The sequence below is a fragment of the Lutra lutra genome, chromosome 16 (assembly GCF_902655055.1).
Source record: "Lutra lutra chromosome 16, mLutLut1.2, whole genome shotgun sequence".
Lineage (NCBI taxonomy): Eukaryota > Metazoa > Chordata > Mammalia > Carnivora > Mustelidae > Lutra > Lutra lutra.
In genome coordinates, this window is record NC_062293.1 from 8,665,436 (window position 1) to 8,809,614 (window position 144,179).

General features: G+C 38.6%; 1 long non-coding RNA gene across 3 annotated transcripts; it reads left to right on the plus strand.

Annotated features, from left to right (window-relative positions):
* Positions 1-4,027: 4,027 nt before the first annotated feature.
* LOC125087865 (uncharacterized) lies at positions 4,028-112,849 on the plus strand. Of its 3 annotated transcripts, none has more exons than XR_007123528.1 (5): positions 4,028-4,180; positions 9,323-9,401; positions 10,882-10,956; positions 16,344-16,392; positions 112,696-112,849. It is a non-coding gene; the product is annotated as an uncharacterized LOC125087865 (long non-coding RNA). The 3 variants fall into 3 exon arrangements; XR_007123529.1 differs by lacking the exon at positions 112,696-112,849 and adding an exon at positions 27,128-28,021; XR_007123530.1 differs by lacking the exon at positions 112,696-112,849 and adding an exon at positions 27,156-28,021.
* The last annotated feature ends 31,330 nt before the right edge of the window (positions 112,850-144,179 follow it).

A 144,179-nucleotide genomic window follows, 5' to 3' on the forward strand; every position in this document is an offset into this window, starting at 1 on the left:
GTCAACAAAACCAAAAGACAGCTGACAGAATGGGAGAAGATACTCGCAAATGACATATCAGATAAAGGGGTAGTATCCAAAATCTATAAAGAACCTAGAAAACTCAACACCCAAAGAACAAATAATCCAATCAAGAAATGGGCAGAGGACCTGAATAGACATTTCTGCAAAGAAGACATCCAGATGGCCAACAGACACATGAAAAAGTGCTCCACATCACTCGGCATCAGGGAAATACAAATCAAAACCACAATGAGATACCACCTTCATACCAGCCAGAATGGTTAAAATTTACAAGTCAGGAAATAACAGATGTTGGTGACGATGCGGAGAGAGGGGAACCCTCCTACACTGTTGGTGGGAACGCAAGCTGGGGCAGCCACTCTGGAAAACAGCATGGAGGTTCCTCAAAAAGTTGAAAATAGAGCAACCCTATGACCCAGCAATTGTGCTACTGGGCATTTACCCTAAAGATAACAAATGTAGTGATCTGAAGGGGCATGTGCACCTGATGTTTATAGCAGCAATGTCCACAATAGCCAAACCATGGAAATAACGTAGATGTCCATCAACAGATGAATGGATAAAGAAGATATGATATATCTATCTATCTATCTATCTATATATATATATATATATATATATATATACAATGGAATATTATGCAGCCATCAAAAGAAATGAAATCTTGCCATTTGCAGTGATGTGGATGGAACTAGAGGGTATTATGCTGAGTAAAATAAGTCAATCAGAGAAAGACAATTATCATATGGTCTCCCTGATATGAGGAATTTGAGAGGCAGAGTAGGGGGTTTAGGGTAGGGGGTAGGGAAGGAAAAAATGAAACAAGATGGGATCAGGAGGGAGACAAACCGTAAGAGACTCTTAATCTTACAAAACAAACTGTGGATTGCTGGGGGGAGGGGAGTGTGGAGAGGGTGGTTGGGTTATGGACACTGGGGAGGGCATGGGAATGGTGAGTGCTGTGAAGTGTGTAAGCCTGATGATTCACAAACTTGTACCCCTGGGGCAAATAGTACATTATATGTTAATAAAAATAATTAATAAAAAATAAATAAATTAAATAAACTACTGAAAAAAAAAAGAATAGGGCTCACACACAAGTGTATACTGACAAAATGTTTGCATTTCAAGGACTTAAAAAGTTTCTCTACATATTCAAGCAGAAAACTTAGGTTATGTACAAAGGAACAAATGTAAGCCCTTCCTCCTTAGTATCACTTAACGTTAAGATATAATTTTGGGGGGCACCTGGGTGGCTCAGTGGGTTAAGCTTCGGCCTTAAGCTCAGGTCATGATCTCAGGGTCCTGGGCTCGAGCCCCGTATCTGGCCCTCTGCTCAGCGGGGAGCCTGCTTCCCCCTCTTTCTCTGCCTGCTGCTCTTCCTACTTGTGATCTCTCTCTCTGTCAAATAAATAAATTTTAAAAAATCTTTAAGATATAATTTTGGAATTCTACAGTTTAGAGCAGTAAAAAACAAGATTCAAAGATCCCAGAATATGCCACATTGTTATTCATGAGCAAAAGCAACAGAAAGACTTTCTCAGATGTGAAAATAAAGAGAATATGAACAATTTGTATATAGTTTTGATATAATCACTTAGATTTACTCTAGGGATACTGGAGGTAAATGAAATTGATGGAAAAAACACATAGTCTAAAGAAGAGAGTAGAAGCTCTGTGAATATGCATACACATTGCTTATGTCTGTATATGTGTGTAAATGGTACAAAAGCCAAATTCAATACTTTTAAAATGTATAGTAAGTAAATTTTGTTCACCAAAATCTGGTAAGTGTCACATGTGTATGTAGGTGATTGGGATCTATCCTAGCATGCCCAGGAAGCCCTGCCTCCTGTTCTGCATCCAACCAACGACTGAGCACAGCAGGGGGCTCGGACCTTTTCTGCCCAAAGGTCTTTGCTCTGATTCTCCATCAGCTTGGCTGGCTGAGATGTCTTAGATCTGCAGGGAAGCCTGACGCTAAGTTTCTAGGTGTCAGAGCCACATGACCATGCCCTTCCCTGCTTCATCTCTCCTTTGCCTTTCATTCAATAAACCTCCTGCTCTTCTCACAGCATCTTGGTGTCTGTGCAAGGCAGAAGGAGAGGGAGAGAGAGTGTCTCAAGCCGACTCCCTCCTGAGCATGGAGTCCAGTGCTGGAGGCTCAATGCCCTGACCCTGAGATCATGTCCTGAGCCGAAACCAAGAGTCAGACGCTTAATGGACTGAGCCACCCAGGTGCCCCGAAACAACATTATTTTCAGTTTGCTTCTTTTATAGCAGGGAGAAGATGGAAATCAAAAGATTCCTACATTCTATACTTAGAACTGTGTGTCTCTGGACTGTTTTGGTAAATTGTTCCACAAAGGCTTCAGAATTTGTTATTATACCTCACCTCTATGTTCAACCCCATTACATAGTTTCATTTTAGCTTAGAGAAGGAGGCCTAAAAAAAAAAAAAAAATCACTATCAGGCTCTGAATATCAGCTTCCAGGTTGGCCAACTTTTGGCTATAGAGCAACTAGAAAAAAATTTCTTTTTCAAATATTTTGTCAGGTTTCAGCAGGACAAACAGTAATATTCCTGATACTATTAAACAACCGCATAAACACAAGAGCCATCCCCAAAGAGGGTCCAGAAGATACAACCCTCCTACAGTCCAGAGCCACTCCCAAAAGTAACCAGAAGAAAGACAATTCTCCGGAGACCTAGCAACAGGATGGTATCTGTACCTGGAGTACAACCCGCATTTCTGTCTGACCACATTCTGGGGACTCCCCAACTTGACAGATGCCAATCCAAGTTCTCAGGACACAAAAGTGAGACAAACAGGAAGGCAAGAGCCACAACAGATGGGTTCCATAAAAGCAAATTCACAAGTCACATTCAAAGATCTAATTTCTACAGATTTTTTTTTTTTTTTTCCAGCCATTCTGAACTTGGAAGAGACAAGGCGAAATTTTACCTTCTCTAGACCAGGCACCACAGAGACCTGGGAGAGATGACTTTGGGAAGAATGTCACCCTCTGCCGACTTCAGCCAGTTTTCCCAGGATCCCGGGCTGCAGGCTCGGGACTCAGTGAATGTCCCAGCAGATGTCATCCAGGCCACCAGAAACTGCAGAGGCAGGAAAACAATTTCCCTCTCACCCTTTCTAGTTAGTGCCTGGCTGAGACTCTCTTTTCTCTAAGCACGTCATAAATGGATAAGCTTATATACGAGGTTCAGAGTTCTCCATGGTGGCCCCAGTAATTCAAGATTAACTTCGTTTAGGTTAACTTGGTTGTGCAGTCTGGAAACACAATTTTATTCACCTGAGGCTTCCCACTGGCTCCCGTCCAGCTTAAGCTGGACCCAGTCTGACCTGGATCCAGTCCATTTTTTATTTTTTTAAAGATTTTATTTATTTATTAGGCAGAGAGAGACGGGGAGAGAAGGAACACAAGCAGGGGGAGTGGGAGGGGGAGAAGCAGGCTTACCACCTAGCTGGGAGCCTGATGTGAGGCTGGATCCCAGGACCCTGGGGTCATGACCTGAGCCCAAGGCAGACGCTTCACCGGCTGAGCCACCCAGACGCCCTGGATCCAGTTCACCTTGAATCTAGTCCGCTTTCTATGTTGGACACGGTCTGAACCCGGTTCTAGTCCCGTTTCTACCACCCAGTGATGGCGGACCAATTGACGTGGGACCCAGTCGGAGACGGGAACCCATCTGAGGCGGGACCCAGTCTGACCGGAGACACAGTTTGCAGCGGGAACAGGTTTGAGGCGGGGGCGCAGTGTCGGGTAGGACCCCGTCTGACGTCCACTCAGTGCCCTGCGGGAACCTGTCCGATGTGGGAACCCGTTTGAAGTGGGATCCCGTGTGACGGAGGACCCAGTCTGACGTGGGACTCCGTCTGGCCTGGGAACCGGTTTGAGGTGGGACCCGGTTGACGTCGACGCAGTCCGCCGTAGGTTCCGGTCTGATGCAGTCCTTATGAGACTGGGCCCAGTCCGGTTCCAGCAGTTTCTAGACCCAGTCTGGACAGAGGGAGAGACGCGCTCAAGCGAAGCGTGAAAGCTCGTGAACGCAAGCACTGCGCCGCCGGGATCCTGAGAGGGACTCACCACCTCGAGAAGCGGCGACAGAGCCTCGGGGTCCACAGTTGGGCAGGTACTGAGTAGGCCTCGCTGTGCGGTCCCCGGGGTGTGTGTGTGTGTGGGGGGGGGGGGGGTGGAGGGTCTCTTTCAGCCCCTCTTCTGACCCCAGAACTGTTGACAGATAAACTGAGGCGTGTAAAAAAAAAAAAAAAAATCCCCAGTGTTGATTCGAGCGAGAATCGATCGGCATCGGGCAGCCTGCAGGCTGGTGCAGAAAGGCGCTGTGTGGAGGCGAAGAGATTTGGAGGCAGAAGGGAGAGGCAACAGGGCTGTGGGGCTCGGCGGAAGGCGGGTGGGTGGTTCCAGGGGTGCCTCGGGGGTGGCAGGGGCGCCTCGGCGGTTCCCGCCGGGCCGGTTCGCGAGTCCTGGTCTGGGCGAGCAAAACCAACTGCATTTGGGGCCTGTTGTCTCGTTTTTTAGCAGACCCGGGCTCTTAGTAGATAGGAAGGGCCGTGCAAAAGGCATGCATATTCATTGATCTTGGGCGCTTTGAAGAGTGGGGAGAGGACACGGAAGGAACGATTGCGGATTGCCGTATCGCTGGTGAGAAATGTGACGGTTGCGTTCTCTGCAGGTGATTTATGCTGCCCGTCGCCGGTAAATCAGGCTGGGGCCGTTGTGTGTCGGCCTCTTCACTTGTCTCCTTCTTCACCCTTTGCGAGGAGTGTATGTGATTTACGAAGATCCAGGAATTGTGTAACAGGTTGTTGGTAGATAAAATACTAACGCCAGCGAGGCTCTGAGGTAGGAACCCCTAGACAGTCCGGTGTCATTTACATCAATTCAGATGTCTGTTACTTTTCTCGAGACTGTTCCACACGGTCTCCCATTCTCTCTGCCATCTGTACAGCCAGAAGCACAAAGCTCCAAGATGCCGAGGCCATAGGACAGGAGGCATCCAGACCCATAAGCCGTTTTGGGGAGAGGTGCCCAGGGCTACCGACAGTGGACTTCGCATGTTTCACAGATAAATCTTCTCTGGGCTAAGCCACTACTATGCAGACGTTGAGGCTCCTGTTAACTATTCTAACACGGGTCTGAAAATGGGACCTTTTTGTTCATGCTAAAATAAAGAAATAGACATTTTAAACATTACTCATTTTCACAATTTGAATTTTACTCTTAGTGTAGGGAGTATAGGGATGAGATCCCATCCCCCCCACCCTCTTCTTAAGAGATGCTGTTTGGTTCTTCGGATGGATCAAATCTAATTTGATACCAGATTTGTTAGATACAGTTCTCCCTGCAGAATACCATCATAGCAGGAGAGGTTTGGGAATGGAAAAGTTAAAATTTGTTTTACAACAAAAAGTGAGCAGCGAAGATGAGCTAAAACTTCATGACTATGTACTCTTTTTCCCTGCTACATATTTTATGTGAGTGCATTTTAATCGGCAGTCTGAGACCACCCATCGCCAAATATCCAAAGAAAATAGAGAAATTCGCTTAGTGGCACAGTGAGGTTTTTCCATGTTGTTCAATTCTGTCTGAAGAAAACTATTTGGAACATTTACTGAATTTTTCAGTTTTCTGTCAAAATTTTGGAATAATAGAGACAGTGCTTTTCATTGGCTTCTCAGGTAAGGTCTGAAAGAAATATTAGGCCAAGGAAGTAATTTAGGATCTTTTCCCCCCAGTCTTTACCCAGGAAAAAACATCAGTGCATAAAACATACAAAGTCACCATTTGTTGTTGTTGTTGTTGTTTGCCAGAAATTATCATTCTTCTGTCTAGGAAAATTGTCCCAGAATTGGACCCCCAGAAAGTGGCTGATACAAGAATTGAAATGCTGGAGAATTAGGACACTGTGTCAGTAATGACATTCCAGCCTGTTCTTGTTGATGTGAACCTGTGGAGTTGAAGCCGGGCGTTCTGTGGAATCGCCTCTCACGTTACTGCTTCTGTAGGTTGTCTCTTTATCCTGTAGGTCTTACGTGGAAGTGCTCCCGGCTGCTACCTTCTGTTTCAGCCCTGCGCACAGAGCCGGATTTACACCTGCGTGTGTCATTAAAGATTTAGCACACTCACTCATCTCTACCTATTATTCCATACCAGACTGGGCCTCACAAGATGTTCGGGCAGGACTTGGGAGGGAATATGTATTCTTTTAACGAATTAAGGAATGAGTTACTACCTAACCATGTGTAGTCTTAATAAGTTCTGTTTAATTGTGAGGGCAGACGAAAGAACCGTAGAACACCCAGATTATTGGTGACCAGACGTGAGGTGCTGCCATGTGGAACATGCTGATTGCATAACAGCTACTGACTAAATGTAAAGGTCATCTCCCTTTTGCCATAACATTATGATCAAAAACACAAACCCATGCTTTTAAAAATAGCTCCTTTGGCACTGAGAGGGACAGAAAAAAAAAAGAATAAGAAAGTAGAGTCAAAGTTTCACTGCTCTTCCTGCCAATATATACAAACCCACATCCAAAACACATCTCATTTACATGCCTGTTTATTTTGTTTTCATGGCTGTCTGGAAACTGGGACCTTTCTTTTTCTATAAACTGAGACAAAGAGATATAAAGATAAACTCTGACCCTGTGTAGCTCCCCATAATGTCTTGGCCTTCCCATCTTCCTCTTCGTCACTAAGGGACATGGTGTATGTGTAGGTGTATCTTTTGCAATTTCGAAAGCATAGTGTGAATTCTTTTGTTTATAAATTTTGAATCGGTAGTTTTTGCTTTCAGTGTTAAAAATTCTTCTTGGTTTTAGAAGATTTGAGGTAGGTGGAAGGAACACAGAGACTAAATCATTTCATAGAAACAGAAACTTTTTAAATTTATAGAGATTTCAGAGTAGAGTAGTAATTATTGGTAGGTTTTTGTTATTACTGTTGCTGTTAAGAAGCACTTACTCTGAGTCAGGGATTGCTCTATGTACTTTATACACATTTCATCCTAATAATTCTCTGAGGTAGGTACTATTATTATCCCCATTTTACAGATGAAGAACCTGAGGCATAGAGAACTTAAGACACTTGTCCAAGGCCACACAGCATATAAGTGGGAGAGCTTGGTTTGAGTTTACTACTTACTCATTCCTCAGATTCCTTTCCTCATGAAACCCACTCTTTGTAAGCTGGTGCCATATCCTCCTTGGGTATATAATGTATGCTTGAACAAAATCATTCTTTACTCAGGTTTATTTTCCAATATTGAGCTACTGTCATCCCCACAGGCAACTATGCATTCCCTAGACCCTGCTGCACATTAGGCTAGGTCTTAGGAGTAGGGGATTTGGAGAAAGTGAATCCTCTCTAAAATCAGTTTCCTATTTGACAGCACAGACTTTTGTCCCTTAAGTTACTGGTTTCTCTCTCACATTCTGCTGATTTTAAAGGGGTGCATTCATTTCCCATCCCATTTCAAATCATGTCAGAGGCTAACTTCTCTGTTCTCAACTGCTCCCTTTCTCTCTTAAGTAGAAATGCTAGAGATTTGAGTAGAAGTTGAAAATGTCTTACGGAGAATAACAACAAGAGGCCCAGGACTGCCTCACTGAGTGAGAAAAATACTCTGGTGAAAGATTTTATATTTTTCAAGAAGAATAAGAAATCTCCACATAAATCTCTGCGAACTTAGCCTTGAACACAAAGTAGGAAAGAGCTTTGAAAATGGGCTTCAAACCGGGCAGAACCAACAACCTGTGCATGCAATGATTCATTCTGGAATTGTTCTGCTGAAATGTAAACTCAGCAGCAAAATGGATGCTGCATGCTTTGGGGTTCTTAGCCAGATCCCATTGGCCATCGGGAAGAAGGAGGCCACAAAGTGATACTACTTTCTTGTAAAATAAACAGTTCCCCAGGGGCTTCCAAATAAAACAGTCTCTCTATTTTCTGTGCCCACAACTCCCCACGTTCATGGCACATCCTCTCATTCAAGTAAACAGAATACTGTTCTTCCTTTTGTTGCTCTTAAAATAGTTAGGTCCAAACTGTCCGAACCCTTATGAGCTGATAACTACTGATCTATGTAGTGTGGTCCTTTGCAATTTTCTCCTTTGAACTACACGATCCTTCTGTATTTTCATTTTTCTCCAGTTCTACATAGATGCCTGTGCTTTTTTCTCTGCAGTCACTGTTCTGTCCTTCTGAAGTTGGTGGTGCATACTATGCTTCTTATTCTTTACACAGCTATGTTCCCTCATCACCCTAGATCCTACCTAACCCTGGGAAGCTTTTCCCTGGATCAGGTGTCCTTACGTTTTTCTTCTCAACAGGTTTATCCTACAACATATGGCCTTTGGTTTGTGAGTATTTAATTGATCAAGTCAGGACAGTCTTTAGAAAGAGGGAGCTATTAAGAAGTATGCTGAGACAACACACATTTATCAGGGCTGCCCAGGGCATTCTGGTCTGCCTTGTCAACTACTTTGGAATTTGGAATTTGATTATTCCCCTGCCCCCCCCACCACCCCGCTCCCTAATTACAACTTACAGAAAAAAGAAGAACCTCATTTGAATGTTTTCTGCCTATTTCCTAATTTGTACTATCTCATTGCTTAATGCATATTTGGAGGTCAAATATAATAACTGTTGTATGTAACAGCAAATACATATATAAGTATATAAAAGTATGTACATACAAAATAGAAAAATAATGTATTTCTTAACAAGTGTGTGATAGAATACAAAATGATGTGTCTGTGCCGACTGTCTGTCAGGCATTGAACTAGCTACCATAAACTGAAATGCTGACTTTTATAATTCTCATCTTATACTGAGACATAAAGAAGTCAAGTGAAGAGCTAAGATTCAGTTTCTAGTCAGATGCCAAACCATACATTTCAGCTGCGCTATTTCCAAGAGTCATGTTAACACATTCCCTTCGTTTTATCCTTTCAACTTTCCCCTGTGCCCAGTAGCCAATACTGGTCATTATTTATGTGACTTACAATTATTGCAAATGGCAAGAGGTGAGAACAAAACCAAAATAAAATACTTCTTTTTGGTAAGTTTAGGGGAGATGCTGGAAAAAAAAAGAAAAAAAAAAAAGACTAGTTATGTCTGAAAGGGTGTTTCTGGCCAGGAGTTGGTGATCAGAATCAAGCCATTTGAAATTCTTTTCATAGAGTTTGGACAAACACTCATGCATCATCTAACACTAACACCATCGATACGACTTTTATTTCTGTTTCCAGCTGAGAGAGTCATTACTGTGATCTGTGGGACATTCTATACATGAGCTGGTATTTCTCTTCCTTCTCCTCAGTCTCTAAGGTAAGAAAAGTTCACACAGAACTTTAAGAAATCTAAACAGCAGCGTTTATGTCAAATAATAACTTTTGCCTTTCGTAGCTTCTAACTCCAGGTGCTTTCAACATATAGGGGTTCTGTTCTGCTTTATCTTTCTAGTTTGTACAGAATGATGTTTGTGCTCTGTTCTTAAGACAAAATACATACCTGAGCCTGTCCTATTTCTTTATTACTGTAGAATTATATGTATTTCATGCATTAGAACTTTTTTTTTCCATTTTCAGCTTTGTTACATATATTATGACTTCCCATTATAGCATGTCATAACCTGATTGGTGGAGACTATGCTTATCTGGTGCCAAGAATAACCAAACATGGCTCAGAATATCAGTCTGGTATAGTCCCAGGGCAAGCTACATTGGAAACCGAATATACCAAAATCATAGCTCTATTAGACCCAGGCAAGAGGAGAGAGTTCTGGAGGGTGGTGGTGGACTGACTCCCCACAGGGTCTCTTAAGTAAGAATTTGCCAATAGCGGTAGTATTCAGGGGACAGTCTTGGTCACTCAACATTAGTGTTTCACAGCTTCTAAGCAACTTGCAAAGTGTGAATACTCATGTATTTCTGCTGAAGAACTGAATGGAGTAGAAAATATTAAGTAATTACCGAGTTGAGAAATTCCATGATATCCCCCAAGCATGGGAACATACTTTAGAGTTCAGATTACTTTCCAAGAATTCTATTATAAGTGTTATTGAGGTAATTTAATTATAATTGGAGACATTGCCATTTTGGGATAAAAGACTTGATTTTAAGTTACTGGAGGTTTGTGTACTATAGTTTTACCTACTTTCCAAAATACCAAGTTTTTATTTTGCTACAATTTAATCTCTTTTGATGTAAAAACTGGTGTATAGATCATCTTAAGTGGTTTTTACTTGTTTGTTTTGCCTTTTGTCAAAGGTAGAAAGTTCTGGACTTATTTTAAGATTAGCAAATTAAGCTACCTTAAAACAAAGTGGAAGCCCTTGGGTATTTTATTTGGTGCTCTGATTTTGTGAACCTTCTCTCAGTTTCTTTGTACTCAAGTCTCCAGGCAAAGTTTTCCAATTATTATTACCAATTTTAATACTTGTAGTTCCTAGAAATTCAAGATATCCACAGAAGTTTAGACATACTTAGATGTTGGTCAGAATAAAATAGTTATACTCTATGTAAGTGCATTATTGTTCACCTAAAGCAACTAACATGAAAATTGTCTGCAAACAAAACAAAATAAAAATGAAAACAAGCAAAAAGATAGCAGTTATTAAGGCTTATTATGTGTCAGAAACTCTTTGGAGAGCTGTGGATATGTGGATGAATAAAGTATAATTCCTAAGCTTCAGCAATTCACAAAGGTAACAAATCACAAAGCGGAGAGGCAAAGAAAAACAAAGAACTGTAATTCCTTGCAGTATCCTCTGTAAATGAGACATATGCAAAATTCTGTTGGCACACAGGTGGAGAAACGGATTTTTCTGAGGATGTTGGCAAGGGTTGCAGAAGAAAAGTTTAAGGATGAGTTGATTTCCCAGGTAGACCGATGAGGCAGGTCACTGCTGAGAGTGAGGGAGAAAAAAGCCCCCACATGTGGGAAAGAATGGGAAGTAGTCCGTGGACAATAAACTGAGCAGAGTGCAGGGAAAGTAGGAGATCTCAGCAGGAGCCTGTATACCAAAGGACTTACATAGGATGCAGAGGAGTTTAAACTTTGAGTGACCCTACCAGACGCCTGACCTGAGAACTAGGCCACCTGTGTGCCAGTCCTGATTCTGCCATTAGCAAGAAAGGTATCACTTGAAGCAAGTTCTTTACCTTTCTTCCTTCCAAAATGACGTGATTTCTGCAGCATTAAAATTCTAATTTATAGATTGAAGCTAATGTTTCATCCAGAGAGATAGTGAGTTAGAAAATGAGTTTTGTTTTCCTCCAAAACTAGAAATGTATTTAATTCCTGTTCTCATACTCATGCTTTAGCTTATAAGTAGAACTGAATTTATATGGTGTAATCAAGCAGGGACTTGACATATAGGCTGACAATCTACAAATACCCTGAGCAAAATATTATAAATGAAGGAGGGGAAATTGCAGCCTCCAAAATCGGTAAGAGTAGAAATAATGGCCTGAGACAAAGGATAGGACTATGTTTTTTAGACTAGACTTAAAAGTTTTTCTAATCTTTCAGAGCATCTGGGCTGTATTGCAGACTCCCTAGAGGGTGTGGGAAGGGCTTCCCTGAGACGCCCAAGGCCAGGCAGGCGAGCTATTGAAATGTGGAGGAGGAAGGAGGAGTTGGAGGAATAATCCGCAGGCCATGGCAATAATTTGCAAACTGAACTGGAGGAACAAGGGGCTTCGAGAAGTTCAGGCCTGGTGCTGCCTTACTGGTTTCCAGCTACCCACTGGCACTCAGCACGAGAGTGTCACTCCCAGGAGCACACGTCTCAGGGTTCCTCACTGCTTTTTAGGAAGTGTTCATTACTGAGCGTCCACTGTATCCTCACCGCCATTGTGTTCAGGACATGTTCAGGAAAGCTTTGAGAAAGAGGAAGGGACCTAATCCATGTTGATGCATATTGGACACTTAGTACTTTTTGAAGGCTGTGCCATGTAGGATGCATGCAGGATCTTTTTTTTTTTTTGAAGATTTTATTTATTTGACAGAGATCACAAGTAGGCAGAGAGGCAGGCAGAGAGAGAGAGAGAGGAGGAAGCAGGCTCCCTGCTGAGCAGAGAGCCCGATGCAGCGCTCGATCCCAGGACCCTGAGATCATAACCTGAGCTGAAGGCAGAGGCTTAACGCACTGAGCCACCCAGGCACCCAGCATGCAGGATCTTATTCACATCTTGGAGCAGCCCTCTCGCATAAGTGTTATGTGGTTATTGTAATCCCCTCTGTTTATGTAAAATGAGGAAACTGAAGCTCAAAAAGGATTAATAAAGCTGCCCAAAGGGGCAGTCAACCTTTGAACGTAGGACTCTTCACTCCAAAGGCCACTCCCTGCTGCAGCATCCTAGGATATTGTCCACCAGTTCCCTACCAAGTTGGTTTCTCACTGGGTCATTGCTTATAATCTGGCGGAAGATTTTCCTTAATAAAAATGCTCCATTTGAATCTGTTCCTGCAGGTGGTAGAGAGACAGCCTGTAGTGGCTGACACATGACCAGTAGAAGGCTGTCCATTATTCTTTCTTTCTTCAGTTAAGGCTTTGAATTGGATCCAGCTGTTCTTTGTTGCAAAGGCCAAAAGACCTCAATATCCTGCTCTTTGTTTTCCTGGAAGTTATTGGCTGTTGTTAGCCGTGAAGGCCAGGTTGGAACCCTTAAAGAACTGAGATGTTTGTGGGTAGGTACTAGGGAGCAGGGTCTCAGAATAGCAGAGATGATGGCGTTTCAAGATCAAGCCTCAGTTTCAGGTCTGGCTAAAGCCATGTGTTGACCCCTGTGGGGAATAGTCCGTAAATGGACCTGAACAAAAAAGCCAACTGGATTCTTCTCACCCTTTCCTTAGAATAAATGATAATGTAATAATTTTTAATACTTCTCATCACTTACCCAGTCATTATTACATGCTAAATACTATGCTAAAAGCTGTTTATAAGCACCCTCATCATCATTTTTAGGTGTAACATTTACTGAGCACTTACTAGGTACCAGGCTCTTGTACTAAGCATTTTAAGCTTTGCCTTCCTGTAAGGTAAACGCTGATATGTCCTTGTTTTTGAGGCATAGATATTGAGCCTTAGGTTCACTTCTCCAGTGTACCATAATTAGCTAATGATGAAAATAGGGACCTCTACAATAGGAATGTTTACTGAGATTCTCAAAGGGCTAGAAATTGGTTGCAATAAGACTAAAAGAAAGGGATAGGAAAAGAGCAGAATTATTGAGAGGACTGAAAAATATGCCAGCTTCCTATACCATGCCAACATTACCCCACTGCCTCTTGTATCAGCTGTTTGAGAGAACAGTTTCCATCTTCTTGGTTTGCAGCCAGAGGGGGCTGACCATTTGGATTGGCACAATCCTAAACATGTCTGGAAATGGAATTCCCAAATTTCCTACTAAATAGCAACTCCAGCGAGATGACCAAGCATAAGCTTGGTCAGGCAGTGCCTTCATGGATAGGTTTGGTCAGAATAAGAAACTCACTCACATCTGAACTTGGAACTCAAAAGGGATTTTCATCCTCCAAATGTCAGATGTGATAGAGGGCTGTTGGTGAGTCATTCCCTTTTTCAAGGAATAGAGGCATAATTCCCAGCGGAATAATGAGCTTCAGCCCACTGGCGCCCAAGGAGCTAACACAGTGGGCAGATGTCCGAACTCTACTGGCCATGTCCCAGATGCAAACAATAGAACACTGGCCAACTTTACTACTAAAGAGAGTATCTGAAGCCATGGTATTGCCTTGGCCCGCCAAAAATGCATTATAAGACCACGGTTACCCACAATAGTCTCACTTCATAAAGAAGGAAAGGATTGGGGAGGGGAGGTAACGTGAGCTTATATTTTCTGATGGAGTTTGAGGAAAACTACTCAGAAATTTTGCCTCTTTGCCCTTTTGGATGATGGATTGCTTCAGTTTTATGAAATGCTGGGGCTAAATCCCGTCAAGGTTGGGACTACATGAATATTAATTGGTCCCGAATAAGAAGAGTGAGGCCTTGCTCATTGCCAGTCTGGGGCAGTTATCATCAGTGGTCTTTTCCAGACTCTTTGTTTTAGAGGAGATCTTTTTAGTGGGGGAAACTCAGAGCGTTCCATTTGGGAAGGAGCTTTTTTTAAGCTTTCCATAGTTGTCAGTAATTCTGTTTGCTAAAAATTGCATCATGGGAAAGGACTATAATGACATTGGGTTGTCTAAGCAGATCCTATTTCATGTTCTCCAAAATGGATGCAGATTACAAAATTCAGGATAAGCACTTTTTTACAGTTCCCAGAATTTTGTCTGTTTGTGTTTATGTTATGTAGTACTTTCATATATATCATTTTCCCTAAAGGTAAATACACCAGATACTGTTTTTCCTCTTTTACAACTAAGATCAGCAATTAAATAACTTGCAAATGGCAGATCAGAATCATTGAGTGGCAGAACTGGACTTTAATCTGGGTCCCCTGATTCTAGGCCCTCTTGCTTTTTCTACACAGGCCTTGGCCAGTCCATAGGGGCCACTCCTTGCTTTCTACCACTCATTCATTCCATTAATATGCTCAGCCCCGGCTATGACATCTTCTCCATAAACGGGGAGAGTGGGGCCTAGACAAAATGATATTTGTATAATTCCCCTGGAGCCAAGGAACAACTTTGCTTTCTTGGATGTATTAACTTTGGGCACAAAGCATTTGTCCTGGGGGAGTGGTTTGCCTTTAACTTTGGCAGGGGGAAGGAATTATTTCCTACAGCATGTATAGAGATGAGTTTTCTTCAATGAATAGAATGCTGTCAATCACATTAAGACAATGAAAAATAGGACATGCAGATGCATTTGGCTGCGTTGGGTCAAAAACATAAAAAACATTAAAAATCACTAAGTCACTTACGGGAGGTTTTCTCAGAGCCACTGAATATCTAGACACAGTTCCCTTGGGACATAATTCTGAAAGCTAAGAAGACTTTTGCTAAATTAGAGGAAAATAAAACAACTCCCCCCCAACTTCCAGAAGATTCCAGCCAAGCCTGAGTTCTAAACCTCTTAGATTTGGATTTGGTCCTAAACTTGGCAAAGAAGCACTAGCCCATCCCTACTGGAAAGCTCTCAAGAGAGTCAGTTCCAGCTTTCCAAAAACTTGCAGCCCAAATATGTTTGGCTCCACATCTGAACCTTTGTAATATTTGACATCTATTAGAAATTACCAATTCAGCTTTAGAAACCTAAAATCAAGCTGAACTCCAAAGGCTATATGAAGTCAAACTGATAAGATTGCCATATAGCTTAAGCAAACATTGAACCTGATTTGAAAACCCATGTGAAGGCTCACTCACATTTTTGGCAAGGGCTCCAAGATCTTGGGAGATATTAATGAGGAGGAAGAGGAGGGAGATCTCATTTTTCTCTTCTAATCCATTGCTTCCACCTCTGTAGCTACTGTATTTCATGACCTCAGAGGACAGAACTCCCGAAACTAGCATAACAATGGCCCCTGTGAAATCAGAGTTACTTAAAAACAAGGTGATAATTTTTCCTAATCTGAATTAACCCAGTGGAGCTAGTAACAGAATAAGAAAATTACTACTTTGACTTCACCAAGAGATTGGCAGCCTTTAAGCCAAGGAAAACCGGGGTAAGTTTGCTCACAAAGACGGAAAAGCACTTACAGATCAGATAAGATATTAATCCAATTTGGAACTCTTGAGAGAATTGAGGGGAAGTGGCCAATTAGAAGAATTCTGATCTGATGTAAAGGCTGAGAAGACCCTCTAAGTAGCCAATAGACCCTTCGGTTTGTTTGGTTGGCTGCTTGTTTCTTTAGAGGATGCTATAATGTAGAAGAGGTTGTCTTTGTATTTTGTCTCTTGTAAGCTTCCAGAGGATTGGCAACCTTGCGATTTGTGTGTCAATGTCTAGGGCTCCTGAATGTGTTGTCTAAGAAGTAACATGTGCTATATCCATTTGAGGCCGCAGGAAGTAGCAGGAAAAGCTATGGGCCTGGCCCAAACGTTCTGTCACTTAAACAGCAGTGTGACCTTGAGATAAATCACTTACTCCTCTGAGCTTTGGTTTCTTCAGTAGTTAATAGTTATTATAATATCTTTTTCAGAGTGTTCTTGTGAAAACTGAATGAAGGGATGTATGTGCAATTACTTGGCATTGTACCTACCATAGAATATGTTCTAGAAGAGTTAGTTATTTAAATCTGCAAGGAAATGCAAAACCCAACCTTCCTTGTTCATCTCTTCCACTTCTCATATTATCTCTAGGATAAGAAAACCTGAGTTGCTCTCTGGAACATTATTTCATGCTATTATGGTAAGTTTTGGACTCCTAGTACACTGTTACCTTCCATCTCGAAATCAAAACAAAGGAGATAAGACAGAATGTATATTCATTATCATTCCTTCACTTTTTTTCTTCTAACCATTTCATTAGATATCCTGACTATTCTCCGTACGTTTATTGTGATTATTTTTTTCTTCATTTTAAGACAAAATGGCCAGTATATTTTGCCAGGTGAAATCCTTTTCGATAAGCTGATCCTCTAGTCATGAAAGACTTTCCCTCTCTCTCACTTTCCTTCCTACCGTGTCTACTTCCCTCCATCTTTTTCTTCCTTAATCCCATTCATTTATAGATTCAACACCCATGTTTGAGTGCTTATTATGCAGCAGTCATTCGTTGAGACTTTATATGTAAGAGCAGTAAAATCTGTGCCGTCTGTGCTCTCATAGAGCAGACATTCTAGGGGCATCGGGTAGGGGGAGGGGTGGGTAGGGGGAGGGACAAGAAATAATGACATACAGAACCAAATAAGCATGTTGTATATATATAGTGGCAATAAGAGTAATGATGAAATATGATACTGGAGATTAGAATAGAGGTTGATGGGGGTGGGGATCAGGCTCGGGAAGATGTTTCTGATGAAGGAACGTGGAACAGAGACCTGGAAGGGAGATGAGAGAGAGGCATGTGATCTTTTGGGGAAGAACATTCAGCAAAGGGTACAGCCAGCACAAAGGCATGCTGGGGACACAGTGAAGAAGCCAAGGACTTTGGGGTTTACTCTAAATCGGTTGTGGAGGGGGGGGGGGTTTGAGCAGATGAGGGACATGATACATTGTAATTTTTAGAATGCTCTTCCTGGAACCTATTTGGGAAATGGTAGTAAACTCTGAGTCAGAAAAGAGCAATCATGGGAAAGATTAGCACTCAGAAAATAAGGCATAGTCTCATAATAGAAACTTCTGCTTTTTTGTTGAATAATAATGTTTAGTTTAAAAAAAAAAGCAAGTGAGGTGCTGATATTTCTATATAAAGATTCAGCTTCTAGCTTTTCCCCCATTTTTTCTCTTTGCTTCCCTTCTCATTCTTTTGCTTGGAAAAGAAAGAACACCAATTTGAGAAGGGGATTAGTCTTCTCTTTCAGTAGAAGTAGGTAGAATCTAGAACAGTGTTACCTCTGATCAATTTATAGATTGTCATCCTAGTAATCAGTGCTAATATTTATTGAAGCCTCGTTATATGTTGCTAAGCATATTGTTAAGTGCACAGCAGGTGGTACATCAATTCCATAAGGTTCACTTACTGTTACTGACCATTTGGTAAATAATAAGACTGAGTTTTGAAGAGTTTGAGTAATTTTCTCAATTTCTCAGGGCAAGACCCCAGTGCATTTGACTCAAATTCTTTCTCTCCACAAACACACAATATTGCTTTCCAGCCAGTCAGTCACTCACTTACACAAATACTTATTAAATGGGAAATTATAAACTGTACCAAGTATTGCATTAGAGTAGGACATGGCATAGATTGTAGTTGTAGAAGTCAAATCTAATGTAAATGATATTCAGAATGTTGAGCTTAATTTTATCTCCACCAGAAATTTGAACGCATAAATGGAAACTTTACTTACAGTGGAAAATTTTGCCCCTTGTTGTAATCATTTGAGAGTTGGGAGTGCAACATTAAAAAGAGAGTTTGTCCTCCAGAAATATCTTAGGTCCCATTTTTCTTTGAATGGAGACAGCTCTACATTCAATTATTTTATGCTAGGCACCTGTGTTTTACTTGCTGTCAGAATATGTTTATAAATGCCCTTCCCATCTCTTCCATCATAGGGACTAGTTTTTAGAAGGAATAAGAAAGATTTCAATGGCTAAAGCTACAAACAGATATATATTCTTAATGATGGAGAGGTAAGTCTTCTGTTTTTCAGTCAGCTGAAAGATTGGTAGGTTCTGCTAGATGAAACCGTAAGAATGATTTTCTTAGTGATGGGTGTATGTACAGTGTATACTTCAGGATCTCCTTGCCACTTTTTTTTTTTCATCATTTCGTTAACATTGATAGTTGATAATTCTTCCCCTCATGAAACAGAAGGGGAAAGGAGCTTGAGAGAGTTCACTGAATCACCCATGATCCTGCAGTTACTTGACTAGAACCTGAGTGTACTAGTCAGGGTTCTCCAGAGGAACACGAACCGATATGTGTAAGTACTAGAATTGTTTGGAATTAGTTCATGAGATTATAGAGGCCCTTGAGTCCCAAGATCTGCCTCCAGTAAGCTGGAGGTTGGGGAGAGCCAATGGTGTTCTAGTCTGAATGAATGCTCACAGGCTAGAGATCTAAGATGAGTCAGAATTTTAGTTGAGTCTAAAGGCCAGAATGAGATGATATCTCAGCTCAACTAGTCAGGCAAAAGTTCCCCCTTACTCGTGGAAGGTCTAGCTTTGTTCTGTTCAGGCCCCTTCTCTGACTAGATGAGGCCCACCAATAGAATAATCTGTGTTACACAGTCTACCATTTTAAATGTTGATCTCATCCAAAAACAACTTCAGAGACACACCCAGAATAGGGAGTTGAGGGAAATTGGAAGGGGAGGTGAACCATGAGAGACTATGGACTCCACAAAACAATCTGAGGGTTTTGAAGGGGTGGGGAGTGGGAGGTTGGGGGAACCAGGTGGTGGGTATTAGAGAAGAGAGGGCACGGATTGCATGGAGCACTGGGTGCAGTGCAAAAACAATGAATACTGTTACGCTGAAAAGAAAAAAAAAAAAAAAAAAAAAAGAATGGGGTTTGACCAAACATCTGTGTTCGTATTGGACCTCTCAAGTTGACACATAAAATTGACCATCACACAAGTGTCTAGTTCCGTGCCTTATACCATATATATTTGACTATGCTTCCTTTTAACACACACACACACACACACACACACACACTATTCAGTATTACAGTAGAACAAAACAAAAACATAGAAGAGATAAACAGATATTATTCTGGAAGAATATTCTTCTAAACGAGAAATGAGCTTACAAGTAGGATTGACTCCAAACATATGATTTTATCAAAATTATTTGTCATAGGTTAACATTCACCCACATATCCTGTTCTCACTTAAGTTACAGACATAGGTATGTTAAGATTGGAAATGAAAATCACAACAGCGATTGCTCGTTCATTTTAATATGTCCCGAATGTGAATCAGTACCTTCACGAGTTCCTGATTCATTGCATACCATGAAGTGACCCAGGGGCCTTTCAGCACTCCCAGTGCCATCCAGCTTGCTTGCCTTGGCCTGGCTAAGAAAACCACAGCTCACTGCTTTGCTCAGCGCACTCAGCAAGAAGACTCACAGAGATGGGTGAGAGCAGCAGCACTGATTCCATTTAGAAAGCCTTGGGACAATGGATAATGTGTCTTGACTCCCAACACTGCTACTTTTTCTTCCATTTCTCACCTTCCTAAAGTAGGATGGAAATGAGGGGAAAAGGGAAGTTTGGCAGAAACTCCACTGTGGAGAAAGAAAAGCTTACTTGAGATCCTACATTGAAGAGCCCGCACTGCATTTACTTTGATAACTGGTCAACTCTTTATTAACTTGCTCACAAAAACTTGCAAATGTTGGGTGGGAGGAGGGATTAGGGAGACTGAAATGAAATAAATGTCAGTGTCTGCCTATGAAGAAGGGAGCCCCAGAGATCCAGTCCTCAGGACTGGGTGTTCAGTGATTATGAGCAGCATCTTAAACCAGCATACTGAGCCTAAGTCCAGCGAGACATCTGTACTGTTCTCTCCTAAGGTCTGTTCAGCCATAAAATGTTCTGGGTTTGTACTAGACTTGGGTAGCCTTTATCTTGCTTGATTCTCCTCCTGACTAAGAACATTGGACACAGAGATAACTTGAAGCTAGGTTGAAAATAAAAGACTCGCTTTCTGGTTGTAAGAAGAGACTTGTTTGTTTTAAATATTTTATTTATTTATTTATTTATTTAGAGTGTGTGTGTGTGTGTGTGTGTGTGTGTGTGTGCGCGCGCGCGCGCGTGTGTGTAGGACCAGAGAGAGAGAATCTTAAGTGGACCTGGAGCTGAGTGCGGAGCCTGACACCTGAGATCCTGAGACCCTGAGATCAGGACCTGAGCTGAGATCAAGTCAGACACTTAACCAGCTGAGCCACCCCAGCGCCCCTATTTGTTTTAAACAAGGATAACCTGGATTGACTGTAAGCAGGGGATGGGGTGGGGATGGCATTAGAGAGTGGGAGATAATTCTGATCTGGACTCCTGGGTTTTTTTTTTTTTTTTAAAGATTTTATTTATTTATCTGACAGATGGAGATCACAAGTAGGCAGAGAAGCAGGCAGAGAGAGAGGAGGAAGCAGGCTTCCTGCTGAGCAGAGAGCCCGATGCGGGCGGGGCTCGATCTATTGCAGGATCCTGGGATCACGACCCAGGCTGAAGGCAGAGGCTTTAACCCACTGAGCCACCCAGGAGCTCCTCTTTGTTTTAAACAAGGATAACCTGCATTGACTGTAAGCAGGGGATGGGGGGGGGGGTGGATGGCATTAGAGAGTGGGAGATAACTCTGCTCTGGATCCTGATTGGAAGGTGGATGTTGTCGCAGATAACTGCCTGGGGCTGGGAGCATGCCTATGTCAGTGAATATGCTGATAAGTACTGGCTGAGTCTGTATTGGTGCAGTAAGCCTGGGAAACCCATTATGAGATGGGCTGAGCATTTCTGGGGATCTTTCCGGGCAGTAGAAAAAAATCCCAAGAGCCATGAGTATCCATTTATAATGTTTTGTTCCATCCAGTTGCAAAACCCTCGCTTCTAATACTACTCCCCACAGCGATTTTTCTTAGGAAATTCGCTCTGTGGCACAAGATTTACTCATAAGACGTCGCCACAAAATAACTTTGCCCACAGAGAGACTCTCTCACTCTCTTCCATTTGGGGAAACTGAAGGTTTTGTGAATTCTAGGATGACACTTTCATAGAAAGCTCAATATACGGGTTCTCGATCCCCTGGAGGAGTAGCAGTTTACCAGAAGAAACTTAAAAAAAGCGTGTGTGTGTGTGTGTGTGTGTGTGCACGTGTGCGTGTGCGTGTGTTACATAGGAAGATCTACTTGGGATAAAAGTTACCGAGGAAGCACACAGAAGCAATTCTAGTTAGGGTTGGCAGGAGAAGAGAAGAACCAACTTTGTAGTGTGAGTTACTTAAAAAGAAGTCATTTCAGAAAACCATCTGTACACCGGGCGCCTGGGTGGTTCAGTCGGTGAAGCTTCTGCCTTCCGCTCAGGTCGTGATCTCAGGGCCCTGGAATCGAGCCCTGAGTTGGGCTCCCTGCTCACTGGGGAGTCTGCTTCTCCCTCTCGCTCCGTGAGTGCTCTCTCTTCCAAATAAATGAATAAAAATCTTAAAAAAAAAAAAAAGAAAAGAAAAGAAAACCATCTGTACAGACTTACTTGAACAATGGAAAGACAGGCAGCAAGCCCATGATATGTGTATGTGTGTGTGTTGGGGGCGTGGTTACTTTTATTCCGCATCCCAGGGAGGACGCCTGGGCCGTCTAACCATACCTGACGGGCATGTCTCTTGAGGGTGTTGAGAAAAGCAAGTCTGAAGCCACATTGAAAGAAAACTCACACTGCATCTTTCTAAGACATGAAGATCCTAGTTTTAGAATATCCGGGAGTAGACTAAAGCTGTGTGTCTTCCCCAGTTTTTAGCCCATGACATGTATGTGATTCATTCCCGTAACTGTTGCAAACTTGGAGTCTGGATGGCCATCTTTTTCCTGTGTATTGCTGGTGATGGCTGTATTTATCTCTACCCCTGCCAGCAGTATTATTTTAAATTTGTGCTTTGTCCCCTTCCGAAGAAGTTGCTTCTTCTAAGTGGCATGATGGTGATGAGGATGGTGATGACAACATCAGCCACTGACTGAGCATTAGTTAGGTGCCAGGAATAGCATGAGGGGATTTAGAATACGGTAGCACAGGGGTGTCTGAATGGCTCAGTCTCACTCTTGGTTTGCGCTGGGGTCGTGATCTCATGAGTCCCAGGATTGAGTCCAGAGCATTGTTAGGACTCTGCCCTCAGCAGGGAATTGGCTTGAAGATACTCTTCCTTTACCCTGCCCCCGTCTTGCGTGCACCCATAGGTGCATGTGCTCGTGTGCGCGCTCGCTCAAAATAAATGAATAAACCGTAAAAAACAAACGAACAAACAAAAAGAGTATGGTAACCAGCAACTCAGACTGTCTTCAGATTGCTGGATTCACATCCCAACTGCACGTTTTGCTACTTAGGGACCCATGGGCACTTTATCTAGATCTTAGTCTCTTCATCTGTAAAATGAGTTTAATGGTATGACTTCGCAGTCTTACGAAGATGGAATGAGTCAGTACAGGCAAACAACTTCACGTTGTGCCTGGCAGGTGAGTACTGTATACATGTTAGCTGCTGTTACCATTTTTCATTATTTTCACATCACCACTGAAGGACAGGTATTATACCAGTTTTACAAATTATGAAGCAGAGAACTAGAGGTGTTGAGTAATTTATCCAAGTTTATGCATCTTAATAAATAATGGAATTGGGATTTGAATTTGGATCTATTATTTTTTGCCACTAGGCTAGACTACCTATAGCCTGTTCTCCTGTGATCTGACTCTAGAAGGCAGCACTATGGCAAGAAGAATGTGATTTAATTACTTATACTAATTAGTTACTAAAAAGCCAAACGCTTTTTATAGATTATTTGTAATTTTTTCACAAAAGTTCTATGAGGTTGACTTTCTTATCCCATTTGGGACTACATGAAGAAACAGAACTCTGAATATTATAAAATATTCTATAAACTGTAGGTTCCTCAGGAATGTCTGTCAGGCTCACCCCAGGGTCTTTGCACTTTCTTCCTGCCTAGAATGTTTTCCATCCAGATACTCAAGTGCTTCATACTCTTAAGTTCCTTCAAATTAATGAGGTCCTGACTGTCCTATTTAAATTATGAACACCATCCTTACCCTTGACAGTTCTTAAACCCCTTTGTTGACTTATTATATTTTTTAAATCACTTAACCTGTAGCGATATTCTGTACAATATACTTACTTGTGTATGGAGGGCCTGTCTCTCTCCCTACTCGAAAGTGCCACAAACAAAGAAGTTTTGTCTTTTTTATTCAGTGCTGTAATCACATTTCATAGTGGCGGGCCAGATGAATAGAGGGCACATGAAGTCTATTTACTTAATGGATAAATGGATGTTACTTCACATTTTCCAGTAGCTGTATATTCTAGGACCTGCATTTTCACTTGCTGTACCAGCATTTTTCTACCACATGGCCTTTGGGATTTTAAATAATTTGCTATTGGAGTCTTTGTGCTGTCTACTTGTAATCATCCTCACAATGAATTTTTATTTTCCCTCACAGAAGGGTGTCATTGAGGGCAAGGGGTACACACATGATAAGCTAAGGGAATATTTGAAGCAGACCATAAAATACCTGTAATCCACAAAATCTGGGTGCCTCCTGTTCTGTTTCACACAGTGCCCCATGCAAATAAACACCAGTCCAAAACTGATGTTCACTGGAAAGACATTTTTGACTTTACTGATATCCATAAAAAATAGGTATATTTTTATTCCACTTACTGCACACACCAGGATTTTCTAAAATGTCCCACTCTTCACCTCACAGATACTCCCTGCCCACCAACCGAATTCCCTCTCACATTTCCAAAAGAAATCTCCCTAAAGCTCCTTTTTCCCCCTTCTCTGTCTTCCTGTGACCTTCCAGATGGAGTGTTCTTTTTTACAAGTGATTCTTTTCTCTTCTCACTATGAATTAAGCAACAGGTCTGGGTTCCTCTCAATGATCTCCTCATCCATTACCCTGATTCTCTACGCAAAGGCTCAAGACATCTGGGAGACCCAGAATTTGTAAAAGGGTTCAGAAGAGTAACAGTGATAGTTTTTTAAATTCACTTATTTTTTTTTCTTCTGTCATATACATGAAAGCCAATTAGGTTTTCCTGGGTACTTCGTCTCCTTTTATTTAGGAGAAGCCAGTATTTTGTTAGGTCTTACTGTGACTTGTGCTCACCAGCATGGTGATAACCCTGGTAATGACTGAAATGCTTTGTGGATGGACATACTCCCCCAAAAGACAGGAGGGCAGGCGGGAAGACGATTTGAAAGTAGGAAGATGGAGGGTATATTACATGTTTGTTTTATAACATTCTCCCATCCTAGAAAACTTAAAATGGTTTATGTGAGCTCAGACTAACCTAAACATTTTAACCTGTCAGTCATAGAATGTTTGTTGACCTAAGATGGACAGATAGTAAGATAATTATTAGGGGGGAAAGTTCTATTCCCATCTCTGTTATCTCGGCATTAATTTCAGGGTTTTGTTTTCCAACCTGGTTAAATAACACTGAGAAAATAAATGTGCTCTGATCATTTTGGTTCTGTAAAGGGCATGCATGTGTTTAATGCTCTTTAATTTATTTATTGCAGGGAATCCTGAATCCTTTTGCTTATCTCCTTAAATAACCTCTTTCCCTACCCTATCTCACTGTTTGGTTTTTATGTCTATGTTTTCTGTTTTGCGGTTCCCACTCTGAACTTGTCTTTGTGCAGTTACTGCTTTTTTGAATAAAAGGAGGGGGCAGTAGTTAGTAAGGAAAGTCAAAGGCACAACCTCTGAATATGTCTTGATTCCTGGGGTCTGGGATGGCCTGAAGTCCCTATCTTGTGAAGTTCCCTGATTATATGTGTTAGGCCAGGGGCACCATGTTGGTGTTCCTAGGGAAGATTACAGCAGCTGCTCCTCTGGTTTACCCAAAGGAGGAGCGTGGTGTGGGGGGCCTCCTGCGTCCTCTTCCTTGAAGTTTCCTCTCTCTGTCAGTCTTCTTCAATCTGATGTTTGGGACACTTGTATCCTTACCCTCTGAGACTGTAGGTTCTAAACTAGTGAGCTAAAAGAGAGTCATTTCAGGGAAGAAGGGAAAGGCACTTTGAGGGAGGGTGCTTGTGTGGAGGTGGTGTGACGCTCTGCCTTGTGTGGTTCTTAAGCTAAACCGTGACCAAAGCATCACAACCCCTCAGTGAAGGATAGTGACAAGCACCTGACTACAAAATAGAACCGGTGGGTCCTAATTCCAGATCTGCCTCCCTCTGACCTGTGATTTCAGATGAATCATGTTATCTTTCTGTACATTGATGTAATTAGACTACAGGAGCCAAATATTTGATTTATGACTCACCCCATGAGATGTGAATTTTAGACCTTTTTCCCTGTTGTACCACAGAAGGCATACTTCCCTGGGAGAATGGCGTACATGCAGGGGGGAGAAAGTTGAGTGTAATAATAGTTTCAGGTCTTAGTCTAGGTTCACTCTTACTGAAGTCATAAGAATGTGACCTAATGCAGTGCTGTCCTGTCTACAGCTCTCCAGGGATGACTTTAGCTGGGAAGTTCAGAGGACGAATCTGGACTTAGTCCTGATCCTTCACTATTAGACATGTGATGGAGAGCCAGCACATTAGTCTTTGTCTGCATCTGTTTTGTCAGCCATATATCTCATAAAAATGTTTTGGAGATTTAGTTAGTAGTGTAAAGAATTTACAACAGAGCCCGATTTATAATGGGCACACAGTATTATTTTCTCATTTCTGAATAAAGACTAACAAAAGGCCAAAATAAGGAGCAACCGAGGAATGGGGATACATTTTGATTCATTCAACGTATGATGAGTACTTCGGATGTTTCATATGACTTCTGTGTGCTGTCGAAGAGGCAGAAAAGAGTCCTGCATGGCTTCCAGCTTCAGGGCACCGTGCAGTATGGCAGAGATAATGCCCAGTGTGCCAGAGTGTAAGTGGTAAATGATTAGACACATCAGCCACAACACCCAGACTTAGCAGCAGTCAGAGGCACAATGCACAGGTAGGGCATTTTAAAGGTATTTAATGTCGGTGTTATCAGGAATTTTCTGTGGGGGTTGGGGAAAATAATGTAATGTAGCAACCTAGTATGAACTAAGATTCCACCATGAATGTACTTACAGTTATCCCTCTACAGCAGGGATTCTTAATTAAGAGTGCACACTTAGACAGCCTATTACAGTCTTGGAAAAACAATAGCAACAACAACACAGGCTTTGTTCTCAACCCTAAAGATTCGCATTCGTTGGGTCTTAGGGGTCAGGCCCAGACATCTACACTCTTGAACAAGCTCCGCTGGTAATTTTGTTTTCCCTGAGTGAAAATCAGTCTTTCAAGGGGAAAGCTTTCTGAAAGACGAGAACCTTTACTGGGCATGTGACTTATGTTTACTGTGACTATATATCCACATCTCCTTTGAAAAGAGACATGGCCAGACATGTTTTGTTATATTTTACCTTATATTCCTGGCAGAGCTAAATGATGCAGAGTTGAGAGCACCTGTGGCCAATATAATCGCAGTTTATAAATCTCCTAATACATGATATAATGGGTTTGTAATGTATCTGCTTGGTTGGGTTGAACTACATTTCCCAGAATTCCCTTTCTTTTAGGAAAACCGGATTAAGCAAATAAAAATTATAGGGCACTCAGTTACATTTGAATTTTGTATAAACAATGACTCTCTCTCTCTCTCTCTCTATCTATCTAATGGGAACATGTCCCATGCAATATTTGAGACATACAAAAAAAAATCTGTTTATCTGAATTTAATTTGGTGTCTGTATTCTGTATTTTATCTGGCAGCCCTGTGTTTTTGTATGATTCTGGTTAGGGTGGACCACAAGGGAGATTCTTGGAAGATTTGGAGGATGGAAAGGAAGAAGCAGCATTTTGTATTCATGTATGTTGTTGCTGACTTGCTGGCTTACCTTATTGGTGTGAAGCATCAGAAGGACCTGAACGTACTCGGCCTTTCCCTGGATCCTCTTTTAGCTTCTCCAACTTCTCAACCTGGATTATGTATTTAGCTTTGTAATGAAGGGCCCTGACTTTTACAGGATAACCTCAGCACCAAGGTCAGAGGTAGCAGAACTGACCTGGTTTGCAGTCTGTCCTCATGAGATCCCAGTTCATGCTAGTGGTTTCTCATCTGACCTCAGTCTTCCCCAGTTTACAGCCATTGTCCTGGCCCAATTACCCACTCAATTTTAAGCTCCAGCACCTGACCCAGAGGCAAAAATCTTACAGAAAAATGCTTAACCAGCTTTGACAATTGGGTGAAGGAAATCAACGATTCCTATCTGAATTTCAGAAAGAAGTCCTGGTCAAGGATTTTTGTTAAGTATTCTTGGCCATTGCCTATTTCTGTTTCACATAACCAGCTTCAATGTCCACAAATGATATTTTTCATTAGCAGTTAAACTAAATTGCAAGATGAAGACTGTTACCCTGAGGTATCATGTATCTCTCTGATGGTATGGCAACTTCTGTTAGGGAAAAGGGGACAACAGCGGCAGCCTGAACTTATCAGAGCTCTACCTCCTATTGTAGAGTCACATGCGTTTGCAAGTCAACCGTGTCAAGTCTGTCTTCTCTTATAATTTTCTTCAAATAGATGAGTATGTCGTTTTCTTATTTACCATGTTTATTACAAAGGAGCCATACAGATACAAAATAAGAAACTAGGAGACAAACACATAATCTTCCATACCTTGGTCTCTCATAGAAATTGATGTTTAGTCCTCAAGGTGATTTCTTTATTTAACACAGCAACAAGTGGGCCCTGTGTCATATCAGATCATCTCATCCATGTGGGGCACTGAATCCTGGGTGTTGTATATATAAGCCTTATGACATTTATATGTTTAGGCATAAAATATGTGAATGGTGTTGAGAGAAATGGATACTTTAACATTAGAGGCATTCAGCATATTAAAAGGAGACTCTGCTTTTAAGCATGTGTACTCTATGGCTATTTAGCTCTCTGCAGGATAGCCACTGAGATGCTGCTTCTGATGCACAGATCTCCAGTCCTTTCCTTTCCTTTGAAAGCAGTGGTATATGTTACCCATTAACCCTTCATTCTCCTCCCAGCTGCTGACTTTTATTTGCAATAGTCCTTTCACATCATATTTTAAGTGTCTCCTAATGTCTGGACCAAGTCCACACAATAACGCCAGAAAAAGAAAAGATACACAAAGAGAGGAACATGAAACCCATAAAGCTACCTGAAATTCCAGAGGAATCAGAAAGTACCCCTTTTCTGTGTGAAGAGCTACAAGCCTAGGGAACTTCAGTTACCCTACAGGTTTGTATGTCATTTGTCTCTCTTATTGAACCTTCTTTCTTAAAGAGAGATTTTTCTGTTGATGACGTGATTTATTCACCTAAAGTTTTTCCAGAAAAAAATACTTTCTTTTCAGGAATTAAGGAAAAACCTAGGTGATGCGACCAGAACATACTACTTTTTTTATTATTGTTTTTTTTGTTTTTCTCCCTCACATAATCAAGATGTGAGGGATCACATAATCACATAATCAACTTATGTTTAACTAGACTGAAATTGGGAAATCATGCAAGTCTTAGTGTGGGCAAAAGATGGAAAGAAAGACGACCCAAGAAGTGAATTTGCAGCTTTGTAGCTTTCCTTGTTCAGATATCTAGTTGCTAGTTTGGCCTCACTTAAGCATTCTTTTTGGTTCTGTTCCTCCAACCTCAGTCTTGGCTTTAGAGAGAATCTTTAAATTCTCAGAGTCAAGTCTCACAAATACTTCTTCTTGGCAAGACCAGGTCTCTCAGTCTTGATTACATCACCATTTACATGTTTTAATTAATAAAAGAATTAAAAAAAAACCAGCATGGGCAATTAAAAGCATTGTATTTTCTTTAATTTGTCATGCAAGGAGGAAATGTGTGAATCCTATTGTTTAATTAGAACGCTGTGCATCTCTTAGAGTTGCATTCACCCTCTGATTGGCAGTCAACAGAACAAAAGGAAGAAGCAAAAAAAAAAAAAAAAAAAAAAAATCACATCCTGAAACTGATAGCAATAAATTAGGAGTAAAGAAAATGTAATAAACTAGAAATCATTTTTGAAGTCTGACAACAGGATAATTACATGTTTCAGCTTTACCAGGGGTTAACATTCGTACATCTTTGTAGTTTCCTTTGACACTTAAGAGTATTTGTGGTCACAGCCTACATGCCTTAAGGAATTGAGAGAATAAAGGGTAGAAGAGGTCCTGATAAACCAGAACTTGATCTTAGTCTTTGTGGAAAAGAAGCAAAAGAAACCAGAATGGGAGTAAAGGTTGAGAGGGAACTGGGAGAAAGATCAGACTCCCTGTCAGCCTTCTACTTTGTGTCTGTTTCCTGCCAGCAGACAGTTGGAGGACATCCTTCACGACCCACAGGGATGCTTACCCTTTTTCTTCTTACTGGTATGAGTAACGCTGAATGTCTGTGAGGAGATGCCTGGTCCCTTCGCTGCCCAAATTGTTGAAAATTGTTACACTGTCTGCATGTTTAGTCTTGAATCTGGCTTGCTGTGTCTACATCACCAAAGTCAAGGTGCATCAACCCTGACCCCAGGGGGAGCTCTTTGGCCCCAAGAACTGATCCCACAAAGAGGGATGCGTGACATGATGCCAAATTGAGCTTCTTGGCCTCTTTCTTCCTGTGAAAATTGATTATGTGATTTCTCGTAGAAAGAATGTAATATATTCAAGGTTTGCACATATTACCACATTCAACATTCGTGTTTTTGTTTGTTGTTTTTTGGGTTTTTTTTTAGTAAATATGTCAACATAGTCCTAACCTATTGTTGTAAAAACGATAACTCACGCTTGCCATGTTTTCGTGGTTAAACAAAAGCTTTGGGGTTCTTAACAATAGTATTTACATGGCCTTTTGTCAAGGGTCTTAGGTATAGCAGAACTGCTTGCTAAACCACAGCCACTGTCCACCACAAGCTTTCTAATCTGTGGATGTGTGTGAAGGACACTAGTGACTGGAAAAGTACCATGTCACTGTTGGCCTTGCTCACTTCTGAATTCCAGCTTATGATACTCTGCTAAATTGGATTGCAGAATGTGATCTCTGGGCTGTCTTTGATCTTGCTAAGTTCAAACTTGAATCCCTTCAGTGCAGAAAATATTAGGGTGCAGAGAAGAGAACATAAGCTAAATGGGCCAGTCTCAAGTGGACAGTTGAGATGTTCAGGCAGCACTTCTACGTAATCTGTGCGAGAAGAAGAGGAGGGCCCTCAGAGAGAGAATTACAACAGTGACTAGGTAGCTAGATGTCCAGGCTCAATTAATTCCACAGAATCAAAGTCATAGCGGATTCTTTTCTCTGAGGGGGGAATAGAGAGAGAGTAAAATCTTGAGAGTATCATCTCTTGGAAGTCTATACAACATGGTTTCTCAGAGAGTTTGCTGGGTGTGACCTTTGACCAATTTTTTTTTGTCTACTTAGTCTCTGTGTGTGTGTGTGTATTCATATATGTATGAATATATATACATAGTCACCGTATACCACATGACTAGTCATAGGGTATTGAGAGCTTTATCACAAGAGACAAAACATGAAAGGTAAGAAACAAAAAGTGAAATAAAATTTCTTAAGTTTCTCATAAACTGTACTTTGTGTGTGTGTTTTTAATTAAAAAAAATTTATTTAAGTAATCTCTACACCCATTGTGGCTTGAACTCACAACCTCAAGATCAAGAGTTGCATGCTCCATCAACTGAGGCCCCAGGCAACTGAGGCAGCCAGCCAGGCTCCCCATCACAAGCTGTACTTTGATTCTGGAAAGTCTGTTTTAAATTTTCCCATTCTTTCTACCTCCTTAGCAAACACCGTGTATCTTTTAAGATTTTTCATGTTAGAATTCAGCTAAATTAAAATTTAGAATTTAGAATTAGAATTTAGCTAAATTAAAATTTAGCAGTTTTGCTCCCCAGGGAACATCTGAAGATGTCTGTGACATTTTTTTGGTTGTCACAACTGTGTGTTTGGGGGGTGGGAGAGGTTGCTGTTGGCATCTAGTGGGTTAAAGCCAGGAATGCTGCTCAACGTCTTACAATGCACAGGACAGTCTCCACGGTGAAGAGTTATTTGGCTCAAAATGTCAGTAGAACTGAAATTAAAACTCCTGATTTTTAGCTTGTTAAATAATCTCTCCACTGTATGTCCTCTTTGAACCAGTATCCCTTATACATCTCTGGATATTCTCTTTATTTGCAATTGCATATATTTGCTTGGGCATAATGTAAATAAATATATATGGATATGTAAATATACATGGATATGTAAATATATCTGTGTATATGTATGTATGTATATTTGACTTTGATTTATATAGGTCAGTGCTGGGAGATGGATTTATTTTTCTTTCCAGAAGGGTACACCAAATTTAAACTCGAGGAAAAGGGGAATAGGGACAAATCAGTTATTTCAAGAACAAACTTAAACATTAACTAGACAACGACAGCCTTCTTTCTCTAGTCAAATGACACATCTTCTCTAGACTGTCTTACAGAAATTATGAAGCCCTATTTTTGTTGTGTAGTTAGTACTCCGAAATACTCTGTCCACATATGTGAAAATCAACATTATTCATTCTCTGGCAGATTAAACTTACTATTTGTCCTGTCACCCTCACCCTCCAGTGAAAGGTTAACAGAGACAGACTTGCCCATAGCCATAAAATAAGTCCTGACAAGCCCGGATTTCCATTTCCACTTTCAAGAATTAAATCAGCTGTCCTATGAACTAGAAATATGCATGGAATCTCCAGTTTTAATTTGACATTTTTATTTGCCTAACTGCTTTTAATTTTAGTAAGCTTTATTTAAACAATTTATTCCTATGAGTAGTTATTTTATTGTTTTAAAAAAATGTGACTCATGCTTCTGATACAAATTCCAAACAAAAAGAGTAGTCAAAACAGACAAAAACCAATTTACTCAAATCCAGTATTAATGTTCACATATGCTCCTGACAATTCTCTCTACTGACACACATGGGTGGAAGGATAACAGAGAGATATAAAGAAAGCAGGAATCTTACTATGTAGAAGGCATCTTCATGAATTACCTTTAATTTTCCTTGAATTTAATGGAAAAACTGAAGTAAAGTGGAACGAATTTCCAGGCTACGGATAAATGTTTCATAAAGACCAGTGAGATGAGTTCTTAGAGCACTCCTCTATGGCAGAAGTTTTCAACCTTGACCACACACTGGGATCTGCTGAAAAGCTTTTAAAAATCTAAAGGACCCAAGAGCAATTAAATCAGAATCTCAAGGGATGGGATTCAAGTATTAGTGTTTCTTAAAGCTCTCCGGTAATTCTAGTGGGCACGCAAGATTGTGAATCATTGGTGTAAGAAAGATTAAGAAAAATGATGATGAAAATATTCCAGAGTTAAAATCTATATGCTTTTAGGGGAGGGACAGGGTGGCTGGGTTATGGACACTGGGGAGGCTGTGTGCTGTGGTGGGTGCTGTGAAATGTGTAACCCTGACGATTCATAGACCTGTACTCCTGGGGCAAATAATATTATATGTTAATAAAAAAATAAAATAAAATTTTTTAAATCAATTAAGTGCTATGTAATAGGAGATTAACATTCTTGTACTTTCTCCTACGGTTTTGCTGCCTCCCCATTTTTGTGGTCTATAGTATTTTTACTTTGTCAGGGTTTATAACATTTATCTTTTATGCTACCAAAATTCCCTCAGTGAGGGGAATAACCAGAGAGATGACCAGGATGGATAAGGATATTCCAGAACAAAAGAACAGGTCCCTAGGCATTAAAGAGTTTATGTGGGGAGACTGAGGTATGGCTATGGGTTGGCTCTATCTTTAAGGAGAAATCCTTGCTCAATTCTTTGTGGCTTCTTACTTTATTATTAATGAATTAATTATGTGTACTTTGGGAAATAGAAAGATTGATCGTCAACTACATCTTAGATATTTTTATGCAACAATTCTTTTTTAAGTGATCATTGCCCATGCTGTTTTTGGGGACAAGTTATTTTTAACTGTTTTTAGACCACAGGACCCTTAAACTCTCAGATGAGAGCTATAGGAGTTCTTACTGGAGGTGGACTGGGGAGTACCAATTCCCAGAGCCTTGAGCTGATTTTAAATGATTTACAGACTTCAGGGTAAGAATTCCTGTTTTAAACATTTAGTCTTGCCTGCTCTCTTTGCATATTGGCTAACTACATTGCACTAGGGTGAATGGGACCTTCCTGATGTAGGAATAGGTTTCTGACTGAGGGGAAAATGTAGGAATACATTACTACGTGTGCTATTTGAGAATGTACTCCCCTCCCCCTTTTCTTTTCTCTACTTTCTGCTGCCTTCTCCTGCTGCTCCTCCTCCTCTTCCTCTTTCTCCCCTCCTTCTCCTTCGTCGTCGTCATCGTGGATTGCTGCTAACTTGTTACAGAACATTAAAACATTCGCAGACATGTCCAGGTAGTTCAGACAATTAGGGCTGCAATAAGGTAAGTAAAAAGGTCTTTTCTAGAAATAGAGATGAGAATAAAATTTAGTATCCTAAGTAGTTAAGTCTAGAAAAGCAAAGATGGGTCACTGGAGGGAAGCCAGTTAGTGTAGTGAATTTTCAGAGCTCTGTAGGTCTTTCCTAGACATTAGGATTAATTCACTTATCTTGCTGAGTCACTCTTGACCCATCTGGGTCATGATGTGTACAGACTGGGGACACGGGTCTTTGGTGTGCATGTGCATCAGAATGCTAAAAAGTTTCCAGGATGACTAATGCTTCTATTTCTTTCTTCCATTACTGTCCATTACTCTCCATTACTGTTCCTTCCTCTCCCACTTTGAATTCACTGGGCAGGACTAGGGATTGGTGGATTTAGGCTCCAGGAAACTTCCAAACAATTGTCCTATCTTTCTTTGTCTTTTTTTTTTTTTTTAGAATTCTGCCATATCGATACTGCAATCTTCCAACTTTGAGGACTGTATCTTCCTTTGTAACTTCAGAGCAGGTCCATCTTGCTCTTAATTATAACCATTAAAATCATCCTTGGGCACCTGGGTGGTGCAGTCAGTTAGGCATCCAACTGTTGGTTTCAGCTCAGGTTATGATCTTGGGGTCCTGGGTTCGAGCCCCATGTTGGGCTCCATGTTGAGCATGGAGTTGGCTTCAGAGTCTCTCTCCATCTCTCTCTGCTTCCCTACTTGTGTGCACTCCCTCTTTCTCTAACATAAACACATCTTAAAAAAAAAATCCTTCTTGCCTTTATGGCATTCTGAGGTCACTCTTCCTTTATTTTCATAGGTCCAGTGATGGCTGTTTTTTTCTCTCCATGAGCCATCCTCAAGTGTGGCCATGTGAAAGGTCTCAGAATGTGAAAATCTCTCAGAACATGAGCTCCTTTCCATTCATATTTCCATGCTCTCTCTCATGCTGGACATTCTGTTTGTCCTCAGAGTAATTAAATCTCAGCAGCATAACACTACAGATCTCAGTGGAGTTTCTCATTCAGACAAATCCAGTGTGAATTAGCAGGGCCTCCATCTGGGGTCCAGGCTCCTTTAACTTGTGACATTGTCATCCTGCTGAATGCATGGCTTTGAAGGTCTAATAGTGGTAGAATAGGATGGAGGAGGCACAGTCACTTTTTCACTGACTTGTCCTGTAAGAGATGCACTTCATTTCTGCTTAGAGTCTATTGAATTGAGCTTATCACCTGGCCCTGGAAGGGCTGTGTGGTGGAAGCTGAGAGATGCATGGAACCCTGGGGGTATTCAGTGGGCACTCATTGTCCCTGCTGCGTCCAGTCCACTACCTAGTCTCCTGAGGTCTTCCCTGAATGTCTCCTTCCTTGTAGCTCCATGAACCTCCTTTATCATTTGGAATCATGAGGCCCATCATGTCATGAAAATTCTGACCCTCTTCAGAGTCCCTGAGAACTTTCTTCTTGAATTTCTCTGTTATTGCCTTACTAATCCCATATCCCATATCTATGGGAAGTTCTACTGCACACGCTTTCTTCCTGCTTTGTGGTTTGTCATGGGTAATGTCATAAAATCATGTTAATTCAGTACAAGGAAGATTAATTCTGTACAATTTCAGGTAAGTCATAAAGTGCTCATTATTCATCTCTAGTTGACAAGTTATTCTGTGATGATTCTTAAAAAAGATTTTACTTATCTAAGAGATAGCGGAAGATGGAGAGAAAGCACGAGTGGAGGGGAAGGAGCAGAGGGAGAGGGACAAGCAGACTTGGAGCTGAGCGCCAGAGCCTGACAGGGGGCTCAATCTCACAACCCCAAGTTCAGCACCTGAGCTGAAATCAAGAGTCAGATGCTTAACTGACTGAGCCAGCTAGGTGTCCCTATTCTGTGATGATTTAAACAATTTTCATATCTTTAAGTTGCTGTCTAATCCATAGCTCTTCAATTTCAGCATATGGATTAATACTCAGTGTTAACAAAAGGCAGAAGATCTGTGGCCAGTTTGATGGAATAGTCTTCAACTCCTCTATTCTCAGCATTTTCTGTATCTTTGTTCATCTTCTCTTACTTTGTCGCTATCTTAAAATAAATATTCTTCCTTTGCTAAAACACAGCCCTTCATTTTTTTCCCTTCATTTGTTTTGATCAAGTCTTTAGTAATCACATGGTGCCTTGTTTCATTCACATTCAGACTTACCATTATTTAAACTTTTTCTTTCCAAAGCCTTCTCTAGCTGTATACATGCTAAATGTTTTCTTAGTTCTGATTTTTTTTTCTAAACTTTTTACTACAATATCGCCTTAAGCTACTGTCCCATCTCTTACCTGTTTATTAGCATCAAACTGCATAATCGAGAAGTCTGTAGCTGGTACTTTTGCAAAATAGCTTTACCTCCAAGTGCTGATACTTCCCTTGTTAGAAATCTACAGATTTAGGTAGTTATGAATGGCCTGCTAATTACCAGGTCCAATGGTGTTTCATCATTCTTGGTATAATCCAATCTTCAGCAAAGTTTAATAGTTTTTTATTATAATTTTCTCTTTCTTTAGCTCTTGTCATACAATGTGTACATACATATCTCCTATTTTAGTGATGAATTCTACTTACAGATTTTTGGATGATTTAATTGTCTTGGTCCTTTCTCCTACTAAAACAATGCAAAATATTCTGAACTCTATTTCTTTCAGATAGAATGAAACTTTACAGAGTCATTATTCAAACAGGGCTACATTTCAAACTATAGCTCTTACAGAGGATAGTACATAAAGTATCCAGTGCTTCCCTGCCTGAAGCTCAATAGAAATTCCTGCCCTTTCTGGTTTTTATTTCTCTTAAATATGTGGTCTGTAGCTAATTCGTAACAGTGTGAGGAAATTCCCACCATTGCATCCTGGATCTTGTGACCTGTGACCCACAAGGGAAACTTTGGATCCATGATGTTTTGATGTATGAAAACCAAATCCAAATAAAATAAAACTGAAGTGAAGAGCTATTATTTGGAGGTTAGCCATCAGCTAATCTAACTGGTTATCAGCTCAGAATTGTTGGAGAGAGTTTTGTCATGGACCCAATGTCAAGTCTGTAGTGTTGAAAGGAAATAGAGAATTGGCTGTTTGCTGAAATGTGAAAACTAATCTATATAATCCAAGAACAAGTGGAAATGTTGGTTCTTTGTGATACTTGACAACTCCTAATAAGAATGGTTTGGCAATATTCATCTTCTTGAGGATTTTTATTTCTTTACAGGCATCTTATCTGAGGTTTTGGTTGCTATCGGCAGGATCTTTTGTGAAATTGCATTTTTCTTCATAGTTTAGAAATTTTATTGGAATTTATCCATCTGTGGATTTATTTCCATTAATATTATTCAAAACAGATTGAATCTGTTTAATCTCTATTTTAAGGTGTTTAGCTTTGTGTTCCAGAAAGCTTTCCGTAATTACGGATTTGGTTATTGCTTTTCTTTTCTTTTTTAAAACTTTATTTATTTATTTGACAGAGATCACAAGTAGGCAGAGAGGCAGGCAGAGTGAGAGGGAAGCAGGCTCCCCACTGAGCAGAGAGCCCGATGCGATGGATGCGGGGCTCAATCCCAGTACCATGAGACCATGACCTGAGCTGAAGGCAGAGGCTTACCCCACTGAGCTACCCAGGCACCCTGATTATTGCCTTTCTTTATAGTGTTGAAATTTTGCATTTTTTTCCACCCTTGAAAATAACTCTGATATTCTGTCACTATCATCTGTCTTCTCACCAGTTTTATTGTGGAAGAGCTTATCAAGTTTATTTTGAAGTTAGTGAAACTTTTTGCATGCCATTACTGCTTTGATAATCTACCATGAAGATTTTGCCATTGTAATTTTAATTGTCATGCAGTCCTTCCCTGTATCTCCTTTTGTGTTTGTTTTGTTTCAGCTTATTGCCTTTGTAGCTAACTATTTTTGTCTTTCTGTTTCATCCAATCTTTTGATACTAGCCAGTTTGCTACTTATGTATTTTAACCTTTGCTTGATACAAGACACTTCCTGGATGCAATGAAGGATTATCTTCTATTTTCTGAACTGTATTTTTTTCAGAAGTATATTCTTGTCCCAGGTTTTCATGAGTTTTTATTTTCTCTTATTCTAGAATTTCCCTAGCCTTAGGTCCCATTTGGTAGTTTTCTGTTTTATTCTTTCCTAACCTTAAATGGAGAGAATCCATTCCCATCTAGTGTTTGCAAACACATAAGGTGTGTGTAATGCTTTTGGTTCTGTTCCCTGATGATGAAGAGAAAACTCCCAGCCCAGGATCCATAAAATAAAATAGATTTTCTAATTTGAGAGCCACATGTTGGAATCATCAGAATTTGTGGTGGGTGGATGTTCTAGAGGTCATTAAATCCATTTCTTAGGTTCCTGGAACAGCTCTAACCCAAGTCCCCTATTTATATCTATGCATATCTCTCTAAAAACATGGACTGCAATGTGACTGGCTCTCTCCCAGGTGACTGTTCCATCTCCCAACTCCCAGCCCTTCCCAGGGCTTGGTTCTAGGTCTGTCCAGGGTCTGATGGAGATAAGGCCTATGGTTTATGGGGTAGTCCCTGTGGAACCTAATGTAGGGGGACTTATCCTCACCACCCTGGAGGTTGTCCAAGGCTCCAAGCTTCCCAGTCCACCTACCGCAGACCACCTGTGCCAATTTCCTGGTGGTTGAAGGGCCTCAGCAGCCTATAATGAAGCCTCGGCTTTTGCGTAGGGCGCTCCTGGGAAGGGCCCCAGTATCTTTAGGAATCCTGGGAGATTGATCCATAGGATTACAGGCCTCATTATCCCAGCCTAACCGAAGTCTGAACCAGGCCTTAGACTAATATCCAAATATAAAAATTTCATTAACACCAATAGAGCTTCTAGGACTTTAACAAATAATGACTTTTCATTCTCTACCACACTTACTTCAAAGCAAAACTACAGTGACCTATGAAAAGATAGTCTATGTTAGGAACTGGAACAGATAATTTTATATGTGTGTGTGTATGTTTTGCTTTTCCTGACTAAACATCCCTTAAAGTCCATTTAAATCACTATACTTGCCCATTTTTTAGAGGGAGAAAAGATTTAGGCTGGATTAGTAGCATAAAACTTGATTGTTTAAGATGTGAACTTCTTAAAGTTGTAGGAGGAGATTTTGATACTGGTGATACTGGTAATGATTGATAAAAAAAAAAACCCTTCTGAAGGCTAGTCAAACTGGGATTTACTGCTAAAACCAGATGTAGAGCACTAAGTGTCAACTTTTTTTAGGAGGAATTTGAGGAGTTAATCACATTCTTCGCATAAGTTGAGGGATGGCCTGCAGAGATCCGTCACTGCTACAGGAAAAATCAGTGCCTTGAAATCAGTAGTGAGGCACCTCATTAGCAGATGAGAGCAGCTCATCTGCAGCCCGTGAAATTGTTCTGATATGCTTGGGGATGTGCTTCTTGGGAAAAGGAGGGTGCCTCTCAGAATCCTTGTCAGGACTGGCAAGGTCTTTTAGCATTTTGTGGATGGCCTGCCGAGGAAAGTGGTCTTCAGTTCATTCTTCTTGACCACAAACAACTGGGGCTAGATGCTGAACGAACTAAGCCCTGAGTCAGTCTGGCTAGATAGTGGCTATAAATCTTCTCTTTTTGTTTTTAGAAGCCAGTCTCTTACTTTCTCTATTTGCCAGCCTTTGGTGCCTGTGATTTTCAGGGCAGCTCCCAGTGCCCTCTCATGTCCTGAATTGTTGTGATAAAGATAAGTGAAGAAAACATAATGGAGAGATAAAATAATGCACTTGGATATCAAGATACTTTTCATGCTCCTGGGTCTTTCAAAGTTCTAGGTAGTGAAGATCTCAAAAAATCTTATTAAAAAATGGCCCAAATACAAAACAAAACATCAAAAAAACCACACAAACAAACAAACATAACACAATAAAAACCAGAAACCAACTTTCCTGCCATTGTATCCCCTGGAAAACACTTTTTTTTAAAAAAAATTTTAAGTTTCAAGTTACTCCAGTTACTAGTTAAATATTTAGTTACTAGTTAAATATTTAACATGTTTTATTTGTGCTTTTTAAAATATTATCTTTAATAGACAACTGCACATATGTAAATATTTGTGTATGTAGAGATATACACTAACTGTACTCTAAATATTTCTCTTTCCTGTATCACCATTTTTAAGTTCAAGGCCTGAATATTGTTCTAATTACCACGCCCCCCCAACCCTTTCATTGTTATTCATATAAACAGGCCCAGCTATATAACAATCTAAAAGAATGTAGCAGATATTGTTGATTAAGTGCAATAAACATTTCCACTTCCCCCTTGTTGTGAACTGTTTAGGAAAGGGCATCTGATATAATTGTGGCCAATACGAAATGAAAGGAAGTGTGCTAAGGTGCTTGAAGGAAGGGTTTTATGGCCAATTAAGAGAAGACATTTAAAAAAAAAAAAGAGAGAGAAGACAAGGAAGAGAAGCCTCATCTTCCACTTTAGGTCACTGCTGTTTGTTTGTTATGGCTGTAATCTTAGCAGCCAAACTGTAACACTAAATACTACAAGCTGAGACCAAAGCCAGCATGCTGAAGATGGTAGGACAGCAAGATGGAAGGTGACTGGTCTTTGATGGCATCTTTGATTCACGGAATTGTTCAGTCCTGGATCTACCTTAGCTGAGGACTTCTTAACACATAAAATAATGAAGTTTATCAGCTTATTGTTTAACTAGTTTAATTTGATTTTTGTTTTATGGAATTTGAAATATTCTAACTGATTGGAAGAACAAAACTTAGCTGTTAACCAATATGTGTGTGTTTCCAGATAATAAAAGAAGAACTTATCGTTATTTTGTTCACAAAAAGTTGGTCATTTGGAAATTAAAATATGGACTTCTGTGTGATGGTCACAGTCTCTTCTCCCTAAATAGTTTATGTTACTGGTGGCACACGTGTTAAGAAAAGTAATGATGCTTTTTATGTACAATACAGCTGGGATTTTATAACCAATAGGAATCCAGGAACAAGACTAGAAAGAGAAGCAGCTCTTCTCCTTTCTAACACTCCTACAGAAAACTAAATTTCTCCTGCTGTCCAAGAAAAATAGGAAGCCCCAAGTTAAGCTTTCATGTCTATTTGCACGGTGCATATGGAAAAGTATTAGTATGTTTTGCTCTGTTTGATTTTGTGATCTTTGTAGCTATTTCTTCTTGGGAGTTTTGCAGAGTAATGATCTTGTGTTTTAAGACCAAGCATTATGTGAATGAATTTTTTGACATATTGTCACTTTGAGTTCACTGTGGTGGCTCACAAAGCTCCTAATGGAACTGAAGAATTTTTGTATCTATTTTCTACATTTGGAGTAGAAACAGTCAGTATCACTTGCCAGAGTTAATGGCCTGCTCTCCAGAGTTGTTCTGACATTCCAGCTTATCTGTAGGCCAAGAAAATGGTTGCTACTCAGTGATGCTCATCTGACTAAAAACTGAGAACGATTTTAGTATCTTAGAGAAGACCAAAACCCAGTTTGAATTTGCTTTCCATTGCTTTCAGGCTGCCCTTGAAATGTCCTCACACCTGTATACTTTACCTAGGAGGTCTAGGCAACCTTGAAAGGTAAAAGACATTAGTGAATGTGTGAATCATTAAATTATTTCTAAATTAAGTGTCACAAACTCCAGTGTCTTACCGTAGCCCTGTTCAAACAGCATTAATCAAGTTCTGTCATGGTAACCATGAAAGCCACCCTGTGAAATGCTGTCTTTCTGGTGATTACATGGAACTGGGGCTCAAGGAGAGGTGACTTTTACCAAGAGACACCAGACTCCAATAGACCCACACACAGAGAAACCATGACTTAAACTCTAATAATCATTAATCTGTGTCCCTTCTTTCTTTGTAGATTTTGGGCAAATGACTTTTTAGAGGGACAGCAGGGTCTGTGAACCATACTAATAACATGCAAATCAATGATACCAACAACCTCTTAAGGGAAATGATAACCACATGTGAATGTAATAATGACTAAGCATAACTCAGACCCTAGATAGAGTTATAATTATGGATATTTCCAGCCACTGTGCAACTACCACTGTCTTTCCAAAAGGTACAAAATGCTGAAAACATCCCAGTGTTATTAAAGACATGGACACATTAAACATACTAAGGTATAAATTACATTAGCTCTTTTACAGGCAGATTCCTTTCGCACATGCTCAGTTCATCCTATATGATATTTAAAGATTGTTAAGTTGTGTCACAATTTGTCTACCCTGGAAGATTGTGAGCATTTGTTGCAAGGACTGTCTTTTCTTCAACTCTATAGTATCAGAACTCATCAAGACATTAGGTGAATGGGTACAAACTTAAATTATGTGAGAGTTAATCAACGACGAGTTGTGTGTCATTGTAGGAATTGCAAATATTAGCTTGGAAAGAAATTTCTATTTTTCTTTAAGGCTATTTTGAGAGTTTTTGATAATTAAATTGCATTAAAGAAAGATTCTAGGACAGCTCTATACTAGCAATATAGAACGTCAGGAGGATGTGTAAATTATGTTATGTAAATGAGTTATTTCAGTTTTTATTTAACTCATACTCTTTGTTTTCTGGGTTGTTAAATGTCTTATGTATTGGTGCTTCTAATTTGTTTTCCTTTTAAAAAGATTTGCATGCTTCTAATGGAAAGGACCACATTAAATAACACTGAATACATAATTACTTAAAAAGAATTTTGACTATGATAATGCCATGTACGATGTGTATTTTCCAACACCATCAAGCTCATCTCTGATTCTCAGAGGATACTGACTGGGTGTCCTACAATTTAACTCACTTCTGCCACTACCTGGAATTAGCATCAGATCCCACAGGTAAGGGCTCAGTCCCATAAGACTGCCCCCACTTAATCACCAGTTTCAAGGTTAAGTTGTAGATAACCTGTGTTTCTGGTTAGAAGTTTCCCATAATCCCTTTCTTGTGTTTGATTAGTTTGCTAGAGTAGCTCACAACAGTTAGAGAAATATTTACCATTTTTTAATAAAGAATATTATGCATGGTACAGATGAACAGTCAGATGGAGAGGTACATTGGGTGGGGTCCAGCAGGGTCCTGAGTGCAGTAGTTTCTGTACCCACAGGACTGAAGTCCACCACCCTCTTAGCATGTGAATGTGTTCACTAACCCCAAAGCTCACAGCTTTGTCCTTTTTTTTTTTTTTTTTTAAGATTTATTTATCTTTTAGGGAGGGAGGGGAAGAGTGAGAGGGCAGAAGGACAGGAAGAAAGAAACCTCAGCAGACTTTGCTGAGCACAGAGCCTGGTGTTGGGCTCAGTCTCATAACCCTGATATCATGACCTGAGCTGAGATCAAGAGTCCAATGCTTAACTGACTGCCTGTGCCACCCAGACACTGTCTTTTTGGCTTTTATGGAGGCTTTGTTACATAGTCATAATTGATTAAATCATTGGCCATTGGTGATTGGTTCAACCTTTAGCCGTTCTCTCCTCCTGGAGGTCAATGTATGGGACTGAAAGTCCCAACCGTCTAATGATGTTTGGGTTCCGCCTCATCCTTAGGAGGTTCCCAAACAAGAATCACCTCATTACCATGAATTCAGGTGTGGTTGGAAGGGGCTTGTTAGAAATAACATAATACCTGCGTTGCTTTTAGGAGCTTTGAGCTGGAATTAAGGACAAATATCATATATGTATTTCTTATAAACCACAGTATCACAAAATGATAGTGATAAGAAATGAGAACTTTATTGCCTTGAAAGTGAATATCACCAGAGATGAGTGTGATTCAGTTTTTAGCTAAGCTTTTTCTACTTGAAGATTTTACGTTGAGCTGTGCCTCACTTTAAGAAAACTTCCTTTAAAATATGTATTTCTAAGAGACAATGGAGGTTGAAATCTTAAGTTACTATAGTAACTAACACTTGAAATGAGCTTTAGAAAAAGTCTTTCTGATCCATTTCTTCCTGTCAGCCTTCAGATAGCCATGTTACATAGATAGGATTGTGACATTCCCCCCAGACAAGCAGTAAATGTGAAGAGTAGAACTTAAACTTAGCGTTTTGACTAAATATGCAAATTGCAAAATATGTCCACTTTCCCCTCAGAAGTGGTTATGTTCCTTGCAAGAGCTATTTTTTTTTAAAGATTTGTTTGCTTATTTTAGAGAGAGAGCACGCATAAGCCAGAGGGATAGGGGGAGGGGGAGAGTCCCAAGCAGACCTCGTTCTAAGGGCGGACCCCCGTGAGGCTCAGTCCCCAGGTCCTGAGATTATAAGCCAAAACCAAGAGTCGGACACTCAACTGACGGCACAACCCAGGCATTCCAAGCTTTCTCTCTGTCTTTAAAAAGACAATTATGTTGTAGAGTTTCTTGAAATAACAAGATCTCTTAAATGACTTCTGAATGAGAGCTGATTTGCCATGCTTTCTGAGAAATGAGACTACTTCATTTAAAAAAAAAAAGTTGAATTACCTCTTAAAGAGTCCCAGATACCAAGAAAAAAGTATTTTGACCTTTTGCTCTGATTCCTGTCCGACGACCTATAAGAAACAATAGAATCTAACATATTTTAGAAGTCACTAATATTTAGTAAATTGTACCACTGAATTCATATCTACAAGTACCAAGAAATAGAAGAATAATTGTTGTTGTCCCTTGTCCTGTCATGGATTCATGGCTTCTTCAATGTAATAGTCATTATTAAAAAGGATTGTGAAGTAAATATCTATACTTCCATGTTTTCTGTTCATTTGGATATGTGCTCCACACTCACAAAAGTGTAAGTGGCTGGGCAGAGATGAATTACTATTCTTTAAATCCTGTTTCAGGTAAAAATATATTTTTTCATAAGGGCAGTTCAGTAGTGGGAAGATAACTTTGAATCAGGAGTCCCTGGAGCACACAGCATAGGTCCAGTTCTCATCTAGGTGTTAGGCAATGGGAGCGTGGTTGGTACTGAGCTGTTGTAGCTGGGGAATGCAAGAAATGTAATGTGAGGATTGAGAGGAGTAAGTTGATGAGATTACAAATTTTCCACCATGTTGGGATTACAGAGGTACATGTAGAGATATGCACATTGTAGCGAAATGCCTAGTGTTTAAAAGTGGCAGCTAGGGGTTGGCACATCTTGATTTGAATTTTGATTCCACAGTTTAGTTTGTTTGAATCCCAGCAAATTTCCTAAACTTCGCAGCCTTAGTTTACTGACTTGATAAATGGGGATAATAATAGTACCTAAGGAATAAATGAGATAATGCTCGTAAAATGGCACAGTAAATAATAGCTATTACTGTTACTATTGTTATTAATAATAGGCAGGTACTTGGGTTTCAGATATGACACATTACATTTCCTTAATAGGAGATCAGCATAGATACAGGAAGTAATTATCCCTCTTCTGTCATTTCTCCTACACTTTATACTTCCATTTCACTCTAAACAAGAAACCACTGTTCGCTCTTCTAGTTCAGTGTAATGTAATACTTATTAAGGATCCTGTGATAAGTAAGTTTTAGAGCAATCAGTAAAATTTTACCTGGTGGTGAAACTACAGCCTAGTTTCAGTGGACATCATTTGTCTAATAATCGACTTTCAAAACCATTTGTAACTTAAGCTTGAATTCTATCAGATGTTCTATGTAATGATATAATATTTTTTTCTTCAAAATTAGGTATGGCCCATGTACTTGGGACGTACCAGTTTCCCTCTGCCTTCCCTAATCACAACAAGCCTTGGGATATGAAATCATAGTATGATCAGGGTTGCCCAAATACTCTGAAATCTGTTATTCAGCATTTACCATGGGGGAAAAATGGGGCTATTGATTTTCAAAAAATGCAAACTCCTTTTCTCCAGCTAAGCAAAATGAAAAGGGGAGAGAACAATTTACTGGTTGAAGGAGAGAAGAGCAGAATGTGGCTCATGGAACTTAGGATATGGAGTATAAGAAATGCTGAAGTACAGGGGTGCCTGGGAGGTTCAGTGGGTTAAGCCTCTGCCTTTGGCTCAGGTCATGATCTCAGGGTCCTGGGATCGAGCCCCGCATCGGGCTCTCTGCTCAGCAGGGAGCCTGCTTCCTCCTCTCTCTCTGCCTACTTGTGATCCCTGTCTGTCAAATAAATAAATAAAATCCTAAAAAAAAAAAAAAAAGGCTGAAGTACAAAGATCGGTCTCGTTTTCAGACTTTGAGAGTTACACTTGGACGAAATTCTGCACAGATTGCCTTACAAGTCACATTTTGACTCAAAACGGGTTTTGTACTTGCTCCAAGTCCTTTTTCTTTTGCATTGCTTTTGGTGCATTTGCCTTATGTAACGGTCATGAATTTTAGGGGATTTTTGTCCATATTAATTCATCCTCAGTCTATCTTCAGCACAGCAGGCAGCCAGTCCTGTTAAAACATCAGTGATACTATGCACTGGTGTGCTTGCATGCTTTGAAGGCTCTCCATCTCCTTCACTGTAAAAGCCCAATGTCTGATAATATCTTTGTAGTCTGGTCTCTCCGCACCTTCTCACCCACTTTTCAGCTTGCTTCACTTGACTCCAGCTGCACTTTTCTCCACTGTTCCAGGAGTCCGCCGGGCACGCTCTTGGTGTTTACCTTAGCTCTTCCATCTTCTTGGAATCCTCTTATCCAAAATACTTGCTTTTGCTCATTTACACCTTTCTCTTCTCAGTGAGAAGTACTCTGAATACCCTGTATAAAAATAGCCTCTTCCCTTGACATTCCCCAATCCTGGTCTGCTTTATTACTTTTTTTTTAAAGATGTCACTTGTCACCATTGAGCATATTATATATTTTATGTTTATTTGTTCTGTCCCCTTCTGAAATATAAGTGCCAAGATGGCTGGGATTTTTATCTGTTTTATTCCCCACTGCATCTTTACCACCTAGAATACCTAATATTAGGCACTCAATAAATATTTGCAGATTTAATTGGTGAAATAATCACTTGCTCAGCCAAGAGTTTCAGGGAAATGTGTTTTTCTTCCGAATTGCCTATTGAACAAAGAGTGGAATATGGGAGTGATTCTTTAGGCTTGTGATGGATAGAAGTAGTTGTCTGTCCCAGTAGTTCATTGTTAATAGGTCAATATTTCTCTCCAATCTGAAATATTTTTATGTGAATGGTAGAGATTAAATGACCTTTCAACTTTGTGGCTGCTCATTGCTGCTGGGAAAGTAAATAAAATTCACTTCATGATTCTGCATTTCCTGTTAAGAGTTTATTTTTTTCTCTCCCTTGTTACCCTTTTATTTTGCACAGCAAGTTTATACTAATCACTCTTGGAATAAGTAGCTAGTTAGAGATGCTCTTAGAATGTATTGCAAATAGAATTCTTCTCCTTTTCTACCCTGAAGATTTACTTCTCTATTTTGAAGAGAGGGTCTGAAAGTTGAAGAGATCTCCAAGGAACCAGTTGGAAGGTGGACAAGAATAATACTCCCAAATCTCAGAACCCAGTCACTGTCAGGCCCACATTGGGAGGAGGGAGGATGGAAGGTATCATTCGAGGTACCTTGTCCACGGTTGGAAGATTGTCGGGAAGCTCCTGATGAATGAGATGCTAGACTTCATCTCCTGCATTTCATTCTCTGGCCATGCTGCAGAACCCAGCCACATCTGTGCTTGATGGGAAGCAGATGTTTAACTTTGCAGTGAGAAGGAGTTCAGAATCATGGAATTGAGGACCCAGACACCCTTTCTCTTTTGTTCCCTCTCAAAAAACAAATCAAGGAGGGAAAATTACGCCACGTAATGATCCTGCAAGAGGACTTAACTACAACAGGTTGAAACCAATCCCATGTTCTAAGGATTTGTGTAATTCAAAAAGAAAAAACAAAACAATATGCTTTAAAATGAAGCTCAGCCAATTGGATAGTTTTGAGCATTTTTTTTATATCAAGTTCTTTTACTGCTATTTCCATAATATTTCTTTGTCTCTGTCTCCTTATGTAGATTCTTGTTGTCACTCAGATTCCCTTTTCTGTGTTTTTGCTCTAGCTTTCTAACTTGCTTTCTCATCTTGTCTTCTCCATTACAAATCATCCTATGCTCTGCTGCTAAATTAATTCCTTAAATCTTAGGTCTGATCATGTTACTGTATTCCTCAAAAGCTTTCAGTGGTTCCCTGTTGTTTACTGGATAAAGTCCATATCTTTCATTCTTGAATTTATATCCTTTTGTCATTTAGACCCAAGCTGTATTAGTTTAGTCAATCTCTTGCTATATCCTTAATATTCCAGGTGAATATGAATATATTTCTGCCACTGTGAGTTTCTGTTTTTTATTTTATTTATTTATTTATTTATTTATTTATTTTTTGTTTGTAAATTCCCTCGGGTTTCTTTCCTGTCTGTTTTTCGTCATGATTATCACTCATATGATAGACCCTTTGTATTAGTTTGCTAGGACTGCAATAACAACATACCACGGACTGGATGGCTTAAACAACAGAAATTTATTTTCTCACTTCTGGAGGCTGGAAGATCTATATGCTATCAGATTTGGTTTCTGGTGAGACCTCTCTCCTTGGCTTGAAGATGGCTGCCTTCTCTCAGTATCCTCACATGGTCTGTTCTCTGTGCACCATTCATCCTGTTGGATTAGGACCCCACCCTAAAGGCATCATTTTAACTCATTTACCTCCTTAAAGATCTTAAATGTAAACATGGTTGTATTCTGAAGTACTGGGGTTTGAGACCAAAACATATGAATTTTGGGGGACAAATTCAAGCTGTAACAACCTTCCTAATACATTCATAAGCAAATCCTAACTGTAAAGAAAAAATGAAATTTCTTCCATCTCATGTCTCATCTTTTCTTTTAGCTATTAATACCTTTGTTCCCCTTTTTTTCATCTCATTAGTACATGTTGTTTCTTCCATTTAAATGCTTCCGTTTATAGGATTTTCTGTGTAACTTATTTTTTCAGTTTTTTCCAGTTTTATTGAAGTATGATTGACAAATAAAAATGTATATATTTAAGGTGTACTGTATGCTGTTTATAAATTTATAAATATATATTCTTAGAAATGATTACCATAATCCATCTAATTTGCATATCCATCATCTCACATGGTTACCTTTTCTGTGGGTGTGGTGGAAATTCTTGAGATCAGTACGTGACAAGAATGGACTAAGCTTGCTGATTTTCACCACAGATGAAACTGTTAGCACATGACTTTGTAGATGGCAAATTCAGTAAATACGATTATTATGAATATTTATTATGTTCACAAACATTTGTTGAACTCCCCACCCTGTTACTTTGGTACACCAATAAGTGCATCCATATCACCTTACAATCCAGTACATTCATAGAATGAATGAATGGCCCCTGCCTCCAAGGAATTTGTGATTCTTCAGGAAAGACTATATACAAGCATTAAGAGGTAATGACCTCTATCAAAGGAAGGCATTTAATCAAGAGAGAATGTGTGCTGGTGAGCCAGAGTAATTGCAAAATAGATTTTCCTTTCATGTTCTCATTCGTTGTTAGCTTACCAGTCAGGAAGGGATGAGGGTGGGCTTGTGTATTTGTCTCTTGTTGAATTTTGCTAAAATACATGTAAGAGTTGGGATTCACTGTTATCTGTGGTAAGCAAAATTTGATTACAGCAATCACTAACAACTCATTAAACCAAGGTAAGTATGCCACTGTTCATTTGAGAGGAATAATAGTAATAAACAAAGAGGGAAAACAAAAAGGAAGAGAGAGGAGAAGAGCAGAAGAAGAGGAGGAAGGAAAGAAGAGGAAGAAAAAAAGAACAGGAAAAATGGAAGCTGTCAGCTACCAAGTGCCAAATGTGTGGCAAGCATTTTATAAGGAATTTTCTAAATAATACCGTATTTTAACTTTTAGCGTAACATCACACGTGTTAAAGATTGTTTCCCATTTTACAGATGATGAAACTGAGATGCTCTAAGATAATAAAATCAGTTGCTTAAGTTTACACAAATAAGTAACTGAACTAGGATTAGAGCCTACAGTGCCCAAATACAGATTCCATCTTCTCTTCTCATACTGCCCACAAAATGAAATTTATTAGCAATCCCAGATTAAATAAGTGAAACTTCTTAAAACCTGAAATATGACAATGCGCACTGTGAATCTCCAGTAGGAAGTTACAGTAAATACTGCTTCCTGGAAATATTTGACTGCTAGTGTTTTGTCTCTAGGAACATATTTCAGGAATCCTGTTATTAGGAAATGCTATTCTTGGGCATCAATACTATTTTGGAATTAAAATGTATTATTTGTATCTGGTTTTTATGGTCTCCTTTCCTTTAAAACTGTTTGTGATGTGTAACTTGTCAAGTAACTTTAAATTTCTACATAAGGCTATGTATTTGGTGAAGTCTTTTTTATTTTTTTTTCCCCTTTGGAAAATTGCTGAGGTATCAAAACACCAGGTATTTCTTTTAAGCACCAAAATTCTTGGTGCTATGATTGGCCTAAAGATACCTAAGGTGCCAAAAAAAAAAAAAAAAAAAAAAAAAAAAAAATCTAAGGTGCATTGATCAGAATTTTTACAGAAATAAAGTTTAGTATAAGCTCTTACCCAAAAAGTATTCTTGTTTTATAGGCATTTTTTATCATATTTGTAAAATAGAGGACTTTTAATGGTCTTAACATCTAAAACAATATTAGAGAGTATATTCAGATTTTTCTAGATTTTATAGTTCAATCAAATCTAGCAAGTTATGGAATATCTGCTGTATACAGAACATTGTAAAGTCCAAGGGATATTAGAATAATATAGGATCACTGTTCCTGAATCTCACAGCCTGATAATGTGTATAGAATTTCCTGTAAGCGATATCAGAGGAGAGTAGGTTAAATATAACAAGAAAGACCTGGAAAGAACCTCTCATCTCCTTGGTAACTAATTCTTCAACAGCCTAACTCCCCCTGATGATAGAGGTAGTTTACCAAACTGCCTAGGAAAGCCAAGGGTGTGTTTCTTTACAAGAAAGTCTCAGAGGATAATAAAGTCTTGAACCAACATCTCCAAACGAATGAGATTTTCAAGGCATAGTAAGATTGGCGAAGGGAATGGGCTGCCATGGTACTGGTGTTTATATTGCATGGCAAATAGCTGTCTCAGTTCTACATGACTTAGAATCCTAAACTGTTAGGGGGAAAAAGACATTTTCAACATTCTTTTTCCAAATCCCACACATTAAAAAAAAAAAAAAAAAAAAGAAAGAAACAACAAAAAACCCCACAAATCCAAGACACATACACCCTGCTGGGAATCCATCCCCCATGTGTGGGCGCTGACTACTCTGTCTGGAATTTGCTTGTGTGTAGGAAGCATGAAGTATATTAGTTTTTGGAAATTTGATACCAGACATGGACAGGTAAGGAAACACCAGTCAAGTTAACTTTATAAAGAAGTTACTTTGTGAGTGTTTGGGAAAGCTAAGGGGATTTTTGAAAATGAATTTCAAGTATTTAAAATGAGAGTAAAGCTTGTCCTGTTTGATTTCTCTTATCTTCATGTCTCAAGAAACCCATAAGCATGTCTATAAATTTTAGAATGGAATAAGCACAGGATTCTAACATTCCCTGTGAATGTCAGAAAAGAAGAATTGTGTGGGGTGTGTGTGTGTGTGTGTGTGTGCACACGGGCACGTGTTTGTGTGTGTGTGTATGTTTGAACTTTATTGTTACAATAGCCCGTGTAGATCAGAATATCTGCATTCTAATTACAGATTTGCTGTGCACTTTTGGAGAAGTTACTGATACTACATGTACCTATATTTCTTTATTTGTAAAGTAGGAGCAAATACACCCATCCTGATCTGAGCTATAGAGAATAGGACACAGAAGTCCAAATGACAGGCACAGGCCAACACTACAGGAATTTATATATGAATTTTATGAACTAATTAAAAGTACATTCATGGACAAGAAGTGGAAAGAACCACAAGAAGGAAAACCATGAATATTTAGAGTGGTAATATTTGGATTATTTTTACTTCTCTTTAAAAACTTCATTATAGATTTTTATTCTGTTTGTGAGATTTAAATAATACTGGGGAATTCTACTTCCAGCAAGGCTGCATAGCTCCTGCCAGACCAATACTCTCATAGGTAAAAATAATGAATTCTGGAAAAATACAAAATGCAAATATATGAAGACACTAAAGAGTAAGCAAAGGCAGGCAGATAGTGAAAGGAAGTTGATTTTGGAAAGATGTTAACAACTTGGTGGAGTTTCCCATTGTTCAGAGCTTTTACCTGTGGGCAGGCCCCAATCTGTCTGCATTATGTGAAAGAGCTGAAACTCAGATACAAAATCTTTGTCATACTAGTTTGGAAAGCCAGAGAAGTCTTTGGTAATCGTAAGTATCTGGAAAGTAGGAGAGGAGAACCCCTTTAAAGGGGAAGTTTTAAATTCTCTGTTTAAATTCCTCCCAAATCTCTGGTTGACTCGAGCCGTAAATGCTCAGGGAAGGCCCCAAATAGCCTAAGGTTTAAAAAAAAAAAAAAAAAAAGTGTGTTTCAGAGTTCGAAGTTTGAATTCAGTGAAGTATTACCTGCTTTATTATTATTATTCTGTTGAGCGTTTGTTATATTCCATGCCCCATGCTGAGTCCTTGACTTACCCAATTATCCATTATTTAACCTGTTTTGGTACTGTTGGTCTGAGAATGCAGGTCAAACAAACAAACAAACAAAAACAGAACAATGAGAGACTATGGACTCTGAAAAACAATCTGAAGGGTTTGAAGAGGTGGGGGGGTGGGAGGTTGGGGGCACCAGGTGGTGGGTATTAGAGAGGGCATGGATTGCATGGAGCACTGGGTGTGGTACAAAAACAATGAATACTGTTATGCTGAAAATAAATAAGAAAAAAGATTAAAAAAACAAAACAAGACAAAACCCCCTGAGGCTTAGAAAATTTAGCTATCTTGCCCATGGTCCATAGTCAGGAGGAAGTTGATTCTTTTAAGTCTCACACTCTGAGGCAACAGCTTTGTTAGAACATAAACCAGAAACCTAAAGAGCAGGGATAGATAGTTCTCTTGCTTATAGGACTGTGCTTATAGACTGTGTCTGCAAAGGTGAGGAGGTAGTTGCTGGAGAGGGAATGATAAAGTATTGAATGGGTCTAGTTTCCAAAAATTTCCTCTTAGGCTTAGGCACAAATTTCTAATTGTCAGAGGCAGATTGTATCACTTCATCATTAGAGGCAAGAGTGAAAAAAATAGTCCTGAAAGAAAAAAATGTATGACTTTAAACAGTGTAAAGATAGACATTAAAATTACTGTTTTTCATTGGATGGGATTACATTAATAACAGTTACTTTTTGAGAATTTATTCTATGCCATAAACACTGGTAGGTGATATATGATGTATTTTACTTACTGTATCCTATGGGATATGCACTATTATCCTAGTTTACAAAAATAAAAAAACAGGCTTAATGAGTTAAATAGCATGCCCGGTATCATGGTTTGCAAATGGCAGAAGTGAATTAAAAATTGAGCCTGGCTGACTCCAGATCTTGATTTCTCAAACTCTACCAGCTCCAGAGAGCACTGGTGTCTAAATTTGAAGAAGGCAGAGAAGATGAAGGAGGAGGGAAGCTAGGGCACAGTGAAGAGACTGGTGACACTGGAGACAGACTTTCCTGTTTGATAATATTTACAAAGGCTGTATTGTGAGTGACATAGGTTCACACATGAAGGGCCCTGAAGAGAAAAAGGTGTAGAAAGACCTTAAAGTGGTATGATTAATGTCTGACTAGTGCGAGCTTTCTCCCAACTTCCACATTCAATCAATCATGAAGTACTTCCAATTCTTTCTTTTTGAGTTTCCCACGTATGTCTCTTCATATTCATTTCTGTTACTATAATCCAGGCTACCAGTATCACTTACTCTCCAATCCTTGCCCGTCTCCAGATTATTCTCTTCATTAGCAAAGGGTTCTCTTTCTAAAGCGGAAATCCAATCAGAATACTCTCTGCTTTAACATTTCAGGACTTCCCAAATTCCTCACGCTAAAGTCTGAACTTGTTTCCACAGTTTATTGAGTCAATTCATCTTTTAATGTTGGACTTTTATTCTAAATCTTTATTATAACAAACAAACCCTAGATGAATATTTCTATATATCTTTATATAAATCCCAAAGTATTGAATCACAGGGCCAAAAGTCACGCTCATTATTTGAGCCTGTCTTTGATCTTGAGGATTCAGTCATCATCCTGGATACTGGCCAGGCATCTTGGGCTGATCCATTATGGTCACAGTCATAGAGTTTTCATCCCAAGACACACATTATGACATACCAGTCAATAGGGATGAAATACGAAGGAGGCAAGAACAATAAATCATTAGTTAATGGTGTAGAGACCTATTCATTCTTATCTCTGCTATTATATTGAAATGGGAAAGATATGGAGAAGGAAGTAGCAAACACAATGAAGGTTTACCAACCATGCTTTGCCCTCAAGGAAGGCATCTAGGGAGATCTCAAGGAACACTGTGAGGAAAGTATTTTGTAGTAGAGGGGGCAGTGGAAGCTAAGAGGAGCTATGGAATGTGGAAGTTGAGTGGGGTGCAGAAGAAAGAAGGGGCTCGTCAAATGCATTTCAGTGATGCTAAGTGTCTACTCAGGCTAAAAATGGTGCATTGGAAGACAGCCCCTCGGAAGACAGATTCATAACAGAAGGCAGAGAGAAAGATACCACCTCCATTTTCTGAAAATGATCTTTAAAATAATCATTCCTATCACTTCAGTTTCTCTTTATCAAGCATCATCTTTCCCAAAAGGGGAAGAAATTAATAGACGCAAAATATATCAGAAATACATGCATGGAATTTGAGGAAAACAATCAAGATGATTTGAAATAATCAGTAGAACTAGGCATTTAGTAGGAAAAAAATAAGTGGTTTTGAGAAACCAATCAAGTTAGATGTGCTAGCTGTTAGTGATATTGAGAATAAGAAAGAAAGGAATCTAGAGACACAGCTTATAGGAAAGTAAAAGTGGAAAGAAAGTAGGAAATCTGCCAGCATTTAAAGAAACATGCATATATATTAGCAGAAAAGATTAAAGATGTATTTTTTTTAAGATCTTATTTATTTATTTGACAGAGATCACAAGTAGACAGAGAGGCAGGCAGAAAGAGAGCAGGAAGCAGTCTCCCCGCTGAGCAGAGAACCAGGTGCGGGGCTTGATCCCAGGACCCTGGGATCATGACCTGAAGGCAGAGGCTTTAACCCACTGAGCCACCCAGGTGCCCCTTGAAGATGTATTCTTAACTCCACTTCATCTTCTTTGGACTTCTTGTCTTTCCCTTCCCACTCCTATAACATAGTGTTAAACTTGTAAACTCATGTTTTGAAATTAGAGACAGAATATATGTTCTTCTCAATAATATAGAGGAGAGAATAAGGTAAATTTACCTAAGCTGATGTTATTGGGGGAGACTTGAGTATTGAGAAGCACAACCAACTGAGGTCATCTAGTCAAGAACATCTCTGTGCCTCAAGGCTTTAGTGATGCATCTTCCCTCTTGAATAGATAAGCTCACTGCTAAACTCAATAAGGGACTTACAGATCTTTAAATAAGCTGTTGGCTGAGAAGTATATTCAAATTTATGAAAAAGGGCATATTGGTTTGCAGAAGGGGAAGGATAAACACCTGAGCAATATTGAACACCAAATATGAAACATTTATGGGCATATAAAGTTGAGCAGCAGTAGGTGGCAGAATGATGCATGAGACCCAAACAGCAACGAAAGGAAGATGGCGTGCTGCTTACCTACTTTAAGAGAAGTGGGGAAATAGTTGCAAGAAGGAAAGTGGCCAGATCACCCAGGGAGCATGGACCAAGACCAGACCAAGTCTCCTCTAGGAGACAAGGAAGCTTGTGTGCATGAGTCAAGGAACTGTGTGGGCAGGACTCAGGAATATGTACTTTTTCCATGTTTCCAAAGAGTTTAGAGAGAATATTAGGAGAATAAGCTCCAGTGGCCTGAAATCATAGACGTGGTCTGTTTTCCTTTGTAGAATGGGTCCAGACCCATCCTGGGACTCAGAGAACTCTTTCTGGACAGTCTCTTCCCTCTTACCACTATCCATCCCCCCCCCCCATCCAGCAGTTTATAAGTTCTACCCACTTTCCTTCTTTAAAATGTTTTAAATTCACTCAATAATTTTATTAGTCTAGTTCAGACTCTTATTTATCACTGCTGTTGATGCAATACTCGTGTTGAGGGCTGCAGTTAGACTACTCTCTTAGACAAGGGAAATCACAGTACATCTTATTGGCCCCCTGCTTGAATTTCTCCAAACGTTTTCCATTGTTTTCAGGATCATGTTTCACATTATGACATGCAAGGTCTATTTTGATGTAGCCCATACATAGTTCCATTTCCATTGAGCACTTCACCTTGCCAAATCCACACACATATACATGTGTTTCCATGCACGTATACCCACACATGCACACTGTGTGGACCCTGTTGGACCACTGAGCTTCTTGCTGTTCTCTAAATAGGCTGTGATTCATCTTGTTATAGCACATGCTGCTTTGGCCAGGAAAGCTGTTAGCACTCTTTTCTACTCCTTGAAATCCAAGCTTCAGTGTACCTCTTCCTGGAAGGTTCCTCACAGTGTAGTATCTGGTGATTATCTCTGTCTCAAGTCTGGCCATAATCTATTAAAAATTGGATGTTACCTCATCTATCCTCCACCATGTGGCTTAAGTGTGTGGAGAGCAGAGATCTCTCTCTGCACATCTTCAGAACCTGTTATATAAATGGGCAAATCAAACACATTTCAAAGAAAAACATTTTTCTTACAATTTTATACAGTTTTATGTATGATCCTGAGTTGGATCTTATAGTGGGGTAGAGGAAAAGAAAGCCAAAAGAACATTATTGGGATCATTGATAACATTTTTTTTTTAAATTTAATTTTATTTTTTTATGTGACAGAGAGAGTTCACAAGAAGGCAGAGAGGCAGGCAGAGAGGTAGGCAGAGAGAGAGGGGAAAGCAGGCTCCCGGCTGAGCAGAGAGCCCGATGTGGGGCTCGATCCCAGGACCCTGAGATCATGACCTGAGCCGAAGGCAGTGGCTTAACCCACTGAGCCACCCAGGCGCCCCCATTGATAACATTTTTTTAAAGATTTTATTTGAGGGAGAGAGAAAGAGCATGAGTGTGAGAGCATGGGGAGCAGGAGGAGGGGCAGAGGGAGAAGCAGGCTTTCTGCTGAGCAGGGAGCCTGATGTGACCTGGGGCTCGGTCCCAGAACCCTGGGATCATGACCTGAGCTGAAGGCAGATGCTTAGCTGTTGGAGCCACATAGGTGCCCCAAGAAAACATTTTAATATAGACTGTGGATTAGATATTAGCATTGTATCAATACTTAAATGTGTTTTGATAATCTTGTAGCTATGTAAGAGAATGTCCTTGTGCCCAAGAAATACACAAAGATACACTATATAATAAATTGGTATGATGACTCCAACTTATTCTCAGAGGTTCGTTAAAAATACATAGACATACATGGGCACCTAGGTGGCTCAGTGGGTTAAGCTGCTGCCTTTGGCTCAGGTCATGATCTCAGGGTCCTGGGATCGAGCCCCGCATAGGGCTCTCTGCTCAGCGGGGAGCCTGCTTCTCCCTCTCTCTCTCTGCCAGCCTCTCTGCCTACTTGTGATCTCTCTCTCTGTCAAATAAATAAATAAAATCTTTAAAGAAAATACATAGACATACAGAGAGAAATTCCTGCTTTTGCTATTGGATTTTCGTTATATCTAGGTTCATTTAGTTGCCTGGAATGTTTTCATTTCTCTTTACTCTCTTTATCTGCAGTTTAATGGCCCTAAGGACATGAGCCCTTTTTCAGTGTTCCTATAGTGCTCTGATGAACAGGACGTAAGATCTGGTGTTGAGAAACCACTCATATACCACAAATAATGTTCAGTTGAGTGTGTGAGCTGCAGTTTAGTATACTGGAAAAAAGAAGAGAGAGCGATCCAGGAGACCTGGGTCCTCACCTTGGCTGTTCATTAAGCAGCTATATGACCAGTGACAAGTCATTCAATTCCTCTTGTTGGTGTCATAGTTTATGAAAAGAAGGTTGGACTATATGACTTCTAAGATTCCTGTTAGTCCTAAAGCTATATGTCTAAATATACAGTGCTTAGAAAGAAAGATAACAGCCAAGACTTGTTCATAATACAGTATGAAAATAAAAGGAAACAAAAACATGAATAATTAGCCAAAGCAGACAGGTGCAGATAATATTCTATTGTTGCCTGGGATGGAAGGGCTGTCCTTTCAAAGAGGAAGCACTACAACCAGTCCATGAAAGTCCTAAGTTATCGTAGATGAAAGGAAGAAAAACAATGATGGAAAAGGAATGCAATGACTATCAGAAATTTGACAAACTGTTATATATTCATAACAAGGAGCACTATACAGTTAGAATGAAAAACTCAGGGCTACATGTAACATACTGATGAGGCTCAAAAGAATATTTTGCAAAGGGGCACCTGGGTGGCTTAGTCGATTAAGCATTGGATTCTTGATTTCGGCTCAGCTCATGATCTCAGTGTCATAATCTCAGGGTTGTGAGACTGAGTCCCACACTGGGCTCCAAGCTGGTTGTGGAGCCTGCTTAAGATACTCTCCGCCCCCCCCGTGCCCCCAAGGATGTTTTTACATAAACAACCAATGAAACAATTTGCAAAAGGTACGTACTGCACCATACTGTTTAAAACTATTATATAATACTGTGTGCCATATACATGAAGGAATAACAATAAATTCCAAATTTTAGGCATTAGTGACCTCAGGCAGAAGAGATCATTAATAAAAGGGAGAAGTATAATGATTTTGGAGACTGTTGGACAAAAAGCATCAACTTTAGAATAATCTCTTAAAAGAAATTTGGACTAATTCAAAACAAAGACAAAAATGTTGTTTCTTAGATTACTCATTATAACTTTCTGTGTATCTTGAATATTTCAAAATGAAAAGTCCTATCTAATGAGAGAGGGTAGGAGGAGAAGTTGTCTCAAAGTATTAGGGGTAAACAAAGGAGAAAGGAGCTAAAGAGTGATAAGAAAATAAAACTAGCTATGATCAAGAAGTGCTTTTGTCAATTTGCTCAAATAACCATGGATGTAGGACCCATTTGCATTCTGAAGGCAGAGAGCTGATACCTTTATGTGTATTAAGAAAAAAATGAGCTGCATAGTTCTAGCCCATGCTCTCTGAATTCAGTCATCCAGATTTTAGAGTGTAAATCAAGCTTTCTTTTTCTCATGCTTTTTGGCTTAAGTTTTATAAAAAGACGTAGCTTTATTTGGGATATGGTTTTTTTCCTCTTTGGGGAACAGGAGCAAATGTGTTATGTGGCCATTGTTTCTGACAGTTCATTTGTGCAGATGAAACGATCCATTCATTTGGTGAATCCATGGACTCAGTGGCTTCCACTTTGTACTTCTTGAAAAATATACAGCATTTCAGGCCCCTGGATTTACATTCCACAGACTTTCTGGTATAATGGAATAGTTTTGGGTCCCTCGAGGGCAAGCATATGGCTCTGCAGGAGTGTTGATGGCTTTCCTACGATGTGGGCATGTGCATTTCTAAATGTTCTCACTTGGACCAGTTCTTTAAAAAGCTCTTTGACATATAATGTGGGAAGAAATTCTTCTCAATGACCATTTTTGAGAAAAGTTACTTGTAGACTCAGGTCTAGGGCTAAAATGTGGCCAGCTCATCTTTTCTTTCAGGCAGGATGCTTCTAAAGTGAGAGTAAGTGTTGGTTTTAGTAGCAATTTGATGCGAACCTTTCTTTGGAACAAACATCTGCAAAACTCTGTTTTTCCCTTCTGAGTCCAATTAAGGCCTTAGCACACTGAGAATTAACAGAAAATAATTTCTTGCCCACAGAAAGTGTGGGCAAGAGTTTTTCATTTAACCGTGGCCTCACTTTGTCCCAGAAAAATACAATGCCCTATCATGTTAATGATGTTATAGTTGGGGTCATTCTTACATAACTCGGTCAGGGGTACGACCGCACCGCCGCCGCCAGGGCTCTGCCCTGTCTATACCATCTGGTAGCCGTGAGCAACCTGACCACTTTCGGGTCAGATCCACTGTGAGTAAACAATCAGTGGCAAATCTCTGACATTTCGTGGATAAAAATTCAATATTTTGTTCATGACTATGAAAGATCTATGCCTATGTATAGAAGAAGACCTTGAGTACAGGATAAAGGGTTTACTTAAATGGTTGATTAATGAGTGAGTACAAATCTTGCTTTCAGCACCAGTCTGCTTACAGTCTCACAGCCTGAGATACCGGACAAGCCATCCGTCGATTAGGGAAGGCACGCCATTCCTTCTCCAGGGGCCTTGATAGGATGCCATGTTTTCTCATCCTTGGAGATGACTGGCTTGAACAAGGCTTATGAGGAAGAAATAAAAGGTCAGAAGGCTTAATTATCCTTTCAATTAGGTGACAGAGAAATGGCACAGAGAGAGGTTGTTCACTAGCCTGAACTATGTAAGAGGAAAATGGCTGAAGAGATTCATTCTTTGTTGGAATTAATTACTCTTTGCTGTGCCCTGAAAGGAAAGTAATTTTGTAGCCATTATCTTATAATGCCTTTTTTAATAGTCAGGTCTCTGCATGTCTGTCGGCTTCACTATGAAGGAGGGAGCTGTAAGCCTCTGGAAAACAGTGTCTGATGGGTTCAGTGACTGACTTCTGAGTTGAATTATTGAAACGGTTGTGTAGGACTCTTAAGAGAGCACCAAACAGTCTAATTACCTCAGAGCCCCAGGGGATCAGAGTGCCCTATCATCTCCTGATACTGCTCCAGTTTACCTGTGGAATCAATCTCTGCCTGCGCTTTTCTTTTACATTATTGTTCTGTAATATTTTTAAAACATGGGATGGTGGCTTCAGAATGAGTTTGGAAGCCTGACTGCTTAGTTCAACTCACTTCTTCATAATTTACTAGCCTGGGTGACATAGAAACTTATTTTACCTTCATGAGCCTCAGTTTCCTCACCTGTAGAATGGAGAAGACAATGTTATCGAACACATTGTATATTAGTTGGGATGCCTTCTGCTGAAAGTTGATAGGAGACCCCAGTTGATGTTGGCCTACTCAGTAATGAAATTTATTATCTCCCACAAGTGGACGTAGGAAGAGAGTTTGGTTCAGGGGAAGTATGATCAATGGCTCAGTAATGCCACTCAGGACTCATTTTCTTTCTTTTTTCTTTTCTTTTTTCTTTTTCTCTCTCCACTGGTCCATCTTATGGTGGCAGTCTGGGTTGCATTAACTCCAAATGTCACATTCTGGGGTATTGATGTGATGTGAAAGGAAAGGTTATCTCTTTCTTGCACATACTTTTTAGGAATAAGGAAATCATTTCCGAAAGCCCCTCACGAGACTTCTTTTCATATCTTATTTGATAGGCTTTGGTCATATGCCCATTCCTAAATCAATGCTGAAAAGAGGAATGGCATTACAATGAGTATCTTAAGATAATCACTTAGAAAGCAACCACCATGACTGCCACACAAAGGATTTTGTTAAGTATTCAATGAGCTACTGCACCTAAAGTACTTCAGACAATCCCAGGCACAAAATAAACTGTCAGTAATTATTCTCTATTATTAGCCTTTGACCGATTTTCTAATTTAGACTGATGTAAAATTATTTGATTTGATATATTATTTGATATGTTTCTCTAGGAACATTTTGTTCCAAAGAGCTAGGAGGCTTTACATCAGAAAAATATTGAAAGGTGGGTTTGCATACTTTGATGAGCTGAATTAGGAATACATTTGGTGTGCTTCTGTACTTTCATGGAAATTCATGCATTTTTTTAGTGAGGGGAGTTACATCCTCAGGATTTCAGCTGCTTTTGGGACTGGGAAGTTAGGGAAACTAACAGAAGGAAGAAAAAGAAGAGCAAAATAAAATCTCTCAACCACAACTTGGCCAAAGCCCCTTTCTTTCCTTTAGTGCAGTGAGTGAGCTGATCTTTATGGTTCTTGCTGCCCCCGCCAAAGACTTCAGAGGGTCTCCTTTCTCCCAGTGCCCTCGCACTATCCTGTGATTTTCCCAATGTAAAAACTGCAGGTCCAGAACAATACCAGGTAGAGCCTGTTTTGTTCCAGGTGGTAGGGGAGGTATTCCTGCAAATGATCACTGTTGTTCTTGCGTTGTCTCCAACTTCCTTCAGAATTCTAACCACAGAATGGAGAAAGAGAAGGAATAGACTCAAGGGTTTAAGATTGTTTGGTGTAGACTGAAGCAGGAATGGAAGTGAGCTGCCTCACAAATCATTCTTGAGGAGCTCCAAGGTGAAAAAAGGGATCTGTTCATCATGGCAAATAATGAGGTGCCATGCCATGAATTTTCCTCCTCCTGTACATTTTATTTGTCAAGAGGATAAATTCCAAATAGGAAATAGATTATAGCTTGACCTCAGGGTTCAAGTAAGGGTCCAATTTGACTGCAAACTTGAAGATACTTCATAGGTATTTTCTACATCTTGTGTGATCAATGTACAAGATTGGCTGGGGCAAGCAAGCCTTGTACCTTCTTCCATGACCTCTTCCCCCAACTCAGGCTCATGACTAATTAACAACAAGGGGAATTTCTTGAGCTTAGTGATGGGAAGTTTGGTTGAAAGGGGCAATGCAGGTGCTTCTAAAACCCATACCTCAAAAGTGCCAAGACTCTGGCGCCTACAAGATTGGTTTGGGACTCTTACAAGACCAGCCATTCTCTGGGAAGTTTCCAAGAACTTCCTGTTACTAGTCAGGCAAAAAGAGAGAGATGAAGAAAAAGTAAAAACAACTTCATTTCTTTTGGGGAGTTCAGCATAATTTTTGTGGTTTAAGACAGATTCAGAAAATGTTAAGCTTGCAATAAAATGTCACCTTTTTGGTATATCTGTGGGTAGACAGATGGTTACTGGTACTGTTGATGGTGGTGATGAGGTTGTGGGGGTGGTATGGAGAAGATCATTCATCAGACTTTTTCAGAATACTTTCAATAACTGTTCCTTGACATTAGCAAATTCCTATTGATTCTAAATTTAATTAGCGGCTTCTCATTATGGTGTTGAGCTTAGTTGATAATCATGTCCTGGTATTCTCTCAAATATTTAAATACCATATTAATAAAAAAAATATATCTAATACATACTGATGGAATTACTATGCTCACTACTTTCTTTGAAAGTATAGAAAAGAAAGCCGTTTTTGTTACTGCATAATCTCCTAAAAGCCCCCCCCCCCCTTTTTTTTTCGGGAAGGAAAAGAATACTGTTAAATGTCTTAGCTACTGCTGGTTGAGCTACAGCTCAGGAAGCTCTCCTCTCTCCTCTTTGACAAAGTTATTCAAGAAATGTTGTCTCTTAGTAATAAATGTTTTGTCTCCTTTGCTGACCACAGTACTGCATTTCAAAACTCACAGTAGTACTTAATGTACAGGAGTCTCACTGCATTTTAATGTAAAAATAACAGAAGAGAAAACCAATTCTGAAAACCTGTTCAAGACATTATATAATGCATTTTAAAATAGTCCTTTAAAAAAATAAAATAAAACAGAGTCCTCATAGTGATTGGCTCTCTCTCAGGAAGGAGAAAAACAATACTGTTGTCCTTGGTAACCAGAAGTTTACCAACATCTTCTGTCTATTTAAGTCTCCTCCTTGACTTTCCCCACTCCCCAGACACACACAATCTCACACACATTTTGTAATTGTAAATGAGTGGTCAGTTTGTTTGGAGGTCTGCTGTAGTCAAGCCAGATGCATAGAAAATAGATCAATATAGAAGAGAGAATGATCTTCACAAGAGCATATTTACAATAGCCTCCAGCAAGGACCTTCAGTAGGAGTGTGGCTAAAATCTAAGATCCTTACATCCCCACATAATTAAGGAATCTCAGTTAGTAAACCTGAATGCATGAATTTCCTCTTCAGTATAATTCAGGATTAAATTACCATAGTCAATCTAGTATTCATTCATTCATTCATTCATTCATCCTATTTATAGTAAATAGAGATTGAACTTAAAATATCTGTAAGTTACTTTTTGGGAACTGGGGATGCAAAGATGAATATACATACTCCCTACTGTTGGGTGTTTCCCTGGGGATAGAGGAGGGGAGATACCGACTCACAAAAGAGTGCAGTAAATGCAGTGATAGAAATTTGAAGAGGGAGCTCTCAGTGCCTAGAAGAGAATAAGTAGTCATCATAACTTAGGAGTGATCAGAAAAGAATTTGGTGCAGAAACTACTATCTTAACTATACAGTACACTATGAGTAAAGACATAGTCATAAAAAAGGGGTAATTTAAGGAAAGAAATTCCAAGCTTCCAGGATAGTTTATACAGAAATCATGGAGTCAGGAATAGCCTCATATATGGGAGATTACAAGCAGTTCCATGTTATCAAAGGTATCTGTCAAGGAGGGGGGTATTAACAGATAAGACTATAGGAGGAGACAGTAGACCTCAGAGGTCCTTCCTGTGACTATCTAAGAGCTTGGATTAATCTTATGGGAAATTAGGAATCACAGAATTGTTTAAACAAATGTGTGACATGGCTCAATTTTTGTTTTCAATACATTATTCTCTGTAGAAGATAGATTTAAGCAATGAATGATATGCTAGTGAATGTTTAACAGCCTCCTGTTTGAAAACAAATTCTTCATGCTAGATTTGCCAATTTCCAAGATGTAAATACTCCCACCATGGCAGATTTTAAGCTACTAGCTTGAAGCCACTGAACCCAGAGTTGGGAAGAGAGGAGCACAGCTCTCAGGAGCCAGAACAGCCCACTCCATCCCATCAGTAGTAGTTTAGAGGAGCTAAGACACATTAGGAGGCTTGCATAGTTCAGGTGAAAGATAACACAGGCTTAAACTAGAGGAAAGGCAGCTGAAGAGAGAGGAATAGCTTGGCTGGCCTGGGGATTGTTCTCATTGGGAGGATGGTAAGTGAATAAAGATGACTCCCAGGTTTCTAATTTGGATCACTGGCTTACTTGCCACATAGAAGGGAGAAATCTGGTAGGAAGTATGCTTTAAATAGAGGAGGTAGTCAGGAATGAAAAATCCTAGAACATATCCAATCAGTGTTGGCACATGTGATTCTGGATGGATCCTGGGAGCTAAGAAAGAGGTGGGTATTTGGAGAAGGAGGATACAAATAGGGGTTACTGGTCTTTAGGTGATGATTAAAAATGTGAGTGAGTAGGATTCACTAGGGAAGTGTAGAAGCAGGTGAGTAGAAGACTTTCCCAGTTGCTGTGGTACAGTATCCTGGTGTGCCTTAGATTGGTTGCAAGTATACAGACATGTTGACTCCTTTAACTTTGAGGTTGCTACTGGGTGTTTTGGGACCACAGAGCAGAGCTCGGGTGTCAGAATCCCAGGACTAACAACCTACGGCCACAAGTGGCTTTATCATTCCCCTGTCCATATGCTGTAAGAATGTTATCATCTTTTATGTGTTACTTTATGTGGAAAAACATGTGAAATGCTGGCACATTTTGCAACCACAGAATATATTCTCATTTAAGGGAAAGGTAAAGGAAAATAATCTTTAGGAGAAACTAAAGATCAGAAAGAGTTGAGGAGAACCTGGGAAGAGTAGTATCAAGGAAACTAAATATTTAAATTTGCAGAATGAACCTTCTTGTTGATGGTCAGTTACCAATGCATGTCAGTTCATTTGCATATCATCTGTTTCATTCATTTATTTATTCATTCAGTAATTCAGATAGTCACATGCATATATCAAGTCCCTGTGAAGCGTCAGGTGCTGGACTTTTTGATCATTGGTTGTTTGTTTGGTTCTGGCTGGTAGCGTAAAGCAAATGAACATTGCAGCCAGGGAGAGAACAAAATTAGTCTTAATGATTTAAAGATCAAGATATCGTCTTAGCATTCCTACCATTTGAGGGAAGGTGAGGGTGACAGAGGGAGGAGTGGTCATCTTTGGAGGCAGTTCCAAAAGATCAAGGGGATTCATTCTGGTGTTTTGATAAGAAGCCCCCATTAAGTTACTTTTTTCCTACAGGAATACTTCTTTTTTTTTTTTTAAGATTTTATTTATTTATTTGACAGAGAGATCACAAGTAGATGGAGAGGCAGGCAGAGAGAGAGAGAGAGAGAGAGAGGGAAGCAGGCTCCCTGCTGAGCAGAGAGCCCGATGCGGGACTCGATCCCAGGACCCTGAGATCATGACCTGAGCCGAAGGCAGCGGCTTAACCCACTGAGCCACCCAGGCGCCCCCCTACAGGAATACTTCTTGTGTGCATACTGTGGGTCAGACACGGGACTGAGAATTCAGTAGACAAAACAGACAAAATCTTTGCCCTTGTGGAGCTCATATTCTAGAAGCAGGAGATAGACTATAAGCAAATGAGTAACTGTAACGTTCAGGTTGTCAGATGGTGATGAGTGTTAGGGAGAAAAATAAGGCAGGAGAGGGAGGAAGAATGGCTGGGAGAAACTGTAATTTTAAATAAGGTGGCCAAGGAAATTCTAACATACACAAAATTACTGAGTCATAATAACCAAACCCATCCAGGAATCCACATGAAAATCTAATGCATTTTTCTTTCCCAAGGGAACTTATTCTCACTTAACAACCCTCCAGGAACTGATTTTATATCCCAGTACTGGAGCATGAGTCCGTGAGCTTATTTTGTAATTGTATTAGTTAATGACTGAAACTTTTTTTCCTCATTGTTCCAGAATGAATACCTTGCATCAAACTCTATGTGTTAAACAAATGGAACACTGAAGTGTCCCTAAAACAGTCTTTGGTCTCTTCTGGCTTTGATGGGGGGTATTTTGAGTATCTTAAATTTTATCATCTACATTGTCTCACCTTTTTTGTACACTTTTATTTCTGTAAAAAGGCCTACTGACAATTTTATTTCCTCTGCTGATAATTTTTGCCCAGAACCTAGTTGTTTTCCTGGCTGAGAGCTGGCGGAAGCCAAATCCTGATTTGCTAGCTTCACTCTGCCTGAATATGCTGGGATCTCGCTGGAAAACTGCTCGTGGGAGCTTGTGCTGTGGGGCGTCTACGACAGAAGGGGCAGTGGATATAATGAGGTCCCTCTGGTCCTTTGAAAATTAACCTCCCTTGGATGGCATTCAAGACAGATTTGTATTGCACTGAGTTTGTCAAAACAGGTGTACCTCATTTTACCCAAGTTTATATTTATGAAAGAGTGAATGAAATCAGGTTTGGTAAGTCAAATCTCATCTGGAATACTCTGATGAAAATCACTGAGAAATGACACCTTCTGGTGAATCCTTTTGGGAAGTGAATAATTGACATCAAATTTATCTTAGCACAATCACAGATTCATGTATTTGGGGTATGTCCGTTAGTGTTTACCTTTAGTGAAAATTTTGGGAACACCGAGTTATGTACTGGTCATTATGATAGTCGATGCTTTATTACATGAGATGTTTCCTTGAACAGGAGTCTTTTGGCTAGAACAAGGGTCAGCAAAATTCTTCTGTAAAAAAACAAACAGCAAATATTTTAGGATTTGCAAGCTACAAGGTCTCTCTGTTGCAACTACTCAGCTCTTCCACTGGAGTGCAAATATAGCCATAGACACTATGCAAATGAGTAAGCATGGCTATGTTCCAATAAAACTTTATTTATGGATACAAAAATTTGAATTTCATGTAATTTTTATGTGTTGTGAAATATTCTTTTGGTTTTTCTTTCAACCATTTAACAATATAAAAAATATTCTTAGTTTGTGGGGCCTACAAAAACATATGGTGAACTGGATTTGGTCCATGGGTTATAATTTGCCAACTTCTGAGCTGGAATTTCATGTTATTCAGGGTACTGCTCACACTTCATTTTACCCAGGTTTACGAGATTTTTGTTTAGTGGAAGTTTGGAGCATTGTTTTTACATCTGTATAATTAATGGATAAAAGTTCTTACATTTCCTCTGTACTTTTGGACCAGTTATGTAACCTTTCTGACTCAGTTTCTTTACTTGCAAAATGGGGAGGATAATACTCGCCTCAAGGAGGTGATAGGCCGCTTAAATTATATGGTGTTTGTAGTGAAAGCAGCACAGTTCTGTTCATAGTATTCACTCTGTAAAATAACATTCAGTGTATGACAGTAGGCGCTTAAGAAAGGGTAACATCTCATTTTCTCTCTCATTGGAAAAATCTCTTGCTGTTGGATTTAACCTACATACACATAGGCAAGTATGTGGCCAATAAATTAGAGGATGACTAGTAGTCAACACTGTGGTCCCTCTTGCTATTGTGGGTTGTCTTTTTTCCTGTGTGGTTGCTTTTAGCTACAGAGGTTTGCCCCTCATGACTATGCTGTCCATTTGTGACTAGGACATCAAGCTGGCAGTGTCAGTCGGCCTTTTCTGTTGGTAGATGTGTTAACTTGCCATGCTTGATTAAGGTGCAGCTACATGGGGAGACCTCCTAATTTTATTAGCCAATATATCAGACAGTCAATTTTCCTTTAATAGAGGACCCTCTGAGTTCCCTTTTACCAGTCACAAGGCATTCTGAAATACTGGTTGTTGTTGGTCATCGTTAAGTTGTAAAGGGCACAGTTTGAAAGCCTTTTTATTCCCTGACACTTTTTCTCTCCCCCTGAATATGTACATTAGGTCACTTTGATACATTTTTAGATGGGTAGGAAAAATTCACCCTGGACAACTTTATCCTGGATTAGAGGCAAAAAATGAAAAAATACATGAGGGATGCAAGTCAATATCACAGCAGGGTGGTGAGAACATTTTTGGAAAATACAACTCATAGAGGACCCTACAGGTAGAGCAAGGAATAGGAAGGTCTGGAGATCTCAAAGGCACAGTAACATCTGCATGAGAAGAGGCAAATTGGAGTTGGATTTTTATCATCCACTTTTGCAAGTTGGGGTACTGCAGTAACAGCTGTGGTTCTATCTGTTATATAGATATAATATCTAATGTATATAACTTGGTTTTTGTTAGCAATATAATAAACATGCAGCAAAACCCCCCAAAATACATTGTATTTGTGGCATTACATGTACATATATTATAAAATACATATTATATAGCATAGACAGTAAAGCCACTACCAAAGGGTAACATAAAATATTAAGTGTGTGGGTTCCCCACTGTCCAGGGGCCTGGGGCCATAAAGATGAGTGAGGAGGTGGTACTAGAGACTGCTGTTTTATGGCCACCAACAAGGAATTGCTTTACTTTAACATTCCTTCCAAGTTTGATCACTTCTTTTCACTAGATTCCTGCCCACTGACAGCTGGATTATAGTTAAGAATTATTTTCACCAAGTCTATAAAAGCTGAACCTCTACTTTCAGACCATGGAAGGTTGTTTCAGTCTTAGTAACCAGGAGGTTATATTCACAAGTCTCCCTGCTTTCTGTATCTACCTTTCAGTTCAGCTTGGAAAGGAAGAATCAGCTGAGACATCCCATCTAGTTAATGATGGGGAAAGGCTCTCAGGGGTCAAAAAAGGTGAAGTTGCTCAGGAGTTAGCAGACTACTGGGCAACGGAGTCATGGTCCAAAAAACAGTAGATGTTGGTGAGGATGTGGGGAAATACAAACTCTTGCGCACTGCTGGTGTGAGGGTAAAGTGGTGCAGCTGCTACTGAGAAGAGTATGGCAGCTCCTCCGAAAAATCAAAGCGAGAAGGACCATGTGATCCAGCAGGTCTCCTTGTGGCTGTGGCTCCGGAAGAGTTGATAGCAGGGACTTGCACAGATGTTTGTACACCCATGTTCCTAGTGGTATTCACAATAGCTGAAAGGTGAAAGAAATCCAAGTGTGCCTCTGTGGATACATGAATAAACAAAATGTGGTCTATATAGATAATGGATTATTATTTAGTTTTAAAGAAGAAGGAAATTCTGACACACACTGCAACATGGATAAACCTTGAAAACATTATGCTAAGTCAAATAAGATAGGAATAAAAGGACAGCTGCCTTATAACTCTTCTTTTATGAGGTACCAAGAGTAAGTAGTCACATTCATGGAGACAGAAATTAGATTGGTGGTTGCCAGGGGCTGGGGGAGAAGGGAATGGCGAGTTCATGTTTGATGGGGACATGGTTTCGGTTTGGGAAGATGAAAGAAGTCTGGAGATCGATGATGGTGATGGTTGCACAGTAATGTGAATGTACTTAATACCAATGAAATGTACACTTAAAAATGAATAAACTGGTAAATTTTGTGCCATGTATATTTTACCACAGTGGAAATAAATGAGAAAGAGAGAGAAATGTTCCAAATCAACCAGTGTTGGGCCATAGGGACAATGGAACAGAAACATGAAGTTCAGAGCTAGGCTAAAGTTAAATTCTCCAGAGGAAATGCTGTGTATTTAGTGTCTGCAACCCACCTCCCTTTTTTGGGCAGAGAGCTGGGTTTAGGCAGGGAAAAAGAAATCATTGTGAAACAATCCGTTGTTAAAAATGTGTGTTTGGGGGTTTTTTTAAAGCTTATTTACTTATTTATTTGAGAGCGAGAGAGAGCATGCGTGCATGAGCAGGGGGGTGAGGGGCAGAGGGAGAAGCCATGAAGGGCTGGATCCCAGGACTCTGGGGTCATGGCCTGAGCTGAAGGCAGGCGCTTAACCTACTGAGCCACCCCAGGACCCCAAGTGTTCTTCTGGTTCAGGACACAGCATATCAAATTGCTGGATATGGTCTACTAAATGCCATGGTGTATGGTACATATGAACGAGGAAATTCTGTTCTAGAGTAACTTGGTATGCTGAATGATCAAGAAGCTTCTAACAGGAAAACAAAACAAGACAAAACAAAAAACAACCCTTGCATAATGCAAATATGTTTTCTGGTGTTACCGGTCTCAGTTATCCTCAACTCCCTTACTTCCTCTCAAATGTCGTACCGCATACCGACTCCCAAATGCACCTAGTTATCACCTGTCTTTCAGAACATTTTGTTTTACCATAAGGATGGTGTGAAATATATGATCTGAAGGTTGCAGGTCTTCCCTTGTGGTGTGAAGATATTATCTTAATGTTCAAAAAGTCTTTGATCATTCCCAGTGATTCTGACCAGTTGACGTCATCGTGAAGTGCAGTCGCAGCGCCAGCTCTGAAAGCAAAGACAGACGTGGGGGGCCGTGGAAGGCGGGTAGGACGGGGTAATAAGGGAGCACACATCTTGTGCTTTCTTTCATTGCTTCCTTCTCTGTCTCTGTCCCTCTCTTTCTTCTTTTTTTCCTCTTTTTAAGGAAAGATTGGTTTAAATGAAGAATAAATATAAATAAAAGAGATGGTAGTAAAGAGAAGGGTGAGGGTGGAGAACAACACTAGGGTGTTTTTATTTTATTTTATTTTATTTTTTTCTGTATAGCACTCTGGGAAGTTTTGAAGGAAAAAAAAAAGATTTAAGAAGTGATACTTTTGAACTTCAGCCAAAAGCAAGCCATCAAAATGGGACACTGTCCCTTTAAGTGCAAGCCTGCACAAACGAAAGGAAATTAATTAAGTATCCGACGCTGGTGTGGCGCCATGGAAAGAATACACAATCTAGGTCCAGCATGCCAAATCTGAAATGAAAATGAAGGTGATCCGTCATATTTGGCTGTTTTTTTAAGACAGAATATATATTTTTGAAAGTTGACTAAGCAATTACCCAAATTAAAGAAACTAGAAAAGCAAACAGTGGTGAAAATGCTTTAATTTTTTAGAGGGTAAATTAGTTTTTAAAATGTGTGCCTTTTATTATCTTAATACCAAAGAGAAAGAAAAAAAAAGCCAGGGTGTTTCTTAACTCCCTAATGGCAGCATCTAGGAGAATTTATTTACTGCCTCTGCCAATGATAAAGTTTCCGAACTTAGGGAAAACTTAAGGAGGTGCAGGCTGGTTTCTAAGCTCTAAGGAAGAGATGCTTAGGATACGTTTCTGAATCTGAGATTTGTGAAGGGTCTTTTTCCTCCAATGCGGGGTCCGTGCTCCACTAGCCTGCCTTACATGCCGTCAGAGGCCAGATGGATTCTGTCCCCTACCACCACTCCTTACCCTCTGGATCAGGAAACTTGGGGCCTGCCATTTGGCAGGTAAGGGCAGTCTTGCATTGCTGCATTTCTGTATTAGTTTCTGGTAACGGCCCGGGGAAGGAATGCAAGGGCTTTAGAAAACGGTCCTCTCAGGGCAGTGGGACAGGTGCCAAGAGAATTGTGTGGTCACCTGGATGTTTATTGCCCTTCTTCAGCTTGGAAGAGAATATCAGAAACAAAGCTCCTGGAATTTCATCTTAATTCTCAACATCTTTGAGCTTTTTTCTGTACAGTAGGTGGAAGTAGTTGCCAGAAAGAGACACCTTCTAAAATAAACACAATGTTTATGGAGATTGTTAAAGGGAAGACTCTCTTGGTTTTAAGAGACTATCTGTGACAAATGGTCTTGAGACAAAAGGTAGTTTGTTGTCTTTCATCATTAGAAAGGTCTACCAAGGGTCTGGCTTCACCCATGATCAAATTCAACACTTCACTGTATGTGGTGTTGACTGAAATCTTTACTTCCTATTTCTGACAGTTCTTTCTCACTCTGAAGCTTTATTTTCCCTCATATAAGTGTAGTGAGAAAGGAGGTTTCTGAGAGATCAAACAAAGGCTTTGGAAATTTTGCTGGCTTTGACTGACCTAACTTGGGGCATGTGCCTATTTATAAATTCTTCACTATGTTTAGGGACATGAAATGAATGTATAGGGTTACCTTTGTCAAATGTTCCAGAAGCAAGGAGCAGAATTGACTTTATCAGAATTACCTGGGGGGATTTGCTACAAGATAGAGTGGAATATTATGAGTGGAAAATATAAGATTGCTTGCCTTATAAGTGGCCTTAGGCACCATTAATGTTTTAAATGACCAGTAGTTGCTTCCCAAATAGTTCAGAATTAATGTAGGCAACAAACATCTATCAGCAAACACAATGCAGAAGTATAGTTATTGTGGGGAAATTGTTGGGGGGACTGGTGATGATTTTAAAAAAGAGTTTTATGAAGTATAACAAATATATAGAAACATGCTCAAGTTTAAGTTATAACTTTAATAGATTTTCAAACTGAGCACAACCATGTAAATACCACCCAGATCAAGGAATAGAACGTTGCCAGGACACATACATGGGCCATATGCTCTGCATATGTTTAGCTTCAGTGGATAAAAGTAAACAGTATTCCAAAGAGGTTGTACCAATTTATACTCCCACTTCAAGTTCTAAAAAGTTTGAGTTTCTAGCTAGGCAGCATTCAGCAAAGGAATCTCATAAATATTTTATTCTTTCCTTGATGATACCTAAAAATCTTTTTGAGACCTATAATTAGTCTACCAAAGAGGATCTCAGTTTAGCATTTCTATTCTGATATAGATAAATAAATATAAAAAATATGAAATATATATTTATATTTATAAATGTATAATGTTTATATAAATATAAAATATAGAAAATACTTGTATAAAATATTATATATATATATATATATATATATATATATATTTTTTTTTTTTTTTTTTTCCTTCACTCTAAATGGAAGGGGTGCCCTATATGGAGTGTGAGTCAAGGTGGTCTTTCTGGACTTCTGCAAACTTAGATAACTCCCTCACATCACTTGATTTACCTAGTTTCCTGGGATTTAAGGTTCTTAGAAACATGGTATATGGTGATATTCTTTTTCTTCTCCTTTGTGACTTCTAATTTAAATATAGATGACTCATTTTTATTTGGACCTGGAAAGAAGGGATATAGACTGTTTTGGTGCGTTAATGATCTGTAGCTAGGAAGGCTGAGACGCGGAGAGGTTAAATAAGTTGCCCAAGGTCAGCTAACCTATTGGTGACTGAGCTGAGATTAGAAATCTTGAGTGTAACCAGCTGGTTTTTATGTTTAAAAGTGCATGTATTTCTTTTTACTTGGGTCTCCTCAAGTATATGACCCAGAGGGTCACATAGTTGTTAACTCAGGGAAGTTTCTTCCTTCGTTTTTGTTTGCTAGAGTAATACATGCTGGTAGTTTAAAACCTAAGAAGCTGTATCGCTACTTTATCATACCCCATTGCCACTATTCTTTTTAGTTCCTTGATTGGACATCCTACTAATCTCTTCTTGGTTTTCTTCCAGAGTCCAATTGTGTTAATCCTCTTTTTACTATCCCAGCAATCTTATAAGGAACAGAATTATTTTCACTTATCTTTTCCAGAAACCATAGGACTCAGAAAAAAATTATAGTCCCCTGATAGACCTTGAACTGGCTTTAGCCAAGAAAAAGAACCATAGCAAAGTTCTTCCTCAAAGGAGGAACTAAGTTAAAATGGGTACAGGTGCAGAATTCTAAGATGCTGCGTCATACTCAGTGTATAAAGAGGATGTCTGCAAGCTAAATGGGGAAAGAACAAAACAAAACAACTTTGTAATCAATGGAGGGCATTTCTAATCTGGGCTTTGTACCTTCAACCTTTCCACAGCCTCAATTTTATCATCTTCATAGTGGTGACAATATTGCAAGAATTAGAGATAGTAAATATAAAGCACTCAGTCTAATGTTTTACAGTAAGTTTTAGCAATCATTATTAGTACTATTAGTATTCTTTATCATTGAAGTGAAGTATAGTTCCGGCACATTGATATCTTTTATATTATTAGAGTAATATGCTTATTCCTCTATGTAGAAACCTTCTGAAACAGCAGTGTTTTCCCTAAATGCTTAACACTTAATACAATATTAGCACAGATGTTAGAAGAACCGCAGTCTGTTTGTAAGTGCAGTTTCAAGCAGAAACGTGCCAGAACAGTGGTTCCCAAGTCCAGATGAGCATGAGTATCATCTAGGACTTTTAAAAACATACAACATTCTGGGCTCCTTCCCCAAAATACTGATGGATATGCCAGTGTGGTGCCCAGGTCTGGAGCCAGACTGCCTTGGTGTGGATTCCAGCTCTTCCATTACTAGCTGGGTAACTGTGGAGTTATTTAGTTTCCCTGCCTAAATTTTCCCATCTGTAGCATAGAAATAACACTTACACTTGCCTGGTACATAGAAAGAACTCAAAAAATGCTTGCTTTCATTAGGAGGGTAGGAGTCTGTATTAAAACCAAAACAAACTTCCTGACAAATCTGGGAGTCAGCCTTGTTTGAGAACCACTGACCTACAGACAGAATGTGGTATGGTATTCTGGATAAAAATTTTACATCTCAAGCTATAACCTCTTAAATTCTTTACTCAAATATAAAGAAAACTTAGGTGTTTGAAATTGAGGGAATGAGAGATCCTTTAGTCCTGCGAAAATTAAATTACATGTGTAGTTTGGGATATATATAAATTTCTGTTTGCAAAAATTACTTATCCATGTGTAGTTCTGTCCTTTATGTCATTGCACAGAAGCGACTTCCTTAAAAAGAAAGATGAATGAAAGAGAAACAGTGGCCAGAAGTCCAGCGTTATATACTTCCCAGCATTCAAAGTTGATTTATCCTAATGGCAGAGGCAACTTAACCCAGTGTCAGTTGTGCAGGTTTTTTAGGATGAGTCCTGACCTTTGCATTAGGGATTAAAGAAGCTCCAGCTTAATATTTGAAATATTAGCATCATATCCCATTTGTGGCCTGTCTGGTTCAGAATTTGTGAATTGTTTTTGATTATTTGGTTCTGCCCTTTTCCTTTGGTGCTGGGTCTGGAACAGGAATTTCTGTCTTCAGTTTCTGTGTTTGAATCCTTGCCTTAGTTTTTTGCCCTAGAGCCTATAGAATTGCCAGAATTTGTTTTTCAGACTGTCAGTGCTCTTTCCTGGACCCCACCTTCATGTACAAAGTCCTCAACCTGTTCAGATTTCCCTCTCTGCCTGGATCTTTGAACATTATCTGCGCTCACATCCATAGGCTCTGTGTTCTGTTCATGTTTTATAATTTTGGTATTTTGAGTCTTCTCTCCTTTTTACTCGGTTAATGTAGCTAAAGTTTTATCAACCTTGTTGATCTTTTTAAAGGACTATTGATTTTCTTAATTTTTTTCTAATTTTATTACGTTTATCCCTGTTCTGTTCTTTATTATATCTTTTGTTTTGCATACTTTGGGTTTAGATTGCTCTTCTTTTTTCATTTACTTAAATTGAAAGATGCAGTTATTGATTTGAGGTTGTTCTTTTTTAATAAAAGCATATATTACAAATGCAAATTTCCTCCCAAGCACTGCTTTAAATTCATCTTGTAAGTTATGTTGCATTTCTTTTTTCTCATTCGTATCAGAGTATATTTTATAATTTCTTTTGTAACTTCTTTGACTCATTGGTTATTTGTTAGTTTGTTGTTTAATTTCTACATATGTGTGAATTTCCCAAATTTTCTTCTATTATTAATTTCTAACTTAGTTCTATGCAGTTAGGAAACATTTTATATGATTTCAGTTCTTTTAAATTCATTGAGGTTTGACTTATGACTTAACATATGTTTATAACATATGGTAACCTAATATATGGTATATCCTGGAGAATATTCCATATACCCTTGAAAAGAATGTGTGTTCTGCTAATGAGTGACATGTTCTGTTAAGTCTGTTAGGTCTATTTGCTTTATGTTGTTGGTCAGGTCTTCTACAACGTTGTTGATCTTAGGCCTAGTTGTTTTACCCATTATTTGAACAGGTATTGAAGACTCCAGCAATTATCCAACTGTTACATCCCTTCAATTCTATCATTTTTTTGTTTCATGCACTTTGAGGCTCTCTTGTTAGGCACATATATGTTTATGATTGTTATGTCTTTCTGATAGATTGGTCTTTCTTTCATTTTAAAATGTCCCTTCATATATTGAAAATATTTTTACTTTCAAATTAATTAAATTGTGCCTGATACTTGTGTACTAATATATATTAGTATATTACTCCTGCTCGCTTATGGTTGATGGTTGTGGTTACATGGTATACCTTTACCCCTTCATTCTTTTACTTATCTCTCTGAATCTAAAGTGTATCTTCCATAAACTGCATATAGTTGAATTGTGGTTTTTTTCCAATATGATCATCTTTGCTTTGATTGGATTATTTAATCCATTTACATTTAATGATATCAAAGATATGATGGATTTGCTTTTATTATTTTGCGTTTTGTTTTCTGTATGCAGCAAGAAGCTTTTGTTCATCTATTCCTTCTTTACTGCCTTCTTTTGCAATAAGTGGATATTTTCACACTAAATTTTTAAATTCCTTTAATAATTTTTTTTCTTTTAATAACTTCTAAAATATTTTAAAAATGTATTTTCTGTGTGGTTCCTCTAAGGCTTACATATATTCTCAACTTAACTGAATTTACTTCAAATTTATAATCATTAAATTCCAGTGAGATATAGAAACTTTACTCTTTTATAGCTTTGTTCTCTACAACCTTGTCTCCTTTTTTATGCTCTTGCTCATCACACACAGTATGCTTGTGTACATGTTACAAACCTAACTATACATTGTTATAATTATTACTAGACTCATTCAGGAAAGCCCATTTCCTCCACAGTGAGCAACCTCTCATATCACTTCTCAGGGAGTGCAGCTCTGGCCATGTGCATAATCTCCTGACCAACAGGATTGATTATGGTATTACCCAGGCTCTCTTTGTTCATTTCCCTGACTTCCCCGTTAAGTTTCTGGCTGGTTTGCTTCTATTGATATCACACCCAGCTGTTAGCTTCCACTAATTGCTAGTTGATTGTTCTATTGTTTTCAACAACAAGCTTAAATTGCTCCATAGTCTGATCCAATTAAATTCAAGCATCTTTTCCACGTTAGTGTGTTGCCACTATTTGAGGCATGCTCCAGCTCTAGGAGGAATATTCTGAACTGTCTTTTCCTCTCTGTTAAACTTCCGGTGGTCTTTTGTTTAACTTGCAGTTAATACAAATCTGTTAGCGTCCTCCTTATGGCTCACCGCTAGCATCTCCGTTGCTTTACAGAGGCCCTAGGCATGGACTTCCCCATAGTCTGTGCCATGTAACATCATTCCCGTTAGGAGAAGTCATAGTGCTCTCTGTTTTTATGGACTGCCTATACCTCTGAACCTCTCTGGCAGAACCTTTGCCCGCTCTGGAGTTGGGGAAAAGGGCAGTAGCCCGTGTTCCAGTCTTTGCCTTACAGCAACAAAACTTCCATTTTGACTACAAATTTGGCCACAAATTTCTCATTGCTTGTTCCACTTCTCTTTTGCCTTTGGGAACACTGGAACATGTGATGAGAGAATAACAATGCTGAAGGCAGTCACAGCAGTGGACATTAGGCTGTTGTTCTGAGGGCCTCCTTACCTGAAGGGTGGGTGAGTTTACTCTCCACAAGCTTTGGTAAAACCTAAGTAGGAAATATTTATTTACCATCACCCAGGGGAACATAATTTCAACAGAATCCCCGTGACTATGTTCTAGTACAGGACCTTCCTAAAGGTAGCCTCACTGACTTTCTCCAGGTTTCTGTCCATAGAGCCCCTATGTTACTTTATTTCTTGGCCATGCTCCGTGATTAAGGAGATCATTCAGGGAACTGTTGTTCCTGAACAATGATAGTTGTTCAGTAATGTGTTGGAGGAGGAACTTCATTAAGAGGAATCTGTTGAGAAGTGTTTTAGAGCCACTGGTCTGGGATCACTGTGCATCTGGTTCAGATCTATCTTTTCTCCTCTGTAGGGGCCAAAAGAATATATAAAACTATTATTCTTCTTAATGCTCTCATCCTCCCCAATAATAAGATATCTTGCAATTGATAGACATTGAACTAAGTCAGTGGATTATGAAGATGTTTAGGAGTTCAAATTCCTGTAAGAACCATGTAATGAAATGGGTATGGGGCAATATGAGGGAAAGAGATGTTTAAGAATGATTCTTAAATTCTTAGGATTGTGCTATAGTATAGTAAATTTCTTGTGGGAAGAGTGCAAAGGGAGGACATAACAGACTGAAATTCCCAGGAGTTAAAAGCTATGGTGAAGAGGATGAGCCCATAAGGAAATTAAGAAATGGAGATCAGAGTGGAAGAAGGAGAAAATCAGGAGGTTCTGAGCTAAGACAGTGTTTTATATAAAGAAAGCAGTGAAGGTATACTTTGCTCTTGAGACTTAATGACAGAGGACCACTGAAAAGGATCCTCTGATTCTGTGACACAGGAGTCATTGGTGACTTTAGTAGGAAGCATTTGTGTGGCAGATGGGGTGGAGTTGTATTGTGGAGGTTTGAGGGGTGAACAGGTGGTGATTTGGTGGAGATGGACACGAGGAGGCAGGAGATGACTGCTTCAAACACCTTTTCCTTTTTGAATGTGGGGGAGACATTTAGAGAGCAGGAAGGTACCAGAGGAGTTGGGAGATAGTTAAGAAAGGATATAAGAACGGATATGAGAAAGGATGAGGGCATTAACTCCTTTACTATATGGGGTGAGCATGGAGTAAAAAAATATTGAAACTAGGCAGCAATTCTGGGCCTGACATTTGTTACTTGTGTAACTCTTGAAAGCAAGAAATTTAGTCTCTCTGTACCTGTTTTCTCATGTGCAAGATGAGAATATTTAAGCCTACACCAAAAGGTTCCCATGGTAAATAAAAAAAGAAACATAAATGTTTCTTTCCTTCCTTTCTTTGCTTCATTTTGCTTTCCCTGTTTAATTTCAAATATAGATGAAGATAATTATTAATGTTTTGGTTTGTGCGCAAACAGCTTTGCAGGAATGCTAGCTATTCCATTAAAATCATCTGATACTTATTGAGCAGCTATGTGATCAAAGAAGGGCTCAAGCATGTACATGACACAGTCAGATTGCATTTAAATGTGATTAATCTGTTTCAGTTGTGGAGAAAAAAGCTATATAAGAGAGCATATAGGAGCATAGGGAATATCTAGGCTACAGATAGTGTCCTGGGGACCATGATGGCTGTATGGGAGAGGGACTTGAGCTCATATGGGAAATTCTAGGTGAGAGTGTGGACAGACATGGAAAGTGACTAGACCCAGAGGGTGAATGGAGAGAATGAAACAAAGATGGTGCTGTAAGTTTTGACTCGGACACTTGGAGGGATGAGTAGTGTCAGTCACTGATAATTGTCTGGGTGACTTATCAGTTGAATGACTGCTTTCCCTGCAAAGCTGTGGTAAGCAGGACAGGACGTCAGTAACATACTCCATTTATTAGTTCAGAGGATTTCTAACAATGGTATGGAATCAAATGAACTTTTGGCATGATCTACACAGGAGAATATGAAATATATGAAAATGTCTATAAATTTTTTAGTGAGTAATGCTCTAAGGAGTTCCAGAATTAATTATTGCCATATTCAGTTTTGCAGAAAATTTTCTGTGAATACTGCCAATCATGTAAAAACTCCATGTGTTTCTACACATGTCACTTATAGAAAAAGTTACTGCAGGAAGTTAGCAGCCTTCCCCTTGTTCTCTCCAGGCTCTGAAAGCTCAGCTATGGCTACTGTGGGCGAGCAGGAGGAACGCTGTAAGATTCCTTCCAGTGCTTTTTCTTCTGTCTGTGTTTTGACTGTCATCCTTTCAGCTTGTAACAAAAGCATTGGGTTTTCCTGTGGCTAGAGGGAGGTTTGAAAAGTAAATCATTAAAGGGTTTCATGATGAGATTGAAATATATTATTGATATGCTGAACACCACATGGGTATAAAACGAAAGCAAAGTAAACAGAGAATGTCTCCCCACTGACCCAGGCGAGGAATTTCCAGATGCTGTCACAGCAGGTTCTGTGGATGGAACCTTTGCTGCTTCCCAGAGGTCAAATTTATGACCTTTCCTGGACACACATGTGCACGCGTGCACAGCTCACCCCCCCCCCGCACACGCACACACCCACACATATGTGTGCATACACACATACTCTTCTAAACTTGGTATTGTAAGCTTCTGATAGCATCTGTAACTTTCCTTCCTTGAGTGGGCTTTGGACAATTAAATTGAGTTTTGGGGACATTTGTGATGTGAAGAGACGAAGAATTTGCCTGCTGCTAGAGGAAAAATAGCTTCTACATTAAAACCACGATGGACAACATTGAAGTTCTTTTTATGGTTTATCATCTAATAGAACATCAGAGATAGAAAGGAAATCTGAGCTCAAACCCGTAATATTACAGATGTAAAATGGCAGAAGGTGTAAGTGCTTTATCATACCAAAGCTCAGGCAACTGCTTGGTGGCAGAACAAAGATTTAAAAAAGAAATTCCTTATTTCCAGGCACATTTTATCATAATGTGTTATCTTCGTTTCAGTTTTTCCGAGTGACTTTCTGAAAGACATATGAATAATCCCAAACAAGAATAATCTGGGAATCAGTTCTTCATTCCCTTTGTTTTCCCTAGAAAAGTTTTATGTGAGTTATGCTTTCTTTAGATTATTTCAGTTTCTGTGTAACCTGTCATTGCTGGGATCCACATCCCATGAACATACCATGTGGAAGAAGAAAAACAATCTGATATTTAAAAAATTAATTTCCTTTTTTTTTTTTTTTTTAAGATTTTACTTATAAGTAATCCCTATACCTAACCTGGGCCTTAAACTCACAACCCCAAGATCAAGAGTTGTATGTTCTACCAACTTAGCCAGCCAGGCACCCCTAAAAAAGTGAATTTCTACCTGTAGAGTTCAGTGGTCTAGTTTTCTGAGATTAAGTGTAGCTGCTTTTCTGTTTTGTTTGTTAGAATATGCATGCTTTAATGCCTGTTCTAATGAGGGTCACTGTACCTCATACAGTTTGCTTTAAGTATATTTATACTCTAAAATGTGTTAAGAGTATTTATTTCTGAAACCTAGTTTATGGCCAAGTTTATAATTTATACACAGAAATAAAGTAAATACACTCAAGGTACAAGGAAGATCATGGATTTTAGAGTAAAGCTAAACCTGGTTTTGAATCCTGCCTCTTCCATTTCCCAGGTTTGAGAAATTTCACAAGCCAGCCCATCTCCCTGTTTTCTCAGTAGCATCATGTGTGAGTTGTGGATCCCATAGCTTGGTTGCAAAGATGACGTAAAATAAGACCTCACACGTTGTAGGCAGTTGGTAAGAGGCATGACAAAGCAAGCTAAGCAGTTCCTTCCCGTTTGCTTGTTTTGTTTTTTTAATTTTTTTTAAAAAATATTTTATTTATTTATTTGAGAGAGAGAGAGAGAGAGAGAAAGAGACAGTGAGAGAGAGCATGAGCGAGGAGAAGGTCAGAGGGAGAAGCAGACTCCCCGTGGAGCTGGGAGCCTGATGCGGGACTCGATCCCGGGACTCCAGGATCATGACCTGAGCTGAAGGCAGTCGCTTAACCAACTGAGCCACCCAGGCGCCCCCGTTTGCTTGGTTTAATGTTCTGTCACAGTTCCGTGAGCTACCTTTGGACGATGTCATCCTGTTAGGAAAAATTAATAATAAAAGTGCTCTGAAAGAAAAAATACCGTCTAATGCAAAGTAAAATTAGAGGGTATTATGATTGTCATCCTTTTGGTATTCATGATACTATTAGACTATTTTCAGCATTATTCCAGTTTTGAGAGGATGTGTATGCAGAGGGAATGTCTAGATTTTTAATTAATTAATTAATTTGTAAGAGAGAGCACAAGCAGGGGGAGCAGCAGGCAGAGGGAGAAGCAGGCTCCCTGCTGAGCATGGAACTCAGTGTGGGACCTGATCCCAGAACCCTGGGATCATGACATGAGCTGAAGGCAAATGCCCAACCGACTGAGCCATCCAGGCATCCCCGAAGGGAACTTCTAAATGAGCGGTAGGCTTCCCGTTCACTTCCACTGAACATTATAACCCTGAAATCGCATGGCTGTAAACAGGTTGGTCAGTGCTGGTGCTGTCACAGCATATCTTGACCAGCAAAGGACCACGGCTAATGTTCAGAGCATGACTTGTGCATTACCTGTTGGCGAGGGCCTGTTCTCAGCATTAATTGCCGGACACCCTTTCCTAGTGATCCCACCTCAGCATCTTATTTTGTAGACATGGACATGAGAGTATACAAATTTCACTTCAAAACCCAATGAATAGATTTGGCATCTAGCAGACAGATGACCTAAGTAGATTGTTCAGAGGTGAAGCAGGTTATGAAAATTATCAAAAAATGTTAAATGACAGTGCTTTCAGATTTTAAAAATTGCTGTGCTTAGTTTTAGTTTCTCTGGACATTATTTTCCTCAACTTTAATTTTCTTTCACCATGTAGATAGATAGATAGATAGACAATTAATTCCGAAACAATACTTTAAATTGTTATATGAAGGGAGACTTTTTTTCTTGACGTTCCTTACTAAGCAACTGCTGCAGACAAATGCCTCCCTGTTTCTTTATTCTTTTTTTTTTTTTTTTTTTTTTTTTTTGGTCTGAGAGATGAGTGATTGTTTCCTTCCACAGATTAAAATGAATCTCAAGGTTAGAGCATGCATTTTAGCTCTTAGTTCCATTGATTTAGCTCTTTTTTTCCTAACACGATTCGCTTGAATACTGTTTGCTTTTTTGTGTGTGTGACTTTCCTTTAGTTATTGACTCATGTGGTTTAGGATCTTGGTTTGGGTCCTTTTATGCAATAGCTTTTTAGAGTAGTCCAAGTGGGAACATAAAGAGGCTATTTTAGAGGTATTTTAATCTTAGCCCAAAGCATCTGGATCCTTCTGAGTGAATACATTCCCACAAGTATCATAATCTGTCTGTAACAATTTTAATGAAAAAAAAATTGTAAATACCAGCCATGTGATACTTGCACACCTAAACCTAGACTCTCTATAAGAGGAAATAAAGGGTGTTTCTATACTAGCTTCATTGACACTGCCTTATCGTTAGGGGCTAACTAACTTCTATCATGGGCAGTGAAATGATGGCCTGATCCAGTGGCCAGACGTGAATTCTGTACCGTAGTCACAGGGCATACAAACTGTATGGTGGGAGGTGCTGGAGTTGTTTCATACTTTCTTCACAGAATATGATATAACCAAAGTATTCTCAAATCTTTTGTTGAGTTTGTGAACCAAATTCAGTTAATGGCTTAGGAGTTTTACAGTTACTTAAGAGCAGGGTTAAATTTTAGAGACAGAAATATTTGTTGTTTGTTTGTTTTCTCTTTAATAGTTCCAAGGTCATGCTAAATAATGTAAATGAACCCTGAATGTGATTATTTATTTATGTGAATATTTCCAAATATTCGTTGGTGGGAATGAGGTGAGTAAAATATCAAAATACAGGAGTGATTCTTTCACTTATTTATATGTTTACTTATTATTACTTTGGGGGGAGATACTAGGAATCATATTGTCATGCCCAGCCTATGTTGTCAGAAGTTTGTTCAAACCTAGGGTAAATAATAAAAACCTTAAGCAGATTAATGGACACTGTATTCCCTTTCTTTTTTCTTTTTCCTTATTTAAATTGTAAACAATGTATCCAATGAGGAACTGGAAAAGCAGTGAGCAGTCCAAAGCAAATAATTACCTTTTCTCTTTGTTTACAACAAGGTTCAGAGACAACTTCTTTTTCTTTTTCATTAAAACAAACAAACAAAACAAAACAAGACAAAAAAACTACAACAAAAAAACTCCAAAAAAACAAAAAACTCCCTCTTCTTCCTCCAGAAAAATTTAATGGTAGGAAATAACCCCCATCCCCACTAATGCAGTTAATAAGAATGGAAAGCGCTGGACATCAGCCTCACTGCCCGATGCCTTCTTTCCCTTCCTGAGTGAGGAATGTTAAATGCATTGTGCTGTAATGAGCCATGCCCAAACTACTGTTTTCTGGTCCACTGTTTATTTGATTTCTTTATTGTAATGAAACTCAGATGGTTGGTGTTTACACTAGCAGTGTGCTGGGCGATCATGCTGGGAACCGTTCTAATTAGCTGCAAGTGGGTCTCAGAATTAGAATGGAGGAAAGAACAAATTTTTAGTAATGACTTTAAATTGAAGCCCTCATTTATTTTCATTATGGCCAGACCAGAAGCAAGCTAATGTTTCCCAGGTCTTTCCATGCAGGGCCTGTGGCCTGAGCTCAGTGGAGTAGAATTCAACTATTTCAGATGCACTCAGCCTCCATTACTCCAGAAAGGGGAATTTTAAGGTAATATGGGAGTGGGCATCCAGCTGGAATTGTCAGAGCAGAAGATAAAGTGCGCAGGAATCATGTGGCACTTCTGTTCAACTTTGAACACAGAAAAAGTTAGGTTTTCTGAGTTCTATGATCTAAAAACATTTTTTCTTGCCCGAGTGTATTCTTAGAAATGAAATCTTTTAGTGTCCATGGCAAAGTGACCGGTGAATTACATTTTACCATTCAGCACATAACAGACCACAGCCTAACAAGAAAATGGCTTATTCTCATGAGCCAGTGTTTACATATCTTCAGGATTTGTGGTATTCATTCTTTGGAAGCAACTAATTGGTCAATCATATGAGATTTGAACTATCTAGTTGTACTTCATGTAGAGGGTATCTCTAACACATTTTCTATAGCATAGAACATCATTTTAATGATTACAGCATGTAGCCAGATGTCTTCCAAGGCTTATTTTGAAATGTAATTCTCGTATGTGAATTTGTACAACATGATTTATAAAAGCTGCCGTAGTCTTGCCGGGGTAGTCAGAAGTTCCTCTCTGTAGAAGCACCTGTATTCATGTCCTTGCATATTTATGTTCTTATCAACCAACATTGGGGAGGTCTTTTTTTTTTTAAGATTTTATTTATTCATTTGACAGAAAGAGAGAGAGCACAGCCAGGGGGAGGGGTAGAGAGAGAGGGAGAAGCAGACTCCCAGCTGAGCAGGGATCCCCATGTCCCTATGGCAGCAGGGCAGGGCTCGATCCCAGGACCCAGGGATCATGACCTAAGCCTAAAGCAGATGTCCAACCAACTGAGCCACCCAGGTGCCCCATTGGGGATGTCTTTAATGAAAGTGCAGAAAAAAGTAGAGTTTAAACTATTTGATGATTGCTGTATAGAAACCCAAATGTGTTTTGCAGAAAATAGTACAATATTTATGATCTTATACTGGAAGACTTTTGTTTCTGTTCTTTAAAATGTGGCAGTATTAATAACCTGACTTTTCCTCCCTGATTGGAAGCAAATCCAATGGTACTTGTACCTGTTATATATGAAGAACTCTTTTTTTTTTTTTTAAATTTTATTTATTGATTTGACAGAGAGATCACAAGTAGGCAGAGAGGCAGGCAGAGAGAGAGGAAGGGAAGCAGGCTCCCTGCTGTGCAGACAGCCCGATGCGGGGCTCGATCCCAGGACCCTGGGATCATGACCTGAGCCAAAGGCAGCGGCTTAACCCACTGAGCCACCCAGGCGCCCCTATATGAAGAACTCTTAATAGCACTTCATACCCACTGGGATTGCTATAATAAAGACAGATAATAACAAGTGTGGGTGTGGATGTACAGGAATTGGAGCTCTCATTCTCTGCTGGTGGGATTGTAAAATGGTGCAGCCACTTTGGAAAATAGTCTGACCGTTAAGTATAGAATTACCACATGACCCAGAAATTCCACCCATAGGTATAGACTCAAGAGCAATGGAAACACGTCCACATAAAAACTTAAATGTGATATATATATTTTTTAAGATTTTATTTATTTGAGAGAGAGAGCGCATGCACGAGGAAGGGGAGGGGTAGAGGGAGAAGCAGTCTCCCCACTGAGCAAGGAGCCTGATTAGGGGCTAGACCCCAGGACCCTAAGATCATGACCTGAGCTGAAGGCAGCTGTGTAACCGACTGAGTCACCCAGGCACACTCTCCATCCCCCAACTCTTTTTAAAGATTTTATGTATTATTTGAGAGAGAGAGTAAAAACTTGTACACAAATATTTCTTAACAGCAGAAATGTCCATCAGCTGATGAATGAGTAAACAAAATGTGATATTTCCACACAATGGATTATTATATGGTCTTAGAAGGAATGAAGCATTGATACACAATATAACCAGGTGAATTTTGAAAATTTTATACTAAGTGAAAAGAGCCACTTAAAACCCAGGTTTTATGGTTCCATTTATATGACATGTGGAGAATAGGCATATCTACAAAGTCAGAAAGTAGATTAGAGTTGCTTAGGGATGGGGAAGGGGATGATAGGATTTGGGGTGATAGCTAAATGGTGTGGATTATTGAATATATTCTAAAATTCGTTGGTTGAATGTTATCTGTTAATGTACTAAAAAATTGAGGTGGCTATTTTAAATGGGGGAATTGAATGGTATAGGAATTACAGCTAAAAAAAAGTTACAACAAAATTATAAATTGATGTTTACTTGCTTTTGATATTTTTCATATATATGTTTCCTTATTTTGTAAAAGAGAATGGACCTATGGAAAAGTTCTTTTGCAGCAACCGGCCATGCAGGATTCTTTGCAGTTCTAGGAAAGTACAGTGTATTTCCTTTTCATAACTTTTACTGATCATGTGCTATCTCTGATATGTTTTTCCATTCTTTAAAGTCTTCTCATTCTCTATGGTGTCCCAGCAATGCTGTTTTCTTCTATGAAGCTTCTTTGATGAATCTATCTGGAAGACCTTTTCCTTGGTGCTCTCATAGAACTGATTGGTAGCTGTTATCTCCTGATGTCAATCAGAAGCATCTCTTAGATATTGCTTAGTCTAAAGCCATCATTTTAGATGACATGAGATGAGACCAGCGACACACATGGAAGAAGAGTGCCCTGCTCAAAGTCACACAACTCTTTTAAATGTAATCAAGGTTTCAGTTTTTTAAAGCCAAGAGTGTAGTACCTCCAACCCTCAAAAAATGAACAAAGAAAAAAGTCTGTTTTCTACTTAATTTTGTCACCATAAAATCATCTTTTTGCTTTGATGCCCCTACAATTTCTAGCTTGATTGTGGGACTGTAGGAGTTGATATTGGGAGGAAAGGAGGTCTCTTTGTGAGCTAGAAAGTGATGTTGGAGGAACACGCCAATTTAAAGCTTTATACCAGATTTGGATTTCCACTCTGAAGATTCCTAACATACTTCCATGCTATTGCTAGTAAAGATGTGTGTGTTCTGTGTTGATAACCAAGTTTAAATGGTGGTGGTTTTCTGTATGAAATAATACCTGTGATCTTTATAACTTTTTCCTTGCATAATCAGAGATGTGATTTATGCATGACATAAAAGAGATAATAGTCAAGTGGAAAACAAGAGAATAGCATAGACTATGGGAATTCATTTTTAATCCAATTAACCATGCAGATTTTGAGAGAGCAAATTGAATTTGAAGGCACTTAGTTCTTGGACCTTTAGTAATGAACTTGATCTTTTCTGTGTCTCCAGAAGAGATGTTGGGTAAAAAGTAAATAATACCTCTCTGCCTCATGGCCCTGCTATGAGAGTGCATGGAAACTACTTCTGGAAGATGCAGTGTAGAGTTTATAAGAATTATAATCTGCCTTTTCTCAAGTTAGTTTAAAAATTATTTTTCTTCTTCTATGGCATCCTTACTGTTGTAGTAAGAGCCACAGGCAGTTAAAAAAAAAAATGGTACAGGAGATGGTCCTTGTCTTTGAAAGCACTCCACTCTCTTTTTCTTCTCCTGCCTGCTCTAACATGGATCAGCAGGCTAAGAAAGATGCTTCTCTTGGCATGGAGTGTCCTATTCTCCAGTTTCTCTTACTGCAAATGAAAGCAGAGGTATAAATCAGGTCAGTCCTGCTACTTCAATCTATTCTGTTTCAGAACACCCTGAAGAAATCTAATTTTTAAATCTTATTTGGGTTAGTCACCATTGTACCTATTTTCTCTGTCAGATAAACACAGAAGTCTTAGATTTGTCCAAGCCTCCAATATTTTGCATGGCACCAGGAAGATTCCCTAGGGTAGAAATTCAAAGTGACATTTAGGGGCAGAAGTACATCTTGAGAGAGGCAGACCCTGGAGAAGCCACTATGGATATCCTTGACTCATGTGTTGCAGGAACTAATATTATGGTCGTAACTGCATTTTAAGCATTGATTATGGAATTAGACTATTAGATCTGAGCTACAAAAATCAGCTGAATTCTGGAAGGGATACAGAGCAGGTGTGTTTGGCATTTTGCTCTATGAATGTTTGTCCTTTCATCGATTGGTAATGACAAATCAGGTGTTCCTAATTCTGTTCCTCTGTGTCGTCTTATTTTTAACTTCATCTCACATCAAGGAAAACATGATTGAAGGATAACAGCGGGCTTCATTGTCTCATCTGCAGTTTCCTGAAGTTACTTCTTCTAAATACTGTGGGTTTCTGATTCTCCTTGGATTATTTAATTGAGTGCCTGGTCCTGTTTGTGGATTTGTAGGAAGCCCCTCATAAGGTGAAGGAAGGATTAAGGGCCCAGAGACCCTTATAATACAGGCTATGTCATCATCTTGGCTTGAAGTATAGAAACATCTCTGTGATTACTATAAGCCCTGAAGTTAAAGGGAATTTTTAAAAAGTATCGAACTATAGGATTATCTCTAGGAATCAGATATTTTATTATTATTTTAGATGGAATAAAACAAATTTGAAAATTGATTTGTGTCATACAGTAAGAAAAGTATTAATAAGAAAGAATTTTTAAAAACTAAGAAACATGTATTGATTTGGGAGGAGTGAATTTTACTTTGTGGAAAGGTTAGATCAGAAAAGAACAGCTAAGGAGATACCCAAAACCAAAAACATTTCCCGTAATTTCTTTTAAAACTGGGACCAGGAGAAAGGAGTGTTTTAGTTGTGACTGTATTAGGAATGATAGCAACAGTAACTGAGGCACAAAGACATGGGACAGATGCAGGGTGCAAAACTCAGAGAAGAAACAAATGACTTCTAGAGAAAAAAAAAATCAGATCTTGATATTATGGAAAGTTCCTCTTTAAGCCAAAACCAGGGGCTTAATAAAAGAAGCAAATTAGGAACCAGTCTTGAAAGACTGGAAGAGCTGCTTTGAACAAATGTGGACCAATTTGAGAGGGCATGGCAGGGAAGACCAGAATCCAGTCCTGCTAGCACTATTAGGTGAGGCTGAAGATGACAAGATTTTGTAGATGGGGCAGCAGGCACCATCCGTCCTGCTAGGAAACATGCTCTCCGGACTTATGACTTATGAGTCTGAGCCAGCAGTCTCAAGTTGGCTGTCTTCGGGCAACATTAGGCCCAGAAACATATTTTGTTTTGCTAATACAGTTTTTAAAAATGCTCATTTTCAGATAAGAAAATGGTTATTTCAAATAAAACTGAATAAAACATCCTAGGGATGAACCCTGTGACATCCCTGGACCCCACACCTCCTAGTGAGTGCAATGCAAGTCCTTTCAGATGGGAATTCTTCCCTCTGGTTAATGTCTTCACTTGCCCAGCTTCCCTCCTCTATGTCCCGCCTTGGCCTATGCAGGCATTTGGATTTGTGACATCTATTTAAGAGGAAGATAAAGGTAAAATGAGACGAACTAAAGGGAGCTGGCTGGCAAATAAGAGTATAGTCTAGACCTGGGCTAGATAGTGGAGTGAGGGAGGATGTCATGGGGCAAAGTTAGCCCCCTCAGCCGTGTAAAATGCTCATGGCAGACCCAAAAGGCATTAATTTCATTGCTCTTAATAGGTGGATTATCATGAAACTGAATCCAGATATCTAGAGATATGGGTAGATTATCACAATCCAGAATACAGAGATCTGTGGTTGAAAAAATAAATTAAAAAAAAAAAAAGGAAAAAATTTCAGGGATCCTGGATCAGGTGCTCAAATCACAGTAGATAAGTGGTAGAACCATGCCAGCTGTGTTTCTGTAACGAATTGCCTGACCTGTGGCAAAGGAGGATGTGCCTTTTGTAAAACTGTTCAAATGAAAAACAGATAAACTCTGTCAAGACAAAACCAATCAAAAACATGCTTGTAGGACACTAGTATTTCTGGTTTATAGTTTGAAGGAAGTTGAGGGGGATGGCATTGCTGGAAGGAGATGCAACTGTAAGAGAAAGTTTTGGTATGAAGGACCCCACAACTGAATACTGCAAGTGGTATTTATGTTCTTTTTATTGTTATGTAGTAGAATTTTAAAAATTGAATTAAGGTATTTTAATAGTTGTAGCAAATGGCTTTAACTGAAGTGAAGGACTAGTTTTTTTTTTTTGTTTTTTTTTTTTCCTTTGGGAAAGTAAATGTAATGTAGAAAGTGAGGACATGAGGATTATGATGTGTTCTGAGAGAAGAATGTTTGTGTCCTTCTCAAATTCATATGTTGAAATCCTAGCCCTTAACTGGTATTACTAGGAGGTAGGGACTTTGGGAGGTGATAAAGTCATAAGCATGTAGCCTTCTTGAAAGAGATTAGTGCCCTTCTAAAAGAGATGCCAGAGAGCTTCCTTTCCCATTCCATCATGTGAGGACATAGCAAGAAGGTGGCTGTCTGTGACCCAGGAAGTGGGTTCTCATCAGACACCAGATCTGCTGACACCTTGATCGTACTGGCCTCCAGAATCGTGACAGATAAATATTGTTTAAGTTACCCAGCCTAAGGGTGTTTCTACTACAGCAGCTTGAATGAACTAAGACAAAATAAACTTGCATAAGAATAAACACAGATATAAAGACAGAAGAAGACAGAGGTGATGGAGAGGAGCTAAAGATCAGAAAGGAGCCAATGATGAAATGTGACCAGCGAAAAATTCCGAAGGTCAGGCTGTCCAAGAGACTTACAGAAACAAGCAACAATAATGAAAACAAAAGGGAAACAGGCTCATAGATAGAGAGAAAAAACTGGTGGTAGCCAAGAGGGGAGGGGGTAAGGGGATGGGCGAAATAGGTGAAAGGAATTAAGAGGTATAAACTTCCAGTTACAAAATAAATAAGACATGAGAATTAAAGTACAGCATAGGGTATTTAGTCAATAATAATATAGTAAATTTGTGTAGTGACAGATGGTGATTGTACTTAACATGGTGAGCATTTCTTAATGTATATAATTGTAGAAACACTATGCTGTATACCTGAAACTAATAAAATACAGTATGTCAACTGTACTTCAGTTTAAAAAAAATAAGGATGATCAATATCCAGTACTATTTTTAATTATATATGTGGTAACCTCTCTCACATCTAGAACCTTCATGAAAATCAACTTGCATAGAAATGCCATGTTTTTTGGGGAGGGGGGGCATCAGGGGGAGAAAAAAACAACTGAGTTCCATGTCTGGAGCAGAGGAAAGAAAATGCCTATAGGAGATAAGATAAAAGTAAAATGAACTGAGGTCAGGAGTCCAGCAAGAAAAAGAATTTGAAGCTAGGTGACCATTAGAATATGAGACTGGTATTTTGTGGAAATCTTGGAGAAAGCTAGGCATATCCCACAGGATGTGGAATAGGGGCTCAAGCCAATTTCATTTAAATCTCAAAGGATCAAATGACCTTAGGTGACATTGCATTACAATTTAGTTTGCCCAGTGCAGAATACCTGATGCTCATTGAGTTTTGCTTCCTTTTAATAAGCTTCCTGCTGACCCAGTCAGTAACAAGCCAATGCAATGCTGAGACCACCTTGGAACACCACCTCCTGGCGTGAATGTGGGAAGAGGCACTTGAAGGGGCTGCTGATTCTGGACTGACTGGTTTTCCACTTGGAATCCTGGTTCCAAGTTTTAGTCCCATTAGAAGGATCCCCAAGGAGTAGACAAATGTGCTCTAGGATCCAGTCACCTGTTGCCAGACTCCGAATAAAAGTGAAACAAGGAGCCTTCAGAATAACCGAGTTTATGGTAGTTGGCTGGAATAAGGTCTGAAAAAATAAATATCACCTTCTTCCCTTGGAATGTGCAATTCGTGTGTGCCAGTTGATGAGACTGAAGAAATTCTTGTATGTGAAACATTCCTATGCTGAAATCTCAGTGGTAAATCAAGAGGATGTGTGTTTGTGGAGACTGAAATCTTCAGTTACTTTGCAGGGATCGTGGGACCTGGATAGTAGAAACTTGATTAAAATAGAAGAAAACTTGATTAAAATACCAAAGAGTGGGGCGCCTGGGTGGCTAAGTGGGTTAAAGCCTCTGCCTTCTGCTCAGGTCATGATCCCAGCGTCCTGGGATGGAGCCCCGCATTGGGTTCTCTGCTCGGCGGGGAGCCTGCTTCCCTTCCTCTCTCTCTCTCTCTCTGCCTACTTGTGATCTCTGTCTGTCAAATAAATGAATATAATCTTCAAAAAAAAATCAAAGAATTTTCTTCTGTGAGATATTATTTAAGCATATTCAACTTATTTATTGAGGATATTAGTTTAAAAACCTTCAAAAATTATTTAGTTCATTCCTCTTAAGCAACAAACCATCTCTCAAGAGAGAAGGGGGTGGAAATGAAATCAAACTTGGCTGAGGTTGATTAAGTCTTCCTTTAGAACTTTAGACTTATCTATGTCCTTTCTTTTTTTTAATAACATAGAGTGGCATAAATCTTACCTCCTTATGGTAGTTCTTGGATATGCTGATGGTGTTTGGTTGTAGTAAAATTAATTTATAGTAAAAAAGATAAGGTTTCTGAATATTGAATGAGCCAAACTCGATGTACCTTTAAAATTTGGCTCAGGGCAGGGCCAGGAAGATTTTAAAATTCAGCAGTAGTTGCTATTCAGAAGGTTTTTCTAGTACCATTGCCAGTAAAAACTCAAAGTAAAAGGTCTAATGTATCATACATTGGATTTGAAAAACTATGTTCAGGGTAACAAGGCAATTCTGGCTCTCTTTCTCTTGCAGCACGCGTGTGTGTGTGTGCGCGCACACACACACACACACACACACACACACACACACTTCAGAAGTGTCCCAAATTGCTGATGTCCTGAGCAAACAGGGTCAGTGAAGGCAGGGATGACTTTACATCCTCATCTTCGCCTTTGTAAACACACAGGGAAAAATTTCATTAAGGTGATTAATTCACGCATGAGTTATTTGACACTTTCCTTTCTCATAAGTGAAGTATAACCCATCTGGGGAAGTGCATTTCAAGTTAAGAAAGTTGGAATCAGAAGGTAGTGTGTTGAAGATAACACGTAGTGATGTAATTCCAAGAATCAGCTGCCAGTGAGATGACATATGACAGCACAGGGTAGGACTGGCAGGACCTGTTACTTGGCCGGTTTCTTCCGTATTGATTCTTTAAAGGACTGTCATGTTGATGGCCCCTCCCAGCGCTAAAAGTGACATTAATAATAGCTACCATAACCTGAGTACCTATTACATGCCAGTCTAATGCCAAGCCCTTTAAAAAAGTTCTGTAACTGAATTCTTACCCCCCTGTGGAGAAGATATCCTTATTCCTGTTTCATAGATAGAGGAATAATGAGCTGGATGAAATAATCTTTTCCTTATTTGTTGGTATGATTTAAAGATAATGAGCTTAGCATAATTAAGACCCATATTTATCTTTTCACTTGACATGGGATGTAGGAGAAACCACACATTGTAAATTTATGTAGAGAGGATCTTTGTTGAATGTCAGCTTAATCATGAATGTTTTTCCATGAAAAGGAAGACTGAGTTTTTCTAAAGAACAAATTGGGAGTCTGTATGTTTTATGTGGTACATGCAAGCGTCAGAGGTGGTACTCTGTGCTTTCTACTTTCTTCTTCCTAGAGTCAGACTTAGTTTTCTCAGCTTAGTGTAAGAAGAAACATCAGACTGGGAAGAGCCTGGGGATTTTACTGAAAACACCTGAGATTTAAGCCTTGCTGTAATACCTAGTTACTGTAAAGAGTTCCAGTTGGTTCAGCCATCACACACTCATAGGTAAACAGGGGTATTTAATTTAGATTAAAGATAATGTATACAAAATGCTTGTATAGTGAGCATTTGTACGTGGAAGCTATTTTAGGTTTGGTTTACCTCAGTAATTAGGGAAGTTTTCCAAAGATCATCATTGTCCAGTATGGTGGAATTAGAATGCATTTACTTTAACCATTCATTATGGATCAATACTCTATAATTCCTCTGTGAGCTTTTTGATTCTACCTTTGTTCATCCTTTGGCCAGTATCTGTGCTTGTGGTAATCAGTGCTTAATCTGTTAGATGTGCTTCCTGTTACCATGCCAAAACTAGACTATAAATGCTAGAATTTCAGAATTTGATGCCACATCTGTATGAGGTAGTCTAGTTCGGTAACTCTGTCCTTTCAACTGTCATCTGTGTTGATCCCTAACATTTAGTTTGTTCCCGAGAATACCTCTCAGAATGTCTTTCCCTTTTCTGCCAGGAGGTCTTTCTTTATGAGATGAAGGACAACATGGGGTTTGATCACTAACGTCCAAGCCAACTCTTGCTTCTCCATGTTTCCATCACTTGAAGTTTGTTTACTAGGTTTATTAAAACTATCTTGTTACTGTTTGATTTGATTTAAAATCTAGATGGTCCTGTGGTAACCGAACAGTTTCCAAACTTCTGCTTAAACATACCCGGACAATTTTATTGGAAAATAGCCTTTGAATGTTTATTTATGATCTAGGTTTCTGGAGTCTTTTCAGTTGTATTCATATAAAATGGAGCTCTAGTACACAGACTTTTATGAGATATAATGTGAAAATGGGCATTAAGTACCGATGTCAGCTCAGCGTATTGTAACACCTCCCTTGATTTGTCATAGTCAAAAGTTGATCTGTTTCACATGGTAAGTGCCAGTACTTTAAAATGTTAACTCTTAAATGGAAATACATCTAAAGTGCATCATGCTCTTACATATTTTTAAAATAGTTTTTTTCCTCATTATAAAACTAATGGATAGATATTGTAAACAATATAAAGTAAAAAGAGGCATGTAAAAAAAGTAAAAGTCACTCATCACCCACCTCATGGATATTATACTTCATTGTCCAACATTCCATACATTTCTCTGTGCATTCAAATATTTTATTTTTTTTTAAGATTTTATTTATTTATTTGAGAGAGAGAGTGCGCTTACAAGCAGGGGGTTGGAGCAGAGGTAAAGGGAGAAGCAGACTCCCCACTGAGCTGGGAGCCCAATGGGAGACTCAGTCCCACCCAGGACCCTGGAATCACAACCTGAGCCCAAGGCAGACACTTAATGGACTGAGCCATCCAGGTGCCTTGCTTTCAGATATTTTTAAAAGAGAGTCTTAAATATACATTTTGCTTTAAAATCTATTTTTATTGGCTTTTCGATGTATAATTACAATAAAATTTATCAATATATAAATGTACCGTTCATTGAGTTTTGTCAAATGTACACTCTTATAACTACTGCCAAAATCATGATATAGAACATTTTTGTCATCTCAGAATAATTCTTATATCCATTTGCAATTAACCCCCCCCTCCCTGTCTCCATGTAATAACTGATCTGTTTTCTCCTCCTCCTCCTTTTCCTTCTCACCCTTGGCCTTCCTCCTTCTTACTTTATTTGAGTATAGTTGAGACACAATGTTACATTAGTTTCAGGTATACAGTCTAGTGATTCAGCAACTCAGTGCATTATGCTCTGCTCACCAAAAGTATAGCTACCATCTATCACTATGCAACATGATTACAAATTCCATTGACTGTGTTCCCTATGATGTAACTTTTATTCCTGTGATTTATTTTTTTCATAACTGGAAGCCTGGGTCTCCCAGTCCCCTTTACCTATTTTGCCCATTCTCCACCACCCGCCCCGCCGGCAGTCATCAGTTTGTTCTCTGTATTCATGGGTCTGTTTCTACTTTCGTTTGTTCATTTGTTTTGTCTGTTAGATTCTACATATAAGTGAAATCATATGGTATTTTTCTTTCTTTGAATTAATTCACCCTGTAGGTCCACCATGTTGTCACAAATGGCAAGATCTCATACTTTTTAAAGGCTGAGTTATATTCCTCTGTGTGTGTGTGTGTATAAACATATAAACATTATATGTTATAAACATATAAACATACACACATACCACATCTTTATCTATTCATTTATTGATAGACACTTTGGCTGATTCCGCATCTTGGCTATTGTTAATAATGCTGCAGTAAACATAAGGATGCATATGTCTCTTCAAATTAGTGTTTTCAGTGTTGTTGTTGTTGTTTTTATTGGGGGGGGGGAGTAAATACCCAGTGGCAGAATTATTGGATCATAGGATACTTCTATTTTTTATTTTTTGAAGAACCTCCATACTGTTTTCCACAGTGGCTGTACCAGTTTGCGTTCCCACCAAAAGTGCATGAGAATTCCTTTTTCTCCACATCCTTGCCAACACTTGTTATTTTTTATCTTTCTGATTCTAGCCAACCTGACAGATGTAAGGTGATATCTCATTGTGGTTTTGATTTGCATTTCCCTGAAGATTCGTGATGTTGAGAATCTTTTCATGTATCTGTTAGCCATCTGTATGTCTTCTTTGGGAAACTGTCCAGGTTTTCTATTTAGGTCCTCTGCCCATTTTTAAATTGGATTATTTGGGGTTTTTTTGGTATTGAGTTCTTGAGTCATTATTGGTAGTAGGTGTGTATCTGGAAATTTTTCTCTTTCATACAAGTTGTCTAATTTGTTGGCACATAGTTATTTATATTCTTTTATTTTAACCCTTTTTATTTCTGTGATATTGGTAGTAATGTCTCCACTTTCATTTTTTATATTTAGTTACTGTGTCTTCTCTCTTTTTCTCAGTTAATTTTGTTGATCTTTTCAAAGAGCTGACTTTTAGTTTTCTGATTCTTTCTATTTTCTGTTATTTGTTTCATTAATCTCTGCTCTACTCTTTATTATTTCCTCCTTCTGTTACCTTTTGGTTTGTTCTTTTTTTTCTTGCCTCTTAAGGAATAAAGCTATGATCCGTTGACAGAGGAAGAGAAAAAACCAAGCCTGGTTTATACATAGTCCTGCATGATATGCAGACGCCACCCTAAAGTGCAGAGCTGCAGTAGACTCTGCACATCCCTGGTGAAAGGAAATCTTCCCACTGGGCAGAACTTTGGGTAGTGGTCCTGGTTACTCAGTTTGCTTGGAAGGAGAAATGGCCATATATATATATAATTATAATCTGATTCATGGGTTATGGCCAATGATTGGCTGGATGGTCAGGGGCTTGGAAGAAACATGAATGGAAAACTGGCAACAATGAAATTTTGGGAAGAGGTATGGTGGATAAATCTCTCTGGATGAGCAAAAAATATGAAGATACCTGTGTTCCATTTGAATCCTCACAAAAGGTTAACTTTATCAGAGAAGTGTTTTTTTTTTTTTTTTTTTTTTTTTTTTTAAAGATTTTTTATTTATTTATTTGATAGAGAGAGATCACAAGCAGGCAGAGAGGCAGGCAGAGAGACAGGAGGAAGCAGGCTCCCTGCTGAGCAGAGAGCCCGATGCGGGACTCGATCCCAGGACTCTGAGATCATGACCTGAGCCGAAGGCAGCGGCTTAACCCACTGAGCCACCCAGGCGCCCTATCAGAGAAGTGTTTTAATAATTAAATGTATAGTGTAACTTCTTCTGTGGATACCAGTCAGCCTCTTTCTTTAGGGGTGCCATAAGTCCATTGCCTAATGGACTTATGAATAAAGTGGTGCTATCCATGGTGGCAAGGATGGAGGTTATAGGCTCAAGAACATGGACTTCTACTCATCAAGGCCAACCTAGCTATGGCCACCTGCTCCCCCCCACCCCCGCCCAGTGCCCAATCTGCTAGTAGCAGAGACCAGTACTGAGCCCCTGATAAGGCAACATCCCCAAAGGTGATAAGCAAGCTTTCTGGTGGCAGGTGGATTTCACTGGACGCTTTCCATCATGGAAGAGGCAGCATTTTGTTCTTAATGGAATAGACACTCTGAATATGCATTCGCTTTCCTTGCAAGCAATGCTTCTCACAAAACTACCATTGGTGAACTTATAGAGTGGCTTATCTATCATCATGCAATTTCTCACAGCCTTGCTTGGATCCAGGAACTAACTTAACAGCAAAAGAAGTGTGGCAGTGAACTTATACTTATGGTTTTCTGTGGTCTTAACCATGTTTCCACCATCCTGAAGCAGCTGTCTTTGTAAGATAGTGGAATGGCCTTTTGAAGACTCAGTTACAGGGCAAACTAGGTGGCAAAACCTTGCAGGTTTAGGACAAGATTCTCTAGAAAGAATCTAGAAAGCTGTGTATGCTCTGAGTCAGCATCCAGTGTATGGTAATATTTCTTCCCTAACCAGAATTCATGGGTCTAGGAATCAAGGGTTGGAAATGGGAGTGGCATCCCTTACTTTTAACCCTAGTTACTCACTAGGATAATCTTCACTTCCTGTTCTCATGACCTTATGCTCTGTTGGCCTAGAGGTCTTAGTTCCAAAGGGAGAAATGCTTCAACCAGGAGATACAACAATGATTCAGTTGGACTGGAAGGTTAAGACTGCTGCTCATTCACTTTGGGCTTCCCATGCCAAAGAATAAACAGACGAAAAGATAGTTACTGTGGTGGTTGCAATGATCAATCCTGATTACCTGATTACCAAGGAGAAATTGGGAGTACTACTTCATAATGGAATTAAGGAAAAGCATGTCTGGAATACAGGAGATCCCTCAGGGTGTCTCTGGTATTACCACACCCTATGAGTAAGGTCAATGGAAAAATGCAACAGTCTAATCCATTCAGGAATTGAAGGTTTAGGTCACCTCACCATGTAAAGAATCATGAAACAAGTGAACAAACAAAACTAGTAAAGGCAAAAGGAATACAGAATGGGTAGTTGAAAAAGTTAGCTATAAATATGAGCTGTAACCATGTGACCAGTAACAGAAATAACTGTATTTGTCATGAGTATTCCATATTCCTCATTTTATTATGAATGTTTGCAACTGTATATAGCAAGTATATTTGTTTTCTTTCCCCTCTTATTCCCTTACTATATAATAAAATATACTTACTTTATATCATAGAATTTAAATATTTTTTACTATACATTGTTGTATTTGAGTTACAGATTTCAGAGAGAAGAGTAAGTGTCACTCAAGGACTTTTCCTCTTAATGTGGAAGGTGTTAGTGTGTTTCTTTCTTTCATTCTTTCTTTCTTTTGTATATAGGATCGTTGTATCATGTTAGGAGGAATTAAGACCTTGTTATTGTCTTTATTTGGAGATTAAATGTGATTTAAGGAGATATGTATAGATGTTAGGTTGACAAGGAGTGGACTTGTGATGGTTAATTTATGTTTCAAATAAATGCTCAGATATTTGGTTAAACACTATTTCTGGGTATGGCTATTGAAGGTGTTTCCGGATAAAATTAGCATTTGAATTGGTAGATGAGTACAGCATATTGCCTTCCCAAATGTGGGTGGGCTTCATTTAATCCACTGAAGGCTTGATTAGAATTAAAAGCTGAATAAGAAGAAATTATTTCTCTCTGCTTATTTTTGAATTAGGATTATCAGTCTTCTCCTGCCCTCAGACTCGGACTTGGACTGGAACTTAGAATATTGGCTTTTCTGTTTCTTAGGCTCTCAGACTCAGACTGAAACCAGACCATTGACTTTCTTGGGTCTCCAGTTTGCAAACTACAAATCTTTGCCTCCATTATTGTGAAAGTTAGTACCTTATAGTAAATCTCTTAATATGTAGAGAGAAACGAAACAATATATAGACATTTATATATAAGTCTAGCTATAAAACTAGGTATAGATCCAGATTCACATATCTCCTAATGGTTCTATTTCTCTAGAGAACCTAGATTAACACACTTACTGCAACATGGATAAAACTTGAAAATACTATGCTAAGAGCAAGAAGGTATTTACAAAGGCCACATATTATGATTCCATTTATATGAAATGTCTAGAATAGGCATATCCATAAATAGGAAGTAGATTAGTTGTTGCCTAGGACTTGGGAAGTTGAGGGTGAATGGGTAATGATTTGTAATGGATATGGTGTTTCTTTGTCAGTGATGAAAATGTCTAAAATTGATTGTGGTGATTATTATACAGTTGTGTGCATATAGTAAATACCACTGAATTGTACAGTTTAAATGTGTGTATTGTATGGCATGTGAATTATATCTCAATGATTGTTATATTAAAAATCACTTGGCTATTTATTCATGGATATATCTTGATTGTCTATTTATTCCATCACTCTGCATTTCTGTCTTTATGCCAGTACCACATTGTCTTGATTACTGTAACCCTATAGTAAATATAATCAAGGAATGCAAATTATCCATTACTTTTCTTCTTTTTCAAACTGATTTGGCTATTCTACATTCTTTGCATTTTCTTGTAAATTTTACAGTAGGCTTATCAAATTCCAAAAAGAAGCTACTGGAATTTTGATTGGGATTGCACTGAGTCTATACATCTTGAAGTAATTCTTTATTTATTTACATGTTTTTTCATTCTCTCATCAGTTATATTTTGTTATCTCTAAGAATATTTCATTTTTTATTACTGTTGTAATTGCTGTTTTATCACCCTTATTTATGGAAGTTATATTCACCGGATATAGAATTCTAAGTTGGCTTTTCTTTTCTTTCTTTTTTTTTTTTTAACTTTCAGCATTTTAAAGGTGTTTCCTCACAGTCTTCTGGCGTGCTTAGTTTTTTTTTTTTTTTTTAAGATCTTATTTATTTATTTAACACAGAGAGAGAGAGAGAGAGAGAGAGACAGACAGACAGACAAGCAGGGAGAGGGAGAGGCAGGCTCCCTGCTGAGCAGAGAGCCTCATGTGGGGCTTGATCACAGGACCCTGGGATCATGACCTGAGCGGAAAGCAGACTCTCAAACGACTGAGCCAACCAGCCAGTCTTGGCATCCTTAGTTTTTGATGAAGAAATATATGATAGGTAATTCTTAGACGTCTGTGTTCCTCTGCATGTAATGTATTTCTATTCTAGGTTGTTTTAAAAAGATTTTTCTCCTTATCAGTGGTTTTGAGCAGTTTGATTATGAAGTATCATTATATGGTCCCACTGATTCATCAAATTTTTTGGATTTCTGTGTTTAGAGTTTTCATCAAAATTGGGAAAAAATTTGGCCATTAGTCCTTCAAATATTTTTTTCTCTCTCCCTTTTGCTACCCTTTCAATTGCCTGGGGTTCCAGTTCCACATGTATAATTCTATTTCTCTTTTTTCTCTGATTTTGATTGTTTTTGGGAGGGGATGACTTCAAGTTTGCTTTTTTCATCTTCAGTGTTTAATGAGCTATTGATTAAGCTAGTTATCTAATGTATTTTAAATAGATTTAAATATTTTTAAATTTAATTAAATTTAATTATTTAAATCAGTATTACATTTTTAATTGATTTTCATTAACTTTTAATGAAAATCAATCAAATTTAAGTATTTGAATAGATTTAGAATATTTAAGTATTTTAAATTGACTTAGATTTTTTCAGAATAATTTTAGATATACAGAAAATTTGTGAGGATAGTACAGAAAGTTCTCATATACCCCAAACCCAGTTTCCTCTGTTACTAGCATTTTATATTTATGTGGTACATTTGTCATAGTAATGAACCAATACTGATACATTCTTATTAACTAAGGTCGGTACTTTACTTGGATTTTTTTCTCTTCTTACCTAGTGTCTTTTTTCTGTTCCAGAATACCATCTGAGATACCACATTACATTTTTTTGTCATGTACCCTTAGGCACCTCTTGTTTGTGACAATTTCTCAGATTTTTCTTGTTTTTGATGATCTTGATGGCTTTAAGGAGTATTAGTTAGGTATTTTGTATGAGTCCCCTTTATTGGAATTTTTTCTGATGTTGTTCTCCTGATTACACTGGGGTTATGGGTTTTTGGGAGGAAGCCCACAGAGAAAAAGTGTTGATTTTATCACATCATATCAAGAATACATTCTGTAACATGATTTATCACTGTTGATGTTGAACCTTGATTGCCTTACAGAGATAGTATTTGTTAGGTTTCTTCACTGTGAAGTTGGTCTTTTTTATTCCTTTTCCATACTGTATTTTTTAAGACTGATGTTGCTGTGTGCAGCCCACACTTAAGCATTGAGGAGTTATGCTCCCTCTCTTTGAGGGTAGACTATCTATATAAATTATTTGGGATTTTTTGTGCATGTGGAAGATTTGTCTGTTCCCCCACCCCATTTACTTATTTATTCAGTTGTTTATTTATTTCAGTATGGGCTCATGGATACTCATTTATTATAATAAGTACTGTTAATTAATTTTGTTGCTCAAATTATTCCTGCTTTAGCCATTCTTTCAGTTGGCTCCTGTGTCCCTTTCATGTATTCCCATCAGTGTTGTTGTTTTTCTTCCTGCTTCCTTACTTTTTGGCAATACGGAATGTTCAGGCTCATTTTGTGTAGCTCCTGTTCCACTCATAGAATCAGCCATTTCTGCGAGGAGCCCTAGTTCCTTTTATTGAAGAATGCTGTAAGAAATATGATTGGAAATATTTTAAATTTAGATGCATTTTTCATCTCTAGGGGTACCCTTTGGGTTTTTTTTATGTTTCATATATTTTTTTTCTGATCATGATGATTTTTCCTATACTCTTGAACAAATAGAATGTCTTTGTAACAGGTGTTTTATCTCATGTATTATGAGGTCTCTCTACTCTGGCTTGGGGAGTCCGTACTCTTCTCTACCGTGTGTGGACTCTGGGAATTGTTGGTCTCTTCCATCCTAATATTTCTTCTCCATGTCTCTGGAAGTTCTGTCTCATCTGTGCACAGATTAGTAATCACTCAAAGCCCTGAGGGACCCCTCTGCACAACTCCAGTGCTCTTTTTGTCCACCTCTCTTTTCCCTTTTTGGCCACCTTGACTTCTGTTCTCTCTTCTCTCCATCGGTGAGATCATGGGCTCTTTTTGGGTTCCTCCTACCTGATACAGTTTGGAAACCGCTTTCAAGCAGTAAATTGGGACATTTCTGAACTCACCGAGCTTATTCCCATCCTCTCAAGGATTACAGTACTATGATGCCAGTTGTCCAGTGTTTGTTTGAAAGCCTTGCTTCATGTGTTTTATCTAATTTTCTTTTTTTTTTTTGTGAAAGACTAAATCTAGCCCTCGTTACTCTATATTCACTCTGAGAGAAAGTCCTATTTTATTTTTTTTTTAAAGATTTTATTTATTTATTTGACAGAGAGAAATCACAAGTAAGCAGAGAGGCAGGCAGAGAGAGGAGGAAGCAGGCTCCCTGCTGAGCAGAAAGCCCGATGTGGGGCTCGAACCCAGGACCTGGGATCATGACCTGAGCCGAAGGCAGCGGCTTAACCCACTGAGCCACCCAGGCGCCCCAGAAAGTCCTATTTTAAATATAAATACAAATTATGAGCACTTTCCCTCCTGTTAAAATATTCTTGTGAAATACGATTTTAAATATTGCCTATTTCCATCAGACACCTGTTTTCTCATATGGTCTGTGGCCTATGAACTTTGCTTATGGTGTTTTTCATAAGCAAAAATTTATATGGCAGAAAAATATAACAGTTTTTACTGAATGGTTTCAGATTTTGCATTTGTGATTAGAAAAGCAAGGTAAATATTTGCCTGTTCCTTTTATTCTGGTTAGTTTGTAATTTTATTTTTTACATTAAATTCATTAATCCATCTGGGATTTATTTTTATATATGATGTGAGATAATGATCTATATTTACTTTCTCCAAAGTAATAAAAATGTGAGACTAGAGAGAAGCATTAAGCAGATAAAAACCACACCCAATTCCTATTTCTCTCTCCTCTCCTTCTGGGACTCTAGTAACATGTGCTTTTTTAGCTTTTTCCTTATTCCCCTTTTTTTTTTTAATTTTTTTTTTTAAAGATTTTTATTTATTTATTTGACAGAGAGAGATCACAAGTAGATGGAGAGGAAGGCAGAGAGAGAGAGAGAGGGAAGCAGGCTTCTTGCTGAGCAGAGAGCCCGACGTGGGACTCGATCCCAGGACCCTGAGATCATGACCTGAGCCGAAGGCAGCGGCTTAACCCACTGAGCCACCCAGGCGCCCCTCCCCATTTTTTTTTAAACATTTATTTATTTGCTTTTGAGAGATAGAGAGTATGTGCGGGGAGGGGAAGGGACAGCGGGAGAGGGGGAGAGAAACTCCAGGAGACTCTGTGCTAAGCATGGAGCACAATGTGGGGCTCAATTCCATGACCCTGAGATAACAACTTGAGCTGAACTAAGAGTCAAATGCCAACCAACTGAGCTACCCAGGTGCCTCCCCATGTCTCTTTTATATATATATATATGTATATATATGAATAAAATTTTCTTTTTCTCTCTGTTCTTTGATCTAGGTTTTTTTTTTTTTTTTTTGCTCATCTATTTTCCATTTTACTAATTTTTTTTAAAGATTTATTTATTTATTTATTTGACAGAAAGAGAGAGACACACAGCAAGAGAGGGAATACAGCAGAGGGAGTGGGAGAGGGAGAAGCAGGCTTCCCGTAGAGCAGGGAGCCCGATGCAGGATTCGATCCCAGGACTCTGGGATCATGACCTGAGCTGAAGGCAGACGCTTAATGACTGAGCCACCCAGGTGCCCCGATTTTACTAATTCTTTTAAAAGATTTAATTTATTTATTTTAGAGAAAGAGAGCATGAGCAAGGGAGGGGCGTAGAGAGAGCAAAAATCTTAAGGAGGCTCTGTAGTGAAGGCAGAGCCTGATACAGGCCGATTCCACAACCCTGAGAATGGCCTGAATTGAAATCAAGAATAGGACACCTAACTGACTGAGCCATCAAGGCGCCCCACTGTTTTACTAATCTTTAATTCTGCTCTATCTCATCAACTCTACATCCATCTATTAAATTGTATATTAATTGTTGCCTTTTCCCCCTCTACAATTACAGGAAAATTTGGTTCATTTTTCATGTATTTCAGTTCTCCAGTGAATTCTTTTTTTTTTTTTTTTAAGATTTTATTTATTTATTTGACAGACAGAGATCACAAGTAGGCAGAGAGGCAGGCAGAGAGAGAGGAAGGGAAGCAGGCTCCCCGCCGAGCAGAGAGCCCGATGCGGGACTCGATCCCAGGACCCTGAGATCATGACCTGAGCCGAAGGCAGCGGCTTAACCCACTGAGCCACCCAGGCGCCCCCAGTGAATTCTTTATCTTACTATTTTTTGAACATTATTAATCATAGTAATTATAAAGCAAAAATCCTCACAACCCAGAAATCTGGATCATCAAAATGCCTGTAAAATATATACATGATACAGGCATTTATATATATACACACATACTTTTTTTCTCTCCTTAACAAATGGTCATTTGTTTTTTTAATTGGCATTCTTGGTGATTTGGGATTAAATGCTGGACATTTTACATTAAAGAGTATAGAGACTCTAGATTAATTTCCCCCAAGTAGATTTGATTTTCTAGTAGCAGAAAAATTGATCTAGGAAGATCACCTTTATCCAGTCAGGTATGAGACTATTCAAGTCTTTGTTTCAGGTTTTGTAAAGACTCTTTCTTAGCGCCTTCATTTACAGGGCATGGCCCTCCAGCGTTTGAAGGAACACTTACAGTGCCTCCAGGGTTCCTCCTCCTCCCTTGGCGGCTCCTGAGCTCTTTATTCTGGTCTCCTAAATCCTATATGATCTGGCTCTGCTTACCCCTCTACCGTGTCTTACACCGTTCTCCCTCGTTGCGCCTTTAGCTCTCACCTAACCATTCTTTCTTTGTTGTTGCTTAAGCCTGCAAGCTTGTGTGCCTTAGATTTGTTGTAAAAACTCTGTTCTGCCCAGCATGCCTTTCCTCAAGCTTGCCTGCTTCCCACTCACTCAGGTTCCAGGTTAAATGTCACATGGGCAGAGCACTCCCACCCCTCAGCATTTTCTCTCTCATCAAACTTTTTACTTTCTTCAGGGCATTCAAAATCATGTGATTTTTTTTTTTCCTGGTTGTTATTTTTGTACTTTTCTGTATCTTCACTGAAGTAGAAGGTAAACTCCACAAAAACAGGGAGTCTTTATTGTTTTCCTGCTTTATTCCCAGCATCTAAAACTGTCCTATCTGATACAGTAGCTACTTGTCACATATGGCTCTTGAGCACTTGAAATATGACTCGTCCAAATTTGAGATAGAAGGATAAAGTCCGTACCAGGTTTTGGAGACTTAATATACACAAAAATAATGTAAAATATGTGAATTGTTTTTATTTTGATATTGTTGAAATTATAAAATTTGGGATATATTAGGTTAAATAAAATGTATTATTGAAATTAATTTCACAGTTCTTTTTTCCACTACTTTTAATATGAGTACAAATTTTAAAATATGTATGTGGCACACATTTGTGAGGGGCGTTCATTTCTTTTTTTTTTTTTTTAAAGATTTTATTTATTTGACAGAGAAATCACAAGTAAGCAGAGAGGCAGGCAGAGAGAGAGGAGGAAGCAGGCTCCCTGCTGAGCAGAAAGCCCGATGCGGGGCTCGAACCCAGGACCTGGGATCATGACCTGAGCCGAAGGCAGCGGCTTAACCCACTGAGCCACCCAGGTGCCCCAGAGGGGCGTTCATTTCTATTTAACACAACTGACCTGTGATAATCACTGGCCTGGGAAGAGTCATCCTTTTTATTTAATCTTTTCCCTATCTTCCTTCTTCCTCCCTCCCTCCCTTCCTCTCTCTCTCTTTTTCTTTCAAGATTTATTTATTTATTTGAGAGAGAGAGTAAGAGAGAGAGAGAGAGATCGGGAGAGGGGCGGAAGGAGAGAGAGAGAGAATCTAAGGAGATTCCCCGCTGAGCTCAGAGCCCAATGCAGGGTTCAGTCTCACAACCCTGAGATCATGACTTGAGCGAAATCAAGAGTCAGACGCTTAACTGACTGAGCCACCCAGGCAGTCCTTTGGTATTTCCTTAATATCACAAACAGAAAAAATACAATAATTTCTTGTTGGTCCAAATTTCCAAAATAGTATTTAAAATGATGACTCTTGGGGCGCCTGGGTGGCTCAGTCATTAAGGGTCTGCCTTCGGCTCAGGTCATTTTACTGCCATGGAGCATATGACCAAATAGCCATTCAAATTAGTCTAAACCCAGATACCACTTTCTTATTAAAGAAATGAGAGCCCCACATCGAGCTCACTGCTTAGCGGGAAGCCTGCTTCTCCCACTTCCCCTGCTTGTGTTCTCTCTCTCACTGTCTCACTCTGTCAAAATAAATAAAATCTTTTTTAAAAAAATGATGACTATTGAGGATATAGGTTTGTTTTTACTACTTTTATTTATTTATTATTTTAAAGATTTATTTATTTATTTTTAGAGAGCGAGAGAGCATGAGCAGGGGGAGGGGCAGAGAGATAGAATCACAAGCAGACTCTGCTGAGCTTGAAGCCCAACTCAGAACTTTATACCATGACCCAGAGATCAGAATCTGAGCCGAAATCGAGTCAGATGCTTAACCAGGTTAGCCACCCAGGCACCCCTTTTTTTTTACTACTCTAAAAGGTCTTAGACTTCAGTGCTTTTATTTGGTGACTTGTTTACATTTTTTTCAGTTAACTATTTAATTTTTCTGTGTTTTTCCTATTTTAGAGTACTAACCCTTGCTTTTTCAGTGCAAACTTCTCTTGAAATTATCCCCTTTCTAAATGTTACCATTAACCTCCCATATGTTATTGAAAACAAAAACATCTGAAAGCAGAAGTGTTTGGGCTTTTGTATCTTAATAAGAACAACTAGGGATTAAGTGAAGGTGAAAATCTACAAAAGTGCTTGAAACTTTGGTATCTATTTTCGATGGCTAGAGGTCATTCGATCTTTTATTTTACTAAAACTTTGGGCTTTTGTGTTTTAGATAGTATACTAGTAGGCTAAGACCCCTAAAATATTTCTTGGTCAGGAAGGTGTAAGAACACCTTAAGAACAAGAGGAATGTTAAAAATGGAGGGAAAATTCTTAAAGAAGATACAGTGTAACAATAATTTTATTCCTCACAAGACCATTCCTTTTAGGATATGAACCTGTTTTTGTATTTTCTTTAGCTGAACATTTCTTCATTGGGTTTGATTCATTGAGTAGACATACACTGAAACGGTTACACTTGCAGACATCCACATGAATGGACAGATGCATATACATGAAAATTAAGGTATGTTTTTAGAAGGCAGCTTAAACACCTAACTGTTTAGGGAAAGGCAGTGGAACATATGAGCTGTGATTTTATTTTTTAAAGATTTTTCAGGAAATGGAAAATAATGGCAAATCACACCCATCAAGTTTCAGTAACTCAAAACACTTATTCTCAGTCTATAAGAGACTAAAACAAGACCTTTTATTCTTGGAATGACATTTAGTTGCTCTGGCCTTGTAAGAACAGCTAAACTTTTCCTTATTTTCTCTCTTTTTTTTTAAAAGATTTTATTTATTTATTTGACAGAGAGATCACAAGCAGGCAGAGAGAGAGGAGGAAGCAGGCTCCCCGCTGAGCAGAGAGTCTGATGTGGGGCTCGATCCCAGGACCCTGAGATCATGACCTGAGCCGAAGGCAGCGGCTTAACCCACTGAGCCACCCAGGCACCCCTCCTTATTTTCTCTTTAATGAGAAAGTGGTATCTGGGTTTAGACTAACTTGGTTTTGAATGGCTATTTGGTCATATGCTGCATGGCAGTAAAATGACTTTTTCTTCCTGGGGTAAGGATGAAATAATCACAAATCTTAAAATTCATTTGCTGGTTCATAGATAATTGCTACAATGGCCGCTAAATATTTCAAAGCTATAAATATTGTCCAAAGTATTTATTTATGGGAAATTCATGTAAGTAAAAATGGGGCTTGGAAATTAAGAAAATATTTTCCCGCTATTTTAAGATCCTAGTTTGTTTCACAAAATGAAATTAGGAAGATAAAAAAAATCAACAATATCTATTTGGAAACACTGTAGAATTTTAATCTTTTAAAAGAGGCCTAAATTTTGAGTAAGGCAGGAGTTGGGCCGGTTCTGATTTCAGTTGGGAATATACAGCTCAATTAGAAAAGGTCTCAAAGGAAGGTGTGAAATAATTGGAAGTTTGAAATAACAAATCAAGTCAAGGGGACTGTGCAAAAATTCAGTCTTTAGCAAGACCACAAATTATCAAGGTATCAAAATATCTGTTCAGGGCTTGAAAACTCTAAGATGAAAATAACTTGAAGGCAAAGCTTGTAGGAAGAAAATAGTTTGAAGCTTGGAAACTAATTGCCTCAAATCATGGGTTAGAAGGCTGGCTGACCAAACACATTCACTGGCCAACAGCTCTACTTTCCTAATGAGAAACAACACCTTCTCTTCTTAAGATTACTTCTGTATAAACTGTGTACATTAAACATGCATACCCATTGCTATTTTTATGTTAAATAGATAGATTTTTGTGTTTCTGCGCAAAGAAAAGGAACCTTAAGATCAGCCTGCTTAGTTTTAAGATTCTGAGAATTTTTAGAATTTACAGAGATGATTGAAGGGATTTTTTTTCATTTCATTTATTTATTTATTTATTTAGGTCATTGTTCTGAATTTTTCATGAGTAATCAGTCTCATTTCTGTGGTGTATGATGTCTTGCCATACAGGTAGGGGATAGTCTTCCTTCTTCATATTCTCTATCTAAAAAAATCTGTGAACCTTAATTTATAATTTATCCTCCACAGACGTTCTGAAGGGTTATCACAAAGGGAAGGCTCTCATGAAAAACTTCCTTCTCAACTGCCCAGTACACTGTCTGTGAGAATGTGCTCAGCTACCAATAACAGCATATCTCACTAAGAGTGCCTTCGTTCTTCCCATTTAATAAGAAGCTAGGCCTGATCCAGTGATTCAACAAATCACTAAAAACCCACACATGGTCTTTTTTCCTCTGTAAATTCTAAAAAATTCTCAGAATCTTCATTTTGCCTCTTGGTTGTAACATCACTTCTGAAGTTATAGGCGAAGGGAAAGAGGGCAAGTTGTTCAGCTCCATTTATTAGTTCATCATAGCTTTTCCCTAAATCCCCTTCCAATAGCCCCCTTATGTTTCCTTGAGCATGCCTGGTCACATGGCCACCCCAGCTGCATGGGAAGTAGTAAATTAAGAGTAACATTAAAGACCTGGCTTAGGCCAAAATGCCTGGCTTTGGGTACTTGCCATCCAGACCAAAATCAGGATGTGTTAGCAGGAAAGAAGGAGACAGTGAATAGCTGGCAGGAAATGTCCCCATACATGACACTTGAAATAAGTTTTGAGCCACTGTGGAGTATTTCTGAAAATGCTATGTGTTATGTGATGTTAATCCTACTACCTTGATAAAATGATATCTTAGGACTAAGTCATTGAAGCCTTAAGATGGATAAAGAAGAAAAATCTGCACAGTAGGATTTTAACTCTCAGGCCTTTTATTGTATTTAATTCCTTTAATATGTAGAAATTTTGTAAAAACTATCAGGCTTTATATGTACTATGGCCTTTCACAAGAGAAATACATTGAGAAAGGACTTATCATCTATCTCATCTTTCATAATATCCTTATTTCAAGCAAACCATTTTGATGTTCCTATGTTTATAAATAGTGATAAAGTGACATTGTTTCTTTTTTTTTTCTTTACAAATCATTGAAAGCCAAATAGGACTATACCTGGGGTGTCCGTACATAGAATCAGTCTTCCACAAATGTCACTAAGAAAAGTGATCTCAGCATCTTAGGGGATGCTTCTGTTTTCATAATCACTGCTCTTTTCCCACATTCTAATGATCAATTTTTCTCTGTGTTCTTGGTATTCACTGAATTTTTACTAATAAATCCCCAAATTCCAACTGATGATATAGCAGATATATAAGTCACTAAAAATGTGTTCTGTCTCACCCCACCATAAAGCAGTGTCTCTCCTGCTAAATGGGTCATAGAGGATAGATAGTCCAGATATTATTGAAATAATATAGTCATGGTCATAACCTACTATGTACTTAGTACTAGATCATGAGGCACAAAGATAAATACGTATTACAGTACCATGGAGAAGACGCATGGATAGATTCATGAATGAGGCAAGATGGCGGCACTCTGGAGGTGGTTATTCATTCTGGTTAGTTTGGTAAGAAAATGTTTCAGAGAGAGGACAAACTTGTATTGATTTTGAAAGATAAATAAAAGTGTGTTAGATAGACACAGAGTTGAGAAGGAAATTTGCAGGTGGAGGGGAGTATGAACATGAAGGTGTATTACATTGTAAAATTGGAGGATGTTAAGTACTGTGCAGTGGCTGAAACTCAGGCTACATAATAATGGTCATTATATTAATGCATTCTGACTTTATCCTGTAGGGTTTTCTCTAGAGTCTTAATAGGATCATATTTGTGTTAAACAAGAATGTTGTGAAGAGCAAGATATAGAAGAACCATGAGCGCCAGATATTTCAGTCACCTAAGAACGACACATTTAGGTTCAAGCTCTGAGCTAAGGCAATAACCTGATGATGGAGAAGAAGCGTGGTATAAGAAAGGAAATAGGAAATTAAAATTGACAGTTCTGAGGCTGATGGAATGGGGGTATGGAGGAATTCTTTCTCTTTTCTGGTTTCAGTGCCTAGAATCTTTTGATATTTTGCTGCCTAAATAATCATCTTATTTCCATGCTGTATTAGTGTGTGGGGGAATGAATTCATTAATTAGCCAATTATTTAAGAGAATTGGCTCCCATTTCACATCATGGTCATGGAGGCTACAATGTCCCACAAACTGCTGTCTGCAATCTGGAAAACCAGGGAAGCCAGTGGTTTAATTCAATTCAAGTTCAAAGGGCTAAGAACCAGAAAGCTGCTCATGTTGGTCTCAGAGTCTAAAGGCCCAAAAGTCAGAAACTCTGATATCTGAGAGCTCAAAAAAAAATCTTTCACCCTTCCTTTACTTCTTCTCTTCAGGTCCTCCATGAATGGGGATGGTGCCCACCCCACGCTGCTGAGGGTGAATCATCTTCACCTAGTCTGCTGAATCAAATGCTGATCTCTTCCAGAAACACCCTCCCAGATACTCCATGAAGTAATGCTTTAGTAGCTATCTGGGTATCCCTTATCCCAGCCAAGTTGACCCATAAAATTAACTATCACACATGCTTTTTTTTTTTTAGTGAAAGTTACACTTTTTTTGGAATGTCCTCAAGTATGTATCCTGACATGTTAAACCTGCAAATAGATTTTAAGGATGGATCCATTGTCACTGTCTCCATGACACTTTACTGCTACCACTTGGAATTACCTTCTCCTTTCTACATTCCAGAGAGATTTCTTGAGTTTTTATAGTAAGATTTATCATCATTCTCCTGTGTGTTTTAGGTATTTCCCGTCCCTGCAACAAAAGTGCTCTTCTGTCCAGTCTATCTAAACTCAGCTAAGAAAAACAATGATGGAACAAAAAGTTTTCTTCTTCATTTATGTGTCTTTCGCAGCCCATAGAAAAATAAATTGCATGTAGAAAATACTTAAGGACTTTAAACTAATGAGTACATTCCTGATAGAATTTGTCCACTTGAAAGTTTTTGTTTTGTTTTGTTTTGTTTTTTGTGATCAAGTCTCCAGTTCCCACATTTATTATTTTTATTGGGAGTTTTTCATTTCTTTTTTTCTTTTTTTAATTGTTGTCATTTTTATTGTCATCTTAATTTTTTTTTCTTTTTTAATTTATTTTCAGCGTAACAGTATTCATTGTTTTTGCACCACACCCAGTGCTCCATTCTCTGCATATTCTCAGATCACAATGCTTTGAAACTGGAGCTCAATCACAAGGAAAAGTTCCGAAGGAACTCAAACACCTGGAAGCTAAAGGCCACCTTGCTTAAGAATGCTTGGATCAACCAGGAGATCAAAGAAGAACTGAAACAATTCATGGAAACCAATGAAAATGAAGACACTTCGGTCCAAAACCTATGGGATACAGCAAAGGTGGTCCTAAGGGGGAAATACATAGCCATCCAAGCTTCCCTCAAAAAAATTGAAAAATCCAGAATACACCAGCTGTCTCTACACCTTAAAGAACTGGAGAATCAACAACAAATCAAACCAATTCCACACATAAGAAGGGAAATCATCAAGATTAGAGCAGAGATCAATGAGGTAGAAACCAGAGATACAGTAGAACGTATCAATGAAACTAGAAGCTGGTTTTTTGAAAGAATCAATAAGATCGATAAACCATTGGTCACACCAATCCAAAAGAAAAGAGAGAAAGCCCAAATTCATAAAATTATGAATGAAAAGGGAGAGAGCACAACTAACACCAAGGAAGTAGAAACAATCATCAGTAGTTATTATCAACAGTTATATGCCAATAAGCTAAGCAACCTAGATGAAATGGATGCATTCCTAGAAAACTATAAACTCCCAAAATTGAACCAGGAAGAAATTGACAACCTGAATAGACCGATATCTAATAATGAGATTGAAGTAGTGATCCAAAACCTCCCAAAAAACAAGAGCCCAGGACCTGATGGATTCCCTGGGGAATTCTACCAAACTTTCAAAGAAGAAATAACACCTATTCTCCTGAAGCTGTTTCAAAAAATTGAAGCAGAAGGAAAACTTCCAGACTCTTTCTGTGAAGCCAGCATTACCCTGATCCCCAAACCAGGCAAAGACCCTACCCGAAAGGAGAATTTCAGACCAATATCACTGATGAATATGGATGCTAAGATTCTCAACAAGATCCTAGCAAAGAGGATCCAACAGCACATTAAAAAGATTATCCACCATGACCAGGTGGGATTCATCCCTGGGCTACAAGGATGGTTCAACATTCGTAAATCAATCAATGTGATAGAACAAATCAATAAGAGAAGAAAGTTTTAATTAGATAATTCAGAATGACTGGGGAAAGATTTAAAGACAACTGGTTTTATTAATAAGATATATATAATACAGCTGTTTATTAACTCTAATTATAGAGGCCCTGATAGTCAAATATTAAAAAATAATCTGTAGTGGAAAGGAAGAATAACTTCCTAACAAAATATATTTTTCTTTTACTATATTAACTATTTTCTAAGACTTAATATTCCAAAATAGGTACAAGAAGGTGGAGGAAAGAAAAACCACTTGGCCTGTGCTCAAATGTGAAGTTGTCCTAAATACAGATGAGCAAAGACACAACCTCTCCTGGGCTTGCCAAAGGTCATGGAAGCCCTTGCCCCTCTTGACTATCATGCAACCTAATACGAATCCCCAAACCCAAAGCAGAACAGAAAAAGTTGCCAGCCTTACTAGAAATTGTACTCTGGGTGAGTCAGTATGAAAAGAAAATAAAAACAATTTTGTTAACTGATTATCATTCTGTATTCCAGGGTACACTGTAGAATAGAAAGGAAACCTGTGGGGGGTAGGATTATTCAATAAATGGTATTGGGAATAAGGGGTAGCCCTGGGGGATGGGGTAGGTCATGGATCACACCAGGCATCTTACCCCAATATGTATGCAGAGAGGTCAAAATCCTACTGTAAATAGATCTATAGGAAGTATTTTAGAGCAATCATCTTAGAAAGGAAAGTCCTTTCAAATATATAAATTCCATAAAGTTAAAAAAATAAAAACATCAAAAATTTGGTTACTTTTTTTTTTTTTTAAAGCTTTGCCAACCCTAGCAGAACAAGTTTGAGCCTTTTATTTTTTATTTTTAAAATAGACTCTGTGCCCATTATGGGGCTCTAACTCAAAACCCGGAGATCAGGAATCACATGCTCCACCAATTGAGCCAGCCAGATGTCCCTAGTTACATAAAATTTCAATAAGTTCTTATAAAAATACTATAAACAGTGTCAAAAGTCAAGTAATAAATTGGGGGAATTAGATATGTAAAACATGTCAGAGACATAGGTTTAATTTTTTCAATAATATCTGTATATTTTATAAATCAGTAAGAAAGCATTTTTATTTTCCTTTATGTTCATTGTCTGTTAATATCCTTTTCCCATTTTATTAGGTTGTTTTTTTTTTGTAAGTAATTATTTGACAGATATGCCTAGAGAGCTGAACACTGCATATAATTTACAATAGCAGAATATTGGAAATAACTGAAATTTTATAAATAGGGGACTCGCTAAAGGAATTATCACGCATTCATATAATAAAATACTACTGGGTTAGGCAGGCCATTTTTAATTGATATAAAATTATATCTGTGATAAATTAGGTGGAAAAAGGTCACAGCTATGCATGTGTTTGTAGTATTTCTAGTGTGCTGCATTTGTGTAAAAAATTCATAGTCATATTTGCTTCTAAATCCATGTACCTCTGGAAAAAAGAATAACAACAGAAAAAAATGGTAATCACTACTTTTGGGTAAGGAAACTAGAGGAATAGGAACTGTCTGGGAGTTGAGTGAGGTTGAGGTTACCTGTAATCAAACCCTTCAGTAATTTTGAAACTGAACATATGAATATTCACATTAAGTGAAAAAGGTAAAGCTGTAAATAACTGAATATCCATTTTAGTTTAGGTTTTAACAACTAATGAGTTTGTCACAAATTTGGGATATAGTTTAGTATTTCAGAAGATTTGATTTTGGAATGAAATTGGGTTATTTGAATTTTGACCATGTGAAAATGTTACTCGTTTGGAAAGTAATACCACAACTGAGTGAAAGGACAAGAGGGGTGCACTGGTGTTCACTTAGTCAGCATACGTTGTGTGATTGCCTTCTGAAACCACGTCAGAGCCTGGCTCCATGTTCTCTGAGCTGTGTGTCTCACAAACGTGACAGTGTGGCTGCCGGTTCCTTTAGTCCTTTGTGAAATGAGGAAAAAAATACTTTAGCCTAACCGTTGTCTGTGGGATGTATTAGGTAAACAAATCAGCAAACATCAGCCTTGTAGGGACTCAGGAAATATTTGAAATTGAAGCAGTGGAAATATTTTAGAGCAACCATCTTTGTTGGTTGTTAATAATTAAATTATTAAGTAGAAGCTTAATAAAAAACAATAAGCTAGACTTTTTTGTTTTAAACGTTTTTATTTATTTATTTGACAGAGAGAGAGAGAAAGAGCAAGTGCACACACAAGCAGGGGAAGCAGCAGGTGAGGGAGAGGGAGAAGCAGGCTCCCCGCTGAGCAAGAAGCCTGATGCAGGCTCAATCCCAGGACGCTGGGATCTTGACCTGAGCCGGAGGCAGACGCTCAACCAACTGAGCCACCCAGGCGCCCCTAGGCATTTTTCTGCATTTTTTCTGTAGCGTTCAAAACTGTGGTATGTTGAGAATAAGGATTGTTAGAATGGATGGGAGAAACCAGAGGATTTTACCTCGACAGCAGGGAGGACTCATTAAATTGAGAGATGATCTCTCTTCACCCCTTCAGAACTGAGAGTGTAAGCAAAAGACATTCCCCACTTGAAATACGACTTTTTGTTTGTATTTTATTTTTGTAACGAAAATTTGTAATATTTTACTTTGACCACTTGCTAATGATAATTTTTTACATAACTTGGTCCAGAATCAGGTGATCTACTGTCTGTATAACTTTGGGCAATTTACTTAACATCTGAGGGCCTCAGTTTCCTGATTTGCAACTTGATGACAGTACTAAGACCTAGCTTAGTGTTGTTCTAAAGATGGAATGAACTAATGTGTATGAAAAGTTATTAGTGCCATGCTTGGCACATAATGCCGGTTGTATAAGCGTTACCTGCTACTCTCAGTTAGTCAGTAGCAGACTCTTAAAACTAAAGGCCTGTGGGGTTTGTCTTCATGGGCAGGAAGAAGGTACTGGAGGAATAGACTTCCAGACCACAGGCGCTCTCAGAGGACTGAGAGGGAGATGCCCATGAAAAAAATAGGATGGAGAGGGGTGGGGGAAGAGAGATAGGAGGACTCTGAAGCTATCAGCTTGGAAAAAAACTGGGTTGGACTATAGGCTGAGAGCTGAAATAGAAGATTTTACATTTTACAGAGGTAATATGGTACATTTCCTGAATATTACATCACATGCTCAGTGGATTCTGAGACTATACTCAAACACATCAATAATTCTATAGGTAAACATGAATATTCATATTAAGTAAAATGTGCAAGTTATTAATCATTTTATATCTACATAGGTCATGTTTTATCAACCAGCATGTTTGTCACAAACTTAAAAGATAACTTCACTATTTCAGGAATAAAATTAGATTTTCGAATAAAATTGGATTTCAGAATAATATATAAGAGATTGTAGAGGGGGCTAAGTAGAGGGGACTAAGTTCATAGTAATTTTGTTTTAGTTGAATAGCAAAATATTAAACATAAAGAGCATATTCAGGAGACAGGATGTGGTTGAGTTAGTCACAGATGGGTTCTAGAGAAAGTGATTCTTGAGACTATTTTGTCTCTAAATAACATAACTGTTTATTATGGTACCTATATGTTGCCCACCATAATGAATCATAGCATAGCTCTGTGATTAGAAGAAAGCAATATGACCCTCGCAATTGCTTGTTAGACGCGGTGGCTTATCCAATAATAAGTCCAACCAAGGGATAATTTCAAAGGTTGAGTCAGATCTTTATGTAAGTTGGAATAGAGACTTTCAAAGGGACATGGCTAAATAAAGGCCCAATTCTTGTTACCAGTGAAAGTACACAATTTAAAAGGGAGAAATCAATGAAGGTGACTAATTCCTTCATTCAACAAATATTTATTGAGTGTCTATTCCATGCCAGGCACTGATCTGTGTTGTGGGATTAAATGTTAACACACAGGGACTTTGCCTGAATGAAACTTAGAAAAAACAAAGAAGGTGATTTTGAAAAAGTGCCAGGATAATAAACTGGAGTAAGGTGGTTGGTAGTTATTGCCCACTTAGGTAAGGTGATCAGGGAAGGAAGTCTCTCTGACAAAGTGCCATTTGAGCCCAGACTTGATTTACTGAGGGAATCAGACCTGTGAAGATCTAGAGAGAATGTTCCAGGAAGAATGTACAGAAAGTTCTAAAGTCCTGAGGCAGGACAAGCACATTGGCCAGTTTGAGAAAGAGCCAGAAGACACCCAAGCCAGCTGCGGGGTGAAGGTCGGAGGGGAATGAAAAGAAGAAAGACTGGTCATGCATGGCCTTAGTAAACAGCATAGTGCATTTGGATTTTATTCTTGGTAGTATGGAAAATTTTGGAGAACCTTCAAACAGGGAGTTAGTTACCTGGTCTGGTTCATGATTTTTTTTTTTAAATTTACTTATTTTATAGAAATAGTGAGTGCAGGGGGAGAGGCAGAAGGAGAGAGGAACCCAAGCAGTCCCCACGCTGAGCGCAGAACCCCATGTGGGGCTCAATCTCATGATTCTGAGATCACGACCTGAACTGAAATCAAGAGTCAGGTGCTTAACCAGCTATGGCACCCAAGCGCCCCTGATTCATGTTCTTAAAATACAGGTTGGCTTTTTGTGGAGAATAAATTGTTAATAGGAGTGAGAGTGGAAGTTAGGTTGGAGTGTTTTGTGGTGGGGAAATTTGAGGAATTTAAAGAAACACGGCCCATTGGTGGATTTGATGTGAGGTAAGAGAGGAATGGTGGTTAATATGCAGATCTTTGCCATAATCAAGTTGGAAGGATAGTGCACTACTGGTGCATTACTGATGCACGACTGATGGGAGTGACTGGGAAAAGTGCAGATTTGGAGGCAAATATCATAATTGGGGGCCAGGTTAATGTAAGAAGCTTACAGAATGTGAATGGCACATCCAAGTTATTGATCTTAATTACACAGAGGACATACAGTTCCATCCTGGGGACATGAATGTGGAAGTCATAGCTTATAGGCGGTATTTAAGACCCAAGACAGTATGAAGTCACCTAATGTGAGAGAATATACAGAGGAAATAAAAGAACTGAGGACAAAATTTGGTTTGAGTAGTAAGAGGAGTAGGTAAAGGAGAGGAAATGAATAAAGGAGAATGCCAAGGAAATAGAAGGAAAACCAGGTGCCAGGGAAGTCAAGCGAGAGACCAACGGTTTTGAGAGGTAGAGTAACATGAGGGCAGAGGGTTGGCCACTGGATTTGGTGGCATGAAAACTGTTTCTTGACCATAGTAAGAGCTGTTTCAGTGGAGTGAAATTGATATAAGTTTGGTTCCAGTTGACTGAGGAAAAGAACAAAAGGCAAAGAGGTAGAGATAACACAAATAAACAGCACCTGAGTGAGTTTTCTTCTGAAAGTGAGCAGAGAAATAGAGCTGTGGCTTGATAGGTACGCAGAAAGAGGTGAAGTCTGAAGTCCATTGTGAAAATGCCTTGCAAATTATGGAGTAATTAGAAAAAAGGCATATATATATATATATATATATATATTTTTTTTTTTTTTTTCTTAATGTGCTTGCATGTAAGATGTATTTGTAGGCATGTGCTCATTCATGTGTATGGATACTTCAGTTCAGATTTCTTGGAAAGAATAAGAAAGTACATCTGCAAGTTACTGATGGGATGATTTTTTTTTTAATTTTTTTTTTTTTTATTCATTTCATTTGACAGACAGAGATCACAAGTAGGCAGAGAGGCAGGCAGAGAGAGAGAGGAGGAAGCAGGCTCCCCGCTGAGCAGAGAGCCCGATGCGGGGCTCGATCCCAGGACCCTGGGATCATGTCCTGAGCTGAAAGCAGAGGCTTTAACCCACTGAGCCACCCAGGCGCCCCTGATGGGATGATTTTGAAGGGATTTGGCCTGAAGCTCCTATGCCCTTACACTAGATTTGGAATCTGTATGCCTCAGCTGCTTTCAAGACCTTAAAAACCAGGGCGCCTGGGTGGCTCAGTGGGTTAAGCCACTGCCTTCGGCTCAGGTCATGATCTCAGGGTCCTGGGATCGAGTTCCGCATCGGGCTCTCTGCTCAGCAGGGAGCCTGCTTCCCTTCCTCTCTCTGCCTGCCTCTGTCTACTTGTGATCTCTCTATGTCAAATAAATAAATAAAATCTTAAAAAAAAAAAAAAGACCTTAAAAACCAAAGGCCGACACATCTTTGTCCTTCTGTATTTGACCTTCTCTGTAATCCTGTTTTGAATATGAAAACTATTCTCAGTTTTTGTTCCAACCTAATAGCTTTAACTTGGGTGCAGAGAGCTTTAAGGGTATGGGATGGGGGGGCTAGACTGTGGGAGAAAACCAACTCACATGCACAGAGGCTGAACCTTTTAAAAGGTGGTCAGAGACCCATAGTGGAGTTTAAGAAATAATTTTTTTTTTCTCCACAGGAATGCTCAGTCCCTGTGAATAGATCCATGTAAAATGTGTGACTTCTTGCTTATATCTCACTTAGAGTATAGAAAAATATTATTTATAAGATAGTAGGAAAATATTATTTATAAGAATTATAATTCCTGGGGCGCCTGGATGGCTCAGTGGGTTAAGCCGCTGCCTTCGGCTCAGGTCATGATCCCAGGGTTCTGGGATCGAGCCCCGCATCGGGCTCTCTGCTCAGCGGGGAGCCTGCTTCCTCCTCTCTCTCTGCCTCTGCCTGCCTCCTGCCTACTTGTGACCTCTCTCTGTCAAATAAATAAATAACGTCTTAAAAAAAAAAAGAAAGAATAGTCAATGAAAAGGCTAGTAATTAGGAACAAATGTGTTCGCATGGTGGAAAAAAGAATGTGAACAAAATCCTACATGGATGACAGAAGACTGGTTGTGAGACAATCCCCCTCCCTTCTTTCCCAGACAGGATAAAGAGAAGGTGGCAATTTAAGACCCTACAGTTATACCCATGATTACTATGAGCTAATGAGCAAGAAGGTCAAGTGACCTTTGTGCTCTCTGGGGGCATATTGACTTAGATTTTGTTCTAGGACTTTCTGGCTCTTCAAACATTTACCATTTACCACATTTACCACAACAATGATGGTTCATGTTCAAAGTTCATAATGTTGTCTGTGCTTAAGTTGAACAAGCAAGTATTGGAGACTTTATGCTATTCCTACCCACAATTGCCAGTTTACTTTTTTTTAAGTTTCTTTTTTTTTTTTTTTTCTTTTCAATTTGGTGGAGAGAGAGAGAGAGTGCATGAGCAGGAGGGCAGACGGAGAGGGAGAAGCAGGCTCCCCCCTGAGCAGGGAACCCGACACAGGACTCAATCCCAGGACCCGGGGATCACGACCAGAGCCGAAGGCAGATGCTTAACCCACTGAGCCACCCAGGGGTCCCTGCCAGTTTACTTCGAATGGTCTTTCACTTCAGTAAGGAGAACAGAAAACCTAGCCCTGGGAACACTGGGTCTCGTAGGCAGTGCTGGTGCACAGATTGCACTGTCTGACTTTTTGTGGTTAAATAAGACCTTTGTTGACACTTGACTTAAGTGTGATTATCCCCAGTTGAAAATTTGAGAACCAGACCATTTAGCAGTAGATTGACGCTGCCGAGTGCCCTGTGAAAGTCTTCACTGTGAAGGCTTAGCTCACAACACCTGAAATTTATAGTAACTCCAGAAGTGAGCTTGGATGCACATCTTGTTTGTGGGGTTGTCTAACCACTAAATGATTGATGAGGGGCCTTAGTGGATGAGAATGTTGATTCACTGAAATGTGTAAAATGTACATTTCCTTTTTTTCAGTATAAACGACCAATGTATGGTCAGTGTATTTAAAAGACTGGTAATGTGAGTCTTTGTTAATGTTACTCTGTGTTTTATTTCCCTTTGCTTTCCTGGAACAACTAACTCTAATGAAACCTGACGTCTTAGTGCTAAAATATGTTGACTCTCCCACTCTGCCCTTATTGTGCATTGAAAGTGTGCATAAACTCTTTGCGAAATCACCAGTTTTAAAGTGTTTAGAGCTCCTTAGGTTTCTCAAAGGTGATCACAGGCCCCAGCGTATTTATTTTCCTATTGAAATGTGGGGCAACCAGACATGAATGAGGGTGAGCAAAACTGGAATCAAATAGCCAGTCTTTGCGGTGAATACTGTGGTGTGTATCACCTTTGGGACCTTCAGGACCAACTAATTTCCCCAATTGATGCTGACTGCTGATAGATCCTGGCTGAGTTCTCCCAGAAAGTTGCCATCACAAGAAGATAACTGCCTTGCCTGAGGTCATAGCCCAAGGGCAGCCCACATCAAATAAAACATCAATAGGGCGGAAAGGGCTGGCCAACTTGCCTTACTTTAGAACAACTCTCAAGGGACTTCCCAGCTCCAGAGTGCTCTTTGAGATCAGCTAATGCCTTTGTTGCAATGCATTTCTGTTCAGTATGTCCATCTGCCCACTCCTTTCAGACCTTCAAAGGTGCCGATCCAAAGAGCTCCTCAGTAAACTTACTGCATGCAAATCTCCATCGTAGAGTCTGGTTCCAGGACAACCTAGAAAAAGTCCATTTTAGAGTGTTTAGAAGATGAGCAAGCTATTTCTGAAGCTGTCAGAAGTATGGAATCCAATTCCAAATGTGAAAGCTTTAACAGATCCTGGTGCAAGTTTCTCTGCCTTTTTTCTTTCTTCCTCTTGTAAACAGCCAGATAGACAAGTATTTTTTAATAAACATCTCAAAACTATGGGAAAGGAGTTGTAAAGAAGCTGAGAGGAACTAGTTGTAATGAGGATTTAGTGAACTTACTCAGACCCCAGTTCTGTCATTTGGCATCGATCTTTACTTTCTGATAGCTGTTTGCAGGAGGATGATAACCTTAGGGTGGTATTTTTCTCAAACAGTGTTAAAAATTCAGATTCCAAGATCATCCTCATTGGTTGGAATCTTTAGGGGAGGATCTGGTGATCTGTATTGAAAAATCATTCCAAGAGATACTTATATTCAGGCACTTCTGCGAAAACTGTGACCAAAAGTTTATCAAATGCTGCTATTGAGAGAAACTATTTTAATAGAAATAACAGTGACAAATATCTGCATAGATCCACATTTTCTTACCAGCTACCTTACTCAGCAGGCTCTGAGGCCCAGATAACTACCTCTTCTGCTCCTATACTGGTTACCAAGAAAACCGTGCTAATGAAAATAGTGAAGAAATTGGATGTGCACTTTTTCAAAGCGCCATTTGTTCATTATGGAACTTAATGCACCTGGTGGTAGAGCAAAAGAATCCTTTTGACGCTGGAAAGACTGATTATGTAGGCCTTCTCCTTGTGTCCAGGATTTGGGATAGAAGATGACAAAGTAACTTTAGCGCCTGCCTATGTAGATTGAATCTGGGGGTTGATGTGTGTAGGTAGGCATTGTGTGTGCCCTTCCTTCTCAGTGTTTCCCGAGGTTCCCCTGTTTCTTCCATGTGACTAGTGTTCTTCCTAACTTTGTTTTATGTGTTACAAAGGCATAGATAAATGCTGATAAATGTACTATGCATGTAGCCATATGTGAAAATAATTAATGCTACAGAACATTGTGATATTTTAAAGTTTTGTGACCCATCAGGATAAGTTAGTTTGATGGTGTTGCAATGATGTTAGGTCAGAAATATCCTTATTTTTTTATTTCTTTAAACTATAACAAATTTTTTGATATAACAAGTTACCTGTCATTATAAGCATAAAAATAAAGTCATTCATGTCATTTTTGTTGGCTCCGCTAGGAAGTTAGCAATTTTAGACTCAAAAATTAGGTTTAGTTACTCTGTCTTTCACGAGAGTATTGGGGATATCAGCATTTCACCACTTTTAAATAGTGATAACCAAGAAGTCTGCGGAAAATAAGCTTTATTACATTTACGGTAATGAAGCTTGCTATTCCAAGGCTCAAACAATTCCTTTGGGTGTCCCAAAGAGTCAGAGCCAAAGTAGCCAAAAGTGTGTCTTTTTGACAGTCTAAAGACTTCACAGACATTGATTTCCTATCCTTTTGACACTTGTATGAGGTTGGCATTTCCTCCATAAATGTACTTTGTTTCCCTCAGGATCATTCAGTGGGTTTCTTTGACAAATTTACAGTCCTGACTGGATTTGTGATCATAAGATAAAATCTTTAAGAAATTTCTTTTTTTTCCCCTTCCTGACTTGAAATTGTGCTTTGCTAATTAAAAGTTTCAAACTGATTACCATGACTTTATAATTAAATTATCTAAAGAAATTTTTACTGAAAAACAATTTAGTAGTTATGCTGTGTGTTTTACATAAGAAAAATATAGTGTTATACCTGTTACTGCTTAGAAGTTCAGATATAATGGACAGTTTTACTGGACTCTTTGACTATTTGAGCTACTTCAAATTTGTCTTTCCCTTTTTGCAAGATGATTTTTTAAAAAACCTGGATGTGGGGCGCCTGGGTGGCTCAGTGGGTTAAAGCCTCTGCCTTTAAGTATAGACATAGTTAAACAATATATAGGCATACATCATTATGAACAATAAGATGCCTGAATCAAAGTCTGCTGTGTATTTTAATCCATATTTATAATCAGCAGACCTTTCATAATGGAAAAAAATAGAGAGTGTCATATGTAATGATGCCTTGAACCAAGGTTTTATAACTTCTAATTGAGAAGCCAATAATTAAACAACTTTTATTTACTTCTCACTGTACAAAGAGCAAATAGCAATAATAAAAACTAAAAATGTTTGGGCTATTATACCCTCTTTGGGCTACCTTAAAAATAGCAGAGAGTGCCTGGGTGGCTCCTTCGGTTAGGTGTCTGCCTTTGGCTCAGGTCATGATCCCAGGGTCCTGGGGTCAAGTCCCACTTCAGGCTCCCTGCTCAGTGGGGAGTCTGCTTCTCCCTCTGCCCTTTACCCACCTCATCCCACCCACCCCTGCTTGTGTGTGCAAGCTCTTTCTCTCTCAAAAATAAATGCATAAAATCTTAAAAAAAAAAAAAAAGGAAAATAAGACAGATGAGGTGTATAAAGATTAATGAATTTTTAACTGAGACTATAACTAGGATTTGGTGATTAATGGGATTCGTTGAAACATAAACTTAATGAAGGCAAGAAACCTGTTGGTGCTAAATGGTAGAAATACAATAATAAACAAGAGAGAGTAGGTAGTCAATATTTACTCAGTAAATGAGTGAATAAAATATAAGAAATGAAGGAGGTAGAGTTATCTGAAGTTACTTGGTTGGGATGTTGAATGGGTAATCACTTAAAACCTGTGAAATCAAATATGGTAGCTACACATGACAATTTAAATTTAAACTAATTTGAAGGGCACCTGGGTGGCACAGTTGGTTAAGCATTTAACTCTTGGTTTTGGCACAGGTCATGATCTCAGCCCCGTGTTTGTTGCTCTCTGCACTCTGAACAGAGAATGTTTGGGTTTCTCTCTCTCCTCCCTCCGCCTGCTCCCCCTGCTTATGCACACTTACTCTCTCTCTGTCTCTCTCACAAATAAATAAATCTTTAAACTAACTTGAATTAAAATTAAGTTAATTTATGGGTTAGCCAGTCATATTTCAAGTGTTCAATAGACACATGCTGGTAGTGACTACCATAGTGGATGGAGTATTTCTATCATCACCCAAAGTTCTGTTGGTGAGCACTGCTGTCAACAAAATGGCCCCTCTGTTGGAGGAGCAGGAGTGGGATTGCTGCCTTACCCAAGTGTCAGATTTCCAACTATGTTCAGAGAAGTTGCGCTGACTTTGAAGACGTGACATGTTTCAAATCCAAACTCAACTTTGTTTTACATTTAACTCCCCTAAATCCCTATTTTAATGCTTATCTTCACCATTCTACCAGAAGCCCAGGCTCGAAATGTATTTGTTGTGTCTCTTTCTCTCCACAGTGTCAGTTTAAAATCCTGTACACTTTTTTTCCCCTTTAGTATCTGTGGAATGGATCCCCCCCTTTTTTTATTCCTGCTGTATAGTGACTTACATAATTTGGGATATACTGATATTTATAATAAAGGAAGATGGCTGGTCACAAGAATAAGCACTCTGATTGTAGTGGGGAAAAATTTATGCAAAAAAGGCTTATTTGTCAGCAACTCCATCCTTGTCTGATTTAGTATGTAAATAATATTGTATGTAACTTCCCAGTTAAATTTCTTTTTACAGCCTTGTCGAGGAGATAAACGGCATATATTTACTTTGTACATTTTTGGTGAGTTTTGACATATCTGCACACCTGTGAAACCATCACCGTCATCATGATAATGAATATATTTATAATCCCCAAATTTTCCTTATGCTCCTTTTACTCAGTCCTGATCTATCTCTCTATGCCCTCACCCCTTTTCTCCACTAATCTGCTTTCTGTCACTATACATTCATTTGAATTTTATAATTTTATATAATTGCTCACATATGTATGCTTATATAAATGCTTTTTTTTTTTTTTTTTTTTTTACAGCTTTATAAACATATATTTTTATCCCCAGGGGTACAGGTCTGCGAATTGCCAGGTTTACACACTTCGCAGCACTCACCATAGCACATACCCTCCCCAATATCCATAACCCCACCCCTCTCTCCCAACCCCCTCCCCCCATCAACCCTCAGTTTGTTTTGTGAGATTAAGAGTCACTTATGGTTTGTCTCCCTCCCAATCCCATCTTGTTTCATTTACTCTTCTCCTACCCCCTCAACCCCCCATGCCGCATCTCCTCTCCCTCTATATAAATGCTTTTTATGTGTGTGCTATTTTTTGTCTTACTTCTTTCATTCACAGTACTATTTTGAGGTTCATCTATCCAATTTGTTGAGTATCTTTTTTTTTTAAATTTTTTTTAAATTTCAGAGTAGCGTTCCACTGTATGGATATGCTACAATTTGCTTATCTGTTCTGTTCTTTATAAACATTTGGGTTCTTTTCAAATTTTGACTATTACAAATAAAGTTATTTGAATATTTATGTATAAATTTATGTACAAAATAATGTACACATGCTTTCTTTTCTCTTGTGTAAATACATTGGAGTGGAATTACTTGGTCATATCGTAGGTATATGTTTATATTTTTAGGAAAATGTCAAACTGTTTTCCAAAGTGGTTGTGCAAGTTTACTTTTACATAGCAATGTGAGGGAGTCCCATTTGTTCCACATTCTAACCAATACTTTGTGTAATTAGTTTTTTAAATTTTAACTATTCTAATCAGTATATGGTAGCATCTCATTTTGGTTTTAATTTGCATTTAAATCACATTTTCCATATGCTCATTTACCATCTGTATATCTTCTTTAATGAAGCATTGGTTCAAACTGGACAGTTTTGGAGGGATTGTCTGTCTTTTTATTAGGGAACTATGAGAGTTCCTTATACATTCTAGACACTAGTTCTTTGTCAGATATGTCTTTTGCAAATTTCTATCAGTCTGTGGCTTGCAGTTTCATTTTTATAATAGTATCTTTTAAAGTGTAAACATTTTCAATTTTGATTAAATCCAATTTAACTTAAAAAAAAAACAACATAAAGTTTGTGCTTTTTATTTAAGGAATTTCAACCAAACCCAGTGTCAAGATTTTTTCCTAACTTACTTCTAAAAGCTTTATAACTTTAACTCTTACACTGGGGTCCATGATCTGCTTTGACTTGGGTTTTATAAGTAGTCTGAGGGAAGGAGCAAGGTTCCTGGTTTTGTTTATGCCTACCTAATTGTCTGGCAGAATGTATTAAAAAGGTGGTCTTTTACCTGTTGAATTTGTCTGGTTGTCTTGTTGAAAATCGATGATTACCTATGTGTGACTCTATACTTTCTGTTCTGTTACATTGAGGTTATATTTTAATCTTTATGCCAATACCAGTGGTTTTGATTACTGTAACTTTATTACTAGTTTTGAAATCAGGAAGTGCAATTTGTCATACTTTGTTCTTCTTTTTCAATTGAGGGGCTATTTTCAAGGTCTTCTGCGTTACCACATAAATTTTAGAATCAGGTTGTCAATTTTGATGCACACAAAAAGCCTGTTGGGATTTTGATTGGGGTTGAATTTAATATATAGATCACACTGGAAGGAATTGTCTTCTTAATAATAATGATTTTTCCCATATAAGAACATTGTATAGTCTCCCATTTTTTAGCTTATTGAATATTTTTCTCACTAACGTTTTATAGGTTTCTGTGTACAGGTCTTAGAAATAGTTTGTCAGATTTACCCTGAAGTATTTCAGTTTTGTGATGCTATTGTAAATGGTATTTCTTTTCAATTTTCAATTTCTGATTGTTACTAGTATACAAACATAATTTGTTTTTTTCAGTTGACCTTGTATTCTACAAACTCACTAAATTCACCTTTTTTACATCATATTTCCAGTCTTTATGCTTATTACTTCTTTTTTTGCCTGTTGTACTACCCAGAACCTCCAGTAATACATTAAACAAATGGTGAGTTCAGACATCAGTGCTTTATTGCTAATCATAGGAGGAAGCCGTTCCATTTTTTACCATCATATATAATATAAACTCTAGAATTTTTGTGTATTTCCCAGATTTAGGAAGTTTCCTGTTTTTAGTGTTCTATTTCTTTTATCATTTAAAGCTCCTTATTTTTATTTTTTTAAAATTTTATTTATTTGTTTATTTGAGAGAGAGCTAGTGAGAGAGCACAAGTGGTGGGGAAGCAGCAGAGGGAGAGGGAGAAGCAAGTTCCCCACTGAGCAGGGAGACTGATACGGAACTTGATCCTAAAACCCTGGGATCATGACCTGAGCTGAAGACAGGTGCTTAACCGACTGAGCCCCTCAGGTGCCCCTTAAAGCTCCTTTAAAAAATATATATGTTTATTTATTTGAGGGTGAGAACAGGGGGAGGGGCAGAGAGAAAGGGAGAGACAATCTCAAGCAGACTCAGCACTGAGTGTGGAGCCTGATGCAGGGCTCTGTCTTATGACCCTGAGATCATGACCTGAGCTGAAACCAAGAGTCAGATGCTTAACTGGCTGTGCTACCGAGGCGCCTCTACCTGTGTTAGCTTCTAATTGTCAGCTCTGTCTCCTCCACTCAGGAATATGGGTTCTCCCCTCCTGGGCCTTGAAACTCTCTCTAGGCAGTACCTTTGGGCAATCATATATTTCATTTTGTTTTTGTTTTATTCTCATTTTTTTCTGTTTTACATGATATGCATAAAATAACAGCACTGTATAAGTTTAAGGTATATAGCCGACTTGACACATGCATTGTGAAATGATTATGACAGTAAATTTAGTTAACAATTCACCTGTTTTTCTCCTTTCTCCCAGTTTCAATGTCTAAAAACTGTTTTCATGTTCAGTACTGTTCAATGTCTAAAAACTGTTTTCACATACATGTTTCATATATCCTGGCTGGAAGTGGAAGTTTCTAGTTAAGTTATTTTACTTTTTCTCCAAACTATTCAATAGGTGTATGCTCTGGAGAAAATGTGCCAAATATATCCTGGAAAATACCATTATACTTAGGGCACCAATTCACCAATTGAAGATTCACAGATAGATGATAATTTAGAGTAAGAAGACAAAAGAATTAGAGAGTCCAGCTAGGATTTGGAATTTTTTAAAATCACTTTTAGCTAGTTAGATAAATCTAACAATAAATACTTTGAACATTCAGAGCAGGAAAGAAAAAAAATGACCTTAGATTAATTTCCTTGGACTATATGCAGTTGTTCTAGTGTTATTCAGGCTGTATGATCAATACCTTCCAATTTGGTGTAAAAAATAAGAATAATAATTATGCGTATATGTAATTGTCTCAATGCTCCATCTATATAAGAATAGGCCTGTGGACTTTCACAGCACTGTGGGCTATGTCTGCACCCAACCATATATTGTCTTGCCGATTCTGATTCAATAGGCCTGAAAAGCAACCTTGGAATCTGTGTATTTAATAAATGCTACACATGAATATGAAACATCTGCTGTTTGTTCTAGATACCACACTTTGGAAACAGAACAGGATTGGTTTTGAATGCAGAGAGTCCCAAATTTATGTTAGGGTGAAAGTTCATCAAGGAGGGTCTTGGTGTATGTCTTTGAGTGTTTCTGTTTGAGAATTGTTATGTGTAGGTAAAAATGGTAGGCAAGAAACCCCTTGACCTCTAGATAAGCAAGATCACAAGTATTTTCCTATGGTTATGTCTGAACTTTGGGGAAATGGAGAAGGCTTATATAATATTTCTCCTCCAACCCAGTACTCATATGGGAAGGTGGATTTGCTTAATAAAAAGAGAGATTTATGAAAGTTGGGGAAAATATATGGAATGTATGAGGGCAGTTTTGAAATCTGAGACCTTGGAGATTTCCTTAAAACAAAGAAGAGACCCATTTATCTAGAATTGTTTGGATTAAGGCTCCCTCCTACTATTGGGCTGGGAGGGGGTATTCAGACATCCTTAGGGATCCTTTCAGCTTTGTCTCCATAATTCTAAATGAATAATTAGCCTCTAAAGCAGTTAGCCATTAGCCAGCTTTCTTTCTAAATACTCACCCAGTACTGTTTCCCTTAAGACAGTCACCTTACCTACTGCAAAATGGATTTAGAAGCTATTTGGTTTACACTTCTCTGGGGCTATTTTTTAGGAATAGCCCCTATTGTTTTCCCTACTGGAAACCAGTAATACAGAAAGTGTTGGTTATTTGAAGTTACGGCACACTAACTCAAATGAACTGCAAGAAATGGTTGTGTGTGTGTGTGTGTGTGTGTGTGTGTGTGTGTGTATGAACCTATGAGCTTTATATCTAGAGATCCTTTTCAGATAGACTTGAATAGGATTGATCCATTCCAATAGAATTGTGTAACTTGAATATATCTTAGCAGTTGGCTCTTGTACAGCAGATTTTTCAGTTGGCTCTTGTACAGCGCTAATTTCAAGAAGAGTAGAAGCTTACTTCTTATTGATTCCAAATTGCCACAGTTCCTCTTTGTATTTTTACTTTGTGCAAAAAGATTTTGGGGGTAGAGGGAGAACTATAGAAGTTTTAGTGTTTCTCGATATTTTTACATTATTTTCCCTGTGATACAGAATATCATAGTGTTTAAAAGTATAGTTTTCAGAGTATTATCCACTTATTTGCAAATCTCAACCCTGACAGACTGGTTTATGAAACCCAGTCATACCATTTACTAGCTAAATGAACTCGGCACAATTTATACTTTGATTACTTTATCTCCCAAATGGGGAATAATTATAACACATTCTTCATGAAGTTGTAATGGAGATTCGATGTATTGTTTCATAGCATGTGGTGAATAGTAAATACTTAATAAAAGTAAAATGTTGACTATTAGTAGTATCAGTAGTAGTAATAATAGTAGTTTTTGCATTACCTAGCATTTCTCAGAAGAATCTTTAACCATTGTTACATGAAGTTTAATGGAAAATAAAACTTTGGAGTTACAATAATTTTTTATTATTTTAATAATTTATTCAGAGCTGTGATCATTTTTAGTTTGGTGATAAAGTTTCTATAAATATTTGTCTTTCTGTTTACTTAGAGAACATATGAAAAATAATTCTTGCTGCTACTTTCCCTGGAGCATATGAGGCAAAGTTGTCTGTGTGAAAAGCAGCTGTCACAAATCTAAGATTTAAATTTGAAATGTATGCCATTGACCCATTAATATTTAAGATGAAACTAATAATCTCTTCACTTTCCAATGTCTGTATTTACAAGAAAGAATCAAAGGAAGTAGTCTTGAGTTAAAATGTTGATTCCCCTTTAGCAAACTGTGGAAATGCACTGTTGTAGGCCTTGTTATTTTTAAATGTCTGGATTTTCTTTATGAATTCATTAAAAAAATGTTTTAGCAGCTCTGGTGGCCCAGTATCTCATTCCAACATAAACTTACCACTGGAAAGCACATACCATTTGGCTCACCTTTCCATTTCATGGCTTAATAATAATGAGAAATTACAGGTGCTGAAATGATGTTAGATCCCTTAGCATAACTGATTCAGGGTTCACATTATTATTCTTTTCTCTAGAACTTCTTAATATATATGGCATCTCTGTCTGATTGGCAGCTAATGTCTCACATACTGGAATTCAGTTTCAATAATCTGAAAATGATATTACCTTTTTTAATTGGTAGTAACATGGGCCTGTCATTATAGCTCATTTTCAACTTCTCTATAAGAGTATAATGTATATATTGTTGGATTTTCAAGTAGTGCAGGCTGAAATGTTTTCTTTAATAGTGTGTTTCTCCTAATCTCTATGCATCTAGATCTCTTGATTCTTCCCCAAATAAATTTTCCATATCTTAACTTTTTCACTGTTTGAAATATGTGAAAAATAGCTGTATAAAACATTCAGTTTTTTTAAAGTTTATTTTTCAATGGATCTTTGAAAGTGTGTAAAATTCCATTATATTAACCTTATACATTTTGGCCCTGGTAAGTTCATTTATCAAGATCTCATAGTTTTGCTATAGCTTTTCTTTGGAAGTTCTTTGTAAATGATCATACCATCAAAGAAAACAGTGCTACTTTTTCCTTTCTAATCTGTGTGCTTTTTTTTTTTTTCCCTTGTCTTATTGCATTGGCCAGGAATTCTAATACAATTTTAGGTAGAAGTTTTGCAGTCTTTCAATATTAAGTTTGATATCAGCTGCAGATTTTTTGTTGATGTGTTTATAAAGTTGAGGAAATTTTCATTTATTCCTGGTTACTGAGAATGTTTATGCAGAATGGGTGTTTAATTTTGTCAGACATATTTTGTGCATCTACTGAGATGGCCATATGTTTTTTTCTCTTTTATTCTATTAACATTATAAATTACATAATGATTTTTAAAATTTAAACCAATTTTACAGTGTTAGACTAAAACCCATTTGACGATGATGTGCCTCATGGAATTCAACTTGTTGAAATTTTCTTTGGAATTTTTGCTTCTATACTAGTGAAGAGTATTGATTTTACAGTTAATGGTTAGCAATGCAATAGCTGCCTTACATAATGCATTGAAAATGCTGTTTATTTTACTGCTTAAATATTTTCATGGAATTAATTTTATTTCGTAAGTCTTTGAGAGAGGTCAAGTAAAATCATATGGGTCAGGAAGTTTCTTTTAGAAAGATTTAATTGCAAATCTAGTTTAATTTATAGATAGGGGACAATTTAAATGGTATATTTCTTCTTGTATCAGTTTTGGCAAATCTGTTTTTCAAAGTAGTTGTGTATTACATCTAAGTTTTCAAAATTGTTAATGTAACTATTCATAATATTCCATTATTGTCTTTTAGTTTCTAAACTATATAGTGATGTACTCTTTTATTCTTGATTTTGATAATTTTTAGTGATTAGTCTAGGAAGAGGTTTATCAATTTTATTCTTTAAAAAAAATAACTAACTATGGTTTCATTTTTTTAATTAATTATTTTTATTAACATATAATGTATTATTTGCCCCAGGGGTACAGATCTGTGAATTGTCAGGCTTATGCCCTTCACAGCACTCCCCATATCACATACCCACCCCAATGTCCATAACCCAACCACCCTCTCCACACACCCCCTCCCCACAGCAACCCTCAGTTCACTTTGTGAGAGTTAAAGTTTCTTATGGTTTGTCTCCTTCCCGATCCCATCTTTTTTCATTTTTTCCTTCCCTACCCCCAAAGCCCTACTCTGCCTCTCAAATTCCTCATATCAGGGAGATCATATGATAATTGTCTTTTTCTGATTGACTTATTTCGCTCAGCATAATACCCTCTAGTTCCATCCATGTTGTTGCAAATAGCAAGATTTCATTTCTTTTGATGGCTGCATAGTATTCCATTGTGTACATATATTATTTATACCACATCTTCTTTATCCATTCATCTGTTGATGGACATCTAGATTCTTTCTATAGTTTGGCTATTGTGGACATTGCTGCTATAAACATTCAGGTGCACGTGCCCCTTAATCACTACATTTGTATTTTTAGGATAAATAGCCAGTAGCGCAATTGCTGGGTCGTAGGGTAGTCTATTTTCAACTTTTTGAGGAGCCTCCATGCTGTTTTCCAGAATGGCTGCCCCAGCTTTCGTTCCCACCAACAGTGTAGGAGGGTTCCCCTTTCTCCACATCGTCACCAACATCTGTTGTTTCCTAACTTGTAAATTTTAGCCATTCTGACTGGTGTGAAGGTGGTATCTCATTGTGGTTTTGATTTGTAGTTCCCTGATGCCGAGTGATGTGGAGCACTTTTTCATGTGTCTGTTGGCCATCTGGATGTCTTCTTTGCAGAAATGTCTGTTCATGTCCTCTGCCCATTTCTTGATTGGATTATTTATTCTTTGGGTATTGAGTTTTCTAGGTTCTTTATAGATTTTGGATTCTACCCCTTTATCTGATATATCTTTTGCGAGTGTCTTCTCCCATTCTGTCAGTTGTCTTTTGGTTTTGTTGACTGTTTGGTTTGCTGTGTTAAAGCTTTTGATCTTGATGAAGTCCCAATAGTTCATTTTTGCCCTTGCTTCCCTTGCCTTTGGTAATGTTCCTAGGAAGAATTTGCTGCAACTGAGGTCGAAGAGGTTGCTGCCTGTGTTCTCCTCAAGGATTTTGATGGATTCCTATTTCACATTGAGGTGTTTCACCCATTTTGAGTCTATTTTTATGTGTGCTGTAAGGAAATGGTCCAGTTTCATTCTTCTGCATGTGGCTGTCCAATTTTCCAACACCATTTGTTGAAGAAACTGTCTTTTTTCCATTGGATCTTTCCTACTTTGTCGAAGATTAGTTGACTATAGAGTTGAGGGTCTATTTCTGGGCTCTCTATTCTGTTCCATTGATCGATGTGTCTGTTTTTGTGCCAGTACCATACTGTCTTGATGATGGCAGCTTTGTTATAGAACTTGAAGTCTGGAATAGTGATGCCACCAACTTTGGCTTTCTTTTTCAACATTCCTCTAGCTATTCGGGGTCTTTTCTGGTTCCATATAAATTTTAGGATTATTTGTTCCATTTCTTTGAAAAATATTGATGGTATTTTGATAAGGATTGCATTAAATGTGTAGATTGCTTTAGGTAGCATAGAAATTTTCACATTATTTGTTCTTCGAATCTATGAACATGGAACATTTTTCCATTTCTTTGTGTCTTCCTCAATTTCTTTCATGAGTTTTATTCCTAGGTACTTTATGGTTTTGGGTACAATTGTAAATGGGATTGCCTCCTTAATTTCTCTTTCTTCTGTCTTTCTGTTGGTGTTTAGAAATGCAACTGATTTCTGTGCATTGATTTTATATCCTGACACTTTACTGAATTCCTATATGAGTTCTAGCAGTTTTGGAGTGGAGTCTTTTTTGGGTTTTCTTCATAAAGTATCATATCATCTGCAAAGAGAGTTTGACTTCTTCTTTGACAGTTTGGATGCCTTTTATTTCTTTTTGTTGTCTGATTGCTGAGGCTAGGATTTCTGGTACTATTTTGAATAGCAGTGGTGATAGTGGACATCCCTGCTGTGTTCCTGACCTTAGCAGAAAAGCTCTCAGTTTTTCCCCATTGAGAATGATATTTGCTGTGGATTTTTCATAGATGGCTTGATGATATTGAGGTATGTGCCCTCTATCCCTACACTTTGAAGAGTTTTGATCAAGGAAGGATGCTGTAGTTTGTCAAATGCTTTTCCAGCATCTATTAAGAGTATCATATGGGGGGGCGCCTGGGTGGCTCAGTGGGTTAAGCCGCTGCCTTCGGCTCAGGTCATGATCTCAGGGTCCTGGGATCGAGTCCCACATTGGGCTCTCTGCTCAGCAAGAAGCCTGCTTCCCTCTCTCTCTCTCTGCCTGCCTCTCCGTCTACTTGTGATCTCTCTCTGTCAAATAAATAAATAAAATCTTTAAAAAAAAAAGTATCATATGGTTCCTGTTCATTCTTTTATTAATGTATTGTATCACATTGATTAATTTGTGGATGTTGAACCAACCTTGCAGTGCAGGAATCAGTCCCACTTGCTTGTGGTGAATAATCCTTTTAATGTACTGTTGGATCTCATTGGCTAGTATTTTGGTGAGAATTTTCACATCTGTGTTCATCAAAGATATTGGTCTATATTCTCCTTTTTGGTGGGGTCTTTGGTTTTGAAATCAAGGTAATGCTGGCCTCATAAAATGAGTTTGGAAGCTTTCCTTCCATTTCTGTTTTTTGGAACAGTTTCAGGAGAATAGATATTACTACTTCTTTAAATGTTTGTTAGAATTCCCCTGTGAAACTGTCTAGCTCTGGGCTCTTGTTTGTTGGGACATTTTTGATGACTGCTTCAATCTCCTTACTGGTTATGGGTCTGTTCAGATTTTCTATTTTTTCCTGATTCAGTTTTGGTAGTTCATATGTCTCTAGGAATGCATCCATTTCTTCCAGATTTTCAAATTTGCTGGTGTATATTTGCTCATAATATGTTCTTAAAATTGTTTGTATTTCTTTGGTGTTGGTTGTGATCTCTCCACTTTCCTGATTTTATTTATTTGGGTCCTTTCTCTTTTCTTTTTGATAAGTCTGGCCAGGGGTTTATCAGTCTTATTAATTCTTTCATAGAAAGAGCTCCTAGTTTTGTTGATCTGTTCTACTGTTCTTTTGGTTTCTATTTCATTGATTTCTGCTCTGATCTTTATGATTTCTCTTCTCCTGCTAGGTTTAGGCTTTCTTTGCTCTTCTTACTCCAGCTCCTTTAGGTGGAGGGTTAGGTTGTGTACTTGAGACCTTTCTTGTTTCTTGAGAAAGGTTTGTCTTGCAGTGTACTTCCTCTCAGTACTGCTTTTGCTGTGTCCCACAGATTTTGAAAAGTTGTGTTTTCATTTTCTTTTGTTTCCATGAATTTTTTCAGTTCTTCTTTAATTTCCTGATTGACCCATTCATTCTTTAGTAGGATGCTCTTTCGCCTCTATGTATTTGAGTTCTTTCCAACTTTTCTCTTGTGATTGAGTTGTAGCTTCAGAGTATTGTGGTCTGAAAATATGCAGGGACTGATCCCAATCTTTTGATACTGGTTGAGACCTGATTTGTGACCCAGGATGTGATTTATTCTGGAGAATGTTCCAAGTGCACTAGAGAAGAATGTGTATTCTGTTGCTTTGGGTTGGAATGTTCTGAATATATCTGTGATGTCCATCTGGTCCAGTCTGTCATTTAAGGCCTTAATTTCCTTGTTGATCTTTTGCTTGGATGATCTATCCACTTCAGTGAAGGGGGTGTTAAAGTTCCCTACTATATTTGTATTATTTTTGATGTATTTCTTTGATTTTGTTATTAATTGGTTTATATAGTTGGCTGTTCCCATGTTAGGGGCATAGATATTTCAAATTGTTAGATCTTCTTGTTGGGCAGACCCTTTAAGTATGATATAGTGTCCTTCCTCATCTCTTATTATCTTCTGGCTTAAAATCTATTTTATCTGATATAAGGATTGCCACCCCAGCTTTCTTTTGATGTCCATTAGCATGGTAAATTGTTTTCCACACCCTCACTTTAAATCTGGACGTGTCTTTGGGTCTAAAATGAGTTTCTTGTAGACAGCATATTGAAGGGTTTTGGGTTTTTTATCCATTATGATACCCTGTGTCTTTTGATTGGGGCATTTAGCTCATTTACATATAGGGTAACTATTGAAGGATATGAATTTGTTGTCATTGTATTGCCTGTAAGGTGACTGTTATGCATATTGTCTCTGATTTTTCATTGGTTTTTTAAAGTTATTTCTGTGTTTCCTATCTTACTGTTTTCTTCTATCACCTTCATTATTTCTTTTCTTTTACTTATGCTTTTAATTTGCTCTCTTCCTCCTCCTACACTTTTCTCCTGCTCATTATCATCTTCCCCCACTTGCTCCGCCTCCCCTGCTCCTCAGTTCTTAAGGTAGAAGCTTGCCTAATTTAGACTTTTCTTCTTTTCTACTATAAGCACTTAAAACTATATATTTCATTCTATGCTTCTGGAGCTGTGTCTTACAAGTTTTAACATGTTGTGTTTTCATATTTATTTAATTAGAAATATTTACCTATTTTTTTCTTCATGAATTATTTAGAAATATTTTCTCTAATTTCCAAGTATTTGGATATATTATAGGAATACTTCTTGCTTTTTTTTTGTTTGCTAATTTAATTCCATTGTAGTCAGAGAATATGTTTTGTTTGATTTCAATTCGTGTCAATTTATTGTGACTTTAGAGCCAAATATATCGTTTACCTTGGTGAACAATGCATGTGCACTTATAAAGAGTTTGTACTCTGTGAATTTAGCATGTATTTTTCTGTATCTATAAACTAAATTGGATGATAGGTCACACAACTGAATTTCTTTCTGTATATTCTACCAAGTATCACAATAGGAGCATAGAAATATTTTAATTATGCATTTGTCCTTTTTTCCTTTTACTTATGTCACTTTTTACCTCAGCTGTTTCGATAGTTGATGATTAAACTATAAATTTCTATTTGAAATTCTGATAGAAGTCCTGATAGAATATCAATTACAGGTACTAATTGCTTCTAGAATTAAATCAGTCTTCCTGGGGGGTGTATATGGAGGGGGCAGTGTATGGAGTACAACAATTCATGGAAAAGTCAGGTGAGAGGAACTCATCACAAGTGTAGAGGGAAGGTTGATGATTTTAGAAAGATGTGTTATGTCCAAGCAGTCACATGGAGTAGGAGATTAAGTGAGGGCTTTGACCGTATGCATGAACCCTGGAGTGCTCACCGGCACAGCAGTGGGTTAGAGTTAGGAATAGATATCAAGGCAAAGGCTTATTTTAGATATTGTGTTAGAATAATGAGGCAGGTTGATAGATAAACCGTAGATGCTCAGTGCTGGATGCTGATAATACAGATATCAGGTCAAAATGTGAGTCTGGGTAGTAGATATAATGTAAAGGGCACTTAACTTTGATTCAAGCAACCTGAAATTCAAAGTGCTAATGTGGCTTACCTCATACTATTTTGTACTTTCTGATCGTAGAAGAGATACTTGATTTTTTTATGCCTCTTTTCTCATTTTTGGAATTGAGATGATATCTCTTTCACAGTATCTATGTAAAATATCATGAAATTTAATTTTATTTTTATAAACATATAATATATTTTTATCCCCAGGGGTACAGGTCTGTGAATCGCCAGGTTTACACACTTCACAGCACTCACCATAGCACATACCCTCCCCAATGTCCATAACCCATGAAATTTAACATATAAAATGCACAGCCCAGATCAAAGTAGGTTCTCTACAAATGTTAGATTTCTTTCCCTAGGGAGAGCTAAATTTAGGATGAATATAGAAAAAGAGAATATGCAGCTCAAACATTTGGGCTGAGTCAAAATAAAAAATTAAAAAAACAGTGCTTTTGTCGTCGTCGTCGTTGTTGTTGTTGTTGTTTTTCCTCTGCAGGAGTCTTTAATGTTTGAACTAGAAAGCTTGAACAAAACTATTTTCTTTGCTAGAAAAGTGAAATCCTACTGCTGAGAGAAAATAGTGGTCTTTTCAGACAGACACCACCAGTTACAAATGATTACTTCTCCCCTAAGTTGTAGGTTTGTTGTAGAACACATCCAAAAGTTAGTGATTGCTGACAGTTTTGCCTTATGGGTTCCCATGACCATCACATCACCTGTTTTCCTTGGGGAGAAATCTACTCCTAAATCATCAGAGAGACTTCAGGGTTCCTTTTGCTTTCCTGATTTTTTTCTTCACCCATTTTAGAGGAAATTCTTATTTAGCTATGTAAAATGACAAATAAAACCCCCCTTTATAAGTGTTTATCCCTAATTATCTTACAAGTCTGCAGTTATCCTCATGTATGTCCTTGCATGCACTAAAACACTCATGGATTTGGCTTATTACTTTACATCTCTATATTCGTATTCTCCTTATTCATCCTCATTTGTGGCCCCCATTTTACAGCCATCTGCTTTCAGCAAATCCAGAATGACAGCACATTACTTGTAGTTCTCTTCCATACCCTTCCCTGTCCTTGTGCAACTGCTGTTAAATTGTCTTTATTTCACTATTTTACTGCCTGCCAAAGATGATAGCAATCAAAGCTGATAAATTCTGAAGTGCTTCCATTAACCAATCAGAGGTTGTCACTGCTGTCAAATCTGCCCTGAGAGAGGCCATTTTTGGTAGCTTAGAATTCTTGTGTATATGTCCACTGGGGATAGATACATTTAGCCAGTTTAGAAAAAAAAAAAAAGTGGCTTTTTGTTTGTTTGTTTGTTTGTTTTGTTTTGTTTTGTTTTGTTGTTGTTTTGTTGTTTTTGACTCTGCAATTAGTTGCAGAAACCAGTTCTAGGAGCTTAAAAACAAAACAAAACAAAAAACCATTCTGCTCCTTTCAAAATTTAAAACAGGTTTAGTAATTTTCTTGTTGCTCTTTGCTTGTTCTAGAAGGTGATTACACTTACTTGTCTTAAACATAGTGAAGAAGAAACAAGCTTTGAAATTTCACACTTGGAGACAATCAGAGAAACCACGAGAGAATTTGTAGCAATCTGAACACATCAAGACACAATACTGATAGGGCGGCAATGAGTGACACATGTTTCTGAGTGAGATTCTCGGTGCTCAACAGCACAAAGCTTGACGTTTAAATTGCAGGCAGCCCTGGGTCCATTCCAGGAGCTGCCCGTGGGTGAACACAGTTCTGATGACTTGCTTGAGGGGTGCAGTGGGGGTAAAGAGAAAAAAAGAAAAATCAAATTGTTCTCGGAAATCATGCTTAATGTAGAAATCTGGTTAATATTAAAATGCAATCTGCAGTTTTCAAGTATTCTATTCCTCAAGGAAACTATTTTCTGTTCAAGGGGCAGGAGCAGTAAGCACTCTCTTATTACATCACTTCCTATGTCAGGCCCAACTAGCGTTCAAAATGTATTACCGCATTGATAATGCTAATTTCAAAATGATGCCTTTTTCCCCCCTCTTTGGTTAAAGGGTCTGGGCAAAATTCCAATCATATGGATCAATTTAGCGTTAGATGGTGCTGGCCAAACTGATATTTCATGCACTATATAGAATATAATTCTTCCATGGGCTCAGGAATGGTAGCCATGTGTCCTCTCTGGTCATAACACAGCATTCTGTTTCCAGAAGTTTCCCAAGAGAAGAGCTATCTCATGGGTTTTAGAAGAGGATATCAGCAGCTTCAGAAGGAAGAGTCATCCCATCTGCCTCTACACACATGCAGCCTTCAATCTTTGAATTACTCGGGAGTTAGGAATTGATTTCTGGAGCTCAATTTTGTGCCACGTTTCAAATCAACTTGTTATTTTCCTGATAGGCTTAGCTGGCTTCACTGTAAATGCTCTCATCACCAGGAGGACATGTGGATGTAACCACTGGTATTTACTCTCCCTTTATCCAGTTCTTTTTTCTGCAACATCTTAAAACATGAAAGCTAATGACTTACTATGATGAAATCTTTTCAGATATCTGTCCCCTGCATAATTACTCAGCATTTTTAACTTCTCTTTAAAAAGGAAAAAAAAAAAAAAAGCCACTAACAGAAAATCAGTGTGAGACCACCTAGTGTCCTAGACTGGGAAATAAGTTTCATTTGTGTTGAGTTCCTCCACTTCTTTGAAGTCAGCGGATGACCTGCTAGGTTGAGCTAATAATTATACTCATGATGGAATAAGCAGTACTCTATAAGGCTCTGAGAGAAAGCTTACTTCTCTATTTAGGTGCTACTGATTCATCCTTTTAATTTTTTTGAAGATTTCCTCTACTCAGGAAATATATTATGCTAAATTTATAGCATAGACCTGTCCATGTTTATTTATTTATTTGTTGACATTCATAAATTTAATGGTACGGCATGAGCAGTTTTTTAGAACTAACAATAAGTTTAGAGCCCATGATTTGCTTTTAGAGTGTCAGATGCTGCTCACATGTGGCTAAAACTTGAGACTTTATTCATTCCTTTCTCCTTTATATTTTTAATCCCTCATAAAGATTACATTTCATGATGCAGTCTTAGTTTAATGGAACTGAACCATGTGAAATTGTAGAATTAATTACATGCTGTTTCTATTATAATTGCTAGCTGGTTCAAGCCCGCTAGCTGACATCAGAGATCGTCAGGTGGTTGAACAATGTCAGAGAAGGCATACATTTCCCTATCATTTTTCCATGCTCGCCAAATAGTACCTACTTAGCCAAAGAGTCTTAGGCTAGTCACATTTGAGGGCTAACCAGTGCTCTTTTGACCTATAGATGCTTGCTTGTCTGAATGTTATGGGATACTTAGAGTATTGTAGTAGATTAATTGGTGTAATAACCACTCTGATGCCTCAGTAGCTTATTTCTTGGTAACATCACCATTCTATGAGGGTCTGAAGAGATTCTCTGTTCCACAGAGTAATTCAGGGGCCCAGGATCCTGCAGCTAGGAAGCTCCAGTATTCATTTTTTTTTTTTTAAGATTTTATTTATTTATTTATTTGACAGAGCATGAGAGAGCACAAGCAGGGGAAACTGGAGAGGCAGAGGGAGAAGCAGGCTCCCTGCTGAGGAGGGAACCTGATGCAGGGCTCGATCCCAGGACCCTGGGATCATGACCTGAGCTGAAGGCAGACACTTAACCGACTGAGCCACCCAGGCGCCCAAGCTCTAGTATTTTTTAGAATACAAATGGATCCTCTGCAGCTGTTGAGCTGGAAAGGGAGTGATTGAAATGGCAAAGGCATACTTGTTCCTAAGTGATGTTTCCAGAAGCTGGCAAATGCCAGTTCTACTCACATTCTGTTGTTGGGCAGTATTCATACAGAACCAATTGAACGTAAGTAAAGGAATATAGCCTAGAACATAAGAAAAGGAATATAGCCTAGAAACATAGATTTGCTGGTAAAATTTAACAACTGTCTCTTCAGGAAGAAAAAATAAATAAATATCCTGATTCATAGCATTTACCATTTTCCATGGTGTAGGTGACTCCCATCATGGCTTATTTCAAGCTACTGATATGGACAGACTTAGGAAGAGATGTGCCCAGTCAGCCTTCACCACTGTGGGCCTTGTTCAGCACACCCCTGCCTAGGAGTGTGCCAGGAAATAAGAGAAACTGGACAGTGGTGAGCATAGCAGTCACTCTCACATATGATGTGGAAGAGTGCGTGAAATGGACACAGGCATGAGCTCTGGTCCTGATTGCTTCTAAGAAGTTCAGTGTGCTTAGAAAGACTGATATAAAGATACCTAGTATCTAATACAGAGTTACTGTTTTTCAGACACTATCTCAAGTGATTAATATTTAATTAAAAAACCCTATAATATCGTTATTAATTTGGCTCTTATTTTACAGTTTAACGGAGACTATGAGAGACTTAGTAATTTTTCTCAAGGCATAATTCCTTCTGCTTAGGAATCTATAGTAAGCTATATGGAAAAAGAGGCATAAGAAGAGGGTCATGAAGAAGAAGGTGATTTTTGTTGGAGTGAGACAGAGAGGGAGAGGAGAGATGGAATGAGGGAAAGGGAGGGAATGGGGGAGGGGGAGGAAGGGAGGAGAAAGATATTTCTGAGTGTGTAATGAGTGTTTGGTTGAGGCTGCTATTCTAAGCTAAGGAAGCAGGATAATGAATGTCAGCTACATGTGTAAATTTGTGATGGAATGAAGATATTCATGTTCTTTGACCTCATA